This window comes from Dipteris shenzhenensis, chromosome 3 (assembly GCF_047967505.1).
Source record: "Dipteris shenzhenensis isolate YYH24624 ecotype China chromosome 3, Dip_SZ_1.0, whole genome shotgun sequence".
NCBI lineage: Eukaryota > Viridiplantae > Streptophyta > Polypodiopsida > Gleicheniales > Dipteridaceae > Dipteris > Dipteris shenzhenensis.
Genome location: NC_141598.1, coordinates 3,798,779 through 3,916,870, shown reverse-complemented (window position 1 = coordinate 3,916,870; position 118,092 = coordinate 3,798,779). Strand labels below are relative to the sequence as shown.

Sequence of the window (118,092 nt, the reverse complement as noted above, 5' to 3'; positions counted from 1 at the left end):
GAAGCCCAACAAATACATGAATAAGGCGACGTTCGCAAGACTATATGAATAAACTTGTCAATATCTTTCGATCTTGCATCCAACTTGGCTTTCCTTACTCCCTCACATAGAAAACATGCATCAAAAAAGATGAAAATGTAAGAATTCATATTGAAAACAATCAATTTTGAATGGATGAGCAATTGAAAATATTTATATAATAATATATAATATCTAATTATTATAACCACACATAGTGTGAGCGGAGAGACAGCGCGCTTCCTTCCCCAAAGAGATATAATCCAAGGGAATGGGCCCTTCCGTAGGTGTCGAGAATATGAACACTGAGAATATAAGCGCCAAGAATATGAACACAGAGAATTGCACCAAGAATATAAGCACTTAGAATAAGTATCATGAATAAATAAGATATTGACATATGACCTGAATGTCAATAGTCGTAATCGTAGTCGAATGCTAATAGAATCAACATGACTCTTTTGTTGATGATAGTAGATGGTGATTACAAGCTGCATCTAGCGTGTTATCCAAGTACTGGTCCTCGATTTCTCCACACTAGCCATAAAATCACCCCCTTGGAAGATGATGAATAGAGTAAAAAGTAAAGGACTCTTAATCCTTAAATAACAAACGCCTCCCAATAAAGCACAAAATCCACATTAGATCTTTATGACCATCAATTTATACAACTATGACAGGTGGCTCAAGGAGGGTTGTTTACAGTAACAAATGTTGAGAGAACACCTCACTTACATGAGATTGAGAAGGCAACAAAGCATGTAGGTCTCTTAGCAAAATCAACACAACAATCTCTGAAGTGAGCCAAAAAGCTGGTGAAACTCCTCTTAATCAATCGGCTACCACCTCTATGCACAAGCTACTGCCACAAAGGCCAAAGACACAACCTGAATGTCTATGATCTCTCGAAACTCTTGTAGATCAAATCATTGAAGCAAGCAAATATGTCCTTGAACTCAAATCAGCCTTCTAGTGTGCTGATGAGTTCTTTGAAGCGTGCCCAAGGCCTGCAAATCTCAATAGGCGGCTCCCCTAAACTGACCAACAACTTTCCAGAAGTGAGCAACTGATAGCGCACAAAAACAAACCCCAGGAGCAAGCAAACTGCCATGAATTTTTAGGGTACTCTCTGCACGCTCTCTTCTGCCACAAACCTTGGATGCAATTGTTTTTTTTTGGGCCTGTTTCTCCCCTATTCCAAATGAGATCATCAGCTGAGAATTGTGACTACGAATTTTTCTATTTCCTCCATCATTAAAGGGAATTCCGACTTCATATTTTCTGGAGGGCACCTTGGAATCATTCCCAAAGATGCATTCTTTCCCATTAAAGGCACTGAACCAAAAGATCAACTGGTTATTACTAGATGAGCCACATCCTAATGCTGAATTGCTAATGGAGCTATTGTTTAGAAGCCATGACCTCAATTTGGACACAGATTTAGCCTCTAGTGTTGATATAATGACTATGATCCCTCTACTGAGAATTTCACCATATCCTGTAAAGATGCTCATTTGAAATGAGCTAACTTAAGGCAGGGAAATCCTTGCTTACCTTGGGCAGCCTCATACGTTTCATGTTGTGCACCTCTGAGGTTGACCTTTCAATTGCAATGAGGATGATATATGAGTTATTTGCAGGCCTTGATATTGTGGATGTGCTGCTTGTCTACAAGCAGAGGTGCTTTTCTAGTGATGCCAATGTAGTGTTTGGTGCACGGATGCAAGTAGATTTTGCTCTCCAATGCAACCACAAGAACATTGGATGCCGTTGCGTCGAAGTTTTCCACGGAAGTTTAAGTTAGCTCCAATCAAATGAGCACATAACATCAATGGTGCCTCTAACGTGCTGAGGAAGATGCATTGCGTGGTTGATATTTATCTCTCTTTTGGGACACTATTTTTCAAGGAAATATAGCCCAAAGTGAGTAACCAATACATGTTACTTGCTAGAATTGTTGCTATATCAAAGTGACCTAAGCGACCTTGAGCACAACCTATTTACCAAAAACATTATAGAGCAATTACATTGTGAGATAATCAAGATAAGCCACAAATCCTACTTGGCAAACAAGGGTTCTCCTATGAAGCATGCAATGGAAGTTGAAAAAGTAGAAACAACAAAATCAATGAATGATCCAAGTTTAAAATCACTTTTGAAATCCACAAAGCTACCAATCATAAAGCAACACGTAATAATAACCACACAAGAAGACTTTAGTTTATTGAACGTGCTAAAAAATAATCCAAGAAAAGTATGAGATGTTTCCGAGGGGAACAAAAGGATAGGGATTCTAAAATCCATGATTAAGTGAGGTACCCTCCTACCCTATAGATGTACTTTGGTCAACACATGGCAATGGTAATGCCATGTCAAACTTAGTGCAAGTTAGGGTAGGAAGGTCAATGTGATGAATAAAAATTTTTGTTGTTAAATAAACTTGGGCTTAAACAAACATGGTTACGATGATCAACATGGAGGACGGTCATGTGATTGTGACCATGGCTAGCTTTTGGCAAGCATGTAGCTCACAATGTCATGTGGCTAGGAGGGTGGGGGAATAATCCTAATTGTTGGAATAAATTGGAACCTGAGTGGTCATATTGGTGCAAGGGGGAGTGGACAATAATCCTATTGCCCACTCATGCTAATTGGTGTTCCATTTAAGGTCACTCCTCCCTTTCCTTTGTAAATAGAGCCCATGCTAAACACCTTGAATGTGTGCACCTAATGTTATGAGGTAGTGGTCCACTTCTCTGCCATGCACCATCCCCAAACCTACACACTCTATCCCTATTCATTGTGCACGCTACTCTACATCCCTCTCTACTCTCTCCCCCATTTGCAAGTAGCTCCAACCACTACATCGTGCACCCCAACTCTACTCGTGCACGTTTTAGTTCCCCCAATCATGTATGTGTAGTCCCAGGCATACACCATCATACGAGAGAGAGAGAGAGAGAGAGAGATGATCGGTTGAAATTTTCAATACCAAACATTACAGAGAGTTTAGGCCATGAGGTCAAATTATTTAGTCTATAACTTTATAAAGGAATGCTCTGAATGTTAAGAAAACATGACAATTCTATACAAGATTAAAGATAGTTAAGAATACTAGAGAACACTATAAAATAATGTCATTTGTATAGAATGTATCAAATGTTGCAGTGAGTTTTGGACATGTGGTCAAATTTTTATGCTAAAACTTTAAACTATAGCTAAGCACACAAGAAAAAATGAATACGTCATTTCTTGTATAGAAAGTATTAATCTTCAAACACCTTTATCCCTCACTTGCATAATAAGCTCATCAAATGTGTCCTCCACTTCCCTATAGTCTATCGTGCCAAATTTGGATTTTGAGGAGGATCATCAAGAATTTCATGTGCCATCCAACAAAGACTTGTGACACTCCTCTGATCTCTTTCATTGCATACAACTGCAATAGTTTTTAAATTATTTGCCACTGCAACAACTGAAACTTTAGCATTAGCAAATATGTCAAACAAAACTTCATGCTCCTCTCTGTATGCCTCTACTATATCGATGATCACATGTATTTTCTTCTTTATTAAAATCCTTGCAACCCTTGATTCCTCATCCTAACAAGTCATCATCCTCAAATTCCTCATAATAAAAAATATTTGGCTTCTTGGGGTGGTTCACATAACCCTCAAGGGCACTGAAACTCTTATCCTTGCTAACAAGTGTCAATGCAACATATGAATCATGTGCACTGCTAGCAAAAGTGTCAGAGCTTGGTATAGACTTCCTCTCAACATAGTGTACTTTCAAGAGACATCCTCAAGAGCATCTATCAATGCCACCATTTTCGGAGCGAAATCTTCCGAGCGAAGGAAAAAAAAAGCTTCCAACTATGCATAAATATGGCAAAAATCGATCAGAAGAAAACATAGTTTCACTTAGAAATATGCAAAGTATTATAGCAATTCCTATTTTATACAAAAATCTTTAGGTGAATCTGTAGGAATGGTGAGAGCATAATGGGATGGCTTTTGAAGAAACCCACATGTAGAGTAGACTTCTCTATGAAAATTCCCTTATGATCCTTCTTACAACTTTTACTTAATAGGGGGTGACATTGAAAACCCTCTCTCAACCTATCTTCATGAAAGAGTTTCTTCAAAGAAAACTCATTGAAGCAAGCCATCCAGGTAGTTTCGCCAGCGAAACCCCTTTGAAGCAAGTCTCCCAAGGTAGTTTCGCTGGCGAAACTACCTTGGACAGCACTTTTAAAAGTGACATAACTTTCATATCCAATGTCCAAATATAGTCATTCAACCACTCAAATTGATCGAAACACCCCATTTGAGCACATCTACGAAGTTATATTTTGGAAAATCTTTCATATATAGGATTAAATATTACATGTATTTTATGAGAGTGATATATAAGCCTAAGTTAATACTTATTTATAGTAATTTAAACTTCTTTAGAAACATGTCCATAAATATGCTATAAAAACACTAAAAAGATATTGCCATATGATATAAATGTGTTAATAAGTAATTATATATGCATAGTATTATTACATTGAGAGTGATTATGAGGAATGTTTCTTAAAGGAATCAACACTTTTTTAAGGTAATAACAGGGGTACAAAGGGATGTCTCTAAATAAGAAAATTATGTTGCGTAAAAATGAATGAGTGACTAGTCTGTATATTTTTATGATAAAGGGATCTAGTTCTAGTGAAAATAAAAGTGTAAAAACCATGTTTCCTAAAGAAAAACATTTTTAAAAATCTCTTGAAAAACACGCTCGGATAAACCTGCTCATAGGTTTTTGCTCGTAAAATTGACGCATCCACCATTTTCCTGTCAAGCACATGAATTGCTTTGGATCACTTGTCATCTCAAGTAGTGACTTCAACACCGTCTTAAACTTTTAGGATTCCATGTCATCCCATCCACACCATGTGCTGCATGGGTTCTTTATACACATTGTGATTCAAGTCAAATTATTCCAATTTTACCCCAACCACATGCACTTGCCATTTCAAGTCCAAGAAATCATCCCAAGGGTTGTTCTTTCTACCAACTACAAATTTCACAATATCCCTATCACCACCAGGCAACGCACCTGTATCACCGCGGGAGAGCTTCTTCCACACCTACTCACTACAAATGCATACAAACTTTGAATAAACCTTGTTGTCAATGTTGTAATCCTTTACCAATTCATTCCAAAACTTTAATGTAGCTCCAGTCTGTGGTATCATGCTATTAAAGAGGACAACAAGCTCATCTTGAAGCACTTGGTCTTGTTTCATCAACCTAGCCTTTGTTTCCATGTCAAGCTTATCTCGTTGTCCTACTTGTTTCTTAGAAGTAAGATAGTTGCTTGTCTGATCTCATCTTGCAATGATTTTATCTCATCTTCTACAAGGCCCATTAGACAATGAAATATGAATGGTGATGCTTCTCTCCCCTTCTTTTCTTACTTGTTTTCTTATGATGGGAGCTCAAGTCTAGCATACCTTCTCATAATACCAACCCAGCCATCAAATATGTCCTTCGGGATAACCATCATGTGGCTATCTCTTTGTGCAAATTTCTCTCCCACATATTGCACAAATCTATGCAAAATAAAAACTTAGTGTTAAGACAAGCAATATACAAGAAGATTTGACCTTGATGAGAAACAAGTAGCTCACTACTTTTTACAGTTTGAATTGCTAAGGAAATTGTTTTGGGACACACAACACATTCCACCCCATCTTCTTCATAGAGTACTCATCCTTATTAGTAATACGTGTGAAATCAAAGACCGATGGATTAAGTTTGTATATTATTCTCTTCCCTTTCATCTTCACCACATTACAAGCTACTACTCCTTTTCCTGCAATTTTGTTAGAGACATCATCCATGATGCCAGCTTGCTCAAAGGTCATTCCAAGATCCTTGAGTACAAACAAGTTAACAGTTGGTGTCATATTCCCACAATTGTCATGGACATCCAAATACCATTCATAGACACTATCACCACTAACACCATCAACCACATGGCTATCCCTCTTTGATGAAAATTTGGGTGCCGTGGATATAACCCTTTGAGATACATGCAACTTTACATTAGCAAGTGATACTAGAAATGAAAGGTACGTGACTCTCTCTCTCTGTCTCAGAAAACTTTTGATGGAAACATGCAAGCATAGAGTTTTGGCCTTGTGGCCAAACTATTCATGGCACAACACAAGCATATAATTTTTGGCCATAAGATTGTGGAAAAGTTTTGACCTTGTGGCCAAAACTTCTTATGGGAAAATGTAAGTGTGGATTTTTTATCTTGTGGCCAAAACTTTTGGTGGCAGTATACAAGCATAGAACATTGGAAAACTTTTGGTGGTCAAAAGGACGTGGAAGAGTTTTGGCCTTCTGGGCAAAACTTCTTATGGAAACTTGCAAGCATAGAGTTTTGGCCTTGTGGTTGCCAAAACTTTTGATGTAAACAATCATAGATTTTTTGCCATAATTATGTGGAAAAGTTTTAGCCTTAAGGCCAAAACTTCTTAAGGAAACATGTAAGCACATAATTTTGGTCTTATAGCCAAAACTTTTGAGGGCAAAATACAAGAATAGAATGTATGGCCATAAGGTATGGAAAAGTTTTGGCCAAACATACATGCACATAGTTTTGGCCTTATGGCCAAAACTTCTGAAGGAACCATGTAAGCAGAGAGTTTTGGCCCTATGGCAAAGTAACATAGAGTTTTTGCCATAAGGTTGTGAAGGAGATTTGGCCTTGTGGCCAAAAATTTTGTGACAAGATAAAACATTTAATCTTTGGCCATAAGGTTGTGGAAAAGTTTCAAAACTTCTTATGGAAAAGTTTTGGCCTTGTGTCCAAAACTTCATATGGTAAAATGAAAGCATAGAGTTTTGGCCTTGTGGCCAAAAATTTTGGTGGCAAGATACAAGCCTAGACATAAGTTTGATGCAAGTATACAAGCACACAATTTTGACCAAGGATACACATATGTTGCGAAAGAGTTTTGGCCATGTGGCCAAAACTTTTGATGTAAACAATCATACATTTTTGGCCAAAAGGATGTGGAACAGTTTTAGCCTCAAGGTCAAAACTCCTTAGGGAAACATGCAGGCATAAAGTTTTGGTCATAAGGTCGTTTTGGCCTCTTATGTAACTATGCAAGCATAGAGTTTTGGCCTTGTGGCCAAAACTTTTGGTGGCAATATACAAGCCTAGACATAAGGTTGAGGCCAAAACTCTTGATGCAAACATACAAGCACACAGTTTTGGCCTTGTGGCCAAAACTTTTGAAGGAAGCATGCAACCATAGAGTTTAGGCCCTGTGGCGCAGAGTAGCATATAGTTTTTACCATAAGGTTATGAAAGACATTTGGCCTTGTGGCCAAAAAAATTGGTGGCAAGATACAAACATAGAATATTTGGCCATAAGGTTGTGAAAAGTTTTGGCCTTATGGCTAGAACTTCTTATGGAAGATATCGGGTTGTGAGGAACATACAAGCATAGATTTTTTGGCCTTGTGGTCAAAACTTCAGAGAGAGAGAGAGAGAGAGAGAGCAGGGAAGGGTAGGAGAGAGGGAGGGAGAGAGAGAGACATAGAGAACTCTATGCATGTACCTTGCCATCAAAAGTTTTGGCCACAAGGTCAAAACTCTATGCTTTCATGTTTGCATCGAGAATTTTGGCCACAAGGCCAAAACTTTTCCACAACCTTTTGGCTAAAAACCCTATGCTTGTATCTTGCCATCAAAAGTTTTGGCCATAAGGCCAAAACTGTATGCTTGCATGTTTACATCAAGAGTTTTGGGCACAAGGTCAAAGCTTTTCCACAACCTTTTGGCCAAAAACTCATGGTCATATGGTCAAAAAGCTCTGGCCATAAGGTCAAATCTTTTTTGACAACAGGGAAAGAGGACTTGTTAGTTTAGGTGGGAATTTTAAAATTAAAACATCGACTCTCTTGAAATTTAAATTTCAAATCGACTAAGAAGTGGGAATTTTAGTTTGACTTTCAAATGCAAACTTCAATTTGAATTTGAATTTCAACTTGGATTTCATATTGTGAGTAGAGAGAGAGAAAGAGAGAGAGAGAGAGAGAGAGAGAGAGAGAGAGGGAGGGAGGGAGGGAGGGAGGGAGGGAGGGAGGGAGGGAGAGAGAGAGAGAGAGAGAGAGAGAGAGAGAGAGAGAGAGAGAGATAAATAGAGAGAGAGAGAGAGAGATTGAACAAGAGAAAGGGAGGGGGGACGGGGGGAGAGAGAGAGAGATTAAACAAGAGAGAGGAAGGAGGGAGGGGGGGAAGGGGGTGGAGAGAGAGAGAGATGAACAAGAGAGAGGGAGGGAGAGAGAGAGGGAGGGGGAGAGAGAGAGAGAGAGAGAGAGGTTGAGTTGTTGCAGGTCTAATGGGGGATGTGGTTTGATTTTGAGTGAAGGGGGTTGGAGAGAGAGAGAGTAAGTGAGAGAAACGAGAGACCTGTAACTAGATTGCAAGGTTGTGATGAAAGTTGTAGGGCTTTTGCAAGTGTCCTTTCAAAAGTGCATCCCCCATATGGATTGATTTTGTGGCACTGACAGCAGCAGACATGCATAGGCAGACGTACCATCAAGATTGGCTAGAGACATGATCAGTGGGCTTTCGAGGCTATCGTCTAGGATGGATAATGAAGATGGATAATTAGTGGATGGTGATAGATCCCTCCAAGACATCTAGAAGAACTACGTATCGATGAAGGCATTGCTGACTGGAGAAAATGAAAGGGCATCGGTAGAATTGGATTGATGAGCATGGGTGGGCGAGTTGCACAGATTCGCAAAGAGAAGAATTCACTAAGGGTAGAACTGGATTGATGATTCAAAGGGGAGGATTCGCAGAGGTTGGAACTACACGGACGATTCACAGAGGAGAGGAGCATGGATGAGGCTAGCAGAGGGGAAGAGATAGGGCAAATTGTGATAGATAGGGTTTTTAAAATCAAAATTCTAACCTTTTCTTTTTTTATAAAGCTAACCTTTGCATTGTGAATTACTTTTTGCGCATGTTCCTTGTATAAAGCTAACCTTTTTTGTATGTAAAGGCAGCCTTTAGCTATTATTTTTTGCCCTTGTAAATTTTATTGTGTCTCTTTCTTGATTTCTTTTAACTAAAAAAATTATATTGTATTATAAGGCAGGTATACTTATATTTATTCACATATAAGTTCTTATATATTCTTCTTTTTAATTAAATAAGTTCTTGTATATTATATTCTCATCTATAGTCTTTATTTTATTATATTCTTATATTCTTCCTCTTTATTATATATATTCTTAAATATTATATTCTCATATTCGTTTCTTTATTTATATAAGTTCTTATATTTATATTCTCACATAAGCAGTCTAAGTATCTCATTATTCTTATATTTTATCTCATTATTTCCATAAGTATTCTTTTTATTTGTTTATTTAATATACATTTATAAGTTGATATACATTTTATTTTAAAATATATAGCTAAATAAATACACACACACACACATAGATAAATGTATAATCAAAGAGGACATATAAATATAGATATTTAGTTATTTAGATATAAAATGGAGTAAATATAAAAAACACATATACATATACATAAACACACACATGCACACACGCACACACCCACACACATATATATAAACAAATTTAGTTTGATATAAAATAGAGTATATATTCAGATTTAAAATATAATATTACTTACACACACACACATTAAAATGTATAATCAAAGAGAAAATATAAACATAAATATTTAGTTATTTACTATAAATTGGTAGACATATCAAGCATAGGTATATAATAGAATATGTATATTAATATAAAAAATAAATGCATATAAGAGCATATAACAAAAAGATTTGGCCGCGAGGTGAAAGCGTTTCCATAACTTTTTAATGAGGCAGCACCTAAAAAATTTCCTCATTCTCCATAGAGACTTGGGTCATTAGATTTGCCACAAAACATTTGCAAATCATGTTGAGAACTTTGCTATAGGATAAGATTTGGCCACAAGGCAAAAACTTGGTGAGGCTTTCCAAAGCATCCTTGGTGGATGACCTTATGAACCAAATGTGTAAAAGTTTAGACCTTGTTACCAAAACTTTCACGGAAAAAAAGCTCATGAAGAGTATCTCACAAGCAAAAATTTTAACCATGACAATTTTGCCACAAGGTCAAATGTTTTCCTCATCTTGTTCATAAGATTTGGCCATAAGGTCAAAACTTTCCCACATACACTCACACACACACATGTATATATACATATGTAGATAGTTGAAAAGATTTGGCCGCAAGGTCAAAACTTTTCCATAGCTTATTTATGAGGCAACGCTTAAAAAATTTCCTCATTCTCCATAGATACTTAGCTCATTACATTTGGCCACAAGGTCAAAACATTTCCAAATCTTGTTGAGAACACCATTCTAGAATAAGATTTGGCCCTTTGTGAGGCTTTGCAAACCATCCTTGGGGAATGGCATCTCGATGTGTGATAGTTTAGACCTTATGGCCAAAACTTTCAAGGAAAATAAGCTCATGGAGAGTATCTTGCCAGCTTTTCCTCATCTTGTTCATAAGATTTGGCCATAAGGACAAAACTTTCCCACATACAGTCACACACACATATATATACATCCATAGACACTTGAAAAGATTTGGCTGCAAGTTCATAACTTTTCCATAACTTGTTTATGAGGTAGCACTTGAAAAATTTCCTCATTCTCCATGGAATTTGGCTTACTAGATTTTGCCACAAGGTCAAAACATTTCCAAATATTTTTTAAGAACACCACTCTAGAATAAGATTTGGCCACAAGGCAAAAACTTTGTGAGGCTTTCCAAACCGTCCTTGGGGGATGACATCTTAAACTAGATGTGTAAAAGTTTAGACCTTGTGGCTAAAACTTTCAAGGGAAACAAGCTCATGAAAAGTATCTCACAAGCAAAACTTTTGACCATGATGACTTTGCCACAAGGTCAAAGATTTTCCTCATGTTATTCATCAGATTTGGCCATAACATCAGAAATTTTTCACATACACTCACACGCACATATATATACATATGTAGACACTTGAAAAGATTTGGCCGCAAGGTCATAACTTTTCCATAGCTTGTTTATAAGGCAACACTTAAAAAAAAATCATCATTTTCCATAGAGATTTGGCTCATTAGATTTTGCCACAAGGTCAAAACGTTTCCAAATCTTGTTGAGAACACCACTCTAGAATAAGATTTGGCTACCTTGTGGGCAAAACTTTCAAGGGAAACAAACTCAATGAAGGCTATCTCTCATAAGGTCAAAACTTTTCTAAGCTTTGTGAGTGTGTATATACCACACACACACACACACACACACATAGAGAGAGAGAGAGAGAGAGAGAGAGAGAGAGAGAGTACCATGTGGTAGAGTTTGTTATTTCAAAATTAATTTACTAACTATGAGCTCTCATTTTATCTTTTAGGAGTCATGAGTGAAGAAATCTAGTGCAAAGATATGGTCAACTTGATGGTTAACCATGAAGTTGTGGCTAAGGGGAAGGTACATGCAATAACTCCATTTGACACATGCCATGGGAAACTTCTCGGTGTTGGGTGCCTATCGGTGTCAGTAGAGAAATCTCTTAATAGTAGTGCACTTTTGCCATTCCCAACTGATGATGCATGCAAAGTTTGTGATGTTGGTGGTAGTTTTGTCAAGTGGACTAGTAAAAATGTAATGAAGGTGGTACAAAACCATGACAGAACACAACACAATGCTTTAGGCCTTGAAATTGGTAGAACTGACCTATGCAATGGTGGTGAGACACTAATTCAATGTGAGGAAATGCTTGAAGATTATGATTGCATTAGTGTGCATGATCATTGGAGAGAAAGGAGAGTGGTCCTATGGTTAGAGGGAAAAACATAGTACCTTGGAACAGGGGTCATCCTTTTGGCTTACCCATATGAGGCTATTGATTTTGAACTAGGAGGAGACCTTGATGCAGGTGTAGTGGTTGATAGGACATTTAATGCCAATGCATTGTCAACTCTGAGTGTTGATCTAAACATTAATTTGGGGAGGTGGCCTATCAGGAGACTCTCATTTGAAGATGGAAGACCATTTCTAGAGGGCAAACACTCGGGTGATAACATGTATAAACTAGATAGAGTTGATGGAATAGAGGGTTCTAGCAAGGATTTCATCCCAAGCAAGAATTAAATCTACATTAAAAAGAGAATGTATTGAATGGTCAATCGGAATGCCAAAGTTGTCACTCAAAAGGCTTCTACATTGAGGTTATGTATGGACAATATTTTACAAGTGGCTACAACTGAATGCTATGTTAAAAAATGTTGCCAACTCACTAGTTGGGAAGCAATAAAAGATATTTGCAACTACTTTTGGAGCTTGAACTTGGAAGCATGCATTAACTATGTGTATGACATTTTTGACTCACCAAATCATGTTGATAGTGTGGGTACACAAAGATATAATTTTGTAGTAATGGGAAGGATGTGTGTGCAATGGCATGGCATAAGATATATGGCATCCCAAAGACCCCATTTTATAGGTACAGAGGGTAGTATGAGCGGGGTATGCATAGAGCCATCCATGGAAGCAAAGGAGTTTTAAGGAAAGCTTGGGATCATGCTCAGATAGGAAGAGCAATTATGAGAGACTTTGTGGAGAAGAATGCAAGCAAAATGCCACACGAAAGCTAAAAAAGATAAGATGGGTCAAGAAATACACAATTAGTAATTCCAGACATGGGTTAATAGGAGCTTGGATTAACTGGGGTATAAGGACATGTCTATGTCCACATTCAATCGAATATGGACCACAGAGTTCAAGCATGTAAGTCTTTCAAAGATGAGTGAGTTGTCCAAGTACAATAGTTGTTCGAGGATCAAAGAATAGCTGGGGGCAACAAAATGTATGAAGAATGTGATAAACTCTTGAGGCAACATCGATGTCACATGCTACGACAACAAAGCTGTAGAAACCTCTATTATGCATTGCGCTTAGCATCACAATTAAATCCATAAAAAGCCTTGTGTATCATACATGACAAGATGGATCAACAAAAGACAACAATACCAAGATTGAGGGTCCAATCGAAAGAGATGGACAAATGCCCTCAATTGTTAGTTTCACTAATAGGAGGTATTACACATGGGCATGGGGAAGGGCAATATGGTCACTTTGCTTTGGGATTATGGCCTCATGACCCAAACTTCACTATTGCATCATTGTCCATGCATTTATGAAACTTAGAGAGGTCAGAGAGACATGAGAAGGGTGATCTAACAAAGGATGGTATGCTGAGATCAAGCAATGCACTTCCACGTCCACTAAATTCATGAAAGGCACTAGATCATCCCTAAGCTAATATCAACCAAAACATGTGTGTGGATAAGATGGTAAATGGAGTTCAAACAATTGCCTAAAAACTTACAACTCCAACTTGATAATTGTGGATCAGAGAATAAAAATTGCTACTTGTTTGCATTTTATTGCTCTTGGTGGCACGAGGGACCTTCAAGATGATACAAGTGGGATTTTTTATGGTGGGTCATACACATGAGGACATGGATACTATGTTTAGTAAATTCTATGAGGAGCTCAAGACAAGCATGGCTTTCACTTTCCCACACCTGATGCATCATTTTCAAATGTGTCAATCTTCAAAGCCCACACCATTCCTAATAACCCTTGTCCCTGATTTCAAGAGTTACATCGATGGCTTCTTGTGTGATGGGTAGGATGCATTGGTGTGATATTCAAATCCACTACAATTTAGGTTTTGTATGAAAGGAAACATGCCAAACATGCAGTACAAGATGGATCCAAAGTCGATTGAATGGCTATCGAGAGAAGGTGGCACTGAATTGTGGAAGAGGGACAATTATGGGGAGCCCATGGTTCCAACAGGGTCCCCAATGCTAGTACCCATGTTTGAAGACATAAAGGATCATCAAGAGGTGGTAGGAGGCATCAAAGGATACCTAAGGTACTGTGAAAAATGGTCAACATCCCAAGGTCCAGATGTTGAGTTCACGTGATCCATAGCACCTATGATTGAGTATTGGAAAAATAAGGGGGTGCTCTACAAACTCCAAATATGTAGGAAGAGGAAGTGTTTAAAGACTTTTGGCCAAGGACACATGGTGAAGGAACATATGTTGCAATGGATGACAAGGATGACTTTGAAGAGTTGGAATAACTCGATGACCACTATTATGGGCCTTCACAAAAAAGGCCCAAAGATGCATTTAAGCCAATGGTGGATGTCACCAATGGTGATTTTGTGCTTATTTAGCCACTAGACTCGATCTACCCAATATGGCTTGGAGTTGCAAAAAGTGACATAGATGTGAATAGGACATCCGAGAATTACAAAAAGATACTTGTGCAATATTGGGCACCATGCATTCAATGAAATGCTATAGACGAAGAAGTGTATTTAGGGTGTTTTTCTAATTCCTTTTCCTTCTATCTCACAAACACTCCCTAAATTTATTAGATTTATCCTAATGTTTTTTTAAAGTTTCTTTCTTAAAGTTCTCAATTTCTCTCTCTCTCTCTCTCCCTCCCCCCCGACATCTTTAACCAACTTTCTCCTATTTCTTCTCTATATTTTCGTCTTTCTTCCCCATAATTTTCCCTAATTTCACTTGATTTCCCCCTAAATATTTATTAATTTTTTAAAACTAAATTTTAAAATCCTTTTTCCTTCATTTCAAATTTTGTTTAGGCCCCTTTTTTTACACATTTAAAGTCTAGATCGAGCTCTTAAAGTCTATGATTAAGCCACTATTTTATTGCGACCTTGATAACAAGGGAGGGGGGTTTATGACACCTGTCTTCCCAATTAAAGTTAAGCTAGCTCTTATGATGTTTTCTTGGTTGATGATGGCATGTATGCAGACTTTCCTCTTCAATAAAAGAGATGCTTATCAATACTTCACCAAGCTCCAACTTTTTTTGCAAAAACAGTATTGTCATTTTCTAATCAAAGCTCTTATATACTCTTTATGCATTTCTGTAGGTGCTTTACCTACATACTATAACTCTTGCTTAATTCTATAATCCTTTACCCTCACTCTTTTGTCTTTTAAGTATGCAAAAGGGGTTTTTGTCTTGTCTTCCACGACCATGTCCTTTCCCCTACAACTATGGACAGGGGTTGCACATAGTACACTTAAGTCAAAAAGGTCTTTTTTGGCTTCTTGACTCCTTTCTCTAACTTGTGTCCTGTTTTCCTTTTAGAATTTCTCATGGGATGTTGCGCTCCAATCAGAATCTCTTAACAACCTTCTTTCGACCCCTTCTCCATCATCCCAAGCATCTTTGGATGGTTGCACTTATTACATTTAAGTCATCATGGCATTGCCTTTTGACTCGCTTCATTGCTTGTTGATAAATTTTCTCCTTCTTTTGGTTTTTTCTTCTTTATAAGAAGTCTTCCACCCCAAACAATTCCCATATTAGTGCACTCCATCCCTGTTATGGCTATCATATAAACTCTTTTTCCCCATGGTTACTGGCAAAACTAACAACTCCCATTGCTCTAAAATCGCATGTTTTACTCAAGCACTTCTCTTACTCTTGTTCCACTACTTATTTGACACTTCCAAAACATTGCTAGTCCTTTTCGAGTAGACAGTAGGTCATCACACTAGGTGATGGCCTACTGTCTCATCAAGTGTGTTGTATCCTACTTGGGCAAATGTGGGTACACATGCACACACACACACACACACACACACACACACACTTACTATTCTCCTTTTTGTTTTGCATACACTGATTTTCTTAAATTTTGTAATTCCTTTTCCTTCTATCTCACAAAGACTCCCTAATTTTTCTAGATTGATCCTTTTTTTTTAAATTTCATTCTTAAGGCTTTAAATTTCTCTCTCTCTCTCTCCCTCTCTCCCCCTGGCATCTTGAACCAAATTTCTCCCATTTCTTTCCTATTTTTTCATCTTCCTTCCCCATAATTTTCTTGAATTTCACTTGATTTCCCCCTAATTATTTTTATTAATTTTTTAAAACTAACTTTTTAAGTCATTTTTCCTTTATTTCAAATTCTATCTAGGTCCCTTTTTTTACACCTTTAAATTCTAGATCAAGTTGTTTAAGTCTGTGTTTAAGCTACTATTTTATTGTGATCGTGATAACAATGGAGGCGTGTTTATGACACCCATTTTTCCGATTAAAGTTTAGCTTGTTCTTACCATGTTATCTTGTTGGATGGTGGCATGTATGTAGACTGTCCTCTTCAATAAAAGAGATGCTTATCAGGGCTTCACTAAGCTCCAATTTGTTTTGGAAAAATGATTTTTGCAAAAACATTATTGTCATTTCTTATCAAAGCTCTTATATACTTTTTATGCAATTTAGTAGATGCTTTACCTACATACTCAAACTCTTCCTTAATTCTATAATGTTCCCTTTCTACCTTTACCCTAACGCTTTTGCCTTTTCACTATGCAAAAGGGGTTGTTGTCTTGTCTCCACACACATGTCCTTTCCCTTGCAACTCTAGGTAGTTGCACATATTACACTTAAGTCATTAAGGCCTTTTTTGGCTTCTTTACTCCTTTCTCTAACTTGGGTCTTGTTTTCCTTTCATGGGATATTTCGCTCTGATCAGAAGCTCTCAACAACAACCCTCTTTCGACTCCTTCTCCATCATCCCAAACATCTTTAGATGGTTGTACTTATTACATTTAAGTCATCATGGCATTGCCTTTTGACTCAATTCATTGCTCTTTGAGCAATTTTCTCTTTCTTTTGGTTTTTTCTTCTTTCTAAGAAGTCTTCCACCCATAACAAATCCCAGATTAGTGCACTCCATCCTTGTTATGGCTATCATATAGTCTCTTTTTCCCCCATGTACCTTTTATGCAATTTAGTAGGTGCTTTACCTACATACTCAAATTCTTCCTTAATTCTATAGTGTTCCCTTTTTATCCTTTACCTTGACTCTTTTGTCGTTTCACTATGCAAATGGGGTTGTTGTCTTGTCTTCCACACACATCCTTTCCCCTGCAACTCTGGATGGTTACACATAGTACACTTAAGTCATTAAGGACTTTTTTGGCTTCTTGATTCCTTTCTCTAACTTGTCTCATGTTTGATGTAATCAGAAGCTCTCAAAAACTCTCTTTCGACTCCTTCTCCATGATCCCAAACATCTTTGGATGGTTGTACTTATTATATTTAAGTCATCATGGCAGTACCTTTTGACTCACTTCATTGCTCTCTGAGTAATTTTCTCTTTCTTTTGGTTTTTTCTTCTTTCTAAGAAGTTGAAGCACCCCAAACAATTTCCAGATTAGCGCACTCCATCCTTGTTGTTATGGCTATAATATAAACTGCTTTTCCCACTGGTTGCTTACAAAACCAACAGATCCCATTTCTCCAAAATCGCATGTCTTACTCAAGCACTTCTCTTAGTCTTTTTCCACTAATTATTTGACACTTCTAAAACATTACTAGTCCTTTTCGGGTAGATAGTAGGTCATCACACTAGGTGATGACCTACTGTCTTACCTAGGGCAAAGGTGGGTACACACACACACACACACACACACACAGAGTTACTATTCTCCTTTTTCTTTTGCATCCACATATTTTCTTAATTTTTCCTTTTTCTATTTTATCTAATTCCTTTTCCTTCTATCCCACAAGCACTCCCTAAATTTTCCAGATTTATCCTAATGTTTTTTTCTAGTTTCTTTCTTAGAGCTCTAAATCTCTCTCTCTCTCTCTCTCTCTCTCGCATCTTTAACCAATTTTCTCCTATTTCTTCCCTATTTTCTTCTCTTCCTTTCCCATACTTTTCCCTAATTTCACTTGATTTTCCCCTAATCACTTTTCTTATTTTTTAAAACTAACTTTTAAAATCCTTTGTCCTTTTTTCAAATTCTATCTAGGCCCCTTTTTTTACACCTCTAAAGTCTACATCGAGCTATTTAATTCTGTATTTAAGCCACTATTTTATTGTGACCCTAATATTTTTGTGTTTAATTTTGTGTTAAAGCCACTATTTTATTGTTTAATTATGTCTTTAAGCCACTATTTTATTGTGACCTTGATAATAGGGGAGGGGTGTTTATGACACGTGTCTCCCCAATTAAAGTTAAGCTGGTTCTTACCATGTTTTCTTGTTGGATGATGGCATGTATGTAGACTCTCCTCTTCAATAAAAGAGATGCTTATCAGGACTTCACCAAGCTCCTTTTTTTTTTGCGAAAACATTTTTGTCATTTCTTATCAAAGCTCTTATATACTTTTTATGTAATTTCATAGGTGCTTTACCTACATACTCAAACTCTTCCTTAATTCTATTAACCTTTACCCTGACTCTTTTATCTTTTCACTATGCAAAAGGGGTTGTTGTCTTGTCTTCCACACACATATCCTTTCCCCTACAACGCTGGACCATTGCACATAGTACACTTAAGTCATTAAGGTCTTTTTTGGCTTCTTGACTCCTTTCTCTAACTTGTGTCTTATTTTCCTTTCAAAATTTCTCATGGGATGTTTCGCTCCAATCAGAAGCTCTTAACAACCCTCTTCCAAGTCCTTCTCCATCATCCCAAGCATCTTTAGATGGTCATACTTTTTACGTTTAAGTCATTGTGGTGTTGCCTTTTGACTCACTTCATTGCTCGCTGAGAAATTTTCTCTTTCTTTTGGTTTTTTCTTCTTTCTAAGAAGTCTTCCACCCCAAACAATTCCCATATTAGTGCACTCCATCCTTGTTATGGCTATCCTATAAACTCTTTTTCCCCTTGGTCACTTGCAAAACTAATAGCTCCCATTGGTCCAAAATCGCATGTCGTACTCAAGCATTTCTCCTACTCTTTTGCCGCTGCTTATTCGACACTTCTAAAACATTACTAGTCCTTTGTGGGTAGATAGTAGGTCATCACAATAGGTGATAACATACTGTCTCACCTAATGTGTTATATCGTACTGTGGCAACAAAGGTGGTTACACACACACACACACTTGCTATTCTCCTTTTTGCTTTTGCATCCATTTATGTTCTTACTTTTTCCTCTTCCTATTTTTCTCATTCCTTTTGCTTCTATGTCACAAACACTCCCTAATTTTTATAGATTCATACTAATTTTTGTTTTAAATTTCTTTCTAAGCTCTAAATCTCTCTCTCTCTCTCTCTCTCTCTCTCCATCTTTAACCAATTTTCTCTGATTTCTTCCCTATTTTTTCTTCTTCCTTCCCCATAATTTTTCCTAATTTCACTTGATTTCCACCTAACTATTTTTATTAATATTTTAAACCTAACTTTTTAAATCCATTTTCCTTTTTTTAAAATTCTATCTAGGCCCCTTTTTTACACCTTTAAAGTCTACATCGAGTCGTTTAAGTGTGTGTTTAAGCCACTATTTTATTGTGACATTGATAACAAGGGAGGGGTGTTTATGACACTTGTCTTCCCAATTAAAATTAAGCTGGTTCTTACCATGTTTTCTTGTTGGATGGTGGCAAGTTTGCAGACTCTCCTCTTTAATAAAAGAGATGCTTATTAGAAATTCACTAAGCTCAATTTTTTTTTACAAAAATGATTTTTGCAAAAACATTATTGTCATTTCTTATCAAAGCTCTTATATACTTTTTATGCAATTTTGTAGGTGCTTTACCTACATACTCAAACTCTTCCTTAATTCTATAATGTTCTCTTTCTATCCTTTACCCTGATTCTTTTGTCTTTTCATAATGCAAAAGGGGTTGTTGTCTTGTCTTGCACACACACACACACACAATTACTATCCTCTTTTTTCCTCTTGAACATAATTATTACTTTTCTTTCCTTTATATTCCCTTGAAAACCCTTTTATAGTGCTTTTCCCTCTTTCTTCCTCTCCCTAGATTTTCTATCACTCTCTCTCTACTCTTTTCTCCCCTCTCGTTCTTCTAAACTTCCCTAAAACCTCTCAGTTTACCCCACTCTACCACCTAATTATTTCTTAAAATTTTTCTAATTCTCTCCTAATTCTTTGTATTTTTTCCCCATTCTCCCCTGTCTTTTCTTACCCTAGTAACCTATGTTTTACGAACCCTCACAATTCTATTTGGCTATTTAACTAAATACTTCCCCCCTTCTATCTATCTTTATACTACTACCTAGTCACATTCTGTCTTACCACTACCTATCATGCTCCTCTCACACTGTTCTCCCCATCCACACACCTGCACCCTTCTACCCTATTGTCTTATCACACCTTTACATCCGTCTCACTAACTATGTGCTCTATCGCCCCTTGTCTTAATACTTCCATAACTCCATTACCCTCCTTAAACTTCATGGCCCCCCCTTTTTTTCTTCCATGTCTTTCTCTCCTCCCCCCACTCCTTTTAGTTACACCCTCCTACACTGGTCCATCTTTTCACCACTATAATCCTTAATTTCACTCTTGTTCACCCATACTACCTCATGCCCTTAGGTGTATATTAAGCTCGATAATTTGTGGTGGCTAAGTGTGTATTTTTATTGTGACACCGATAACAAGGGAGGCGTGTTTATGACACTTGTCTTCCCAACTAAAGTTTAAGCTAGTTCTCACCGTCTTTCTTGTTGGATGGTGGTAGGTAGGCAGACTCCCCTCTTCAATAAAAGTGATGTTTGCCAAGACTTATCCAAGCTCAACTTCTATTCAGTTTTCACAAAGTCATTTCTGCAAAATGGCCCATTGCTGGTTTCCTTTATAAATAGGGATTCACTAACTTGTACAAACTTTTTTGTAAATGCAATTAGTCCTATTCCATTGTCTAGGTTCGAACGTTCTTTTGCCTTTTCACTATGAAAAGGCGTGTTGTCAAGTATTGCACACACACACACACACTCCTATCCCTTTACATAGGGACCCTTTCCCTTGGAAAACATGATATGGGGGGAGTAGAAGATATTTACCCTTGGATGAAAGAAGAACAATTTATGCACTTTAGAGGACTATATTATAAGGGAAAGGTAGGCATGGCAATACTAGTAGAGTGGAAGACCTAATGGTATATATGGAAAATTAGGAATCGTCGCCCATATCTACTTTTGCACCTTAGAGAGAAGAAACTAAGATATGGAACTTTGGGGTTTTAAGTGACACATACCTCGAGAAAGATGATGATCTTCTCATCGAGAGGGATGGGGAGCCCCCTAGCCCCATGGATTACTTAATTATAAACTATCTTACATGTATTAATAAATACTGATGGAAAAGGCCTTAAGTAATTCTAGTCTTCATACAACTAGGCCAGCATTTTAACGAAATAATTTGTATGGGATTTTTTAGTGATGTGTTATGATTAAGCACCAAAGTAGTAGGGGAGATGGACCACCCATGCTATTTAACCCCCTTGCTTGTGAATCTCTACTTGGCATCATGATGGAGGTATACACATAAAAAGGGAGAAAGGGGGATGAAAATTCTACTTGGATATTTTAATATAATAACATTAGAGGAAACTTAGTACAAATCAAGGGAGATAGGGACACCCTCCCATTTATATGATAGGTCTTACATTAACATGACTATATCATTACATGATCTTGACTTGATGGGAACCCATGGCAAGGGTATGAGCGGATTACCTTCAATACAAAGAATTTTTAGGAATTTATGTATGTATTACGAACGAGCTGGATGGTGTGTTAACTAGGAGACTAGTTAAAGATACAATGTGTCAAGACCTTTGGAGACATTTTATATGAGTGATCCAATGGAATAAAAAAGGAGGGTGGAATCGCAAAATCAACTGCATAGTTACCACAAGTTGAAAAAAGAATGAGCTAAGTCAAAATCATCGATGGCTCTTTCCATCCTACGTCTACTACAACAAGTGCACCCGCCTCAGATGACCAACCGACAACCTAACATCATCAATCAAGAAACAACCTACTAGAAGTGCCGCCAACCTCGTAAGCTCGCTGCTCCAGTGACCATAGCTCCAAGTGCCTCATTAATTTTTTAAAACTAACTTTTTAAATCCTTTTTCCTTTTTTTCAAATTCTAGGCCCCTTTTTTTACAACTTTAAAGTCTACATCGAGTTGTTTAAGTCAATGTTTAAGCCACTATTTTATGGTGACCCTGATAACAAGGGAGGGGTGTTTATGACACCTATCTTCCAAATTAAAGTTAAGCTGGTTCTTACGATGTTTTCTTGTTGGATGATAGTAGGTATGTAGACTCTCCTCTTCAATAAAAGAGATACTTATCAGGACTTCACCAAGCTCCATTTTTTTTTACAAATAATGTTTTTTGCAAAAACATTATTGTCATTTCTTATCAAAGCTCTTATATACATTTTATGCAATTTCGTAGGTGCTTTACCTACATAGTCAAACTCTTCCTTAGATTCTATAGTGTTCTCTTTCTATCCTTTACCTTGACTCTTGTCTTTTCACTATGCAAAAGCGGTTGTTGTCTTGTCTTCCCCCCCCCCCCCCCCACACACACACACTCCTATCCCTTTACATAGGGACCCTTTATCTTGGAAGATGTGATATGGGGGGAGTAGAAGATATTTCCCCTTGGATGAAAGAAAACAATTTATGCACTTTAGAGGTCTATATATAATAAGGGAAAGGTAGGCATGGAAATACTAGTAGAGGGGAAGACCCAATGGTATATATGGAAAATGTAAGTATTGCCCATATCTACTATTGCACCTTTCTACTATTGCACCTTAGAGCGAAGAAACTAAGACATGGAACTTTGGGGTTTTAAGTGACACATACCTCCAAGAAGCTGATGATTTTCTCATCGAGAGAGATGGGGAGCCCCCTAGCCCCATGAATTAGTTAGTTACAAACTACTTACATGTCTTAACAAATAATAATAGAAAAGGCATTAAGTAATTCTAGTCTTGGTACAACTAGGCCATCATTTTAATGAAATAATTTGTATAGGATTTTTTAGTGATGTGTGGGAGATGGACACCCATGCTATTTAACCCCCTTCCTTATGAATCTCTACTTGGGATCATGATGGAGGTATACACATAAAAAGGGAGAAAAGGGAATGAAAATTCTACTTGGATATTTTAATATAATAACATTAGAGGAAACTTAGTGCAAATAAAGGGAGATACGGACACCCTTCCCTTTATATGACAAGTCTTACATTAACATGACTATATTATTGCATGGTCTTGACTTGATGGGAACCCATGGTAAGGGTACGAGTGGATTATCTTCAATACAAATAATTTTTAGGAATTTACATATGTATTACAAACGAGCTAGATGGTGTGTTAACTACTAGGACACTGGTTAAAGATACAATGTGTCAAGACCTTTGGAGACACTTTATATGAGTAATCCAATGGAATAAGAAAGGAGGGTGGAATAGCAAAATCAACTGCATAGTTACCACAAGTTGAATAAAGAATGAGCCAAGTCAAAATTGGGACACATTAGGATGATATGTGACATATCACTATCCCTAATCCCAACCCACAGAGTAATGGGATTATGAAGCCACTATGGAGCGACTCCATGAGTCCAACATTTTACATAGAGTTAAAAATACGACTGCCATATTGTGGTAAAAGGAATGTCTTTGAGTGGGTCTTCGCGTTGGGGACATGAACAAGAAACCGAATGAAGAGATGAACCAAAAATTGACCATGCACAAAGATAGCATATTGAATGATATGGTGCAATGGTGCAAAGATGATGGAAAAGACGAATCACCATAATTAAGACAATAAAAAAGTTTTCACCCCTTAAAATTGATTTGGCACGGAGTACATTTGTCTCAAAGGGTGAAAATTACACAGTCATTTCTAAAGGGGAAAGTATCCAAAGTAGTCGATTGTTGCATCTACCTTACTTAGAACCTGATAGTGCCTTGAACCACAAGCTAAGGTGATGTTGGATGGTGGAGACAAAATGGGAACTCCCATGCAATATGCAAAGAGAGCACTTCAAGACAGATATTAAAAGAGCTCGAGTGTTGCGATAACTTTGCACACACCTAATACTAGAGTAACCGAGTGCCTAACTCGCTGATTTGCTTACTACTTATGAATCCATGGACATTGCACACGTGCTCGTTCTATTAGTGCGAGGTCTTGTATTAGTTAGACCTCATTTCTTGAATGCATGAAGTGCAAGTGGCATATTGAGCACCAATATACTACTGTGACATAGCCACAAAAATGGCACTCGACCCATCCTCAAGCCTTGTTTTCAACTAAAACATGTACTAAGAGGGGACATCTCCTCTATTGATACATGTCTAAGGGTGGCAAACCTATGTTTTTGAGTCATACTCAAGCTTGTGTTTTTGAGTGATACTTGACCCACTATAACATATGAAACATGAGAGATGAAAGGCCATACCCTGTAAGGCCTTTGTTCACTCTTTTTTATCGTTATTTGATCTCATGTAACTCTAAGCTTCACCTGGCTCAAAGTTTGAATAACAACCAGGACAATGGTTATTTACTTGATCAAACATTTTAGTCATGGAGGTTGTTGGTACTAGATGCAAGAGTAGCCCCGTGACCTCTTTGCATACTCATGGTATTATGATGGTCGCTTCACTTCGACCACCATCTGGCATGAGTTTAGATGTGGGACACCAATGTTATATAAAAATTTGGGACTTGAGTTGTGGATCTTGCCACCTTTCAGTAGGCTGATATCCTTCAAGAACTTGCAACTCCACCTGCACATGTATTGTTTATGCTCACTGAGCTTTGACCACTAGCATTTTGTTCCATCAAGGCCCTACAAAGTAGATAGATGTGCATGCTTTGATAAAATGGATGAAAGGCCATACCCTACTCTTTTTTATTATTATTTGATCTCACGTAACTTTAAGCTTCACCTAGCTCAAAGTTTGAATATAACAACTAGGACAATGGTTATTTCCTTGATTGGAAATTTTCATCATGGAGGTTGTTGGGACTAGATGCAAGAGTAACCTGCCATGACCTCTTTGCATGCTCACTATTTTAGGTTGGTTGCCTCACTACAACCACCATCTAGTAGGAGATATGGTAGTAGTTCTTGGTGTGGGATCCCAATCGTATACAAACATTTGGGAATTGAGTTGTGGATCTTGCCACCTTTCGGTCGGCTGATATCCTTCAAGAAATTGCAACTCCACATGCACGTGCATTGTTTATGCTCATTGAGCTTTGACCAGTAGCATTTTGTTCCATTAAGGCCCTATAGAGTAGATCGATATGCATGCTTTGATAAAATGGGATGGTGGATGCACCCCACTTTGTACTATGGAAATTTTGACTAGTTTTTGCCGCCATCGTGATATAGAGAATGGCATTGTAAGGTTATGCAAATAAGTCTTGGTGGTTTACATGCTCACCCAATGTTACCAAAAGCAAGTGACCTCTTACTTTAAGATTCTCTTGTTTTGGTTGGAACGCTTTGTTATCTCGGGTTTGCAAGAAAAAGGAATGTAATATGCCCCCAATCCGTCATAGTCTCATGAGGGTTACATTAACAGCACACAATCGATGTGTTCTACAAAAAAATGTCATTGGTATGTCTAGGAGCTCTAAAAATATCAAAGACCCACACTCCTGTCCATAAGATCTATAACTTCTCTATCAAAGGTACCATGTACACAGCCTCATACTCGGACATCAATTGCATTGCCCCTAAAAATAGAATCCATCATGTCCACGATACCCTCGTTATCATCTAGCACATCCGGGAGACTATACTCCTTCTCAAAGTGTAAAGGTATATGCACACCACCCTCCTCATCCTGTCTCAAGGTTTCGTGTAAATATAAGATCTTGTCTCAAGATTTCTTGTCGTGTACGCATGCAATATTTGTTGAGAGTTGTGGTGCCATGAGCACTTGTAGAGCAAAGGTATGAGCAAAGGGTAAGCTGCCACATGGCATGGAGGAGATATCCCACATGTGAGCAAGCAAATGGATGTAAGTACCCTCACCTATAAAAGGGAGGTTCATTTGAAGGAATATCAATCAAGCACTTTGCACTATCTCAAGATTCTCTTTATGAGTCCAAGCTAATCTATCTTGGAACCTAATTGACTTGAGATACATGTCATGAGCACTCTCTTCATCATGTTTCCACATAGGTTCCATCCACCTTAGAGTGCTCCATAGATCCTGAGGCACACATGTTTTGTCATGGTATCAGAGCATAGGTTTAGCTCTCCTAGTTTAGCTCATTAGTAGTTCACTAGGGTTGCTCCCATTCCTAGATTAGTTTTAGGTTAATTTAAATACGAAAAGAGCCAAGACTCCTAGAAGCCCCTCACGACTCTCCATCAACAACTCAAAGCGCACAAAACAGTGGCTCCTACATCCCAGCATAGCAAGAACAGCTTGCATACGGGACAACTCTCCATCAACTAAGCGATCGGCTCCCAAACGGGCTGCTACAACTCTGAACTCTACTGAGCTTAAGGCTCCCACCACCGCCGTCGTCTAACTCCAGCGGCTGTTGAAGGCCTTCTCCTGCAAAAGGCGCACCTGCATCTCCGTAGTCTCAACCAGACTCCCGACGGCCCTTCGGCCTGTACAAGGAAGGAGCCCATGGCCTATAGCAAAGGAGGTGTGGAGAATGAAGAGATAGTATGTCTTCTGAAGAAGAAGTTGACCCAAAGCAGCGCACATGCCTGTAGACCAATTATGGACTGAGAGAATTCACAGAGAATGCATGAGGCTGTGGGAAAGGAGAAGTTGTCTCAGGCTGCGCTCCGACAAACAGGAAACAAAGGTTGCAGGTGACTACATCTACGTCGCTCCAGCGAAACAGTGCTCGTGCTATGCTCTGCCAATGTCTCAAAGCCTCACCGAGTGCACCAACGAGTCTACAACTCCGAAGATGCTTGCAATTGCCTCGTGTAGCAGGGATGATCTCCACCGCGCCGCCGCTTCAACGCCATCACGGAGTGTTTTCTACAAAGTTCCCCTAAGGTTCACCACATTTTGACACGTGGCAGATAAGTTTTGACCTGGGTTAGCTCCAAGCAACCATGGGTTAATTGGTTTGGTCAGTGCTCTAGTCTATGCCACGTGGCAGATAAGCTTTGGTGTGGTTAAATTAAACCATGGTTAAGGAACATGGTTAGGGGTAGGATTAGTTAAGTGCCACCTAAGCACAGAGCCCCTTGTTAAGCACAGTATGGAATTCAACATGTGAATCCCTGTGCCACATCATCAAAGGCCCTCTTCTTCATAGAATCTTTGACAAGCCATAACTTGCAATCCAGGAAGAATTTGGACACGCTCCAAAAAGGAAAAGTGATCATCTTTCCGAGCTCTACGCGCCTGTCAGATCAGAATCATTGTATGCAATTAGACACTGCCAATATTGAAAAAATTCAATTGGTAAGACCTTTGCAACCATTGGAAAAAGCAAAGCATGAATGCAAACATCGATGTAAAAAGCAAGCCGAAAGCACAAGTGCATGAGATGACCATAGCACGAAGCATGGCATCCACACACAAAGCATCAAGGCACATGGAAGAACAAAGCATCATGCATGAAGCTACACCAAACAAAGAAGCAAACGAGTCATCATCAAGCCATGAGCCAAAAGGTGACATCAATTGAAAAGCAAAAACCTTGCCAACCTTGCCTATGTTTTGTAATCAAGCCTGACCACCTGAGAGTAGCTATGAAAGCACCCAGGGGAGGTATTGACATGTAGAAGCCACACTTGACCACCTTAAGTAGCATGCATGCACTAAGGGGAGGTGATGGAATGTAACTCACATCTGACCACCTTGCAGTAGCCAATGGATCATGGCACCAAGGGGAGGTGTTGAGAGTTGTGGTGCCATGAGCACTTGTAGAGCAAAGGTATGAGCAAAGGGTAAGCTGCCACATGGCATGGAGGAGATATCCCACATGTGAGCAAGCAAATGGATGTAAGTACCCTCACCTATAAAAGGGAGGTTCATTTGAAGGAATATATTTGCACTATCTCAAGATTCTCTTTATGAGTCCAAGCTAATCTATCTTGGAACCTAATTGACTTGAGATACATGTCATGAGCACTCTCTTCATCATGTTTCCACATAGGTTCCATCCACCTTAGAGTGCTCCATAGATCCTGAGGCACACATGTTTTGTCAATATTAATCACAAAAAAACAGGGCTTGCTATGGCCTTGTTTAGCCCCACTAATGTTTTTTTAAAGCTTCTGTTAATCGTCGCTATATAGCGACGTTTACCAGTGTCACTATATAGTGACATTTACCAGTGTCGCTATATAGCGATGCTTATTAGTGTCGCTTTATAGCGATGCTTATATAGCGACCGTTCTTTTTTTACGCTTATTGCGACATAAATACCTACCTTTGTGCCCGTCAAAAAAAACTTTTTAGTGTAAAAAAGGTCGGTATTTCCATCAAAAAAGGGCCTTGCCTTGTAGTGTATGAAAGAACAATAAGGGGCAAAAGGTAAGTACATATATATATATATATATATATATATATATATATATATATATATAGATAAAGCAATAATCTAAAAACCTATAGGAAATTTAAAAACCAAAGTAAAGCCAAAAACTACAACAACTAACAAGCTACAGCAACAATACAAAGCAAATGAATGCATCGGGAGCTAAGCTGCAAAGTGTAGTATTCTAAAAAATCTCAACAAAACTACAAAATAAACACACATAATGCTGAGAGGGGTATACAACGAAACTCAAGTGATAAGGGTAAATAAAGAAATCCCACAAGCACCATCACTCGAGATCATCATGCCTGAGTGCAAACAGCCAACCGCCAAGGAACATGAAGCCAATCCACAGGCTCGCGATGGGACCTAAGGGTTATGAAACACAGTGGAAGGTGCTAACAAAAAGCAGCTTCATACGTACACGCTGCCAAAGAGAGCATGCAGAGGCGAAGGAGATGAAGTAGGTGAGAACCGATGCACAATACGATAGAACAACTATACAAATGCAAGTGCGAGTCCGAGCCAAACGACTCAAAAGGCAACCATAGTAGGAGTAAGTAATAAGTGGAATAAACTATTAAAATGATTCCATTATGATTAGTTCTTACCCGCGTGTTAATGAACCAAGGACTAGAGTAATGCATGAGAGCCAAAGCTTCAAAACGAGCATAGGGACAGTTGCAGTGGAACAACTACCCAACAATATCGAGGTGATTCGAATGTTCACAAACATATGCTAGTCTAAAGGGAGAGACCTTAGTGTTAGAGGTGGCCATGCCAACAGATTCTTCGAGAGGAAAGGCTTGTGAAAAGACGATGCAATTATTTCAGTGTGTAAAGGAAGCAAAAGCTGGAGTGATGAGAGATACACATTGTAGCCTTGAGAGCAACTTTGGAGAAGTACAAGAAACTAGACGAGATGGCCACTTAAGAGCACAGAAGTGGTAAGAAGGACATGCTATGAGATCAGTCTTCACACAATGCCACCACTAGTTTCGTACTTCTGCACCTAAGTTCTACGAAAAACCAGAGAAGACACCAAAATGCCATAACCAAGTTCAAGCTACCCCAGATCAAGCACTACCAGGGTAGCCATGAAAGGTGCACGTAGCACGATGGTAAGGAAGAAAAGCAAGTATAAGAAAGCTTTACGACTGTTGGGCATAGACTACTAAATACTACGAAGCATCTTAGGAGATGAGCACGCTGCAGTTTAACCAATGTAGAAGGAGGTAAGAAGGCTTTATGACACACAAATAAGCAAAGTAAGCAAATTTTGGTGACGTGATAACAATGCAGAATGAGATATTAACCTGAGCAATTGTGGATGCCATAGTAACTTGTTTTGTCCGTCAAGAGTGAAGAGAGTCTCGATACTATAGCTAAATGTTCAAGTGATCAATTAAATAGAGCAAAGGGAACAAAGTCGTTACAAAGCCGTAGATCATAAAATGACGAGAGGCAGTAATGTATGGAGGGCGGTTTTAGTTTATTTAGTATAGTTATACTCTGTTGTAAATTTTTAAGGGTTTTAGGAATAGTGACAGCTAGGTTCGATGGGATTAAAAAACCTATGTAGTGAAAGGTTAGGATTAGATACAATTCCTAATTTATCATTACCGTGCTTATATAGATCGAGGATATATATACATATTACGAAAAAGTACTAGAGAATGGGGCGTGGATTTAAAATACTTTCTATTTTTAAATTTTATCATTAGCTAGGTGTAAAGACAAGGGGATCTAGTTAGCTAGGGGGATGGTTAGGTAGGAGAGTTAGTTAAAAAAGGGAAACTAGAAATTGTAGAGAAAATAATATGGATCAGTTTAGGTAAAAGAGGGTAAGAGTGAGCTTTGGGGAAATAAAATTAACTCTAAACAAATAACATTTAAAGCTTAAAACCTCAAAATAAGGGAAACTGGAGGGATTAAGCACTTAAAAGACATTAAATGTTTAAAGGCCTAGATGAAGCTACGTAACCAATTATAAACTTGACAAATGAACTTACATGAAGTTATATCATAATAGTAATTAAAATAAATGTACCTGTAGGTCCTATTAGTAACGATTGTCAATTATTTTAATTTAAACAATTATAAACTTATGCCTAGAGAGGACCAACAAATAGTGGCTTAAAGGGCATCAATATAAATGTTGCATGTATATCAAAGGGAAAATTAGTTAGGAAAGAATCCAATATAAAGCTTAAAGAGGGAATCAAACCAAGAATGGTCAATAATTATTATTAGCACGATCCAAGATAATTAATTACCCCACTAAAGGGAAAGGACAAGTTAATCATTATAATACACATGAAAAGCAAGGGGGTAAGCATCATTAGATTAGAAGATCCTGGCTCAAGGTAATAGAAAGAGCCGTGTAAAACAGTAAGCCTTAAAAATGCTTTTGAAGAAGCTACAAGAACTGAATAATATTCTGAACACACCCAAAATTTGCGAATCAATGCACATACTAGCCATCAAATGTCATTCTTCCATCAAAGAGAAAGTTCCCAGAAAAAACCACGATATGAGGATCCATGAACTTGATAGCTATCAGATGTCAATCTTCCATGAAAGAGATAGTTCCTTGCAATTATAACCATAAAATGTTGATAAAATTACTTCTAAAAAGTTTTGTGAGTACTCTGTGTGTGCATAAGTTTAACCATGCTAGTGTGTGTGAGTATGTTTATGTGAGAAAAAATATATACTTGTGCATGTGTGTGTGTGTGTGTGTGTGTGTGTGTGCGCGTGTGCGTGCGTGTGTGTGTAGACTCAACAAGACCCCCTTTGATAGTGAAATGAAAACAATGTAGCTCAAAAGAGAGAGAAATTGTCATTAATGATGAAAATATTGAATGCTAATGTTTTGAGAGGTGGGCATTTTTTTAAAAATTGTAGAATGCACAATTGTTTAAAAAGTTACACTTTGATAAGTCGTAGCAAGCGTCACTTTTATTGAGGAGGGGAGTCTGCATACCTGCCACCATCCAATAAGAAAAATGATCACAACCATATTTTAACTTACTTGGGAAGACAGGTGTCATAGACACCCCTCCCTTGTTATCAGGATCACAATAAAAAATAGTTGCTCATGCTAAAGACTTATAAAGCAAATTTTTGATATTGTGCTTTTGAGCATAGTAAATAGTTGGGGTGAAAATAGTAGATAAATGATTATGTAGGTAGAAAAGATTAATGTATGTAGGTGTCAGAGGTGGAGAAGGGGAGAAAATAGGGTAACTTATGCAAAATTTTGAAAAGAACTTGTGAAAAAAATTGGAAGGAAATTAATGTGAAGGATTATGCAACGAAAATTTAAAGTGGGGGGGAATTTTTATAGGGAGAGAATAATGAAAAGAAAGGACTTAGAGTGTAAATGTAAGGGGAGAGAGGAATTTAGAGGAGAAAAAAGAAGAAGAAGTAATAGATTAAGTTTTAAGCGTTTATAAGGAGAAGGAGGGGGTTATAAAGAAAGTACAAATTGACAGGAGAATAAGATAAAAGATAAAGAAGGGGAAGGGGGGAAGTTAGATTAAATAGGTTACAGAGTAATAGGTTTAAAAAACCGTAGATTTTGAGCAATTAATCAAAAATAAAAAGGAAGGGGAGTTTCAATAAACATAATGAAAGAAAAGGAAGGGGATTTTGGGGGGGGGGGGGGAGGTGTGATTTTCAATGAACATAATGCAAGAAGGACTGGAAGTACATGAACCTGAGAGTCCATTTTGAGGAGTTTGAGAGAGTGGTGGCTGTGGAAGCGAACAAGCCATGAAGAGCTTGGCATAGCAGTCGAGACGGGGAGGTAAAGTGAGCGTGCGAGAGCATCAGCCCCAATGGGTAGCTATCAACAGGTTTGAAAAGGGCACCGAAGACGGAGACTGTAGTTCCTAGCAATACGTATGGGAGTTCGGAGCACGAAGGGGAGTCTGGAGGCAGCCACTTGATTTATAGCAATGATGACTATGGGGGACGATGACCAGTGTGGTAGATGGCGGTGGGCAGCAAAGGCTCGGAGCAGAGGAGGGATAAAGGCAGCACAATGACAAAATCAGGCAAAGGGGGGCATGGAGTAAAAGAGGTTAGGGAGGGCACATTTAAATAGGGAGTAATTGGTAGTCGGTAGGAGAGGGACGGTTCGAGCAGCAGGGAGATGAGTCTTGACTTCAAACCCATGCTAAGAACTTGAAGAAGGTGGATTTGTTGGAAGGAGGAGGTTAAGCTACATTTGAGGGAGATGATGTGAAGAGAGTAGATGGTAAGGGGGTCATCCTCATTATTGAGAGGTCTCGAGGGGTCAAGGAAATTAGTGATGAGAGGATTATTGATGAGGAGGATGTCATCCACATACCTAAAGGTAAGGAGAAAGAAAGAGAGAAAGTGGGAAAGGCCAAGACATGCTAACTTCTTTATGAACTTGAATTTGAAACAAGTGAGATACAGGTGGCACCAAAGAGGTGAACAAGAGAAGCCCATGGGGATGCCTTTAGATTGGGTCTAGTAAAGAGAGCCCGCCTAGACAACACAACAATCAAGAAGAAGGTGGTTGTAGCTTAGAAAAGGATCAAAGCTAAAAAGACTTTTTACATTAATCCTTTTTGTGAGGTGGAAACTACCAAATTTGAGATAGAAGCCTTTGTAGCCTACATTAGAGGCAAGTTTGCAAAAGAAGGTGAGGGATTCCATAAGGCTAAAGGGGCCAAAGTGTGGAATAGCTTCATAGCAGTTTGCTATGTCAGCAGAATATAATGAGTGAATCTCAAGGGGTAAATTAACGAGGAACCATAAGTTAGAATCAATGCCCCAAAGCATGTTTATGGATACATTGAGAAAGTTTTTATAAGTGGAATGTCATTTTTTTCCCTGTAGGGAGATGACATTTTTTAGCACTTTGAGCCCAGAGGCTAAGAGATTAGTAAGTGAGGAGAAGATGTAGTTATGGGCATTGGTAAGCCATCGAAAGCTATGTTTGTGTGCCTTAGAGGTACACATGAGATAGGGTAAAGAGTTGAAAGTAAAAGGAAGATTGAGGGAATCAAGGGTAGTAGCAAGGGATGAAAGAGTAGCAAAAGGGGGGTTGGATGAGGGTAGGAATTTAGGGGAGTTTAATCTTTCAAGGGTCAAGGAATGTACTAAAAATTTGCAAAGAATGATGGGGGTTTGGGAGGCCTTATCTAGACCAGTGATGAAAACATGGCCAAGAACCCAGTTTTCTTCATTGAGAAGAGTTTTATCTTCAAGAGGAGACTTTTGGAGTTTAAGGAGGGGAAAGAAGGCACGGAAATCTTTCCAAAAAAGAAGGGAGAGGCTTTTTAAAAGGGGAGTAGGGTCCAAGTTTAGGGAGAAACAAACATCATGGAAGGTTTGAATGAGTGCTTGAAGAGTGAGATGTGGATCTAAGGGTGTGATAGGAATGTGATTAAGGCCATATCGAATGTGGGAGTGGAGAAAGGGATGATGAAAGAAGCTAGGGTCTAGGGGATTTCCCCAAGGCTCTGGGATCTTTTGTAAACCCCATGTTCAGTGTAGAGGTACAAATATGAAGTTTGTTGTCAGGATTTGAGAAAGGGTTTAAACCTTTTGAGGGAAGTGCAAAGACAAGACGAGGTGAAATTTTCTGCTAGGAAAGTAAGTTTAGCCTTGTAGAGAAGGGATCAAAGGGGAGGCATATATTTCCAACTAAAAGCAAAAGTGTCAAAGGTTTTAACAGTGTTTGAAAGGGAATTAAAATGTAAAAGTAGAGTATTTCTATAAAGGGACTTGGGAGGGATTTTAGTTGGAATTCTTTTAGTGTATAGAAATGAAAATATTTCAAATTCTTTTGAATAGGAGACAACTGTAAATGCAGTAAACCATTGTTGAGAAGAGTAATAGTGTGTACCCGAGGTGAACCAGAAGGGGCAATCTGCAAAAATCAAAGAGTCAAAGTAGATCAGTGCTTATCCCAATCGATGGACTAGTGTAGATCATCATCATCAAGAGCTTTAACTTTGGGAACTGAAGCAGTGGAGGAGGTTGGCAAGGAGTTTTTAACGAGGGAGGCTTGTGACAGATTAATCTCAGGAACAAGAGGGGATGTCTTCTAAAGTTTGGGTATATACTTGGGAGGGGAACTGTGTTTCCGTTTGAGTGAGAGGTTGGTTTTTGAAGATGAGGGAAGGGAAAGAATGTTGAGAGCAATGGAAGGTCCGAGAAGGTTTTGGAAGGAGGAGGGGTAAGGGAAAAAAGAAAGGTAAAAATGTAAAGTGGCTATAAGGGGAAAATGAATAGGAAGTGTATGTGTGTGTGTGTGTGTGTGCATATATATAGTATTTGTGTTGAGTCACTCCATAGGCTACTACCATTAGTCTCTATCCTATTACTACTACTCAACCACATAACTGGCTAACTAGGTTAGTGACCATCTAGATTTCCATCCTACCTTTCTAGTATTGTGCCGAGAGCTTGAATAATCTATTCTTGTTTTTCAATGGCTTGGTTGGTGTCAATGGAAAAAAAATGGAGCTAAAGAGCATGGGACTATGTGCTTGCCATCCATTGTTGATTGTTCTTCTATGGTCCTCTATCACTTATCCTACTCTATGGCTAAGATTCCTTGAATGGGGAATCCATAAAAGCTCCTTCCCAAAGGGTTTTCAGTTTCCATCATCCATATGGAACACCTACCACACCATCGGAGATTTTTGCAACTTTCACCCTTGTATCATAGCATAGCCATTGTTATTACTATAATCACACATGATCAAGGCCCTCATTATATCCTCTCCCATTAAAATCCTTTGAAAAATTCTCCTTTGGTTGTCAAGACCTCCACACATTTAAGAAAATCCAAAGATAATATGTAAAGGGACCCTTAAATGGATGCTGTCACACAAGGTTGTGATCAATAGGGATGACAACATTCAAGGTTTTGATAGTGAGAGAGAGAGAGAGAGAGAGAGAGAGAGAGAGAGAGGACTACACACGATATAGTTACCTATACACTATGTTGTATTGAACATAAACATGAATATATAAATGTGAACCTCTTAAGGTTAGTGTTAGGGCTTACCCCTAATGCCCTAGAGGTATGGTGCAATTTACACAATCCTTAACACCCCCTCCTAAATTGCACTGGGTAAGTAGAGGGTGCATGTATAAGATATTTTTGGATTTCTTTTGGTGCATATGATAGCATCCAAAACTAAAAAGAATTAGAGTAGTATGTGTGTGTGTGAGCACAGTTACTATGTAGCAAAAGCATGTACAATGAGTACAACTTACGAGATCCCGCACAAAACATGTATTTCCCCCTCTTAAGTTGTGGGTCAGCCTTCGCCTTTGGGAATAAAACCCAGAAGATAGGAGTGATGAACATGTCAAGGATGTGAACATGTCATATGTCATCGTGGACTGTGTAGCTGCTCTATATAGAAGAGGCATTTGGATATGAGGCTTATCGATGTAGCTATGGAGAAAGAATTCGGTAGGTTGTGACATACAAGGGTGTCACCAACCCAAAAGAACTGACAGCAATGTGTGAGGTATGCTGCAGTAGAGCTATGATCTCTGTCGAATGATGCAGGGTCGAAGAAGACCGCATAGTCGATGTGGACACACTGATCCAAGGGCTGAAAGTCTGGGGCTGAAGGTGCAGGTATGATACACTGCTCTGCTAATAGAGAGGCCCGTGAAACTAACAAGGTATAGAAACCTGTCCAACCTATATGCTCAACTATCATGAGATGAAGGTCGTCTGATGTGTGCATGACTAAACATTTGCCAGCATGGGATGTAGCATCTATCATAGGCTCCTTAAGAAGGAGCTGATAGTAAGAAGGCCTAGAAGCTTGGAAATCGTTGAAAAAGCATATGATGTCCTTGAGGCATATGAGGTACTAAATGCAAATGTTAGGAGTGATCTAAAGTCCTATATCCAACCACTAATCTACATCAAGTATGGTATGTATTCTACAGCCATAAGTGCATGCCAAAACACTGAGGTTCCCGAGGTTGCATTATGGCTAAACTTGACAATGTCCACTGCACTGATGCATGAATATCCTCATGTTGAGGAATGATCTGTTGATCAAAAGAGATGGTGATTACTCAATCCGTGCAATGTGGCATGACTGAGCCGATGCTGGAATGTCTTGAAGATTGATGTGCTGATTTGCACTACTCATGGAAACTGTGTCCATGGTATGCTCCGTGTCAAAGGTGAAAGCATCAGTGATGGATGCTGGAATGGAATCACCTGAAGACCTGCATGTAGTGTGGCATATATCTCTATATGTGGTTGGAGATGTGAGTGCCTCATTTTTAGGACTTATCTGCTAAATAACTGCATGATCACTAGTGAACTCTTGCTGTGTATCTACATCTACAGTGACAATAGACGGAGTCAAATCCATGCATGAATGTGGTGGTTGTACATCATAAGAATCAAACAGTGCTAATCCTCCTCACATGTTGCACCATTAGTCCCTTCCTCATTCTCTTCTTGGGGTTTTGGGATCTGCAATGATGGAACTGCTTTAGGTTTGATAGCATCAGGTGGGATATCATAGGTCCACTTTGGAAATTTCTCCTCAAATCCCACATCTCCTAATGTTTCTAGTATTTTATGATTGGCATAGATGTACACTAGCTTCTCAGCCCAATCCTCTCTAGAAGTCTATTTCGTAAAGTACTATGAATGTACTTATAATGACTCCAATTTCTTTCTAAGCCCAAGTTTGAGCATGTATGAGAAAGAACCCTCATTGCAATCGGGCGTAGAAGCTCACACGTGCCACCATTCATCATCCACCATTTCCAAGCAAATGTAGTTTTTACCAATGCTTGAACATCGCTCAGATGTAAACAACCCCTCCTTGCATCGATACTTGGATAACACATTACAACACTTTGCAAACTCATGGTTTTGGGGATAATCCTGTCGGACGACCTTATGAAAGTCATGCATAGCAATTGGGATCTCTTCATGCTTCACATTCTACCACTCGGGGTTAGTAGCAAATCTCTGCTTCTAATATCTTGAGCCTAAAAGATTGTATGATGAATCTGAAAGGATGAGGATAACCAAAATCCTCTGTAGAAAAGATCCAATCATACTTGCAAAATCATGATCTAGAGAGAGAATGACTAAATATAGAGAGAGAATGACTAAATGTAGGGAGAGAAAGAGAGACTAAAAGCCTACACTTTTTGAGGTCCCCCACTTTGCGTAGAGACCCAAAAGGTCCTCGGCTTTGTGTAGAGACTCAAAGGTCCCCCCACTTTGTGTAGAGACCCAAAAGGCCCCCCCCAAAAGTGAAGGGACTCTTGTCCAAAAAGTCTCCTACAAAAGAGGTCCCACCACAGAGGTACCTACCGATTGTGTAGAGACTAACATGTATAGATATCTCTCAATAGAATGAAGCTCCCACTCTTTGGGGTTCAATGTTCAAGGTCACTATTGAATTCATGTGATTGATCTCCATTTTGTCCATGCTCTCTTACACTATCGTGTTCTAGATGCCCTTACCCTTGCACTCCCTACCCTTGTACTCCCCCCTCCTCCTTCTCCTTCCTCCCTCCTCCTCCCTCCTCCTCCCTCCTCCTCCTCCTCCCTCCTCCCTCCCTCCTCCTCCTCCCTTGTTCCTCCTCCTCAACCCTTACCCCTCAAATCTGTGAAGGAGACTAGCTCTCCACTCCTTAACCCTAGGCTCCTCCTAAACCCTGTAGCCCTTTATGAACCCTAGATACCTCTCTCAACCCTATCCCCTTTTCAAACCCTGAAATCCCCTTCTAAACCCTTAAATTCATTTGGAGGTGAGAGCCTCCATCAATCGTTGTGATCATCATTTCTTTCTCACCCACGTGCGCATGAGATCTGCTTTCCATGCTTTAGCCTACACCTCTCATCAGAATATGACCCAAGGACCTATGCTACACTGGTGAACACCTATGCTACAACGAGCAATGACACGATTGTAGGTGACCAATACCCTCAGAACCTGCACTTGGGAGAAACAAAGACAACATTTTGGTGCCATTGCCAAGGAGGTTAGCACCTAGCGAAAGTGGAGCACGTGTTACACGTGTGAAAAAGAACCCCCTTTGAAAAAACAGTGAAAACACATCCTTCAATGCAAAGGAGTGAAAAAATGCTTCCAAGTGATGCAAAAGGATACTGTTGCCTACATAATCAGATTAATACACAACACCCAAAATTAACCCTTAATCCCCCCACATCCTATAAAAGCAACACCAACCCCCCCTCACTTCTTTCCCCACACTTTTCCAAGTCACTTCCTTCTCCAAATTCTGTTAAGCCTCCATATTTTTCGTCTGCCGCTATTTTCTGTCCTCCAAATCCCATCCACCCCACCACCAACACTACTTTTTCCGTCAACCCTCCCCCTCCAACACTTTTTCCATCACCCCCCTCCATCTCCATTTCCACCTCCCATCATCTTCCTCCCCAGCACCACCTCCATTTTTTCGTCCATCCCCCATTTCCTGCACTCAAGGTAATCATCCTTTCCCCCTTCAACTCTAGTCTACCATCTCTCTACCTCTCTCTACACCCCCATCTCCTTACACTCCATTTCCCCTTTCCTACCTCTCCCCACCCCCCACTGCTCCACCACCACTTTTTCAGCCAACCCCCCCCTCCACCACCACTTTTTCTGCCAGCCCCCCTCCACCACCATCTCCACCTCCCATCATCTTCCTCCCCACCAACTCCACTTTTTCCATCCATCCCCCATCTCCCCCACTCAAGGTTATCATCCTTTCCCCCTCCACCTTCACTCAACTATCTCTCTACCTCTCTCTACACCCCATCTCCTTACACTCCATATCCCCCCCCCACCCCCCTTTCCCCCCCTCGCCTCCACCTCCACCTCCACTACCCACACCCTCACCCCCCCTCCACAACCACCTCCACCTCCCACCCCCCAACCCCACCGCCCTGCCCGTCCACCACCACCACCCACCCACCCCCTTCACCCCCACCTCCACCTCTTCCCCCCTGCCCTCCACCTCCATCTCCCCCCCCCCCCTTTCACCCCCACCTCCACTCAACCCCCCCTCCCTCCACCACCATCTCCACCCCCGCCTCCACCCCCCCTCCCTCCACCACCATCTCCACCCATCCTCGAGCATCGTGCATAAAGAGAGAGTGAAGAGAGGGGAAGGTAGAGAGAGGAGAGAGAATATATATATAGAGAGAGAAGGAGAGTCAGAGGAGAGAGAGAGAAGAGAGAGACTAACTAGCCCGTAGGTTAGTCAAGCTAACCGTAGGACATTAGGTTAGGGTAGGCACACACACACACAAAAAAAAAAAAAAGAGGGAAGAACAAACTCATAATTAGTTAGGAACAGTAGTTTAGGTTAGGTTATCCAGTTCTCCCTCTTACACACACACCCCCCTCCAAAAACAAAACCCCCCCCAAAAAAAATATGTCTTTCCTAAACGTGCACATTTTTTCCCCTTCTTTGGGGGCCCGTATCTTGGTCATTTGAAGGCCAAATTGTACCCGGTCTGAACACTAATTTCATGCATGCAAAGAGTATATCAAACAAAAATTTCAAGTCTTTTTACTATCGTTTTGAGTCTCGATAGTTGCCATTACGTGGGCACTGATATTGACCCGTCAATTGCATATTTTTTACCATTTTTGGGCTACGAAGTTCGAAATCAATTGCAGATTTCAAAGTCAAAAGCACTCACTTGAAAGATACAATTAAACATTGTGTATGCACCTCAGATTTGGACAAATACTAGCACCTGCATACTTTTGTGAGCTTTCTTCTGCCCTCAACGCTCTCCAAGAATTCAACCTCTCATCATCAACAAGCAGCATGGAGAACCTAAGGGTTGAAGAAGAAATCAATAATGAGGATGTGCATCCCACATATAACTTTGGTCAATGATGCAACCACAACAACAACAATAATGGCAGAGACACTTTGGCAAATTGGAAATGCCAAAGTACACTGGACGAGGGGATCCTGTTAGATTCCTTCAACTCTTCAACGACGCAGCATGTTGTGTTGGGGGGCAATCAACAAATAAAACCAAAGCTGCGCTTGGATTCTAATGGCCCTAACTGATGAGGCTTTAGAATGGTATCTCAACCTTCTCGTAGAAGAAAGAGCCACATGGGCATTGATATCTGAGCGGCTCAAAAGAAGGGTCCAAACTGAAAGGTTGCAACATGACCCCACATTGCAACTAGGAAATATAGCAATGTGCAAGAAAGAAAAGATCAGAACATACTTAGGAAAAATGAAAAGATTAATAGAAAAGTGTGTTCCTCGTCCGGATGACAAGTACCTCATAGCATGGTTCTCAGCTCTGGACTAAAAAAATCCATTTTGCAAGGACATGAAAAAAGTTAGCAGAGCTATGCGCATTTCAGTGACGCTCATGAAGCTGCAATTGACATTGAGGACAGCATGACCGATTCTAACAGCGATAGTGATGACTACAAATCAAGTCATCGAGACAAGAAATCTTTGAAGAAGGGAAGCACTTCCAACAAGGATCGCACCATCGAGGACAGAGTGGAAGCCATGGCCCTAAGAGTAAAAGATGAAACGATGCGGGCCATCGAGCAAAAGTTGCACGTCTCTCAACCACCACAATACCCACAAAGAGAAAATGTTTAGTGCCCACACTGTATGGCCAACCATATAGCCAATGAATGCCCAATCCTAAGGAACAAACTAAACCCACTAGAAGTGGCTCAGCCCCCACAAATATGGTGTCCCATTTGCAATGTTGTAGGGCATGATGTAAATACCCGTTTCTCTAATATAAGGGTAGCACAACCCTGGTCCCAACAATACCAATAGCCGCCAATCCCTGTTTAAAGGCAACCAGCACTAGCACCTAATGCACAAGTGCCACGTCTCAAACCCCTCCCAGTGAGAACACAAGTGCCTCAACTATTGAGAAATCCCAATCCTCTGCAATATCCTCGAGCTCCCAATCTTGCTCCGGTAGTTCCGATGCAACAACTCCGACCTGAAGAGCTAGAACCTCTGAAATAGAATACCCTATGTACTACATGGATGGTGCCGAAGGAATCATTATGGTGTATGCTAATCAAGTAAGGCCCACCACATATTGAACACCCATCAAGTGTTTCGATTATGAAGAAAACCACCCCATAGCGGAATGTCCACAAAAGGGTAACCCCGCTACATTTCAACCTATGTGCAGGGAATGTGGAGTTGGGCATGCCTACATGGACTGTCCATTAAGAGCAAAGCCTCAACCAACCAAGGAAGTAAAACCTGATATACCTCTGGGGATGATAAGTGTGGAAAATCACAGTGTGGCAACACAAAGTGTGGTATCACATCCAGTCTTGATCGTAACAAGATAGTAGAAAGAAGCGGCACAACAAAAACTCCTTTCTTGCAAAAAGCAAAGAGACCTCTAGCAAAACAAGCCATGCCAATCCCACAACTCATGCCCAGCACATCTACAAAAAATGCCACCCAAGAAGCCAAGGAAGCATACCCCAACACTGAAACTGAGATGGCTCATTATCAACCCTTGAAGCAATGGATACAATAGGAGCAAGAGAAATTTGAGATAGACACGATGGCAGTAGCAAGGTCAGAGCACCATCATTACCCAGCATTGACATAGTGATTGATCACAACAACTTTCAAAGGGTAATGGAGCAACAAGCAAAACACCCCCAAGTGGATGGTACCGCACTAGCTAGTTTGACAAGTTGTCCCATCACGATGCCAATTGGAAACTTATTGAGAAATTGCCCTAAAATGTGGGAGAGTTTCAAGGGATGGATAGAATCTTCACAATACTTCCCCCCACTTGAAGAAGAGGAAAAGGTTATTTTAGAAAAATCCGATGCTAGGGATGACATAAAAAATGTAACCATCTTGCTGGAGATAAAGCCTTTGGCCACAATACCCTGCAGTAGTATGGACGGCGGAGCCAGAGTAAACATTTTAGCAAAAGATCTTTATGAAGAATGGGGCCCACCTCCGATGCAGAAGGCCACATTCAACATCCGCCTTGCTAACCACACTAAAATGAAGCCATTGTGTACCATTGACAATGTGTCAACAAAAATGGATTTGGGAAGCTTTGGTACTCCATGATTGGGGCACTAATAGAATCACAATCCAAAATAGAGAAACCACTGTCAAGATAAATTTGGGAACAGGGAAATCAAAACCACTATTCCTAGAAATGTTGAAGACACTTCCTCCACTACAGCCATCAGTCATGCATCCCCTATACCTACAAATGTAGTAAAACCCATAGAAGGGGATACACAAAGTGACATCAATAATTGGATATAAGCATTGGCTACAATAGATACAATACATCCAATGTTGCCAAATGTGGATGCCCAAATGATCCAACTATAAGCACCAATTTGGGATGATGAATCAGAAGAGGTGGAAATGTCAGTCTTCATGGCAAGCGTTAAGTGGGACAGTGACCCTGAAGAGGTCATAATAGAAGGTTACAGTGCAGACTTTGATTGGGATCGAGAAAAAGAAGATGATAATGCCACCTTGGAAGGCCAAGTATTCGACGATGACTTGGCAATCCTACAGGCACTCATGGCCATAGAATACCCTAAGATACCTGCTCTAGCACTAGCCAATAGCAATCGGTCCAGGAAAAAGAAGGAGGGTGTGCAACGCCAAAGGCCAAGATAGAGCACTTTAATGAATTTGAAAGAATACAGACCAAAGTGGTGGAATTGTATTTGACTAAGCCCACAAAAGCACCTAAGTCGCCAAATTTTGAGAACCGCTCCTTGGGAGTGAGACTCCTGTTGAAAATCCATCACTAGTTTCACAAAGCAAACAACTTCAAAAGTTCAAACCCAATGTTAGAATGAAGAGCGAAATGGGGAATACTAACAAAAAAGAAGAGGTACTTTGATTGTGCTAAGGTTTCATTTGCACCATTCACATTTTGCCTTCTTTTGAGTTTTATATTTTCACCTAGGACTTGGAATTTTTGTGGGTGTCTAGTGCTACCTAGAGCACATATTACATTTTGATCACCTATTTTCGAATTCTTTTCCATTGGGCCACCACAATCAACATATCTACAAACCATGATGGACAACTTTTGCTCCAACTTAGAATTCAAAGAACCAACAACTTACACCATCTATGGAGCAACCTTGACAACCCCAACAAACAAGCAAGTACCTCATTCGCATACTGGACAGACCATTCCATTGGGTACATTTGCACAAAATGCACACTAACACTAACACTTACAATGACATTCATAAGGGAAGTGGAGATCCCCACCTTGTTTGTAAAAGTGTAAGGCGGAGTGGTTAAAATTGTGATTGTCCAGCTTGTTCAGTTATGCCTCACGAGCCAGAACATTATTCTCCCTCTGTTGTGTGGCCTGTTTCCCGTGGAAATAGCTAACGCCACGATTTTTTTTTGATCATGGTCAGTTTTCAACATGGAAAATCGTGCAATCTTAAGTGCCGCTAATGAAGCCCCAGGGCGCAGTTCTAAACCCCTGCAGCTTCCCCGACTCGATCTTCATGGCGGTGGTATCGTGTTGACGTTAGAGATCTTACATTTCTAAACGTCTTTCACCAGGGCAAGGCTTAAAGCGATTTTCAGTTTTTACATCGAACCGAGAGTTAGGAAATAAGTGAAATATTACCAGCTAGATTTGATTACTTTTGACATTATCATGCTTCGTGACAGCAGTGACACAGTACAAGAATGAGTTGTTTAGAAGCGGAGACGAAGACTCAATCGAGACTCAGATTGAGTCTGAGTTGCCATTCAAAAACGTCAGTCTTACAAAGGTTATATTCAAATCCTTTAGAAAATGAATGTATGGGAGAAGCGTCTCCACGCTTCCATTGCTACCTGTGTAAATACACGAAAAAGGAAATATTTTCATAACGTGCATTGAACACGATTGAGTGTAGCATCTGGCAGAGATTCATAGGTTCGGTGAAAGGGGACAGTAGGTCCTTAAGCCAATGGTGGCGGATCCCATGCCCAAGGACATCAAGGATGCTTCACGAAAGATTACCATGACTGTAGATCCAGTGGAGCTCGAAGCATGCCCAAGCCCAAGCCCTTGCATTGATCATAGGGATGACGGAGGGCTCTGTTATTCCACATATTCAGACGCTTGATACGTTAGGTGAGGCGTGGGTGAATCTGAAGGATTTGTACGAGATGGACAACGCGTCCTATTTTTCCAGCACCACTTGTTCAACAGCGAACATGGAGGAAGGGGATTGAGTACATGACCATTTCACGAACGTGAAGGTGGTGAGAGATCAGTTGTCATCAGCTGGTCAGAAGGTGGACTGCATTGTTGGTACTTGGAATGCTTTCGAGGAGTTTAAAAGCTTCGTGAACTGCGGTGATAATAGGAGAGAGAACTAGGCCTTTGACATTTGAGGAATTGGGCCCTTGTTGATTGAGGAGGCTATAGAGAAGCTCCACGACAACAAAGTTGACAAGGTATTTTCGGCAAAGGACAAAGTCAATCTTGGCAAAGGGAAGGCTAAGAAGACTCCAAGGGTGACAACTTGATAGGTAGGGACAAGAAACATGGCTACTTCGCAAAGGATTGCCGGAAGAAGAAGGCCGATTAAAAGGAGGAGGAGTCAACTTCCATGCAGGAGACCAAATCTGTATCAGCCAACGTGACTACAGGAGCGCTTTACTTGATCATTGAGCATTGCTCAACTTTTACAGTGAGTGAAGGCAAGCAAGGCTGATATGTGGACAGCGGAGCTTCACGACACATTGCCAACAAGAACTCATGGTTCAAATCCATGGAGCTTGCACACCCAGACTCGACGGTGACGGTGGGGGACAGCAAGACATGCCCTATGGAGGGTATTGAAAGCATTGCATTCCTAACAAACTGAGGAGACGAAGAGGTAATTTTTGGTGTTCTTTATGTATTTGCTCTTTGTAAGAACTCGCTATTTGTAAGTTAGATGTCCATGAAGAGGATGACGGTAAAGTTTGATGATAAGGAGGTCATGGTACGATCCAAGGCAACTGGAGAGATCGTTGCTCAAGGAGTTGAAGAGAATGGGCTGTACCGGACCAATGCACTTTTGGTTCATGGTGAAAAAGGGGACTCTAAGTTGTGGCATGAGAGACTTGGTCGCATCAACTATAGGACATTGTCGAAGATGCAGAAGTTAAAGATGGTGGATGCGTTTCCACTGATTGTAGGCATGGATGAGGTTTGCAGGGCTTGCTTGGAGGGACATCAAGGACCAAAGCCCCGTAGAGTTGTGCACTCCGATTTATGCGGGCCCATTTCAACAAACTCATTCGTAGTCTCTCGCTACTATTTGACTTTTCATTGATGATTGCAGCCACATGATTTGGGTATACTGCTTGACTATCAAGGTAGAAAAGGAGTCAAGGAAGGTTTTGAAGACATTCTGCACTGACAAGGGGGGTGGAGTTCACTTCAGTAGCATTCTACGCTTTCTTTACGAAGCATGAAATCAAAAGACAACTAAATACAGCTCACACTTCTTAGTAAAATGGGGTTGTAGAGAGGAAGACTGTGTGAATGTAAATTTGGTTGACCTTGATGAGGGGGAAGCAACTCCCAAAGGCCTATTGGGGTGAAGCGATTATGCACATCCTGAACCGGCCGAAGACAAGGCAATTGAAGACAAAACTCCTTATGAAGTCTATTATGGTAAGAAACTATTATCAGACATTTAAATGTTTTTGGTTCTATGGACGCGGTGTTTCACCCTCCAGCTTGGCTCTCCGGATACTGCTCTAGCTCTCATGGAGAGAAGCCCTATTCTCCTGGGCCCTCATTTGGTGTCTCTTATCCCTTGGTATCATGGGTTCAAGGTGGAGGACATGGATTCGACTCACCATGTTCCCCGCTTTCCTGTGACGCTCCGCTTCTTGGGGCTTCCAAGGGAATATAGGTCTATCCATCCCTCCATCGGGCGGGCTTTTGGCACAATTTTAGAGTACCCTTCAGAGTCGGAGGCGACAGTGGTGACAAATGATGGGGTTCCTCGACTTAGGCTGGTGATTCTCTTGGAGACCTTGGAGGGAGGCACTTTTCACCAGCGTTTGGAGGTCTCTGGTTTACCAGGACAATGTTTGAGGTGCACACGGAAGGGGCATCTAGCTAGAGATTGTAAGAGAGGCCTAGAAGGGGTGCATCCCTCCTCACAGGAGACACAAGGACAACATAGTGACACGAGAAAAGGTGGGACTCCAAGGCCACCCACTGGCCTGCATCTAGTCCCTGATCTGTCTCCTCAAGAGAGTGAGGCCAACTATCGTGCCTACAACTGCCCTGTCTTGTAGAAGATTCAGGGCCTGCTATACCTGTTGCTTATCTGACGGTGAAAGAATAACTTTGACAGCTGTGGGGATCGAGCGTGCTGCCATAGAGCCCCTTTGGCCAGACCAAAGGTCGCCACCAAAAATCCGGATCACTAGGATAAGCAATAAACTGCACCACCCGCTAAAAGGCGGGAACTTGGAAGAGGAAGGCGAGAAAATGCATGCTATTTTAAAGAATGACACCTGGAACTTGGTAGATAGACCTCAAGCGGAAGGTGATTGGTACGAAGTGGGTGTAAAAGTTAAAGTTCAAATCTGATGGGAGCTTGGATAATTATAAAGTGGTATGTGTAGGCAGAGGGTCTCGACTTCAATGAGACTTTTGCTCCTACAGGAAATCTGAGGAGGTGGTATATGTTTCAAGTTCTCCGAAATAGGCTCCTAGAGCATGCTACCAAAGCATTGATGAGTTCTTCACCAAAATCGGGTTGAATCGAAGTCCATCGGATGCGAACCTGTATCTCCTCTCGGGGAGGAGAAGGTTGGTGGTAATCTTGTATGTAGATGGCTTGATACTTACACGTGATCATAAGAAGAGGATATTGCATGTCAAGAGACTTCTGATGAAGGAGTATGAGATGACATATGTGGGTCTTCTTCATTACTTCCTTAGGATAGAAGTCAAGCAGACAGAAGGGAACATCTTCATCTCTCAGGAGAAGTATTGCTGTGAGATACTGAAGTGGTTCCAGATGGAGAAGTGACTCCAATGAAGGTTGTCCTGATGCTGAGTGCTGAGGATACATCTCAGCTGATTGATGCTAGTAGTATTGGAGGTTGGTAGGCAGTTTGCTCTATTTGACCAACACCAAGCCAGACATTTCTTATTCCGTTGGTGTGCTTTGTCAGGTTTTCTTTGAAACCCAAGGACAATCACGGGAAGGTAGGATTATGGATGCTAAGGTACTTGAAGGGTACTAGCACATATGGTATCACATATAGCATGGGTATGGAGTTGGGTGGTTTGTGTGACTCAAATTGAGCCGCAGACTGGGACACTTGGCGTTCGACTACTGGTTATTGCTTCATCTTTCTTTAGGGGTCATTTCATGGCTAAGCAAATGATAGTCAACAGTCGTCCTTCCTTCTACAGAGGCGGAGTACAAAGCTGCTTGTATTGCAGCGAGATGTGGTGGCTGATGTGCATTCTTGAAGACATCGACGTGCTTTAGGAGGATGGAACGATGATCATGTGTGACAATCAGAGTTGCATTGCCATTGCCAAGAATCCTGTGTTCCATGCAAGTACGAAGCACGTCGAAGTTCACTACCCCACTTTATTCAGGAGCTCATCATTGACAAGCTTGTAGAGCTGATGTACTGTCCAACCACCGACAACATCTCGGATGTATTTACAAAGGCACTTCCAAGGGATCAACTGGAGCACCTCATTTGATGGATGGTGATTGGCCCACAGTTACATCATGGAGAGGGGGTGTTAGTAGTCACCAACCCACCTGTGAGCCCCCAAATCAGGAGGACAAGCTTCAGTAGACTGTAGGGGGTTGGGAGTATCTGAATCATAAGATTGCACCGCAATCTGCATCAGTACGGAGCACTGGCTGCAAGGATATTGGGCCTTGGATCTGCTGCGATGGATCAGGACAGGTCTGCCAGGCAGATGGCAGTACAAACAGCCTGGAACATGGGCTGCCAGGGCCTATTAGGCGCCTGTACCCACGACCTAACCTTGGGGTAAGCCAGGGTGTATGCAGTCGGTTGAGGAGCAGGTTTGGTTGGTGGCAGTCTGCAGGTCCAGTCGGTGTAGCAGCAGCCCAAGTCGGGTGGTAGGGGCTGGCTACCAGCCCATATAAACCTGAAACCCCCTTACACTTTCCACACATCATCAAATTCACAGAAGCCCTTCAGCAAGGCTGCGTGGACTTGGAGAGAGTTGTGGACTGTTCTACAGGAGAGATCTCAGCATTTTAATAATCTAGATTACTGTTTTGTGCCCAGCTCCTTGCTGGAAGTTGTGTGCTTTGTTCTGAGCTTTTGTTCCCACTTTCATGGACAAATAAAGTTTGAATTGTCTCCCTCTTATTCTCTCCTATCTGCTCTATCTCTTGTGAGGGTGTCTAGAGTGATTGGAAAGGGTTTTTTGGGATTATTCCACTACGTGAGGTTTGAGTGATTCATACCTTGTTTCTCTGACATTTTGCTCATATATTTGGAAAGGCAACAAACGTAACATGTGCATCTCACAAATATATATACATGGTTATACCGGATCCAAGGCATCTTGGACATTCTCCTGGTATAGGAGCATGTATTCATAGGTGTGGGTGCTTCCTTCCAAGACAAGGCTCAAATGTTTGATCCCTTACAATGGGGAAGAAGGGGGGGGGTTTGTGCATTTCAGTTAGCATAGCCTTGGCACTTGATGTTTTTCACTAGGGAGAGCTCTATGGGTGAGTGGAGGGGGAGGGCTATAAAATCATGTACCCGCGACACAAAGGATGGGGAACCTATCAAGTAGACTATAGTACTTGTCCCACCCCCATGTGGAAAATAAGCGAGTCCTCTGGATAACGGCCATTTCTGAAGGCTTTTATATTTTATTAGGTCGTGTGCAAATCCCATCTCCAGTAGTTGTTGTCCATACCCTGTCACATGTGGTGTATCCTCTGAGTGCCTCAATATCCCAAGCTCTATTGGGTCCATCTCTAGTCCTACGAGGGGGTCCGATCGAAAATCTAGACCCACCTGTTTGCTCCCCGTACAGGCATTGATGTCATGTAGGAGGAGGATCCCCCCTTGTCTAGAGAACTTTGTGATATCATCGTGTATCGTCTCATATGGGCTGTGGCCCTCTGTGGCAACCTCATGCGCAGAGCATGATGTATCCAGGGGGAAATAGCATATTGCAATGAAAATTGGTTGTGCGATTGTATCTCGAGACTCAACTCGTATCCACATGTGTCATGGATGTTCCTCCTTCCACATCACGGATATGAGCAGTCTCAAATGCGACTGCTAGCCCCTAGAGCCTTGTATCCCATGAGCCGACTCCCAGTGTATCCTGCCACTATGGGTAGCCCTCTCTTTGGACTCTCATGTGTCTCAAGGTAAGAGATAACAGCGCTCGATGTATTACTTGTATTGTCGGCTGGTCGGGAAGTCTTACATTGTATAACTCTTGGTTCAACATATTCTTAAATTGTCTTGGATTTGCAGTTGTTTGAACTTACTGTACAGGATGAAAAGGGTTTGCAATTGGAGCTCAAACATTTGCTCTCTCTGCAAAAGAAGAAGGACCGGAATTTACCTGGGAGTAAGAAGTAGCTCATTTGTTCATAATTTTCATATTTCAGTTTCTAAGAATTGCAATCTTTTATGTTTTAGTCTCATGCAATATAGTTACCAATAGCTAGTTCGGATGTTCCCAGTGCTGGTTGGGAGTAATGATTTCCTATCACCAAGGTCTGGTTGCTTGACACCCTTATCAAGTGCTCGTGCTCCCTCATTCAGTGGTCATGGAAGTTCTTTTCAATCTGCTTTGGAGCGGTAAGGTTGGCTTGTAAAAATGTTTCAGAAGCCCTTACACAATTTTCTTGAGCTACATCTGAAGAGTTGGAGATATAACTGCATGCCATAAGGATGCTGTTGCTTTTGAAACACTGAAATATGTACTGGCCATATAATTTTTAATTGTACCTTTTTCAGAAACTTCTGCATATATGCATGCGTATCAAGCATTGTTTGTACACAGATTCTCACTGGGGAACAATGGGATTCATTTACTAGAAATATTCTTGGTATATTTGTACAAAAAATAGCATATGGAATCATGTTTTGCAATGAAATTCTAGAAGCTCTCAGAGATAAGGATAACAATTTATCTGGTTTTCTAGTCAATGTTGATCTGTTATGAGAAGACTTGCTTTTGTATATTACAGAGCCCAAAGCTATACAGTTTCACAATTGGACATCCGATCAAGTATGGACAAGGATGTTGAAATATAATGTGAAGCAAAAACTTTTAAAATTTGAATGTACTCAAAAATTATTTTTTTTGGGAAGTGCATTTGCCCATTTTAGTGGATTCTACCCTTGCAAGATCCTTTCATCAGCAGCTGGCTTATTCTGCCTGTCCAGACATGCATCAGAGGGACCTGAGAGCTGCAGTTCTCCTGCTTGCTGGATATTTGCTTTGGTCCAGACCCCCTTCTGAAGGACATCAACATGAAGCAGGTGGCCTTGATTTCGCAAGGTTCCACCCACATCGTGAGGGAAGCAGGGCTGAAAGACGGGCAAAATTTGGACATACAGTTACAGTTCTCATATCCTGTCATTGCACAACGCATAAAATCCCACCATTGCACTCCAATCTCCCCCTGCTCTCCACGACAAACGCCCCCCTACTGCCCCCCTCCTTTGCTGTCTTCTCCGCTTTACCCCTTGTATGCCTCCACCACTCCCTCCTGTGAGCTGCATGCCCACTTTCCTTGCACTGACTGTTGTGTCCTCCTGCTTCTTTTGTATTCTTTTTTTCCTACCTCCGTCTTGACCTGGTTTTTGTGGCTTTGTCAACGTTTACTTCTCTCCTTGCCGGGTGACAGGCTACAGCCAACAGGAGGGCTGTTCTCTCTCCTCCACCCTTCGTTCTTATTTTCTTCTTTCGGATCCTGCCTTTTTCTCCCTGCTCCCTTGCATGTTCTTACACCGTACACCTAGCTTTTCATTGTGCCTTACCAGGCTCCCATTTGCTTCAGGGCATGTTGCATTTGCATGGCCTGCCTCACTGAGCTGAGGCCATGCTTCCCCTCCAATTTCCTTCTTCTTCTTGTTTGAGCTCCTGCCTTTCTTTTTTTGCTTTGTTTGCTGCCTCCTACTTTCTTTTCTTTGCTTCTCTTCTTTGTATTTCAGCTTTCCTCTGCATTACATATCCCCCTTTATTTTAAATAGGAGCGCCTAAGTGGGCTATCCTACCGAAGCTTTAAACTTGGTGGAGAAAATTAGCCATAAGTTAAATTCTTATTTTGATGCATGTAACTTCACTAAATGGTGCAAAATACATGATAAGTATCTAAATCATGTCTTGCCATTTAATTTGACATGCTACATGACTTGATTTGGATTCGTCGATCAAAAGATATAGGTTGTCAAAGTTTGGTTGTTTTTGGCGATCAACCTAGATTTTCAAAAAGAAATTGAATGCTATGGTTTCCCAGCTTTTTGTCCCAAACCCAAACGAGCACCTAATTTTCTAATATTCGCCTTTAAAAAACCACTGACATGGAGCAGATGGAATTTCTTGGTCTTTGTTGCTTTGACCCCAACTGGAAAATTCATACACCACCATTGCGTCCGCAGAAAGAAAGAAAGAAAGAAAGTTTATTAAAGTCTTTGGAAGATTGATAGGTCTATGAGACTGTGAAAATCCTGATACAACAAGCTGTGGTAGTGGAGCTACTAAACGAGCGTCCATACCAATGCAAAATGCAAAAATGCAGAATGGCAGTACTAAGTCCTAAGTACAACATAGTCATGTCGATGGTTGACTATATATCAGTCTCAGCATCGTCATCAATATCATCATCATCATCGGCAGCAGCAAGATATCAGGATGGATGAGGCAGTGGAGGCATGAAGTCGGCAATAGAGTGTTGTCGACCACTTAGAGGTGCGGTCCTGGCACGTCTCTTGGTTGTAGCTCTGCTTGTAATGTTTGCCAAATAAAAGACGCCCTGAAAATAACCTATACCCTAAAGTTAACATAAGGAGAAGTCAAGAGGTAAGACAGAGAGCATCCAATCTTGAGCCTGACTGCTTGAAGGGTGGGATCCATGAAGAGAAAAGGCCAACTTTTGTAGGTAGGGGTGATTGGACCATAGTTCCAAACATACATTTAAGGTATCAAACATTTGTAAGTATGATACGTTATAGAGTTCAAATAAAAATTTCAAATCTCCAAGTTTCCACTTTCAACTTTCAGTCATATCGGATGTACTCAGAGGTTCGACCTGAAGGATTCATCATTTAATGTTATACATTACAGTGTCTGAAAACTTTCAAGATTGACTGAAATTTGAAAGCATTAATCATTGATGGTTGAACAATGAACATTCATGTCACATGTCACTCTGAACCAAATCTCAATCCATGTGTCTTCATTCATACACATCAGCATCTAGATTCTACGTGAGAAATGCCAAAAAAAAAACAGCCAATTGGGGAGCCACTAAACATTAAAAACAGCAACCAATAAACGATGTGGTAATGTATGTTTGGAGAAAAGAAATGTCTTTATGTCCAAGACTCCAATGTTTGCCCTACCAAACATACGTGTATGTTTGGAATATCGATTTGTCGGATAAATAAGGTCAATGCCTCACCTGGTCAATATCGATTTGTCGGATAAATAAGGTCAATGCCTCACCTGGTAGCCCTGAGTGCAATGTTGCTTGACACCTTTTTGTGTAATGGTGCAAAGGGTGTAACATTGGCAGAGAACAGCCATGGGGCCAACCTGGTCACATAGGGCTGACTGTAAGCCCAGAACCAGGGCAGGCTGTGGGGCTGAAACAGGCCCAGCCAAAAGGCCATGGAATAGGCTGGAGCAGGGCTTGGACAAGGCAGGAATAGGTGCTTGTTTATAGGCTGCACTGGTCGACAATATGGCATGTACTAGTCGGCACTACAGCAGCAAGTGCAGGGGCAGGTACAGTCAGCAGATCAGGTCGGCTGATGGAGTACAGTGCACAGACTGGGTCAGCCCAGTCTGCAGGGTCTGGTAGCAGCAATAGCAATCTGATCGGTCAGATTGGGGGCTTTTTAGCCCTATAAAGGGCCCTTTGTTCCAGCCCTATACAAGGGCTCCCTTTGGGGGGCATTTAGTACCTAGGTCACTACTCTCCCTTGAGCAACTGACAAAAGTGTTGGAGATCACTTTTCCACATGTGAGCCCCCATATGAGGAGGACAAGGAGCCAATTGATGGAACAGTCCAAATTTTATACTTCTAAATGAAGCTGGATACTGAAAGTTAACTTGGACTAGGATCCACATGAAGGCCCGACCGGACTTAGTTTCAAAGGAGACCAGGGTTGGGTTCTGGATATTAACCGGATGAAATCTGGTAGAGAGAAGCTCTCCCTAATTGTCGAATTGATTTGTGGCATCAATCATGGATTGACGCTAGTGGCGTTTGAGTAATGGCGAGCAAAAGGGTGGCTCAACAATATGTATGTGTAGTTGGCAAGTCAAGGGAGTCGCGACATGCAAGATCTGCTTAGCATTTGCCTAGAGAGATGGACTTAGCAATGCAATGAAGTTGCAAGTTCAAGTTCCAACAGCCATAGCGCAAAAGCGGCGTGTAGAAGTGCATGAGCAAGAGGTCCAAGAGGCCCAGAGCTGGAGTGGTGTGCTACAAGCTGCACAATGATTGGCCATTGCTAAGACGAATTGGAGGTGAGCTTGAGTGAGCATACAGGATCTCACTGAAGCCCTCGAAGGAGATATGCAAGATCGACATCAACCCTCATTGTTGCAACCTAAGATCTAATGTACATTCATACCATATCGGAAAGGTGGAAACACCTTGGTAGCCGTGTGTAATTGAGAGATTGCACAAAATCAATCTAAAGAATAGAAGTGATGAATTCCTAGGTAGGTCTTGTTTCGCTCATCATTCGTACTTTACTCTTGGCAACTATTTTCAAACCAAAAGTATAGGCTAGCTTTGGATGCAATCCCTATAGCCACTACGTGTGATTTTACTTCCTTGTTTTATGCGAGCTTCAAGGGCATCATTCAGAACCGCAAAGGAAACACATAAGTGCACTTGTGGACCACACCTCAACTGCTTTCTACGCCTATGGCAAGTAGCCTCTCCGCCTATTGATGTAGGTCACATCTCATCTCCATGTTGATAGGGTTCCATCACCACCCTCTTTTCCATTCTACCATGGTTCCCTCCTCTTTGGGGTCACTCTTGTCTCTTATCTATCTTCTAGCATTTCCCAACCATATCCCTATTGGAAAAGTGAGTGATGAACTATGGCTTGGTTCATTGGCTCACCTTGGGGTGATTAGTGTTGAGAAGTATCAAAAAGTTCAAAAGAGTGGTAGTCAGACCACCGATGACAGTTTGTTGGTGCTACATTATTGTTGGAATATGAAGCCAAAGTGAGTCAAAAATGAGTGTACTAGGTGTCTAGGGGGTGTTTTATAGTCTAGTGAGTCCTAGACATGCCACGTGTCATATTGGGAGCTATCCCATATACACTATGGCTTTCTAGAGTCTAGTGTCACACTATATAGTGTTGTACTTGTCTTGAGTCTTTGGATATCAGACAACATCAAGCTATCTACATGTGAGTATTTTGGTTATCATTGCCTAGTACTAGTTCTTTCATTTTCCTTTCCATTTTGCTTTCCACATTTCCATTCCGTTCCTAGCTAGCTACTAGATCTCTTCATTTGGTATCAGAGCCATGTTCCTAGGCTTGCTCTCTCTTTCCCTTTCCCTTCCAAGAGGTTGAGGTGAGGGAGGCCAATGAAGCTACTCTAACTCCTCCTCCTTGGGAGGCTGCCCTCTTCTTTCCTTCCTTGAGCTCTCTTCTCCATGCCATGATCTGCCACCTCTCTTCTCCTTCCTTCAACTACATCTTTCTGTGACCTGCGGACGATGTGACGCTTCTATCCGGAGCTAGAAGCAGAATCACGGCTTTGTGTCTTCAGCAAAGTTGTAGAGGATCTTGAGTACTACAAATTTCGTTTTTACATCATTGCAATTTGAGTTTTTTTGTGAAAAGTTACAGCCCTTGCAAGAAGTGACAAAATTTGTTTCTGTGCGCGAATTTGTTCTGGAGCTCAATGATTTGACAGCCCAAGCATGATGCAATCAGCTCAACGTGGAGTTGTCCATCCTCTTCATCGTGGACCTCTGCTCCAGTGCGCCATTTGCTCCTTCTGCCGGACATTCTCTTGGAGCTGTTGTCCACGCTGCCTCTATCTTCTCTGCCCATCACTTGATGTGAGCTCTTGACATCACTTGATGTGAGCTCAACATTACATTGTGGTGACTCCTTCACGTGACTACTCCAAACTTTGGTGAGTTCTTCGATATTACTCCGACACACTCCACTACAATGATCTCTCTGATTAGTGTATTACACCGAGCTTGATGTAGACCACTCTACACCAACAAGTGACTTCTTCAACATTGCTTATTTGATCGGTGTCTGAGGTACTTCGCATTGATTGACTTTTCGATTGATCGTGGTACCTGAGGCTTCCACTTCGACATTGGTGACTCTCCTTCCTGCATTTTGAGAGTCCTCATGTAATTGCTCCATGTAGCTAGCTACCCATGGACTTCACTGACACATATTTTGGGGCATCCCTGCCTAGCGCTTCATTGACATCGTCATCGACTCGCAGGGATGTGCACACATTTCCTCCTAAAATGATATGTATTGAGTGTTTGGTTTTCATTGAGTCTAAAGGTCCTCTGCCTTGGATAGTCCTCACTTGCCTCTGAGATTGTGTGGGAACCATGTCTAGTTCTAGACCAACATGCACAGTTCTGATGACCTTCATTGTCGTGTTCTGTTCTTGGTTCCATTCCAGTAGTCTCTCACCTTGCCTTCATGGGGGGGTGTTGGAATATGAAGCCAAAGTGAGTAAAAAATGAGTGTACTAGGTGTCTAGGGAGTGTTTTATAGTCTAGTGAGTCCTAGACATGCCACGTGTCATATTGGGAGTTATCCCATATACACTATGGCTTGCTAGAGTCTAGTGTCACACTATATAGTGTTGAACTTGTCTTGAGTCTTTGGATATCAGTCAACATCAAGCTATCTACATGTGAGTATTTTGGTTATCATTGCCTAGCACTAGTTCTTTCATTTTCCTTTCCATTTTGCTTTCCATTATGCTTTCCACATTTCCATTCCGTTCCTAGCTAGCTTCTAGATCTCTTCAATTATTCTGTGTCAAACCTAGGTGACTTTGCCATGTGTCACATAGACATGCATTCACTACATCAATCACTCTAGTGGCGAGAATAGAGAGGCTACATGTTTGACTTACTGACATTGATGATCCACAGTAAAAATCAGTCTTACAGAAGATCCTCCTAGTAGATTTTGGAGCACTTCTCTTCAACTTGATGCAATTTTCATGTGCTCACATACTTTCATAGAGTTAGTAGAGACTTTGGCTCCATGATAGCCACCATGGTTGGTTTTGTCCTCGTCTTTAGCATTAATGGTAGAGCTTAGGCCTGTTCCTAACAACCAATACTTGGTCACACTGTCCCCATTAGCTGCCTTGAGTGCCCTCTTAGCCATTCACCTGCTCATGAGGTAAATGTAAAGCGTGGACACACAACTAGCATCCATTGACAATGCTTTACACTCTAATGGGCCTCAGTATCCCAAGGAATAACTCTGCTGGGCTCTGCTCTCACTCCAAGTGGCAATAGGCATCCAAAAATACCTACTCGGGACTTAGAAACTGTTACTAGCAACCCATGTGGGGTCACACTATTCCTTTGACCGTCTCAAATGCCCACTAAGCCACTGGCATGCCCAAGCAATGGGTGAAAGCATAATGATCAGCCTACAATTTCAAGGAAAACCTGCACTCGAATTGAAAGCATTCACGATGAACCACTCTACCGACTAGGTTGATCAACATAGCTCACAACCAAGAGTAATTTCCAACGAAGGAATTGGGCACCCTTGACCAGCCCAAGGGAAGAAAGATTGAGCCCGAACACGAGCCCAAGCACTGCCATTTGAACGCTGGCACACTAACAGTTGATCGTACAACCAATCCACCGGTGCACCCTGTGTGCACAGTTGTACAAAAACACTCCGTACTGTAGCTGTACGGGCAGCCATATGTAATCAATCTGTACCTCAGTTGTACGCCAACCATACATAGCCAATCAATGCTTTAGCCGTACGATGACTCATTCAACTGCACAAAGTTTCGTATGACATTCGTACTACTCCGGTTGGTCTCCCGTACACATTTTCCCCTTGCATCCGTACATAGGCCACATCAATGTATCGTATACCAGGCAAGAACCCTTCGTACGATGGCGTAGGCAATCTGTACGAGCTCTATATGCTAACCCGTGTGTGTGCTCTTCTGATTCCCGTATGTCTCCTACCAACCCGGCCCAGGTGCTTCCCATGTTTCAACCAGATTAGAACCTCTTGGAGTTGGCTAAATGCAAGTGCCACGTGGCAACTTACCACGTGGTAGACCCATGTCATGTTGAGGGTTTTGCCCCCCAAGGCCCTCTTTGGACCCCTCCTAGGGTCCATTAGCCCTTGACGTGCCCCAAGGCATAGTTAATGACTAGGAGCCCCCTTTTTCACACAAAACAACCTGGGGCCTTGCCCCTTATTTTTCATAGGGTCCTGCCCAGGCCCCACATGCAAGCCTGCATGCAAGCTCTAAAACTCACGTCCTCGTGACATCGCACCAAGTTATGTGAACCCATGGGAAGAAGGATAAATTTGCAATGTGGTATCACTATGGTGGTCCTCTATATGCTATATAAGGAACCGGTCCATTGGGCGACTGGGAATGGATAGAGGGTCTCGACAGATAGAGGCTCTTGTGGGGTCGGCTCCGCGAGGGGATAAAACTGTTGATGTTGACCAACTTGCATGGTCTGTTATGGTCTCCTTGTAGTAGCTCTCCATCGGACAAGTGCATGTGTCCCTAATCCAATAAACATGGAGGGAAGGTCCCCAAGCTTCATGTGTCGTCTCCTTGGGGATTGCTAGGCCATGCTATTGAGTGAAAAGGGTAAGTAATCACCTTCCGAGTGGACTTTGATTGTGACTCACGACCTCATCTTTGCATTGCGAGTAGCTAGTCTCTGTGTCGTATAGCCTCATGAAGGAAGATTGCTACTTGCCTTTGGTTCGGATGAACCAAGAGAGGGGTCCAAATCCATCTTTGAAAAGACAATGGTTGTGGCCTCGGATCTCATAGTACACAGGACACGCAATCCAAGACTCGCGAACCATTTGCATGTACAGGCATACCAACACCTCTGACCATCCTCAGCTGCTGCGAATGTCCTAAATGCCGATAACACGAGCCATGGTAATGTGTGTCGATTTGAGGTCATGGGACCAAAATCTAGGACTCGATGGAGGTATGTGAACACTGGAATACTGCGTCAAGCTGGAGTAGGGGGGGACGGAACTCAGCCAGATTGTTTGGTGTGGTACAAATGGCTTATGGCGGATCATCCGTGCCACTAATAGAAATAGAGCATGTCCACCCAAGCCCAATCGACCTCTAATAGATTAAGGCCACATGGGCTGCCATAGATACGGGTTGGGTGGACCAAAGAACCAAAGAGAAGAGACCTGGTGGCTGCCAATCGGGTACCAATATCGCTTCCATGGTATGTATGTTAGTGCATTGTAATTGGGCAGATTGTCAGTGCCACATAGGAGGGTTGAGGCCCTAGATTTTGTGTAAAGCCAAGAGGTGACTTCTCCTCACGCTCCTAACCTCTTCAGCTAGGATCCTTTTGTGCAATTGGGAGCTTCTTTCTTCAACTCCGTAGGCCAAACACAGAGAATGCTGTCTCACAGGCAGCAATTGTATATGCAATGATAGTAGAAGATGGACACTCCTTGCACTTAGATACATTCTCTCATGATTGTCTCATTTAATGACTTGGCTTGGTATACATTTTGGTACGTACATGATAATTAGGGATGACATGCCATTTATCAAAGTAGTGATGCATCTAATTTAGGGTCTTCATGCTTCAATAGTATAACAGCTGCAAGACCCTTACATTGGGTTATCATGTCATTTGCACTTTCTGCAATCAATCTTTTATTGAACTTTCTCTCTCTTATCAATTCATATATCGCGTGTGTTCTCTCTTATCCTTTAATGTGTTCTTGATTCCTAAACCCTATACTTCTTTGGGAAATGCTCCATCTACCCTCAGTGCGGTCAGTCAAGGGATGCCTTCCCGCACTTGTATGTAGCCTAGTTGGTGGTTGTCCAACTCTATCTGAAGCTGTTCAGCCATCAGGTCACACATGGCCCCCATCTGGTGTCCAAACTAGGACCTACTAGATAACTGAGCTACTCAAATGCCTTCTCCTCATATGGGGGGCTTATAAGTAGAGTTAGCTGGTTACCGCATAGTTACATGAGAGTGGAGCATTGATATCTAACAGGGTTAATCTAGGTGAGCTTAGGCCTAGGTTAATGTTTGTGTGCCATGTGGCAATACCATGAAGTAAAACACAAACTTGCTCAAGGAGAGCATTGGGTGGATGGTTGTGTCCTTGGGTTCAAAACACACCGGTGTGCAACTATATGAAACGACCTCAAACAAATTTTTATCATGTTTTTGTCTTTTGTTAAAATTTAATGCCTTGCAACACCGTACCAATGCATTTTGTCATGACCATAATGTTGTTCCTTTTCCGTGAGTTAAATTACATTGTTTATGTATAAATACTCTTGGCTGGTTAAGCTTCTCCAATTGGTCTGCAGTCTCGTTGTAGGTTTTTGATGTTGTACTATATCTTACAACCACAAGGTGATCGAATGGTCATCTTAAAGGCAGTTCTTGTCACCTATTGAACTTGTCCTTTCTATTCATGATCAGTTGGTTTATCTTGGCTCACTAGCCAGCTGCTTTCTTTAATCTGCTCTTTGTGTTCTATCTAAATGTGCTTTCTCCCCAAATTTTGATCCTAAATGATGTTGCTGTCCAAACAGTTTTTTCTCACTCTGCTTTTTGCACGTGTACTTTCACAATGTCCTTCAATGAGCATGACTGGAGTTGATGCAATGCAACGAAGGTCATTGGTTTGTGCTGCTCTTTTAAACCTGCTTTTGCTTTCTTGAGCATCTTGGTCCATTTCTAGACTTCAATGGTGCAAGGTATGCACATCCACATATCTGCATAGTTGTCAATTCATAGTTTTTAAAGGCGCTAGGTTTCCGAAGTCCATCTTTTGGTTTTATGTAACTCCAACACTAGGACTAATCAGTTCACATAATCTCCTACCAAACTTGAAGAAGCTTTTATATAAACAGTAGGTTACCTATTGTCATGAGGCCATCAAGAGATTCATGTATTGTCTTTGTTTGAATCTATTCCCTCGTTGAAAATGCCACTGAACTGTGTCATTGCCAATAATTTTAATCCATCATCTGTTCACCTCGTTTGAACCACTCATTTATACAAGATTTGTCTCTTTCAGTGACCTTGAGACATGTTTCAGTTACTAAGAGTGGTGAGAATCTTTAATGGTCGTTATAGTGATATAAATTTATATGTTGGGTCTTTAAAAATAGAAAAACCATGAACAAAAGTAGTATTGGTTTATTTTTATCAATCCTACAATAAATTGTCATACCTAACAAATTTTATCTTATCGAGCAGAGAAATTGGGTCGATGCCCAACTCAAGTAGAGAATTTGCAAAGAAAAAAGAAAAGCCCATCGAATCCCCTTTGCAAGACAGTTTACGAAGCCGATTTTGCAAGGTAGGCTCAATGTTTGTGGACATTGGCCTCTTTGTTAGAGTTTTATATTCAAATTTAGTGATGTTCTATAGATGCAGAAGGCACGTGTTGACCATTGGGTAGGTTTGGAAAACAGCAATCGTTGTTCAGATGAAGCTGCACAGTTTTGTTACTGATTTTTACTTCAACCATATGACTCATTTTCCTTTGGCAGCAAACAGCATTCGGAGAAAATACTTCTGACATGGCTGAGCCAGGGTGCAATGACCTTCAGTCTAAGGTAAATAAAATGGTTTGTTTGACTCTTCAAATTATTATTTAGAGGGATGGTCCTGAACAATTTGAGAAAGTTGCCTTTGGTGGTCGTCATTCATGAATGTATGCTGGATAATAAACATTTTCCTTGTGCACATCCCACTTCTTTCACAAGGTTATGTTTTTGAAACTGTTTTTCTTTGATTTGACTAGAAAGGACCACTTGAACAGAAACTATTGGAGCAAGGGATCACACCTGTCTACGAACCAAAGTGCTTCCAAGACAAGCCACATTGTAGCTTCAGGCCACTTGTCCCTGACATATCAGACTTGCGAGTTTTTCTTGTTTGCCCAGGTTCCAAGTTTGGGTGTCGAATCCAATGCCACATAAGAAGAGTGGTAGGCACTTACAAAATGTATCCAAGGTGATTGTTATGTTTCTCACAAGGTCAACCTTCCTTTGCATATCAGAACTAAAACAATTTATTTGCACTATGTGAATGCTTTTGGGATGAGACAAGTTCTTTCATGTATTTTATTGTAGTTATGGTTTACTCAATTTTCACACATTTTGATTCTTAAGCAGTCCTTTTCCACACATGCAAGCATCTGTATGTGTGCCCATGCATGGATATACAAGAATTTCAGGTGTGTGTACATAGGTACACTCAGGCATGTGTTCACACAAGCATGCATGCACACGCGCATATGCTTGTATACACTAAAAGTCAATTTAAATTAAATGCAATTACCTTGCACATGGTTCAAAATCCATGTGTGACTTCTTTTTAGTCTATTATTGAAATTTCTAGAGAAAATGCTCGTTATGGTACAAGGGGCCAATTCAATCAAGCAAGCGGGGTTTGCATGAAAGACATGTTTCTCCATGTATGTACAAGTATTTCAACTTGCATGTACATACGTGAGCTGATGAATGCGCTTACCTCTTCATGAAAACCCCGCTTGCTTGAATTGGCCCCTTGTACCGTAACAAACATTTTCTCTAAAAATTTGCATAATATACTAATTAGGAGTCACAAATGGATTTGTTTCTTGGACCATGTGCAGAGTTTACTGTATTTTATTTATGTTTTCAATTGTCTTTACCTTGACTTTTGGCATCTAGGTTTGAAGATTGCAGTGAAGCAAAATTATCTTCATATTGATTATATCTTTAAATTAGGAACTGCTAAGGTAGGGAATTAAGTCAAAAATCCCTAAGGAGTTTTTTGCAATGAGGATATTGATGTAGTATTTGGGAATAGCTGGAACACCACCACTTAACATGGTGGACGGCCACCTAAATTTCTTTTGAAGCATTGAGAACAGAGATAATTGAATTTGAGGTTCTTTTAGACATATGGGACCACCTTGAAGATGTGCCAATCAGTTCATCTGGAGATGTTATGTAGACCAATTATCATGTTTGGGCTGCTTACACTTTTTACAATGTTCCTTCATTTTCCCTTGTAGCCTTGCTAGCCCTCGGTCATTTTAACACTTATTTGTATGATGTAAAAACTAGAAAGAGCTAGCCTAGGCAATGGCAATGTAAGTACTTATTCTTTGGGAATTAAGATTTAGAAAACCCTTCTTTTTAAAACATACCCCATAATTTCCGAGGAGGAGATATGTTGAATCAGTCCAAAAAGAAGTTCCACAAAAAATGCTGCCTATGGATTAGGTATTCTTGTATGCTGACTCTTTTGTCATCAAAGATCAGCCGATGCGCTTTTCACCTCATTTCCAAGTTGACACGGGGTTGTACATTGATAGGTTCCAAGTCAAACCTAGACCTATCAAAGCGGAAAAGCTATCTCTAAGAATATCGTAGATAAAGATATAACAGCTTGACCGAAAGGCTTAGTTGGGATGAAAATTCATTGCTGATCCTATAGCAATAGTCTCCAATGTATCAAAGGTTGATAGAATCCAATTGTAAGTCAAGCTTTGGCAAGGAAGCAAGGAAAATTACGTTGAAATTGAAATAATAAGAATTAATCTATACCTGCCTCACAGTCAGCCCATCTCAGTTTCAAAGAAACGTGTGTTAGAATTAAAAGCCTCAATACCCCAAGTAAAAGGATCTCAACATATTACATTTCCTAAGTTGATCGTTTTAGTCTTTGTTGTGTTGTAGCTTGAAGTGGTCGCCCTTTCAAAGAGAGCATCCCTTATCAATGGCGTCTACTTCAGCACCATGGCCTCAGATCTCAACTTGAGTTGATTTACAACATCTGTACTAGAAGTGACCGTATATGGAATATTTTTATAGTACCTACATAAGCATTGGTAATCCATGTAACTACGTGTTAGGGTTGTCTTTCCACCCAGCCATGGTAGCTCTATGACAGAGGGCACTGCTAGAATCTCCGAGTGCACTAGTTGCCACCCTTACATATGCACTAGTCCACCAAGAACACAGTGTGTGTTTAGGACCTAGGACTAAGAACGCTTACGAAAAGCTTTGAACTGGGAAAAATCCCTCCGAAATAGTAGCAACAATCCCCCCAAAATCTTCACAAGTAGAGGTGGACTGTTTAGAAAAGGTTGTAGCAGGTCCAGAACAGAAAAAGTGCTTCCAAAACCAGTTGACCAGCTCCAAAAGACCTCAGAAAGAGGCAAACTGATCTGCAACTGAGGTGGCCTGCTGTAGAGTATCTCTAAGGGCTGCCCTGATGCTAAAGATGCAAGCGGCTGACAAAAACGGGCTAGGAATTGAGGTTATTCGTGGATGAAATCAAAGATTCTTGTGACAGAATTGTCTTGGATGCTTGGGCAAGCACAGGGAGGCACAGGGGAGTAAGGGAAACCTGCTCTACTACCAAATGTGAGAAGTGGAAATGGATGGAGAGCAAAAGCGTTGAGCAAGCTTGAACTGAAGTTGCAAGAGTGAAGTACTAAGGGGTTGTCAACATGACAAAATCCTAAAACCCTGGAAAAAGCTGAGAAGGATAAAGTTCCCCCAACCCTCCTAATTACTTAATATATTGGCCACTTACAATATTTCCAACAGTGGTCATACTTAAAACAAGTCTTTTCTCTATGAAAAAAGGGGATTGCCCATGTTGGAGAGGCGTGCTGAGCCTCACTCCTTGTGATGACATGTGTAATATTGAGGGACGTAGTCCCATGCAAACTGTATGCCTTGATGTACCTTGGATATAACGAATGAAGACCCTCTCTCTCCACATCCTTGTAGGTATCCTTTTGGAGGAGAGGAAGCTAGGTAGTTAGGCACCTCTTTGTCAGTGCCCGGCCTAGACAAGTGGCAGCTTTATGCTACTCCAACATGGTATCAGAGGCGGCAAAATTTTGGCAGATTGTCTGTGTGCACTCGCGCATGTGCGTTGCGCGAGTTAAAGTGTGGCAATGTTTGTTTAAGGTGGCCAAATTGGATTCCCTTTCTTGACTGGATTCTATTCCAAAGATGTGATTTTGGAGCCTGCTTACACCAAAGTGCGACTTGAAGGACATAAGACAATGTTATAGCCCTTTAGGCTAGCCGCTACCTTTACACATTCTCGTATTGGGAAGAGATTGGCTATGAGTAATATACATGCTGATGGTTCACGTGGTGTGATCTTGGCATTCATCTATCTGTGTTGGTGTGAAGGTGATTGGCATGCTTCACTCATGGAGGGTTTGGGGGGGGGTTGGAGAGGCGTGTTGAGCCTCACCCCTTGTGATGTAATGTGTAATCCTGTCATTTGAGGTTCAAAGCTTCAATTTTTGTTTGAGACTTGCTACAAATGTCTACATCCGAGTTTCGGCCCTCCAGTGATTGTCCTTGCACGTCAAACTCTCTTCAGATTCGGATCCTTTGTAATGCATTTGAACCTTTGTTGTGACCATCTCCAGTATTGCTGCTAGAAGACCGAATCTCATTCCTTGCATTCAGCTCACATGGCCTTTTGCCTCTCCCATAGCCTAGCTCTCAATCGATCCCTTGTAGCCTAGGGCCAAGCCTCCAACCCCACTTAATAAAATAGATTTGACCCAACCTAGCTCCTCTGCATGAATTGCCTGTTTGAATTATCGCCATAATTCATGGCAGTGACCAATGTGTAGTCAGTAAGTGAGTTAGGGGCACTTTTCCCTCATTAGAGGGCTTCCCCCCTAACCATAGTTAGGATCCCTAACTACAGTTAGTGGATAGTGACAAAACCTAAACCTCTTGTATGTTTTGCTCACACTCTTCTATTCACTACGTGTACGGTTTGCTCTCCATCTCTCCTTTTGCTTTCATTTGGTAGCAGAGCCTGCTCGCTTTCGTATCTGACGCCCGTCGCTCATCGTCAAGCCTGCCTCTGTCCCTAGACCTAGAGCCCATCGTCAAGCTCATTGTATAGCTGCTTCTTCCTGTCCGTATACCTGCCATACACCTGTTCTTACACCTTGCCGTACATTGCCAGCCAGCCGTACAGCATACAGCACCCGTACACTCACATTTGGTATAGCGCGTGTACACTCACTTGTGCAGGTAGTCCGTACTGCGTACGGATTTTCGTACTTGCAAGTAGCGTCTTACACTGTACTTGCACACGTGCTTCAACCGTACATTGTATGGTACATTTCGTACATTCTTGTACCTGCATCCTTTCGTTGACGTGCAGTGTCGTATAGGTTGACGTACCTGCACATTTGCTACAGGTGGTTGTTGCAGGTTTCGCAAGTGACCTTTGCAAGTGATAGGTGCAGATTGCATTTGGGGCAATTTTTTTTTTCAAACATTGCGATTAGTTGGTAGGATTTGCTCCAAAATTTGGGGCTTTTGGTTTTGCTTGCAATTTTGCAAAGAAATTTGGGGCTTTCAGCTAATTTACCCTCTTTTGGATGCAATTTTTCTGAAGAAATTAGGGCTTTTGGCATTCGGATGCAATTTCACACTGTACGAGGTGTTTGAACACTTTGCAGGAAATTTTGGACTCAGATTGAGTCACTTTGCAGGAAATTTTGGTCTCAGATTGAGTCACATTGCAGACTTTGCAGTGTTTTTTGGCAAGTTTTGGGCATCTGCAGGTTATTTGGGTACATTTTGAGCCTTTGATAGGCCGAGACAGCAAGCTGTTCTTTGGTTTTGGACACCTATTCTCTTCTATTTGGGGCTTTTTGATTTTTTGCAGGTGTTTCGCAGGCACATTTGGCAAAGATTCAATTGAGTTTATGCTTTTGGGCTGTTGCATTTTGAGCCATTGATTTTGTTTTTTGAGCAGTGGGCAGCTTGCATCAATATCCCGGAAGGGATTTGTGTTGTGCACCTTAATTCCTATTAAGGGAAGTTTTGTTGGGATTTGCTGCATTTTCTTTGGCAGTTATGGCCCAGAACAATCCCAATGAAGTGTTTGGAGTCCTCACACAGGAGGATAAGTTGGATGGTACCAACTACTCCCTATGGAGTGGGACTATGTCAATGGGGTTGAGCCACGGCCAGAGAACGTGGTTGCACCTGCCACTCCTCAACAAGGTGGAGGAAGGGTTAGAGGACAAGCTCAAGGTGCAGGACAAGTGCTAGGTGCAGTAACTGCTGCAGCGGTGGCTCCTACACAGGAACGGAAAAGGTGGGATTCGCGTGATGCACTAGCACTTTCAGCTATCTCCCTTTCTGTCAAAAGGTTTATCATTCCACACATTCGGTCATGCAAGACCTCAATGGCAGCTTGGGATATTTTGGAGAGAGTGTTTTCAGCCCACAATGATGCTAGGGTCTCTTTCCTGAAGAGAAAGTTGACTCATACTCATATGGATGAGGGTGACTCTATGTCTGAGCACCTCACTAAACTTTAGGTTTTGAGAGAGCAATTGTTGAATATTGACGAGATCATTCAAGATTCAGAGATGGTCACTACCACTCTGAATTCTCTTTTTGAGTCTTATCTTGACTTTCACACCTCATTGAATTTGTCATTGAGGGGGGGTGACAACCCTCTCACTTGTCATGAGTTGATAGGACTTTTGTTGCTGGAAGAACAAACCAAGAAGAACATGGCTTCACAAGCTGGTGAACATGCGATGCTTTCAAAATTCAAGCCCAAAGGGAAGGAGTAGCATAAGCAGCATGCAAATCAGCCTTCACATCATCATAAAGTTGATTCTGGACATGTTTTTGAGAAAAGATCAGACGATGCAATTGCAGTTTCTACTCCCACTACTCCTATGCAGAATGCGGAGTTATGGCATGCTAGATATGGGCATATGAGTTACGGCAGCTTTATGACCCTTCAAAAACATTCTATGGTTGATGCTTTGCCTCCTTTGGAGTCACCTCCTCCTCATGCCTGTGAAGGGTGCATACTTGGGAAGATGCACACGTTTTCCTTCAAGAAGGATGGTGCAGTACGAGCTGTTCGAAAATTACAGCTCATTCATAGTGATGTCTGTGGTCCCACGAGGACTCCTGCATTGGGTGGTTATCTCTATTATGTCACATTTATTGATGACTACTCAAACTACACTTGGGTTTATGGTTTAAAGAAAAAATCAGATGTGTTTAAGCATTTTCGATACTTTGTGGCAAAGGTTGAGAATGAAACAAGACTCAACGTGCAGACATTATGCACGGACAGAGGGAGGGAGTATATGTCTCATGAATTTGAGGCCTATTTGAGAGAAGGGCATCACACATCAGCTTACAGTGAGGCTTACCCCTCAGCAAAATGGCAAAGTTGAGCGGAAAAATCGAACTCTTATGGAGATGGATAGATGCATGCTTACAAGCAAAAAGTTCCCTCACCGGTTTTGGCTTGAAGGTGTCATGTGTGCCAACTATGTTTTGAATAGGGCTCCCACCTGGGCTTTGAGAACAAAGACTCCTTATGAAGTTTGGCATGGGATAAAGCCCTTAGTGGATCATTTTCTTGTCTTTGGATGTGTTGCATATGCCCATGTGCATGTTGAGTTTCGACATAAGCTGTCAGACAAGGCAATTAAATGCATATTTGTTGGGTATAGTGCAGAGAGTAGATTTTTGTTGGTTTTGTTGGTTATCGTCTCTACAATCCTGCTTCATGCAAGATTTTTGTCAGCAGAGATGTAATCTTTTCAGAAAATTCAGCACATACACAAGCTGAAGTTAATGTGCCCGCTTCTTCTACATCAGATGATGTTTTTGAGGGATTAATACCCGTTCGCTTCCGACATCCTTGCTGAAAATCAAATTTGCAGCAAGCTCCTCATGTTCCACATGCCTCGATTCAGCCACAGGTAGTGGAAGATGCTGTCGGGCAAGAGATTACAGAAATATAGGCCGCCAAATCAGTTCCCAATTGGTTGCTCCAAACTATCAAGGAGAGTAAGCTTGATACTCCTTTGCCTGGCAGAACTCGTAGTGCAATAAGGCACGAAAGGGGGGCTCTTTCTGTTGAATCAACTTATGCAAGTACTCTTTTTGATGAAGAAGATTCTGATAATTTTAAAGAAGCTAAGGACAATGTACATTGGATGAATGCCATGAAAGATGAGTTAAAGTCCATTGAGAAAAATTAGACCTGGAATCTTGTGGATTTGTCATTGGGCAAGAATGCCATAGGTACGAAATGGGTTTTTAAGCTAAAAAGAAATTCAGATGGGTCCATTGACAGGTACAAGGCACGGCTGGTTGCAAAAGGCTATGCTCAGAAGAAGGGCATCGATTATGAGGAGACATTTTCTCCTACTTCCAGGATGACCACTATTAGATTAGCTATTGCTATGGCTGCACATTTTGATCGGAATGTTCATCAGTTGGATATAAAAATAGCTTTTCTTAATGGAGACTTGTTAGAAGAGGTTTATGTCAAACAACCTCCTGGCTTTGAAGTTTCGGGTAATGCACATAAAGTTTGCAAGCTGCATCTCTGGAAAAAAAAAAGTTTGCAAGCTGCATCAAGCTTTGTATGGGCTGAAACAAGCCCCACGTGCATGGTACTCCAAGATTGATGCCTTTCTGACCAGCAAGGGGCTTCATAACAATCCAACTGAAAGTACCCTCTACACCAAGAAGGATGTGGGGGATATTTTGGTCATCATTCTTTATGTAGATGACATGCTGCTCATAGGGTCACATGAAGAAAAAATTGCAGATTTCAAAGCTGAATTGAAAGCTACATTTGACATGTCAGATTTGGGCATGTTATATTTTTATTTGGGGATCCAATTTTTACAAGAGAGACGTGGCATTATTATGTCTTAATCCAAGTATGTGCAAAAACTCTTGGATCGGTTCAATATGCAAGATTGCAAGCCTACAGCCACTCCCATGGAGCCAGGGCTGAAGCTTACTATGTATGATGTAGGTGAATCAGTAGATGCCACACTCTACAGCCAGGCTGTTGGATGCCTCATTTACTTGTGCAATACATGGCTTGATATTCAGTTTGCAGCATCTCAGGTGAGTAGGTATATGCACAGCCCAAAGACAACACATTGGCAAGCTGTAAAACGTATCTTTCGTTACTTGCAAGGCACAAAGTCTTATGGCTTGATGTTTCCCAGGGGGTGACTTGCAAATGCATGCTTACAGTGACTTAGATTGGGCTGGATATTATGACTCTAGGCAGTCCACAAGTGGTAGTTGTTTCTTTTTGGGACATGCTTGCATTTCTTAGCTCAGTAAGAAACAATATACTGTGGCTACTTCCTCATGTGAAGCTGAGTACAGGGCAGCTTTCACAGCAATAGTTGAGTGTGTATGGCTACGCCGCTTATTTGCTGATTTGGAGGGTCCTTCAATTCTCACTGATAGTCAGAGTGCTATAGCAGTTGCAAAGAATCCAGTGTTTCATGCTCACATGAACCACATTGAGGTTCATTATCACTATGTCAGAGAGAAGTTGCATGCAGGGGAGATCAGTATGATCTATGTCTCCACACATAACAATGTTGCAGATATCTTCACCAAAGCTCTTCCACGTGAGAAGTTTGAGACATTTCGCAATGCCCTAAACTTATCTTTGTTTTGTGATTGATCTTTTCCTTGTAGGGGGGTGTTGGAATTATTGCCATAATTCATGGAAGTGACCAATGTGTAGTCAATAAGTGAGTTAGGGGCACTTTTACCTCATTAGAGGTTCTCCCTAACCACAGCTAGGACCCTTAACTACGGTTAGTGGATAGGTTTAGGTTTTGACACTTGGACAAAACCTTCACCTCTCATCTGTTTTGCTCTATTCAGTACGTTTGTTTTTGCTCTCCATCAAGGAGGCTATTACATTGTCTATGCCAAACGAGTTGTTGCTTGGTGTAATTTGTCACGGGCAAGCCAAGATTTTGTCGTTTGACCATCTGGCTTGTTTGAGTTTTTCACTTGCCCAAATTATTTCGTGGAAATCTTGAAATTGCTGGGTTGGGTGATACTGACCTGGTTTGCTGCGGAACTCGCATTCTTCTTCCTAACAGTCTGTAATTTGGTTCTGAGGGCAATTTCCCCTCACTAGTGGTATCTCAAGAATTTCCCCAGCAACCCTTGATTGCGGATGATCTTTGTTCCTTTCGTTTTCTAACAAGTCACGCTACGCCTGTATTGAGGATGTCGTCTAGAGGTTTTGTAGTTGCAAGCCGCGATCTATGCATGGACTTTCATGGCTGGTGCAACTGAAGTCTTATGTTATTCACGATGACATAATTGTTGCTGGCCCGTGACCCGTTTAGTGCAACGATTGTCCCCTCTTTAATTTGTTGTGCCTCTCTTCTCTTAGCTTAGAAAAGAGGCTCTAATACCAGGTGTAATGAACCAGAATCTCTATTTATCCTTAAATTCCTAATTTTTGTCTGGTTTGTGTAGACACGAGAACTCTACTGCTGTTCAACAAGCCCTCCTACAGCATTGATGCTGAAGTGAGTGCCCTTGTGACTTCTACATTGGGTATTTCTCTCCCTATCTGACTCATTTACTGTAAGGCTGACTAACTATGTGCGTCTAGGTGCTTGCTTGGATGGGTACTGCTACGTCCCTATGGAAAGGGTGGAAGATGGGACATGACCACATGAGTGGTTACACCTCATTTCTCCCTAAGACGTAGGTTAATCCTTAGACCTTAGGTACTAGAGTTTCTATGGTTCCTTGACCCCTCTCCCTACACTTGACTATTCTAGCCCCTTTTTACCCCTAGGCAATGACCTACCACTTAACACAACCTTATCTCCCTCAATATGACTCTGATTTTAGAGCCGTTTGAACCAATGTTCTTCTCTTGATTAGCCCCATTGATTAGCATACTAATTTGGGCAATATTGGGTACTCATGCCCTTACATAATATTGAGAGACTTCGCCTGATATGCAAAAAATGTGCCTTGATGCTCCAACAGCTCATTCAGCTAGCATAGCCACAAGCATCTCGTATCCTCTTTGGGGTCTTTGCCACAAGATTACAAGGCCAGCCATCAAAAATTCCTTATTACTTCTTTGATGGGCTTGGATCCTTCCATGGGTTAGAAGATGGCATTATCATTAAGAAACTTAATCTTTCTAGGTCAATGGCATCCGCTACATTTTTATAGAAGCATATATGCTCGTTTTTCTCTTCATTGTATTCGTTGAATACATAGATATTACAGCTAATTTCAATGTAGCCTAATCATTAATGTCAAGTGTGCATGTGGTGTGAATTGAACACAACCTAATCAGCAATAATTTTTCTTGAAGTCCTACTCTCTTGTGTAGAAGTCTCCCTATTCATAATAAGTTTCGCTAACGAGGCTGGTGACTCAAGTGTCATTGGTTTTTCTAGTTTTTAATAGATGGTTCTTTTCTTGGGGGGGAGGGGGGATGAAGAGTGTCTTTGATGTCTGACTTCTTTTGTTTAAAAGATTATATTTCTTGACATTGTAGTTACAAACTATACCTTACAAAGGGTGATTTCTTCCTCCTTTCGGCACGTAAGCGGAAGAAAAGCAAGACCAGCAATTATATTATTTCTCTTGATGAGGAAGACATTTCAAATAAAACTGGAAACTATTTTGGAAATGTAAGTCCATGTGGGTGACTTTATCCCGTTGAAATCGTTACTCTGTGTGGTTTTGAATATCTTGCAATATTACATTTGAGCATTAAGTTCGTGTATAATTTGGTACATCGATAGAGCAATTATCTTCATTACAAATAACATAGCTAGATATGGGCAAGGCCACTTTACTGAGTTACAAAATTAATCTTCTGACTTCTATTCTCTTGATTGTTGTCTGAGTCATTTTTCTCACTATGATTTTGCATATTACATGTGAAGTCTAGTTTGTACAGGTATTTTACACTTTAGACAATGTTATTCAAGGGTCAGAGAAGCTTCAGGTCACGAGCACTCTTCAATGTCCATATTGAACAAGGAAAGCTCTTTAGCCTTAAAATCTCAATTTGATAAATAGGGATGATGTAACCTCATATGGGAGATAAAGGGACACCTTCATTGTTCTGACCTCTAGTAGCATTATGCACTCACCTTATTAGATCTAAGTATCATATGCAAGGCAATACAAGGATTGATGTGATGTCCATTTTCTTGGTCTTACAAGATCACTAAAAGGTCAAAGATATTTGCAAATTATGAGCATTTCTCTTTAGAATCTAAAAATCAAACTCGGTAGGGTTTTCCCTTTGCTTGAAAGAAAATGTGGTGCAGGCATGCCTTATGACACAACATATTGGTTTTAACTTGTAAGATTGCTATTGTAACTCACAACCCTGTCACGGATATAGTTTATAGCATCACTCAACAAGATCCAACACCACTTTCATTCGAGAGACAGCTTTTTATGTAGTGTGCCTATGAGTCAACCTCCAAGAACCAGGTCCTAATCAATGGCGCGTCAAAGATTGCGGAGCCCATGCTCTCATACAATCATATATTCGTTTATATTTAGCAAAATTCTCCAATCTCGATCTATGGTTGCCAACCCTAAGCGACCCCTTAACCATTGCCTCCTTAACCCAACCAAGGAAGGCCAATCATGGTTGTATGATACACCCTCCATTAGGAGCTTATGTTCAGAATAGGATTGCCCGATTTGACTAAAACTATGCTCTTCCTAGTAGAACACTTTAATGCACTATACATTCTCCATTAGGAGCTTATGTTCAGAACAGGATTGCCTGATTTGAGTAAACTATGCTCTTCCTAGTCGAACACTCAAATGCACTATTCTACTATGCTTGTTTCCAATCTTGTATTTCTTATTTGTGCCTGGAATGAATGTCAACTTCTTCGGCTTAATTAGCTTATCTGATGAGATGAAATTGTATTCTCTCTGGTTATTCTTCTCATAGAAGATGAATAAACTCTTTCATTGGGTTGGACATGTGGTAAATTTGTTTCGCTATGAAAACATCCACAATTATGCAGAGACAACAGTCTTGCTTCTTTTGGGCTTGTTCAATTTGGAGTCTCGGAATGACAAGGTCTCTTTGAAACTAGGTCAATCAATTGGTCCTATTGATGAGTAGGGGTAGCTCTTCGGCAAGTTATTAGTGAAGTAACATGCTTTGTCTTTTATGAGTAAGTCAAGCCTCGAGTGTTCTCCGGTAGGCCTTGTTCTACAAATCCTATCTCTTGACCTCTTTGTAAGTCTGAATATGATCTATTGTCAGAACCATATTCCTATGAACAATAGTTTGGATCACCGAGCACTTCTCTTGGTGCTAAAAGTGGATCTTATTGGAGGTAGTCAAGGACAACTAGCTTTTCCATCTCTTGAAGACTAGGGCCTATAGACTCAAAGAAGAACAATTGTCATGAAGGAAAAGACTCCTTGATGTTAAGACTCAACTACAAATGCCAGAACAAACCCCCCCCTTGAATACCATGCATGACCATCCTTGTCCACTTCTCCAAGCTTTCTTACATGTGGGATAATTGCTTCCATGCCACATGGCAATTCTCTCCAATAAAGCAAATAACATTGTATCCCTATACAGTTTCCCTTAGAATGCATTTTCACCAAACTTCCATAATTGAGATGTCCCAATCTCTCATGCCTATATAGTTATCAATAGTATGGTTATCATGCAGGTTGTCATACACAGTATAACGAAAACCATAAAAAATAACCCTGAAGCCATTTGTGGAGATGAGATGGAAAGCATATTTTTTTACATACCTGGAACATATAACACTCCACAAGAGTCACTGCATCCCCTGACACTAAAATGACCTGCACTTGGCCAACCGCTCTGACGGGATAAGATGCATTGTTTGCACAAGTGACAACACCCCTTTGGGTGCATCGTGCAAGGACTGAAATGGATTTCTGCAAGATGTAATGTGCGTAGAAGCACTGCAATATGACTGTAAATGTTCAAAAGCCCCACTTGCTTGAGGAAAATTGCACCAAAACGAGGGCAAATGGAAGAGAAGTCCCGCATGTGACTATACCAAGCAATGTCACTGCAAATCTGCATGCAGAATCGATTTGTCGAATGCAAATGGGAGCCCAAAATCAAATGCATTGACCAAAACTGCAAATATAACTAGAAATGACTGGTACGTGGAAACAGAGACAAAATGGAAACAAATGACAAAACCTGCAAGAAAAACTATTGTAGGCGCAATCAAATATATGGATCCTTACAGGTGTACGGATGGTGCCGCACAGCTGTACGGATAGACCTGTCTTGAGACAAAAAGGTTCAAGAATGTGCTGTAGCTATTTGAGCGTGCGTATGAATAGTCGTGTGCTCATTTTGCTTGCTAAAATGACCTAAAAAGCCTTCAAATGTGCTGTAAACCAGTTGCGACTACATGTAGACTCCAGCGAGCTGTAGCTGGAGAAAAACCTCACGAAGACCTCAGGAATGGTGACGTGACAACAGCCTTCTGCTGTCACGATTGGCGACGAAGCTCCATAGGGGACACCAAATCACATCGGCTAAAAAGCAGGTCAGGAGCTGAAAACATTGTCGCGGTACAGGTGCAGCAACAAATGGAGCTCCTACAGTTATGGGTAAGCGTGGAGCAGCATGGAATTGATGTCACGACTGGTAGTGAAACTCCAGGAGACTTGAACAATATGTTGCATGAGCTAAAAGCAGGTCACAAGCTGAAAACATTGTCACAGGACACAATAGTAGCGAATGGAGCTCCTACAAGTTACGGGTGAGTGCGAAGCAGCGTAGAACTAATACCGAACGAATGGTTGAACCATAGAACCACTGTTGGATGCGAGGAGCGGTGGAAGGAAGTTGGAATGCAAGGAGGAGACAACAAGCTGAAGGAACTGAAGTGTAATTGCAAATGGATAATGAGAAAGTACAAATGGTGGCCTAACTCAACTTAGGACTAAAATGTCTGGTGTGAATTAGGACTAGATGTCCCAATAGGACTAAGTGTCCTAAGTAATCCTGACCAGCTAAGAGGCAACAATGGAAGGTGAGGGGGTTGCTTTATACAATGGATGCAAGGAAGCTCCCCAAACTTTTGGAGCAAAGGGGCGTCCGCTATGTGTGTGTGCATGTGTGCTTCAGTAGGGGTGGTGGCACAAAAGAGGTCTAAACTCTTGGGAGCAGCCTATTGTTATGTTATGCTATACATAGAGAGGCATGTTCGCTCATTTTATTGTTTGAATTCACCATGACAATGAATGGTGTGTTGGTAAGGACATGGTGGTATATCTTCCACTACATGCACTTACTAAGCATGTTTGGGAGGGCTTCTTGTTGGGTAAGATGCATTGGTTTTCATTTCCAAAAGATGGGACTGTTGGTGCATCTAGGAAGTTGCATCTAGCCCATAGTGATATATGCGGGTCAATGTGGACAGCATCACTTAGGGGCTATTTATACTTTATCACCTTTGTGGATGACTTTAATAGACATACTTGGATTTATCCTTGAGAGTCCAAGTCCTATTTCAAGCACTTTCTTGCCATGGCTGAAAATAAGAGTGGAAACAAGCTCTTGAACCTTTGCACCGACAAGGGGATGAGTATATGTCCCGTGAATTTTCAGACTTTGTAGCAGCTCAGGGCATAATACATCAATGCACAGTAGCCACACACTCTGCAACTGAAAGAATAGGACATTGATGGAAATGGTCGCTTAAAGGTGACTCATTGCCCAACAAGTTTTTGTTTGATGCAATTTATGTGTGCCAACTATGTGCTCAACAGAGCACCCACACACGGGCAATGAAGACCATCACTCCTTATGAAGCATGGACAAGCCGGAAGCATGTGATTTCACACATGCGGGTGTTTGGGTCCTTGGCATATGCACATGTTCCCTCTCAACTGAGGCATAAGCTGGAAGATACGGTAGTCAAATGCATTTTCATTGTTCCAGGCTGGTTGAAGGCTCTGGAAATCAGGTTTGCCGGCTGAAAAAGGCCCTTTATGGATTGAAGCAGGCACCTTAGGGCCCAGGCATGGTATGCCAAAATACATTGACATTTGTTATGCCTTGGATTTCAGAACAGCCCCATAGAGGCCACTCTTTATGTTTGGAAGAGTGAATTAGATTTTTTGGTGGTGGGCAGGTTGCATTTCTACCTTGGCATCCATTTTGCTAGGGGGTATGAATAAAATTACTTAGTGAGGGGGGGGGGGGGTGCGGATTGGGTTCCAGCCTGTTGGTTCTAGGCCCTAATGTGTGTATGAGAGTGAAGGGAGAGAAGGATTTGCAATTGTAAAATAGTGGCATTGCACTCGACAAACAGATGGCATCAAAAATCTGTTTGGGCACTTGGTTTGCACCGGATTGCACACGCAGGTTTTTCACAATCCAAGTACATTGGATAGCTCTTAGAATGCTTCCAGTTTGAGGATTCTAAGCCGGTTTCTACACCATTGAAGCCAAGCTTCCATTTCTCCTTTGAGGATGGGAGTGACCCATTTGATGCTACCCTTTACAAGTAGGCTGTCGGCTGCCTTATGTTACACCAAGTTTGATCTGCAGTTTGCAGTGTCTCAGTTAAGCAGGTTTATGCACATGTCCAATGCACAGCATTGGCAAGCAGTGGAACGTGCCTTTTGATAGTTGAAGGCACACAGCATTTGGGACTGTTATATAATGATAAGTCTTCACTAGTCATGCATGCTTTCATGGGCAATGACTGGGCTAGTTTTATCAACACCCACGTGTCTCACAGTGGCAACTGCTTCATGCTTGTCTCTTCATGCATTTCTTGGTTCAGCAAGAAGTATCCTACCTTTGCTACTTCTATTTGTGAAGCTGGGTACTGGGCAGCCTTCATAAATATAGTAGAGTGTGTTTGTCTCAGCAAGTTACTTGCAAATCTTGATGTCATCCAGGCCACTTCTACCGTGGTCTACATTGACAGCCAGAATGCTTTGGCTGTTGTCTTTTTAATCACTGCTTTTAAATTCTGACTATGGCCTTTTTAGTGTTTTTGAGTGGGATGGGATTTCCATCTCATTGTCTGCTGTTGTATCCCCAATAGCCTTCATCATCAAGGTGATTCATGTGGCAGAAGGTCAACATGGATGTCTCGAGCTGCGTCTGATGTTCAGAGACAGTCTTCGAGAACCCTCCTCTTAGCCAACTTGGAAATTGGATGTTCTGCTGGAATTAGGGGGCCTTTCAGTGATTGTGCAAAAAGTTTACTCCTTGAGAGTCTCACTTTCCAGGAATTTCTGTTTATATTGAAGCCTCTTCTCTCAAATAGTCTTTACTAGGAAATTGGATGTTCTGCTGGAATTAGGGGGCCTTTCAGTGATTGTGCAAAAAGTTTACTCCTTGAGAGTCTCACTTTCCAGGAATTTCTGTTTATATTGAAGCCTCTTCTCTCAAATAGTCTTTACTAGATTTATATCCCGACGTCAAGAGTTCTTTTTTTTCAGGTTCGCTTATCTCAACATAGATTTATATCAGGGAACGGAAAAAGCAGGCAATGACAAGCCTTCTTCTACCCGGAATCCACAGAAGAAAGGTCACCCTGGCTGGAAAACCCTAGATCCTGCGGAGATAAGCTGATTCTGCTTTGGCACAGCCCCATAAGTAGCTTAGAATTGAACACCCATGCCTAGAAAGTTACCAAAATCAGCTGGCACAACCCGGAAGCCTCCAGAAATCAAATCGCAATCTCCCTGCACAGCCTGGATAGCCTAGAAACAAATCGCAATTTCTCTGGGACAGCCTGGAAACTCCTGAAAACAGACGCAATTTCTGTAGTAGCCTGGAAACACCTAGAAACAGAACCAGAATGAGGACCTGGAAACAGAATTGCAATTTGCAAAAAAAACCTTGGTAGAAATCACAATCTGCAATAGGCTCTAGATCTGGTGCGTTTTCCTCTGGCAGGCCCTGGATGCATTGGTACTGGCCCTGGCTGGTGACGATTTCCTCTGGCAGGCTTTGGAAGCTCCTGGTAAAATGCGATTTTGCTCTAGCAGCACCTTGCAAGCTCTGGCAGCTCACAACTGATGATCTGGCTCCTTTTGGAACCGATTTGTCAACTGAATTTAAAAGAAGGGCTCCCTCCCCCCTTTTAAAGCCCTATGCTCCAAAAAGCAGTGTTTTTTTTTAAATTGCACCACTCTTTTTGGCCCCTTTGTTGCACTTTTTGACAGTGGACACACATTCACTATTTCCAAGGGCCCACTTAGGAATTTTAATTCCCCAAGTCCCGCCCCATGGCCGGACCCTTGCGTCCCAGAGGCTCAAGGCAGTCACGCGCAAATTACGGGACTCACAAATCAATAGTCCCATAATTTCATGTCCTCGTGACAGACCCTCCTCTTGAAAGAAGGTAAACGTCCTCAATTGCCAAAAATTACCTGCAAAAGAAAACCAAGTGGAAACACTGAAACCGGCCTCTAATCACTCAGAGGGCAGTGGAACTAAACCTTTAATCACTTCAGCACTTATTTACAGCTCACAAAGCATATATCACAACCATTAACCATTGCATGATCACCATTTGGCATTTACCCATTTGTTCACAAACAAAACCACTGAAAAAGGGATGGAGGCTAGAATGCCCCTGCTCAACAGACATAGACAAGTGCACCCGATTGGCCCCAAACACCGTGGCGCCCCTTTCGGTATTTCTTTATATTTCACAGTGAAATGATTACAAGTTGCATCTGGGAGACCTTCCCTGCAACTGAGCACGCAGCCCCAATTCACTAGGCCTTCACAAGGCTTTCAAGCATATAACACCATCACATAAGTGCACTTAACCCGTAGGCTCAACCCAAAGGCATTCTCTTTTCTGAGTGCAATTCCATTGGCTGTCCAGATGCAATCACACTGCACCCCAGCTGCACTCTCTTTGAGTGGTTTCCAGATGGCATTCACAAAGCTTTTCAAAGCTCCAAAATAAAATCAGCAAAGTACCCAACCAAGGAATGACTCGTGTAGCACTGCCTGGGCACCTGTGAGCCAAGAAAGAGGCGGCACACGAGGCCAACCAATAGCTTATGGCAAAAAGAAATTGCAGTAGCAAAATCACAACTCACCAAGCCGTGAAAACTCGAACCAAGTCCTCAATCGCCAAGAGGACATAGTAGCCAATGCCCAATTGCATTCTCAACCAAAGAGGAGTGCAAAGGCATGAAGAAAGAGCATTTACAAGAGCCGACCAGCAAGAATTCCACTGAAAAATGCGAAAAGAAGCACTTCTATCGCGAAGAAGTGGGAGTTCTTGGGCTCAAAAGAAGCGTGCTTCAGAGAGGAATGCATTGAGAAGGTTTTGGAGAAGTTTCATCGCCGGAAAGTCCTCCAAAACTGAGAAAAACCAGTCAACCAGCGCGTCGAACCACTCGAAATTCAACAGAAAGCTGTAGCTTTGCAAGAGGAGAGGCCCAGGAGGCGGTAGAAGAAAAAAGGTCCAGAAAAAGCCACTTTTGCAAATTCGACCAGCAAAAGAAGTGCTCAGCTCTGCCCGTTCTACCAAACGCACGGAGGGAAAAGCATATCACTACGAAGGGGAGGCGGAGGGGAAGCCATCGGGCCAAACGGAAGTCGAGGAATCCAAACGGGTGAGGAGTTATGAAGAAAAACGGAATTCAGCTGAAGGAGGCTGAAAAACCAGTCCAAAATCTCAACAAAGGGAGAAGATGAGAGAGAAAACCACACATGTGAAGTTTAGAAGGCCCAGGAAGGTCCAGGAATGGCAAAGGAGCATGTAGAAGGCACTAGAGCCACCTGGAACTCTAGGGGGGCCACTGAAGGTACATGGCCCTCTAGGGGGCCCATTAAAAATGCCACATCATCATTTCCCAACAACCACTCTTTTTATTCCTTGGAATGCCTTTGGGCCTAGGGATTAATTACGCTTATGTGCTAGGCACCATGCCGCGTTTAATTACACATTATTAAGCCCACGCTTGGACTTTTAAAACCAAAGTTGTCACGGTCTTGTAGTACATTAAAGTACTTAGAATTTCACGCCCCCGTGACATACCCCTCTCTTGAAACAGCAAACCACAGTTTGCTGCCCCAAAACAGAGGAGCGAGCATGAAATATAGCATAAAAGAGTATACAAGAAAGCCGCAGCTATAGTATACAGAGACAGTGAAAATATGGCTAGGAGAGGCATGCATCTATATACTGCTCAAAATCTATGTGATCCTCGGCGATCAATAGTCAAGATGCGTCAATATCATGAAGTCTCACAGCAGAAATACTGTCAGCTCAGTATCTAGGATGAAACATACAGTGTCATCAAGTGACCTCATGAAATCACGGTGAGCCCGTCTGTACTGAGGGAGTGGAGGTGCTACCCCCCTCTCGAACATCAGGTAATGCTCCGGACGCTCGCTCTGTTGAACTACCTGTAGGAGCCTGGACCGCAGTCGGCTCTAATTGAAAAGCATCAAGGTAAAGCTGTAATATCCCAGGTGAATCTGCCAGTTCACCTTCCTCCATCCATTTCGCATCAAGTGATGGGTAGTTTTGAAAATTTACCAAGTAGCGACGGATAACTTTACCCTTGAGCTTTCTATCTCTGTGTGCCAGAATCTGCTCTGGGTCCAGAAGTTCATCCTGTTCTTCCACTTCAGGCTGCACCTCATCAGGTACATCCTCGGGAATATCTCCATGATATTGCTTTAATAAGCTCACATAAAAGGCATTATGTATCTTCCAATGTGGAGGCAACTTCAGCCTGTAAGCTACCTCGTTTATCTTTTCAGAATTCTAGAAAGGACCATAGTAACGCATGTTCAGCTTTGTGTACAACCTTTCCTTGCCTTTCTTATTTTTCAGCCTTGCCTTCTGAAAACGCAGCAAAACCCAATCACCTTCTGTGAATACCAATTCCCTGCGGTGCTTATCTGTTGCTCTTTTCTGCTTGTCCTGACTTCTTTGCAAGGCATATTTGATCTTCTTGTAAGCCTGTTCAAGGCTTTCCACAAAACGATTAGCTTCGAAGATTTTCTCTTTTGTATGCAAAATGGGAGGTATCTTCCTGGCACCTTCCACTATTTCAAAAGGTGCTTTACCTGTGGATGTGAGCACCATATTATTGTAAGCATATTCCAGCAAAGGCAAATAATGCTCCCATTTGCTTTTGTGGTCTGAGACATAGCATTTAAACATATCCAAGATGGTAGAGTTTTCCTGCTCCGATTGTCCATCAGACTGAGGATGAAAAGATGACGAAAAATTCAGCGTAGTGCCCATATTTTCAAACAGTCCTCTCCAAAAGAGGCTGGTCATCCTCGGATCTCTATCACTGATTATGGATTCAGGCTTCCCATGATACTTGAAGACATGCTGCAAAAACAATTTGGCCATTTGATCTGCTGTAATTTTCTTTCTTACTGGCACAAAGTGGGCTTGTTTGCTAAACCTGCAAATTATTGTCCACAATCCATCATGTCCAGTAGGAGTACGTGGAAGATCAAACACAAAATCCATAGCTATGCTTTGCCATGGTCTATCCGGAATTGGCAAAGGGTGTAACAACCCAGGTGCCTTCTGCCTGTCAAACTTTACTTTCTGACAAACCATGCATGTTCTCACATATTCTTCCACATCTTTCCTCAAAGATGGCCAATAAAAGTATTGCTCCACTGCTGTAATTGTTGCTGTAATTCCCCTATGTCCTGCATATGGAGGAGCATGACTTTCTATTATGACTTTCTGTCACATCTGATCAGTGACACAGAGTCGTCCATGCATCAAAATGAAACCCTCTTTCAACATATAGTGATCATGCCTTTGACCATCAGAAAGCTGTTCATAAATAGTTGAAAAATCAGCATCATTAACATACTGATCTTTCATCACATCTAACACATTGTTATAAGCAATGCTCACTGCTGAAACACTGGGTTTCTTGGAGACTGCTTCAGGCTGTGGTTTCTTGGAAAGTGCATCAGCCACGACATTTTTGTTACCCGGCACATGTACAATTTGAAAATGAAACATTGAGAGGAAGTTAGCCCATCTCATGTGCTTTTCAGATAATTTTCTCTGCGTGAGAAAATATCTAAGTGACTGATGATCAGTTTGCACATAAAAATCAGCTCCAAGAAGGTAATGTTTCCATGTGGTCAAAGCATGTATCACTGCTAATATTTCCTTCTCGTATGTCTGCAAGTACAATTCAGCATCTTTGAGAACTCTACTCTCATATGCAACCACTCTGCCATCCTGCATCAAAGTGCCTCCTATGCTGTTCCCACATGCATCACAAGCTACAGCGAAGGGTTTTGCAAGATCTGGCAAGATAATAACGGGTTCAGAACACAATTTTTGCTTCAGCTCTTCAAAAGCTGCATTTTCCTTTGGTCCCCACCGAAACGGTACAGCTTTCTTTTGTAAAGCATGCAAGGGAGAAGCAATTTCTGCAAAGTACTTTATAAACCTCCGATAGTATGAACACAACCCAAGAAAGCTTCTGACTTCATGCAGATTTTTCAAAATTGGCCAACTCCTTATGGCCTCAACTTTTGCAGGATCCATCTTGACTCCATCCTTTGACACTATATGACCGAGAAAATGAATCTCATGCATAAAGAGCTCACTTTTTTTGGTGTTTATTAATAGCTTGTGTCTTTTCAATTCTTGAAACACAATAGTGAGGTGTTTCCTGTGCTCCTGCTCATTTTTAGAGAACACAATGATGTCATCGAAGAAAGTGCCCACAAACTTTCTGTGTGCTCTAAAAATTCTGTCCATCATTCTATTGAAAGTGACAGGTGCATTAGTCAAACCAAAAGGCATCACAAGGAACTCATATAAGCCAAATGAAGTGCGGAAGGCAGTCTTGTAGACATCTTCAGGCCGTATCCTTATCTGATGGTATCCACTTTTAAGGTCAATACGATTGAACATTGAGGAACCTTCCAACCGATCCAATATATCATCAATGCGTGGAATTGGAAAACGGTTCTTAATTGTGACTTTATTCAAAGCCCTATAATCAATACACATTCTCCAACTGCCATCCTTCTTTTGCACAAGCAACATAGGGGAATAGTAAGGAGAATTACTTGGCTGTATTAATTCCTTTTCCAAGAGTTCCTTCACTTGTGACATTATCTCTTCCTGTTGTGCCTTACTGACACGATAGGGAGGTATATTAGGCGGTGAGCTTCCTGGAATTATATCAATTTGGCCTCTTGGGAGGTAATTCTTGAGGAAGTGCATCTGAGAAACAATCCTGAAAATCTGAAATAAAAGCAGCCCTTTCTCTATCTAAAGCAGAAAGAGTAGAGCCTTCCTGAACTGGTTGGCTGTCCTCTTTGACAAAAATCAAGTACGCTGGAATATGACGCTTTATTACATTGGAAATACAAGAAGCTGAAACTACAGGGATGGACTCCCCTTTCAACTTTACATCAAGTACATGATTTTTGCCTCTATGAGTTAAAGAAATCTTCTTGTTTCTCATCTGCACATCAGCCCCCACCCTGTACATCCAAGGCATCCCAAGCAAAGCATCACACTCTGGCAAAGGCATAATGTAGAAGTCCTCTGCATCCTGATATCCCTGGATATGCATCCTCAACTTGCCAATGATAGGAGTGACATGTGTGTTGAGTTCAGGGTTGGCCATATCACACATGCCGGATGGCCCCATTTCCTCAGGCTCAATGCCAAGCCTTCCTGCCATATCAGGAGTTATGACATTTGCCTTTGCCCCAGAATCAAAGAAAAACAAACAATTCTGATTTCTGATTTTTCCCCATGCTCTACACATCTCAGTCTTTTTCATTTCCTCTTCATCATGTGCATGTGGCAAACTCCCAATCACATCTGGAAGAAGTCCTGCAGAAGGTTTAGGCTTTTTGCCCTTCCGATCAGCCTGTTTATCACCATTCTTATCATCATCTGACCTGTCTCTTTTCTTGAATGGGCATTCATAAGAGCGGTGTCCCTCTCCTTTGCATATAAAACATTTGTTTTGCTCCATGAGTGACTTTTTCTCTTCATCAGATAACTTGGTACGGGGCTGTTTATTAGGCTGTCCACGCCTTTGACCAGCTTTGAATTGGGCTTTTCCTCCCTTTTGAAACGGTCATTTGCCATAATTTTTATTTTCAGATTTGATGTCCTTATCCTGGTGTTTGGCAGTCCGTTTGTTGTCTTCTTTCTTGCTGTCCATAAAGCCCAAATTCTTCTCCTGCATCCATGCATATGCTGTCCTTGCATTCTCAATTAATTGAGTCATAGAACCCACCTTGGTTTTGATGCAATAATCACGTAGCTCACTAGGCAATCCACAACAGTACCTCTCTATTTGCTCTTTCAAAGAAACATGCCTGTAAGAACTCAATGGCAGCAAAACATCCCAAAACCTCTGGGTGTAATCATCAAGATTCTTGCAAGGTTTGTATGACAAGTCATGCCAGTGTGAAAGTACTTCAACTTCAAAAGTTGGAGTAAGCCAAGTAGAAGAGAACACTTGCTTAAATTCCAGCCAAGTAGCAGGTGCATCTCCATGAAGCATAAGGTTGGTGTACCACTTAAGTGCATTGCCTTTCAAAAATGTGGCAACCTTCCTCATCTTGGATGCTTCTGTAAACAAACCCCCAAGAAATGCAGCATCAAACTGTTGAAGGAATGTGAGGGCTTTGTACCTGTCCTGTACTCCATTATATGTATCAAACTTGACATGAGAACCACCATCCTTAAATTCTTTATATACATTTGATATTGGCTGTCCCAAAGATGGCTGTATATTTGCAGCATTCCCTTCACTAGGGAGAGCCATGCTTGGCTGAACATTAGGCATGGGAGCATATATTGTGGCTTGCATGCCTGGTTGCATTCCCACATTGTCATACATGGCTTGTTTTCTATGCCCAATTGGCGGTGAAATCAACATAGCATCAAAGATAGAATCTGTACCAAAATATTCAGGTTGCTGCCTCAAATATGGCTGAGGTGGTTGAGCCACATTTATGGACTGCACATTATTATTTTGAGGAGTAGAAGTAACCAAACCAAGGCCTTGTGCTGGCTGCTCATACTGTTGCACTGGATGTACTTTTTGTACCTCTTTCTCAAGTGCTCTTTTGGGCGATTCCTCTCTCTTGGAAGTCACTTTCTGAGTCATTTTTGATGGCTGTCCCTCATGGGAAACTGATGCATGAGTGTGCGGTCCGCCATGAGAAGCTGATGCATGTGTGTACTCACTCTTTCCGTGCTTGTGCTTTCTTGATTTCTTCTTCTTCTTGGCATTTGTTTGCACAATCTGAGCCAGCTGAGTCAAAGCAGTCACTGCACTTGCAAGCTGTGCATTCAACATAGTAGCATCATCTGACTCACTGCTAGAACTAGTATCGCCGTTGAGCTCAGTTGTAGCTTCATGTGTGGCCTGCTCAAAAGGCATTTGTTGTGCTCCCTGCAGCTGTACACTAGCTGGATCATTAAGGCTTTCCTGCCTTCTCCTTTGAGGAGTTGTGGAGCTCTCTTGCTCATGGGTACTCACCATGTTTATGGTTGTAATATTCAGCTGTCAAAAAGTGCAGCAAAGATATCCTTCCACCAAACTACCGAGGCCCACCTCTTGAGAAAGAGTGTGTGGTATCCCGGCAATGGAACCAATGAAACCGGCCTCTAATCACTCAGAGGGCAGTGGAACTAAACCTTTAATCACTTCAGCACTTATTTACAGCTCACAAAGCATATATCACAACCATTAACCATTGCATGATCACCATTTGGCATTTACCTATTTGTTCACAAACAAAACCACTGAAAAAGGGATGGAGGCTAGAATGCCCCTGCTCAACAGACATAGACAAGTGCACCCGATTGGCCCCAAACACCGTGGCGCCCCTTTCGGTATTTCTTTATATTTCACAGTGAAATGATTACAAGTTGCATCTGGGAGACCTTCCCTGCAACTGAGCACGCAGCCCCAATTCACTAGGCCTTCACAAGGCTTTCAAGCATATAACACCATCACATAAGTGCACTTAACCCGTAGGCTCAACCCAAAGGCATTCTCTTTTCTGAGTGCAATTCCATTGGCTGTCCAGATGCAATCACACTGCACCCCAGCTGCACTCTCTTTGAGTGGTTTCCAGATGGCATTCACAAAGCTTTTCAAAGCTCCAAAATAAAATCAGCAAAGTACCCAACCAAGGAATGACTCGTGTAGCACTGCCTGGGCACCTGTGAGCCAAGAAAGAGGCGGCACACGAGGCCAACCAATAGCTTATGGCAAAAAGAAATTGCAGTAGCAAAATCACAACTCACCAAGCCGTGAAAACTCGAACCAAGTCCTCAATCGCCAAGAGGACATAGTAGCCAATGCCCAATTGCATTCTCAGCCAAAGAGGAGTGCAAAGGCATGAAGAAAGAGCATTTACAAGAGCCGACCAGCAAGAATTCCACTGAAAAATGCGAAAAGAAGCACTTCTGTCGTGAAGAAGTGGGAGTTCTTGGGCTCAAAAGAAGCGTGATTCAGAGAGGAATGCATTGAGAAGGTTTTGGAGAAGTTTCATCGCCGGAAAGTCCTCCAAAACTGAGAAAAACCAGTCAACCAGCGCGTCGAACCACTTGAAATTCAATAGAAAGCTGTAGCTTTGCAAGAGGAGAGGCCCAGGAGGCGGTAGAAGAAAAAAGGTCCAGAAAAAGCCACTTTTGCAAATTCGACCAGCAAAAGAAGTGCTCAGCTCTGCCCGTTCTACCAAACGCACGGAGGGAAAAGCATATCACTACGAAGGGGAGGCGGAGGGGAAGCCATCGGGCCAAACGGAAGTCGAGGAATCCAAACGGGTGAGGAGTTATGAAGAAAAACGGAATTCAGCTGAAGAAGGCTGAAAAACCAGTCCAAAATCTCAACAAAGGGAGAAGATGAGAGAGAAAACCACACATGTGAAGTTTAGAAGGCCCAGGAAGGTCCAGGAATGGCAAAGGAGCATGTAGAAGGCACTAGAGCCACCTGGAACTCTAGGGGGGCCACTGAAGGTACATGGCCCTCTAGGGGGCCCATTAAAAATGCCACATCATCATTTCCCAACAACCACTCTTTTTATTCCTTGGAATGCCTTTGGGCCTAGGGATTAATTACGCTTATGTGCTAGGCACCATGCCGCGTTTAATTACACCGTTTAATTACACATTATTAAGCCCACGCTTGGACTTTTAAAACCAAAGTTGTCACGGTCTTGTAGTACATTAAAGTACTTAGAATTTCACGCCTCTGTGACAAACACTACAATGTTTGTTAGGCAAAAGACAAGCAAACATTCCACACACATGCATTCACAAACAATATGCTCCCCACAATGTCCGATCCACCTCATGTATGGCCATCCCTAAGGACACAGTGCCAGTGGTACATCATGAGCATATGTAAACACTTAATGCATGCACATAGATACTCAGACTGTACTTCCCAGGGAGAGTTCATGCATGCTTTACCCACTTGTGGCCATCTCTTCAGACCCACACTAGTGGCACATCATGAACATCTGAAGTACCTGAGATATCAAATCCAAATTTGAGTGGACAGCCAACCATGCCGCCAATAGATCACCAACAATGCATATACGATTTGTAGAGCTGCAGATAACAAATATGTATAGCACTGCAAACCAAGCGACTAGTACACCCAATGTGACTAGTACACCACGTACATCGCGGCCAACGATGCACGAGATAGACCACTTTCAGGAATTGCGCATTCGGAATCAAGGTCTAGGGCATCCATTCTCTTTTTGTCGAAACCACATGACAAAAAAGAGCATTCCCATCTTGTCGAATCCTCATGACAAGAGTAACATGCATATTTTACCGAAACCTCATGGCAAAAATAGCATTCTTATTTTTGTCGAAACCTCATGACAAAAATAGCAATCTCATTTTGTCGAAACCTCATGACAAAAGAGTATCCAAAAGTAGCAGGGAAAACACCATCCTGCAAACCATATACATAATATAGAATCGGATGCCAAAAAGAGTGGTAGACTCTGCCATACAAAAGTCTTTTTATAAGTACTTGTGTACCGCGCTATACAAAACTAGACGTAAACAACCTGCTGTGGAATTAGGAACTCTTGCCCTTTGGAACATTCCGTGGCTCATCCGTGTCACTAGCCGGCTCCTTCCTCTTACGGTTGGGACAATCTCTAGACCGATGTCTCTCCTCTTTGCAAATAAAACATTTGCCAGCTTCATATAAAGCGCGTCGTTCCTTTGGAGACAAACGATTACATTCATCCTTTTGACGATTAGCTTTTCTATCAGACTTATCCCCTCGAGATCCATTCTTAGATTCCTGCTTCTGTCGACCTTTGAACCCAGAAGTCCTCCCCTGCATCAAAGCATATGCCATGCTAGCATTCTCGATAAGCTAAGCATAGTTACCGCGGAATGGCGTTCCGCCTTCCTGGAATGCCGAAACACTGGTCCGGAGCTGCAGGGGTGCCCAGAACGGGTGAAACGGGAGCGGAACATGTCTATCAAGCGGAACGTTTTGGAACGTGCCGGAACGTAGGGCGGAACGCCCGTTCTGGGCGTTCCGGCCTGTGTGCTCATGCGCGACGGCGGCGGCGGCTAGATAAGCTGCTGTGACTGTTTTTTGGCTCGTTTGCTGAGCCTGCTGCCTTCCTCCTTTGCTGTCCCTGCTGTCCCTGCTGCCTGAGTCCTCTTGGCTGCCCCCTTGGCTGCCCCTTTGGCTGCCCCACACTCTCCCTACCTTGGCTGCCCCTTGGCTGCCCCCTTCTCTTGCTTGGTTGGCACTTGACTCTCGAGCAGGTAAAATTCAAAATTTGAGGCAATGAACATTGGAATTTGGATATTCTAGTTTGCTGCGTTTTTTTCCACTTAGTGGACACTTTACTTATGTCTCATGCAAGGGCATTTTGATTGTTTTTTTAATTTTCAGCCATTTATCAATTTCAATGGCACCTCCTTGTGGCATAGATGCAGAAAACAGATCCCCTTGGTGGAATGAGGTGGATCTTGTGTCCAGATATGATAGTGCAAGAGGAGGAGGGTCACGCAAGTGGAAGTGCCACTTTTGTGGTTCCATTAAGAGTGGAGGCACGGATCGTGTGCGAGCCCATTTGTTGGGGGTTAGAGACAAAGGCATTTCTGTTTGCCCTATAGTGTCAGGAGCAGATATCATACGATTGCAGGCACTTGCAGATAGACTTGATGCAGCAGGGAGTCGGCCCTTTGTTCTTGATCCTCGAGGTACATCATCATCAGCTGCACCTACAGGCACGGCATCTTCAGCGAGTGCATCTACCCCATTATTTGGGGCTGCTCCACAGCCATCCGCGCATGGAACAAATGCTTCCCAGACCCAAGCTTCACGAGGTCCAGTGCAGGCTAGTCTTGTGGCACCATGGCACCCTGGGAGGAGGGCACAAGTAGATGCAGCAGTGGCACGGTTTTTTTATGCTGCAGATGTTCCTTTGGTAAAGGCCCGCAACCCATACTTTGTAGATATGGTGAAGGAGATTGCTTCTTTCGGACTTGGCTATGCTCCACCCTCATTCGAGGCATTGCACACTACACTTCTAGCCACAGAGAGGACGGCCATAGAGGATGCCTTGGGACCCATTCAGGATGTATGGTGTAGATGTGGCGTCACTATCATGGGTGATGGTTGGAGTGACAATAGGAGCCGCTCCATTCTTGCATACTCCAGAGGATGTAGCTTTTTTATTAAAGCTATTGACAATTCAGAGGCGGGCAAAACTACAGAGAGATTGGCAAATATTTGGAGTGAAGCCATTGATTATGTGGGTCCCAATAATGTCATCCAGTTTGTTTCTGATGGAGAGAACTCAAACAAGGCAGCAGGGAGGATTATTGAGGATAGGTACCCACATATTTGCTTCACTCCTTGCATGTCACATGGGCTCAACAATCTCCTCAAAGATATTGGTAAGATGCAGTGGGTGGAGCCTTTTATTGAAATGGGCAATCACATTGTTTCATTTATCTCTCGCCACCACTACATTTTGGATGTATTTCGACAGAGATCCTTTGGCGACAGAGATCCCCAAAGGATCTCTTAAAGTATTCAGAAACACGCTTTGCATATAATTTCATTATGCTAAAGCGTCTTTTTGAAGTGAAGAATCATTTGAGGCAACTTGTAGTTTGTGAGGAGTGGGATGCATGGCGAGAGCGCACCTCAGTGGCAGGTATTCGCCATAGTTCTTGATGACACTTTTTGGGACACTGTTGAGGCATTGTTGCAGGTTGTGCAGCCAATCATTCTTACGTTGAGGCTTCTTGATGGAGATGAGCCTTGCATTGGCAAGGTGTACGAGGAGATAGACAGGATGATTGAGAGAATCCTATCTCTAGAGTCTCTACAGACTTTGGATGGGGGTAGGAGACAGGAGCTATCTCGTCTTGCGACAGGCAGGTGGACAGAGTATCACTCTGCATTAGAGGCTGCTGCATTTGTGGTGGATCCAGAATTTCAAGGTAAAGGACAAGAGACAGATGCAGAGGTTGTGCAGGGTTGGGAGGATATCTTGAGGAGGCTTGTACCCAGTGGAGATGATAGGAGGAGGGTTCGTGAAGACCTTTCCTTCTATCGACAAAAGAGAGGCCTCTTCGGTTTGCAGGATGCACAAAATGATAGGTTCAAGATATCCAGTGCACGGTGGTGGGAGGATTATGGGGCAGATACACCATTGCTGCAAAGATTGGCCATTCGAGTGCTTAGCCACAGGGTGCTAGCTCCTCGCCCTGTGAGCGCTTATGGAGCAGTTTTGGGAACATGGCAAGCAAGAAGAGGAACAGGCTTGGTGTCCAGAAGGCAAATGACCTTGTATTTGTTAATGCGAACTTGCGTTTGCTTAACAAGTTTAGGGCTGAGTGTACTCCATTGATGTGGAGTAGCATGAGGATGAGCAGATTGAGGGACAGCTTGGACAGGAGGATGAGATCCCACTTGCTGATGACTAGTCTTTGACTCACCAGTTACCTTGGCCCTTGAGGCTAGTTTTGTACTTGTCATACTTGATACTTTTGTCATATGTACATTGTACTCAGCAGCCAGCTTTTTGTATTTTCAGCTATTATATATCCTCATGCAATGTACTTTCTTTTCAGTTTCAATTTGGAGTCTGGACTTTGGAGTCTTTAAATTTTTAATGTTTAAGACTTTAAAGTTTAATCTTGGATATTTTAAATGTTTTGTCATTTTATGTCATATGCTGACATGTCATATGATGTGGCGGTCCCCGATGTTCCCGATCCGCTCCCGTTCCCGTTCCCATTCACGTTCCCGGAACGTTTATTCCGCGGTAACTACTCTCAACTCCTTAGGCAGCCCGCAACAATATTTCTCAACCTGCTCAGCGAAAGGAACAAGCCGGTAGGAGCTAACGGGCAACAAAGCTACTCAAAACTTGCTGTTATACTCGAAATTGTGGCACTTAATGGAATTCAGCTCATGCCAAGCAGTCATGTTATCAACTTCAAAAGTCGTGGTAAGCCACGCGGCTGAAAACACCTGCTTGAAACCTACCCACGTGTTTGGTGCGGTGTTTTGCATAAGCATAGTGGTCCACCACTGAAGTGCGTTCCCCTTTAGGAAACTTGCAGCCTTGCGTACTTTGGATAACTTTGTGAAATTCCCTCCTGTGTAAGCTGCATCGAACTGTTGCAAAAAGCTCAAGACCTTAAGTTTGTCCTGCACCCCACTGAATGTCACAAATTTTACGGCTGCACCTGCCTCTTTCAAGTCCTTCAACTTCCCTTGAAGTGCCAAATTGTCATAAACAGGTGCCTGGGCAAACGGGACAGCAGCACTCACTCTATTATCCCCCACACTACCAGCATAAGGAAAAGCTGTACTATTCAGACCAGCACCCAAATTTTGCATATTTCCCAAAGCAAGGTTACCAGTTGCTGCATTAGGCATACCTGTTTGCATCCTTGGGGCTGGTCCAACATTTGCGTACATCATGTTCTGTCCCAAGGGCTGTAAACTAGGCTGAAACCCAACTGTTTGACTAGCAGGCATACCCAGAAATTGGGCTTGTGGGCTGACCATAGCTTGAAACACTGAACCACCACCAAAATAACCTAGCTGCACCAGGTTTGCCAAAACTCCTTGCTGTCCGGAAACCATGGACTGAAAATTATTACCTTGAGTCGGCCCGGAATCGTATTAGACTGCTGCTGACCATAGGGGATTTGGGAGAGCTGATCCTAAAAGCTGACATGTGGTCTCTTGTTAGCTTCAACGTCCCTATCCCCATCATCAGGCTTCCTTTTCTTCGGTTGCACAGTTCATCATCTTTTGGAAGCGAGGATCTTGTGTGAACTGCGTGGAAGCACTCATGAAACTCTGCATCTGTGCCTTGAATAGTTCCACATCCTCCTCATCCGTCCGATCATCTTGATGCTGTGCACCATGCCAGATCTCCTCTCTGCACCCTGGTCACCACCAAGAGAGAGACATCTGCTCTTCTTCTTTAGTAAGGCTCACAGATCTCTCCCTATGTGACATATTTACTGATTAGTATGCTGTGTTCTTCACCTAGTTTGCTGGACTTGCACCAAGCCAACCACAGGCTCCCCTCTCGAAGAAGTTACATGGATCCCGGCAATGGAACCATTGAAACCAGCCTCAACAACGTAAAGGGTGGTAGGATCCACTTAATTATAGTATACACAGTAAATTGACAAGTAAATATTCACCACACAACAAATCACAGGGGAGCTAGAGCGCTCCTACTTAGGAACAAGGACACTGATTGGCCCCAAACGTTGGCGCCTCTTGATGTATATATTTAACATTCATTTGAAGCCAAGCGGCGGTTGATTACAAAGGTGGGAAGCTGCACCACAGGCAAACCAACGCCCGCAGACTCCCCGTCCAACCCACCATGTAATTCCCTACTCAACTTCAACTGGTGAACGGCATCCAATCACTAGGCAATCTTATATCCTCAGCCAACCAAAACATGCAAGAGAGACCCCAATAGCAACCACTGTCTGAACCACTCCTGCAATCGCATAACCAAGTGCCCCAACCAAACACGGCTGAACAACTGCAAGACAAAGCCCTCAACAGCTGAACTCAGGTGCAATCAAACAACCAAACACTTCCCAGTGGCTTGCCTCAATCTATAGCCTCCCTGGCCATTGCCCAACAGCATAAATCAACCCTTCTTCGCGAGGAAAGAAACCCAAACGCAATAACTAGCCAGCAACCAATCAAGGAACAACAAAAGTAGGCAATGACAAGCCTTCTTCTACCCGGAATCCATAGAAGAAAGGTCACCTTGGCTGGAAAACCCTAGATCTTGCATAGATAAGCTGATTCTGCTCTAGCACAGCCCCAAAAGCAACTTAGAATCGAACACCCACGCGTGACAGTTACCAAAATCAGCTGGTATAGCTCGAAAGCCTCCAGAAATCAAATCGCAATCTCCCTGCACAGCCTGGACAGCCTAGAAACAAATCGCGATTTCCTTGGGACAGCCTGGAAACTCCTGAAAACATATCAGAATTCCTGTATCAGCCTGGAAACACCTGGAAACAGAAACAAAACAGGACGCAGTCACCTGGCACAACCCGGAGGACCTGGAAACAAAATCACAATTTGCAAAAGACACCCTGGCAGAAATTGCAATCTGCAACATGCTCTGGCTGGTGGGTTTTCCTCTGGTAGGCCCTGGATGCACTGGTACTGGCCTTGGCTGGTGACGATTTCCTCTGGCAGGCTCTGAAAGCTCCTGGTAAAATGTGATTTTTCTCTAGCAGCACCTGGCAGGCTCTGGCAGCTCACAACTGATGATCTAGCTCCTTTGGAACTGATTTGGACCATTGAATTTAAAAGAGGGGCTCCCTCCCTCTTTTAAAGCCCTATGCTCCAAAAAGCAGTGTTTTTTTGGTTGCACCACTCTTTTTGGCTAAAAGTAGTTTTTAAAATTGCACCACTCTTTTTGGCCCCTTTGTTGCTGTCAAACATTCTTTCCTATTCTCTACTTCGTATCACGGGAGTAGCACCATGTATCACCTCCCAGCCATATCTCGCTGAGGCTAACAAGCAGACAGAGATCTTCGTTCGAAATCCACGTTAATAATTTCCTTCTCTTCTCTCTCTACCCTCAGCAAGCCCCAATTCCCTAGATAGATCTAGATGCCACATGTCATCCATATAGGGCCTTCCTAATGCTATATTTCACCCCTCTATTGGGATGCATTAAATTCATTGCCCCTAGGCACAACCTTTGCATTAGGCCCTTGGCCTTAGATCTACCTAGTCTGGTGCTATCAGCCCTCACCTAGGACCTTGACATTGAATCCCTCCCGATCATTTATATGAAGCGCAAACACATATATTACAGAGATAGATCCTTTAAGGGAAATGTCGACTGATTCTTCCGAGGTCATGCTACCTCGGCTAGAGCGTAACAATCCTTCCCTCTTCAGACATCAGCGTCCTCGATGATAAAATCTGGGAACACTCTCCGCAACTGATATACGGATTTCCAGGTAGCTTCGGATAGAGGCTGACCATGCCATGCAACCAACACCGTGGGTATCTTCCGATTTCGTATTTGCATTGTTCCTCGGTCCAGGATTCTTGTTGGTTTGCGCCTTGCAATATCCTCTATCTCCTGAAACAAAACCACACCTTCGATTAGTGAGTCACCTGTATGTAAAAATTTCTTTAAGCGCGAAACATGAAAAACCGGGTGCACCTTACACCCCTGTGGCAATTCTAATTTATAGGCTACACTGCCTATTCTCTTTAGAATTAACCACGGCCCACAGTATCGAGGTGATAACTTAGCACACTCTCCTGAAGTCAACGACTTCGAGTGCGAAGGAACTCTGAGAAAAACTTAATACTCTTATAGACCGGTTTTCATCCGCATATACCTTGGCTCTATTCATAGCCTGGCAGATATTAGCTCTCGCAAGTGCTAGCATCTCCCACATCTGAACTACAAAGTTTGCGGCACTAGGCACTTTCTGAGGTACTCCAACTATAGTTGGATTAGCCAGTCTATAACCATAGTTCAGCTCAAACGGACTGAACCCTGTAGATGAATGTTTTCTATCATTGTAGGCAAACTCCAACAATGGCAACCACTTGTCCCACGTATGTTGCTTCAATGACACATATGCCCTCAGCATATCCTCTAAAATCTTGTTGACTCTCTCCGTCTGACCATCCGTCTCAGGATGATCCCCACTACTCATCCCCAACTAAGTCCTTAGTGTCTCAAATACCGCTGTCCAAAAATGACCGGTAAATCTGACATCTCTGTCTGACACTATGGATCTAGGCAATCCATGCAGACGAAATATATGTCTAATGAACAAATCTGCCACTTGCGGGGCACTAACAGAGTCCCTAGTTGGAATGAAGTGAGCCATCTTGGTTAGACGATCAACCACCACAAGGATAGAATCATACCCTCCTTGTGTCGTAGGCAACCCTACAATAAAGTCCATGGAAATGCTCTCCCACTTACTTAGTGGTATTTCCAAGGGCTGTAAAAGTCCGGGTGGCTTTACCCGCTCGGCCTTACTTACCTGACACGAGAAACACCGTGTCACATATTCATAAATATGCTTTTTCATCTTTGGCCAAAAGAAATCTCGCTTCACGAGATCATATGTCTTCTCGACCCTTGGATGTCCCGCACACGGGCTATCATGGCATTGTCGAATGACTCTCTGCTCGAGATCATTCTGACTAGGTACTACAACCTTGCCATTTCTAACTAGCATACCATCCCTTATGGTATATCTTGCATAAGTTTGGCCTTTTCTGGATGCCAGGTCATCCTTTTCATTTTCCCCGGGTTTTAACACATGAGCTTTAGGCCATAAGCTCTGGACAAACTCGTCCACTTTTTGAGTTTCTCTTATCTCAATCATTAGAGCATTCTCTAATACCGTGAAACTCAGGTTGTGCATAATGCGAGACAACGCATCAGCAACCTTGTTATCTTTTCCTCTTCGGTACCGAATCGTTACATTAAACTCGTGCATGAGCTCTGCCCACCTAGCTTGGCGGCCCCTCAAGTCAGGCTGTTTACAAAAATGTTTCAGAGTATCATGATCAACATCCACATAAAACTGTGAACCATACAAGTAATGCCTCCATGTTTTCAAAGCATGGATAACAGCATACAACTCCAATTCATGAGTTGGTCAATTCCTTTGAGAGGGAGAAAGCTTCTTGCTTTCAAAGGCTACTGGCCTTCCCTCTTGAAGGAGAACTGCTTATCGCAATGCCACTTGCATCGGTTTCTAGGAACAACGGTTTCTGGGGATCAACTATTTTTAACACCGGTCCTGTGACCACAGCTTGTTTTATGGTGTTAAAACTTTCTTGTTGATTCTGTCCCCAAATAAAAGGTACTTTATCTAAGGTCAGGTCAGTCAATGGTGATACTATCCTGGAATATCCTTTGATATGCCTTCTATAAAACTGGACAAATCCCAAGAATGATCGCAATGCGGTCAGACTCTGAGGGATTGGCCAAGTTAGTATCGCAGCCACTTTCTTCGGATCCATTTCTACCCCCTGTGGAGTAATTATGAACCCTAAATATTCAAGTCTAACCATACACAGTATAGTTTTCTTTTTATTTACATAAAGACTGGCTTTCCTCAAAGTACTGAACACTACTCTTAAGTGTTCACGATGCTCAGTAATACTTTTACTGAATATCAGGATATCGTCAATAAAATGTACTACGAACTTTCCGATATACGGACGTAGTAAATCGTTCATAAGCATGACGAAGGTCGCTGGAGCATTAGTAAGTCCGAAGGGCATTACCAAAAACTCATAATGACCAAACGTGCTTCTGAAAGTGGTTTTATGCACATCCTCAGCTCTAATCCGGATTTGATGGTAGCCACACTTAAGATCAATCTTACTGAAGATCACGGCTCCATGTAATGCATCTAGCAAATCATCAATCCGAGCCATCGGATATCTGTGCTTAACAGTGATATTATTCAATGCTCTGTAATCTATACAGAGGCGAAACGTATCATCCTTTTTCTTCTTTAATATCACTGGCGAAGCAAAAGGTGAGAAACTTGGTTGAATCTGCCCCAACTTGAGGTATTCTTCCAATTGTCTACGCACCTCTGCTTCTTCAGTAAACTTCATTCTATAGGGAGGTCTATTTACAGGTTCTGCCCCCGGGATCAGTTCAATCTTATGCTGAACTTTCCGCTCTGGGGGTAACCCATAAGGTACTTCATCCCTAAAACAATCTGAGAACTCCTCTGTTATAAGATTAGCCAGCTTGGCCATCTCACCACTTTGCGTAACATCAGTGCTAGCCGAAGAATCATCAACCGGCTCTACCGATGCTGTGCAAAGGAATAAAAACTCTACTTGAGCTTTTCGGATTTCCATCACGGAAACCAATGGTCCCTGAGGTATATCTTTTTCACCTCGCAAGACATAAAGCACATCATTCATCTTGAATTGATATACGTGCTTTTTCCAATCAATGGCTGGATTCTTTCTAGAATGCCACGCCATACCGAGGGCTATATCTGCATGAGCAAGCTTGGTCATTTCAAAATCAAGCTTCTCAGCATAGTCCTGAATCCGAAGCTCCAACTGGGTAACCCTTTGGTCCCATACTTCAGTTGAACTTCCATCTGCCATCCTGACTGTATACGCATAGTCAGATGGACTTGTCTTTAATTTCAGCCTCTTCACGAGCTTGGAGTTAACTAACTCCGTATCATTAAAGGCTGTATACCCCGTTGCTGCAGGCTTAGGTAGGATGTTATCAGGTGCACTCGTCACTAGCTTAGCAACAGACACACATAACAAACAAGGTACTAATCTTTGAGAAGATCCCGCTAGTTGAATCTGCATCTCTTCCGCTCTGGGACTTCCCTCCATCTCCACGTCGCACTCTGAGATCACCATCTCAGCCATCCGACGATCTTTGTTACGTGGACAATCTTTCCACTGATGAGTTTGAAGGCAACCAAAGCATAAGCCTTCTCTCCTCGCTTTTTCTCTTTGTTCTGGGTTCAACGGAGACTTAGACCAAGCCCGGGCTGCCATTGGGGTTACTTTCCTCTTCACTCCAATGGTGGTACTTGGTTTAGGAGTTTCAGCCGGTCTCGCCTGCTTGGCTTGACCACTCGGTTGCGAACCACTCCCTCTACTAGCCCACTTCTTCTTAAACCCAAATTTCTTCGGATACCCATACTGGGTTTTGACCTGTGCAAACCCACTTGGCTTGCTGCCCTTGGCATCCTCATAGTTTAGGGCTATAGCTATTGCATCATCTAACGTGTTCGCGTACTTAGCCCGAACTTCTATTTTTATTCGATCATTCAATCCAAATATGAAATCTTTCATTTGGATTGATTGAGGCAGGGGTTCGTCAACCTTCATTACACTCTCTCGAAACTTATCAGTGTATTCTGCCACTGATAAATTTCTCTAACGAAGGTTTCTATATTGATCCCAAGCTCCGGATGCTTCGTCAGGAGGTAAGAAGTGTTTCCTGAACTCTCTTTTAAACCCCTCCCAGGTAGTGGATGCTATACCATCTTTTTGTTGTTTAATCCACCACCGATCCGCTGCCTCACTAAACATGTGGGTGGCCTCGCGGATCTTCTTGATGTCATTTCTGATTTCACAAATGGCGAACGCCTCGTCCCATTTGTGTAACCAGGTCTCAATGACATCGGAGCTACGGTCGTTCATCCGACCAGAATACTTTTCCGGTCTGTAATTGGCAATATTTGGCACTTTAGCCTTCCTAGGCTCGACCGTATGGACACTAGACTCCGGTTCCATTGGAGCCTTTCCCTTCTCCTCTCGAGAAGGTCTGGCAGACATACTATGTATCGCTCTCCTAAGTTCAGACTGCCCTGCATTGGCCTGTAATTGCTGCGCTAACAACTGTTGCAAGGCATCCTCCAGCAATGCAATCCTGCTAGACAAAGTGTGAGCTACTGGGCGCGATTCCTGTTGGGTCGGCCGGACTCCTGATTCACCAGGGTCCCTCCTGGAAGCTCCTTCATCTGCTTCCATTCCGTTCAATGGGTGTTTTGTTTTGTTTTGTTTTGTTTTGTTTTTTTTTTAAAATTTAAACACCACTAGAAAGTGTATTTACAGGTTGACACAATTCAGTGTACTAACAGTCTGGCACAATTCCCTATACTAGGGAATTCCTGCAATCCCACATTCACACTGATCCGGCATTTAATACAGGCATATATCTCAGATGGCGTTTTTCCCTATACTAGGGAAATTCCTGCAATCTGCCTTCGACTGAAGCACACAGGCATATGCACATGCATAATCTGTCCCTGCTACAACATTGAAGCTTCATGCATGCTGATCATTCACATTATCCTGTCTATGAAAATAGAGCATCACCCGACTAATCAAAGAAAAAAAAAACAACATGAAACTAATGGAGATCAAAGAAAGCTCCCTGGTCAAGTCCTGTGCTTCTGCGCCCAATCGGCGTCCCAGACTGTCGTTGGATCGTAGCCCCAGTCACTGGTTACGAGCAGGGTGCTCGGCACTGGAGAACTCAGAGCACACGTGTGCCAAGTCAGCAAACCACGGCTAGCCAGCCTGCTCTGCGCCACCCCTGCGTCCCAAGTCACAGCTTACATGCCAAATGATCTCCTTGCTCACGAATTACTGCTATCCGTTCCAGCACCGCTCCAGGCCTGTCGTCGATCACACGAAGGACCGAATTCCTTGCCTATCATGCGCTCCACGCTATCGTCCGCTACATCGTTGCAGTCGGCCCGTCGCGTGGGGTTTTTTTAACCAATAGTTAGGACTAGCTACACCGATGCCCCACTGCCCGTCGCAATCTGATACCAACTCAAAAGCCTCCGTCAACATAGACCGCTTCACTATTCGTCGATTGCCCCGCATGGGCTCTCCGTTAATCTGAGATCAATCACAGACGGTCAACGTCAAAAGGCTTGCCTAATTCCCGAGTTCCAGCTACGCCCCCCTTTCCGTTGTAGTTACGGGAGCGCCATCGATTAGGACATCGTCAGCAGCTCCATCGCAGTCAGCCCGTCGCCTCGCCACCTATAGTCCACTCTATACGTGAAGGCCTTCTTATCCCCTATCTAGCTTGCGTAGGCCACTGTTGGACGACTCGTCACCAACGCTCCACGCTTGACGAAACACACGAAGCCTTCTCCTTCCACTTCGTAGCCTCGGCTCTGATACCAATTGTCAAACATTCTTTCCTATCCTCTACTTCGTATCACGGGAGTAGCACCATGTATCACCTCCCAGCCATATCTCGCTGAGGCTAACAAGCAGACAGAGATCTTCGTTCGAAATCCACGTGAATAATTTTCTTCTCTTCTCTCTCTAGCCTCAGCAAGCCCCAATTCCCTAGATAGATCTAGATGCCACATGTCATCCATATAGGGCCTTCCTAATGCTATATTTCACCCCTCTCTTGGGATGCATCAAATTCATTGCCCCTAGGCACAACCTTTGCATTAGGCCCTTGGCCTTAGATCTACCTAGTCTGGTGCTATCAGCCCTCACCTAGGACCTTGACAGGGTGAACCTGAGAACCCTCCATAGCCTCAGTGCATCTGGCTCTCCCAATGTGCCATGCTGCAATGCTAGCTAAAACCTCCCATGGAGAGTCAACCGAGGAATGAGCAGCCCTGAAGAGAGTGGCCGGAACATACTCTAAAGAGCACGACTCCACAAGGTGTCGTTGGATGTGTAGAGCCCAAGATGAGTCATGTCTCTCGAAGAAAACCTGGGGCCCTGAAAGAGTGAGCCAAGCCACTGATCCCCAGGTCATATAGAAGGGGAGGCGAACAAAAGTGCTGAAAAGTCTTGCAATCCTCTTCCATATGATTCTCGCCTGTCTGCAATCCCAAAGGCAGTGTTGTATTGTCTTCGAAGCAGAAAGGCAACGAGGGCAAGTAGGGTCAGCCCCCTGATCCCACCATGAATAGAAAGCCAAAAGAAGAGAGTGATTTTTCTATTCCGGTGGGATTTCCAGAGCCTCTGTCAAAAAACTTTCTGCAAGTCTGCAGAAATTTGATAATTCTCCCAATGAGGAGCTCTGGTGGGCCTCCAACCCCTACAGCTGAGCTGGAATTTCCTGGCATTACTGACCGTGTAACGAAAGAAGGGATGCCCTTCTCTCGGTGCCCTTCATCTATCCACTCCCATTCCCCAGGGTCCCACTGCAAAAACTTAATTGGGACACCTCCATAGAGCCACAGCCTCCATGAGCCCAGGGCAATGAGTAGCGGGTCAGGATCCAAGTACCACTGTGAAAGAGAGCCATGCTCCATGAAGCCCACTATCCTGACTGGCTGAAACGATACCTCCAACAATATATCGTCCGTGGACTTGGACAGCCTACTCCCCGAAGAAACATCAAAGACTAGGGCATCCTTATGTGTGTTACGTAAAGCAATCACCTGCAAAGGAATGCCCGATCTGGAAAATGCCCCCATCCAGGTGGAACAAGTAATAGGCATGTCATCTATGTCCACCCAATCCAAGGGCAAGGCTGCATCAATCTGTTGAACTCTCCCTGCACTCCCTTTGAGATTATGAACCACCTGGGCCTGTCGGTCTACAGGAAGCCTCCTGAAGGGTTTCCATGCTCCCACAGTAGATGCAGGGCCCCTCCGGACAGCCCTAGATTTATTTTGCACGGCTGCAGGTGCACACATTAATTGGCATAAATCCAATGGTTTTTGGATTTGCGATGATGACACCCCAGATTGGGGTAATGATATTGGTTTCACTTGGGTACAGAGGGGTGTCTCCGTCAGATATTTGGGCTGCCAGGTTGGGGTGGGCATCTCTCCTTCACAACAGTTTGCTCCGGTGTTGGAGAGCATCAGAAGAAAGCTCCTTTTCAGGAGCTCAACCAAACTTGACTTGGCATCCAGAGTGGTGGTGGTTAACCAGGTCCTTCTAGCCATAGCATGGTTTGTATGCTCTTGTTGGTGCCACTCTAGGGATTGTATCACTCAACTCAAGAGGCCCGTACGAAACTTTTTATGAAGTGGTCTAGATGGCACCACCGATGTTACAGCCAGGGTGGCTTGGGAGACCTTGATTCTTCCTACAAGAGAAGGGGGTTTGAATATCATTGACCCGGATCTACAGTGCAGAGCCTTACTCTGCAAGGTCGTTGTGAGAGGACTTATGCCAGGGCAAGAGCCTTGGAAGGACTTTTTTATCAGCTGCATACAGTCTCGCACACCCACTTCAGGAGATGATTGGGATACACAGTACCAGATGGGTTTTCACCACAGCCCACCTCAGATCTCCTTCTTCCCCTCTTATGGTTGCTATCCTGAAAGCATGGGCCAACTTCAAGAGTACTCTTCGCAGGATTCCCCCATCCACCCGTAGAGAGATTGAAAGGCAGCCTATCATGTGGAACGACAGTATTTTGGATGAGCATGGTAGACCACTTGGAGCTTCTCTTTACATGTAGTGGCCCAGATGAGTGTCCTGGGGGAGGCATCCAAAAAAACAGCCGTGTCATCTGCCAACTCACCATCGAGGAGCTCTTCTTCCCGGCGGAGAGGAAGCCTCAGCCCATAAATATCAGCTTGAGATCTAAGGTAGATACTCATAGCTTCCGCCACAAACAGAAAAAGAAAAGGGGCAAGAGGACATCCTTGGCGGACTGATCTACCGATCTGAAATCTATCCCCTCTTACCCCCTCAATAAGCACCTGGCTATGGGCTGATCTGTAGAGAGAGGATACTCCTCTAATCCATGCATCTGAAAAACCAAAGCGAGATAGAGTACCCTCTAAAAAATCCGAGTCTACTCTGTCGTAAGCTTTCTCAAAGTCCAAGAGTAGGATGGCCAACCTCTGGCGGCTCTGCATGGCCCATTCTGAGGCCTCCCAAAATGAGAAAATATTATCGAAAATACTTCTGCCATGCACAAACCCTGTCTGTGTGTCATGAATCAAATCTGGAAGAAAAACCTGTAGCCGCATACTGATGGCTTTCGCCAGAATCTTGTAAAAAGTGCCCAATAGAGTGATGGGTCTCCATTGTGACACTAGATTCCTATTACCCCCCTTTGGGATGAGATGAATGAGACCATCTGTAAGTGAGTCAGGCATCTCACCAGAGTCTCACACACCCTGCAGGGCTGATGTAATGTGATCACCAATCTGCTCCCAAAAAGTAATAAAAAAAGAAGAGGTAAGTCCATCCGAACCTGGGCACTTGCCCTTGTGAAGGACAAGTAATGCAGTCTTCTGCATTGGTGAAAGGTGCATCAAGAGAAACATACATCTCATCCTTCACCAATACATGGATACACTGCCAAATAACCTCTCTGGCATCATCTATGGCCTATGTGCCCGGATCTGCAGTAAAAAGGGATGCAAAAAAATCTGAAGCTACACGCATGACGGCATCAGGATCTGACTGTAACACCTCATCTGAGTCAACAAGCTGCGAGACACTATCTCTACTATGTCTGGGCCCATGAGTAGAGAAAAAGTGTTTGTTGATCCTGCCACCCATCTGAATCCAAAAGGATTCCCGTGCATGAAAGGCATACTCTGCTCTCTGATCCAACAATATCTGTATATGAGCCCTTGCTGCAGCAAGGCGCTCCTGAATCCAAGCATCTTTGGGCCTCTTCTGCTCTTCTCTCTGAAGGGACGCTAACTGTTGATGTATATCAATCTCATGTCTCTTGGAATCAGTGCCTGTATGATAATAGTCACTTATTCCGGATAAGGCTGCAGCTAGCTGAGATGGGCAGACAACTCCACCCTATATGTGAGAAACCCAAATATGTAAAATATCCTCCGTGAGGCTCTCCTCTGTATAAAAAGCATCCGGAATTCTGACATAGGCAGAGCGTCCTCTCCGATGAGGCTCAAGAATCTGCAACACCACTGGAAAATGATCGAAGGTGGTAACCCCAGTGGAAATGCATACAGATCTGCCTCTGTCAAGTGCCCAATCGTCTACATAAAATCTGTCAATACGTGCATGGATGGGCATGTGTACTTTCTTGTTGGACCAAGAGTACAGGAGTGACTGTGGCGTAACATGAAAGACATCATCAAACCAAGTGTCCTTGCCACTGTACTGAAAGAGAAAGGCATCCCAAGCTGTCCTCTCTAAAGAATGAATTCCACCCTGTCTGCCTTCCTTTTTGTCTGATGGCAATTCAACCATGTTGAAATCGCCACCAATAATCCAAGAGTCTCTAATGGGGGCCCAAGATAGTAACTCCTTCCAAAAGGAGACTTGCTCCCCTCTGTTGTTGGGGGCATACAGATTGAGAAAACCAATCTTACGTCCTCCAATCAAAATAATGATCATTGAGCTCTAGAGGGGGAGATAATACCATGACCAGCAACCAAGGGTAGAATAGAAGGAGAGACTGAAATGCAAGTACCTCCCCTTGTGCCCATAGCAGGCGATCAGAAGGTATGTCCTGAAAGAAGTTTGCCAGACTTAGAGCAATCATTGGCATCCAACTTGTGTTCCTGGATAAAAAGGATATCAATAGCACCTCCAGTGACACCTAGTTGAAGCTGATTCCGGATCAGCTGCCTATGGCGACGGTGTGGAACTCCGCCTAGGCCTTGTATGTTCCAGCTGACTATCCTCATTGACAGGAGGACGCTGGGTGGAAAGGCTTACCCGACCTAGTAGAGGAGACTAGCTTTCCTTGGGCTGAAACACTCCTGCTGAGGGCAGAAAATTCAACAGGTGAAAGGATCCCCACACCTGTTGAGGGGGAGGCCATATTTTGATTCCTGAGATCTAACAAGCTCTTGAAATTGACATGACCATATCTCTTGTGCCATTCGCGGATAGTGGCATCTGTTGCGGTTGAGCTGACATGTCATGCAAATCTTATATTATAGCTAGCATTGTGTACAAGCGTCCTTCCTTGACTCCTTTTCCTACTAGCTGAAATCTTCTGGATTTGTCTCTGATAGTGCATTCATCTTCGTCGAAGATGACTCAATAGTTGTGTTCTGTCATTTGACCTACTGACAAAAGGTTCTTGCTGAGCTTCGGAACGTAGAGTACATCTTTCACCAATCCTTTCGTACTAGTGAAATTGTTCATAGGGATAATGCTTGTCCCTTGAATTGGATTCGGTACTCTGCCTCTGCCTTTACTTCTGTCTAAAGCTGTGAATGCTTGATCATTGACCTTTGCGTGCATGAATGGCTTGCGTCCTGAGTTCTTTACAAAGTAAGACTGGCTGAAGTTCTTCCAGTGTCGGAATTTGCCGTTGAATGGCAATACTTTGGACTAGGTTCTCGTATCCCTCTCCTAGTCCATTTAGGATGACTTGAATCATTTCTGTTGGATTCATTGTCTCTCCTGCTGATGCGAGTTGATTGTTTTAGTCTTTGATCCGGAGTACATAAGCATGACCGGTTTCACTGCTGCTACGGAAACTCTGGTTGATTTGGTTTCTCAGTGTGAGAATCCTGGAAGTGTTCTTGGACTCGTAGAGAGCTGCGAATATATCCCATGCTTCTTTTGATGTCTTGACGGTATTGAGCTGTCCTAAAATGACATCTTGCACATTCAGCTTGATCAGATGATATGCATACTTATCTTTCTTATCCCATTTTGCCTGTGCTTGGGCAATGGCAGGGTTTGCTACAGGTGCGAAAACTGCTGGTGTAGTTGGAGATCCCGCTGCTGGTGCTGTGATAACAGATGGAGTAGAGCTACTGCTGGATGGAGCGTCCAATGGTCTAGGTGTAGATCCATCGACATACTCCCATTTGTCATAAAGTACAAGAATGGTCTCCATTCGGTATTTCTATGTGTCGTAATTGGAGTTGTCTAGCTTAGCAGATGCCTCCAGATTGATGTTGCTAGTCGTAGACATGGTGCAAGAAATGTACTCAAGTGTCGTGAAAATCACTGTCTGAATCAATTGCAAAACACTGACTGTAGCAAGTGAAATTTAAACTGTCGGTGAAGGTAGAACTGCAATATATAATCCGATTTGAATTACAAGGCTTGTGGCAAATGATGCCGGAAATAGCCAAGAGGCTTTACAAGGCTGAAAAAAGTGCACAATGCCGTGAAATAGCGAAATAGGCTTTACAATGATGGCATGTGTGTGTGAAATCAAATCATGTGCTATCTGCCCACTGATCAATCAGCAATGCCTCTGAATACTCTGAAGTCTGCTCATTGAATTGATGAACGTCAGGTTTCATGTAATGTGATGATGTAGCTCAAAAGTGAGCGATACTTTGCACTGAAATGTACGCATGATGTAACGAACGCTGAGAGCACGAAAAATCAATCATTTCATCTTTTTGTAACACCCTCAAATTCCTCCTGGATCAAGAGATATGACTTGATCTAGCAAAAAAAGAGTGACATGGTGATGTGGCACTGTGAGTCACATGCAGAAAAAGAAGACTGTGTCTGTGGAGAGATAGTACCTAGGAAGCACTGTGTGATGATGTGTCAGTTGGGTGCACATGTAGTGACTGTGTGTGCCTGGCAGGAGGTCATTGTGCTTGATAGGGGGCAGTGCCATGTGGCAGTGCTGAGGTGGCAGTGATGACGTGGCTTGGTCAAAGATGATGTGGCTTGGTGACGTGGATGTTGACAGGTTAGGTGACGTGGCTAGGTGATGTGTTAGGGGTGACGTGGACTCGATGACGTGGTTGTCACTGTGGTAGATGACGTGGCAAGATACGAGTGATGATGTGGCAGTGTGGATAAGCCTACGTGGCAGATAGAATCAGATGCCACATGGCATCTTTGTGACCAAGTCTTCCTTGAGTGGGTAAGACCTTACATTAGGTTGGGTGGCTTTTGTGCCATGTGTGAGCTGTCAGAATCTTGGAGATTTCGACGGAATCTCGCAAAGATTCTGTTGACCCTTCTCTATCACCTTCTCTGTCGTCAGTGTGGAGGATGAGACACCCGCCGTTGTAGAAGCCGCGGGCGTTAAGTCAGGACTGAAGAGGTGTGCTAGAGCCCTTGTAGTCTGGAGGTGGTGCAGTTGGAAAGCTGTTGGCCGTGGAGGCGTCTGGAGGTCCACGGCTCTGTTGCAGAGAAGGTGCCGCTTTATTGGAGCTTCTATGAAGTTGACGGAGGAGAGAGTTGCTATCTTGGATGGAGATGGAGCCGCTGGAGGGCCGATTCGGTTGGTGCTACGGGTGAGCCAAAGCCATCCGTTGTTGGTGGTCAAGCCGTTCGTTTGGAGATGCAGGCTTCGTTGATGGAGAGCCATCCGTTGGTCGTCAAGCCTTGCGAGTCGGCTGTGTAGGTGTTGTTTAGAGACCGGAGGGCTTGGAGCCCTTAGGCTAGAGACTTATGACTGGAAGCGGCTGTTGATGGAGCGCCATATGTTGTAGAGGCCCGTTGTTGGATGCCGATGTGTTGCGGGCGTGCTAGCTCGTGGTGGCTGGACGTTGGGAAGCACTGTTCGCCCATGGAGGTTAGCCGGGTGCTGGAAGAGCAAGTCGCTAAAGAGTGCTGTTGTTGAGTTGCCCGTTGAAGGGTCGATGGGCTGCTTCTAGTCGGAGTTGGCGACTGCTCTACATCACGGTAGGAGTTGAGTTGCGTTGAAGGCATGTGCAATTGAGCTGCGTTGGAGGCGTCGGGGAGCCGCTTGGCTTCTTGGAATCCGCTGTGGGCGCTCGGCAAGGCTCTCTGTGAGCGTTGCAGGGGAGTAGGTGCTTTGGCTGTTCGAGGCTTTGGAGAGGCTAGCAGCTCGTGTTGTTGGGCAGCTGTAGTCCCATGGCTAGAGGTGGCTTATGCTCGTAGAAGGTGTCGCTGCAGAAGCGTCGTGTGCAGAAGGTTCGTCGAGCTGCAGCCTTGAAGATAGAGCCATCTGTAAAGGTTGCCTTGTTGAAGGTTGCATGCAGTCGTGGTAGAGCTTACTCGTTAGTCGACTGGTTGGAGAAGATGCAAGTACCTTTTGCTAAAGATGAGGCTTTGTCTATGCAAGGCTACCCTGAGTTGCAGAGTCCATATCTCTCTCTCAGATTAAAATAGATCCATATCTCTCTCTCAAAAGAGGATATGAGAGCAAAATATCTCTCTTAATGAAAAACAGAAATCTATAACAAAAGATCTGTCAAAGAACAATGAATCTCTCTCACACAAGGATCTCAAATAATGAACGGAATGAGTGAAATCTCTCTCTTTCAATAGATCTCTTACGAACTCTCGAAAGAAATGAACGGAAATCCTATGGACGGAAATTTCTCTCAAAGTGGACGAAAATTTTCTCTCATCAAGGGAATGAAAGAATGAAAGTACTCAATCTCTCAATCACTCTCTCACACTCTCACAAAGATGGATGGTGCCTCAACGGAAGGCTGAACCATGCTCTGATACCATACAAAATATGAAGAGGGGAGAGGAGAAGAGTGGAGATGAGGAGAGAGGGCACAGCTAGAGAGTACACTAGATTTAGTTAAAAATGTAGAATATATACAAACCCATTTAGGATTAGGGTTAGGGCATCTAACCCTTTCCTTTATAGCACTCTATTGGGTTAGTGCTATGCACATATGATCACATGATGTTGAGTGTGATCTCTCAACAGTTTGTTCTAGAGAAACCCAACTCACTGCCTAGGGGATCTCTGGTATTGGGGCTAACAGCCAAGTGGGGGGGATTATACAACCATCAAATCCCTCGTGGAGTGGAAGTGTAAAAAACTCCTGCAGGCCAAGCCTTGCAGAATTGATCACGCCTCGCGACAGTCGTCCTAGAGCCTGGGTGCCCATCCTCTCAGGTGGAGCAGAGGGTGTAGATGATATCCTGCCAGAGGGCGACCAAGGTAGCCAAGGGTGGAACCGGATGCTCACCCATCACTAGACTGCAGCAAGCAACCCAAATGTTCCACGCAGTAATACTGGCTTCTACCTCCCATACGTTGTCCTCCGGAGGAGGAGGAATGAGACTATCAAGGGGAACCGCCTCAAGTCTCCGCCACAAACAAGAAAAGAAAGGGAGCTGAAGTCAGAAGGCTAGACGCAGAGAGAGAGAGATAGAGTTCCTCGAGAGGCACCTGAGGAGGAGCAGCAGCAAGAGCCCATACGTGGAGACCCACCCACCCCAGTGGCAAGGCCCACTACTCAACCAAGTTATCCTCCTGAGATGTAGGCCCAGCGTCCACATTCACTTTTGTATCAACAGCCAGCCCTAGGAGCTCCTGATGCTGCGATGGCGGAAGCTGTGGACGTTAGCCTGTTGGCAACGGCTGAGGAGGAGCTAATTCAGAGCCCCAACGAGCTTGATCAGCAAGGGGGGCTGTGGTCACTTCTCTCCCCCCCCCAAATCCCTCTCCCCCCTTCCCTCCTGGGTTCCCCCCGCCTCCTCCCCCCCCCCCTCGCCCCTCCTGATATGGTCATCCTCACCACCCGTCCCCCTCCCTCCCTCCGCCTGCCTCCCTCCCCCCTTCCTCTCCGCCCCCCTCTCCACCTCCTTAGCAGGTTCTTCAGCTTCCCTCCCCTCCCCTACCTCAACACCCCTACTAGCGGGCAAGGGTAAGACAACGTCCCCTTCCGCTTTCTTATTGCAGCATCCCGTCCCCTCTTCCATTCGGGAGGGGAGCCAGAGGGAAGGGGTTCGTCCTCCCGATCAGCCGCTCCTAATTTCCAGCCTGGGCGTCCCTTACCGCGGGACTTCTAGAGATTGGGACCCTGGAATTATCTAGAGATTCTAGACTCTTACCCTCTACCCTTAGGGTAACACTTGTGATCTTGCAGCCCCGAAAAGGGGGTTCGATCAGCGTAGTGGGCTCCCAGACACACCCAGTTTGGAGATTCCAGTTCGCCTCCATAAAGTGGTCCCCAGTGGTGTTTGATGCTATGCTGGGGGATCAGATTTCACGCATGATGGACCAGTGGATGGGGCCACAGGGTCTGGACCTTTGGCACGCCCATGGTGATGAGGTGAACTCTCAGCTGTGCTTCACGCGAGAGAAGCCGATGTGTTGTTTGGCGGTAGGAGTTACAAGGTTGCCACTTGAGGCAAAGGTTGATCAAGCATACTATTGGCCGCTACAAAAGTGTGCGGAGTTGTTCAGAGTGGAAGCCTCCTTCATGATGAAGTGGGCACGGAAGATTGGCATTGAGACGGTGTCCATCCTAGTACGGCATCGTACAGACACGGACTACTCGCCCTCCAAACCCTCGGCAAAGTCACAAAAGGCAGTCTTTCTAGAACGGCACCCACTCACAGTAGAGCCTTGTTTTCTACATTCCCATCCTCATGAGTTAGACCTTAGTGAGTTGGAACGTGCATGGGTCCCATGACCGTGCTCATAGTCAACAGCAGTACCTGATCCTTCGGCAGGAGCTGCAGAGGGCAGTGGTAGGATGGGCAATGGACATTCTTTTGATTCAGGAGCATATGTTCTCAGAATCAAACATTAGGCGGCGACACCACCTCCTCTCGAGGAGAGGCCCGGAGTTGTGGTCCCCCGTAGTAGGATGGAGCGGAGGGATCTGCATCTCGGTCTAACAGATAGTCGCTCCAGAGGTTTATGATCAGGGCGAGCTTATCCCAAGACGGACAATTTGGATGGGAGATAGGATGGGAGAGTCCAAGATTGGGATCCTGAATGTGTATGCCCCAACATGTAGACAGCACCGTCCGGCCTTTTGGAGGAGGCTGACAGAGTGTCTTCCAAATGTAGACTCCTGGATTGTTGGAGGGGACTTCAACAACCTCGAGTTTGGGGAGAGCAGGGGATGACAAGCAGGGTGGTGCCTTCTTCTCTCAGATGCCAGCAACAAAGCGGAGCACCTGGGAGCAATTCATTTTCATGATCAGGGATAGTGTAGAGACCCATGGCGAAAGCCAGAGTTCAACAGGATACCTGGCAGCCTCCTCTTCTCTTTCAGACAAAGGAGACATGATGGCTTGCTTGAGAGGCTAGACCGCTTCTACGTTGGGGACTGGACACCACACAGAGGCAGCTCTATCGGGATTCTGGCAAGCACCACGATGTCAGACCACTCTCCAGCAGTATTCCACTTAGAGCAGCCCCGTCGAGGTCTTCCCCAAAAGGGGTCCACATTCCAGAGGACCTCCTGTCGGACGAGGAGATTCAACAAGTCATGGCAGAGATTTGGCAACAATCAAAGACAGCACCCTGCAAGGGCTCGACTTCGTGGGTGGCCGATGCAATCTAGATGAGCAATGAGGAGTTGCAAGCTCACGCCCTTAGGCAGAGGAGGGCTCTTTAGGAGCGCGAGCGGGCATTACAGGGAGACCTCGCCTCCATAGAGAGGCTCAGGGAGCAAGACCAAGGATCCCACTGGCTTAGTGGTAGGTTTGAGAGCGCGCACCTTTAGCTTCAAGACACTGAGATTTGGTGGGCCGAGTTCTCCTATCACTCCTCCCAGTCCCGGTGTGTACAACAGAGGGACAGGATGACGAAGCAGTTCTATCAGACCACTGGGCCCCGATCGGCAAGCACGCAGGTGCAGGGTCTTCGAGATCCGCAAGGCATCATGCACACTGATCCATAAGAGATTTTGGACCTATGACCATAGGTTTTTACAGCCAGCTCTTTCAAACAGAGAGGATGACTCCAGCTTGTTGTCTTGTGGCGCGTGACGTAGTTTGGGACCATGTTCCGAAAGTAGTCTCGCAAGATTTGAGCAGCAGTCTGGAGAAGCCTTTCACGGATTAGGAGCTTTGGGAAGCCCTCAGGGGTCTCCTGACCTAGAAGTATACTGGCAAGGATGGCTCTTTCAGAACTTCTAGAAGATCATCTCCACCCCTTTCCGCCTAGCTTGCCAGGACATCTTTGACATGGGATCCCTTCCTCAGTCCCTGAGCAGGGAGTGGAACTGTTTAATCCCGAAAGGGGGAGATAGATCACATCCGGCAGTGGAGACCGATCACTTTGCTTGATATTGCATACAAGATCCTCGCCAAGGTCTTGAGTTTGCAGTTACAACCCCATCTTATTGACATCATTCACGACACACAAACCGGGTTCGTTCAGAAGCATAGCATCCTGGACAACATCTTCACGTTCTGGGAGACAGTGGATTGGTCCAGGGAGAAGTCACAACCGTTGTCCCTAAGTCACATCCGTTGGCCGTCCTCTTGGATTTTGGGAAGGCTTATGACAGGGTGGAGTGGTCTTTCCTGGAGGATACTATGCGGAGATTGGGTTTCTTAGACAAATGGATCAAAGGAGTTTCTGCACTTTATGCGGGGAGCTCTAGTCAAATGCTAATCAGAAGACACACGGGCGAGGCCTTTCTCTCTCTTTTAACCTGGGTACAGTCCCCTTTTGAAGGGGTCACCTAGGGGGTCTGGGACTTTTGCTGCTCCTGTCTGGGGGGGTGCTCGGCTTTGGCCTACTGACTCTGCCTACTCTACGGGGGTTGGGGGGGAGGAGCTTGGCCTTAGCCGCGGGAGCAATCTCTGGCTAGGTGACCCATCTGTCTGCAACGAAGACATTGGCTTGGTAACCCATAAATCTCCACTCGCTTGCGAAGTGTACCCCCTTCAAGGGTCTCTAGGAGGATCAACTTTGGGAGGGAGTATGGGCTCTCAACCACTAGTCTGATCCCAGGGACCCCGTCATATGCTACCACTGATGCGGCTGAATCTGGCAGAGACTCCAGTATAGTGCTAAATGCTCGACCAATGGAGGGAGGATGGCTCGATATTCATTTAGGAGCCCTGGGAAGTGGAGCGTAACTGGAAAACGGGGAGCATGGTGTGTTGTGTCCATGTTCTCCACTAGCCATGGTACCAAGGGAAGAGGTACACTAGATGCGGGCCAAGGAGGATGGAGCTCTGCTCCATGAGTGTCGAGGAAGTATCGGGGGAGCTCAACTGGTTGAGGAATACTCCTTTTCCATAGATGGTGACCTCCTAAATGTGGTCACCCTCTAGTGCCAAGCTGGCCTGGATCCACTCTCGCACCTGTCTCCTTATGGGAGTGAGGCCCACGATTCTGCCCACGATCGCCTTGTCTTGGAGGGACTGAATTGCTTGTTGTACCTATTGCTTGTTGGCTAGGGAAAGAAGGAGCTTAACGGCTGTGGGATTCGAGGGTGCTGCCATAGAGCCCCTCTGGCCAGACCAAGGGTCACCACCAAGATTTTCTTTCACCGAACAAGCACAAATGCTCCTGCTGCAGGGAGGAAGAAGATAAAAGAGAGGGGGATGAGGCGGAGAGATGTCAAAGGAGGAGGCGGAGACGAGCCGAGGGGGGGAGCGGAAGTGAAGAAGATAAAAGAGGGGGGGGTGAGGCGGAGAGATGTCAGAGGAGGAGGCGGAGACGAGCCGAGGAGGGGAGCGGAAGTGGGCAGGCTGAGGGAGGGAGGGAAGAAGGCAGGGAAGGAGGCAGGGAAGTGGAGGAGGGGCGGCGGGGGATGGCAGGGAAGAGGAGGCGAAGAAACAGGGGGAGAGGTGTGGAGAGGGCAGGGGGGAAGCAAGGAAGGCGAGGGGGCGGCGGGCAGGGATGACGGGAGGCGGAGGAGGAGATGGCGGCAGGAGGACGAAAAGAAGGTGGGGGAGGTGGAAGAAATGTTGGGGGGGGGGGGGCCGGAAGAGCAGGCGGGGGGGAGGAGGCGGGGGGGGGGAGGTGGAAGAGCCGGCGGAGAGGAGGTGGTAGGAGGGGCAGGAGATGGTGAGAGGGGGGCAGAGATGGCGAAGGGGGTGGAAGAGATGGCAGGGGGGAGGTGGAGGAGGCGGGGGGGAGGCAGAGGAGGCTGCGGGAGGAAGGAGTTGGCGGGGCAGCGGGTAGCAGCTCCAGGAGCTCAAGGCATATGCAAATGCATTGATACACCCTTCAGTCCCTGCTTGCTACTAGCCTCTCTATTAGAAAGAAAGGCGGGAGCTACGGAATACGTCCCTTGACATCTTTAATCAGGCCCTTATCTTTTTGCTCTGTGGCTAACATATGGAGTTGTCCTATTGCTATTGGAAATGAAATCAAACTGAAATCAGTTCAACATGGTTCTGTCTATTAAGAATGAGATTTCACAGTCCAATGGCTATGGTTCTAGCACCTGAAGAATGAGATGTCAAAGTTGCAATGGATTGCTGTAAATATATTTGTCTGAGTATACAAGGGCTAAATGTGTTTTCTTCTCGAATTGATTTGATGTTAGTGTCTTACAAAGATATTGTCTGCTTCATTTATTGCATTTGATTAAGCAGGTTCGATCGAACTTTCAAGGCACCAAATTTTGGTTTTATGACAAGGGAGACCCCCCAAGAATTAGTAGACGAAAATTCTGGTAATGATTGGTTGATTCTTATAAATGCTTGGGCAAATGAGTCGATCAAAGTGAATGGGGCTGCTTGAACTTACTGCTCACTAATGAAATGCTGATAAACTTTTGTTAGCCTAGCTCTGCAACATGAGTTGAGAGATAAATAACGGAAATTGTGGAGAGTTCTTATACATGGACAAATTCTTGTATAAAGCAGCTACAACAGACCAACTGATAGGATGGAGCTTGGTGCTGTACTGTATGAGACAAACATACTTGGTACAAAAGGTCCTCGGAAAATTACAGCAGTTATACCATCAATCGATGCTGATGACAGGCCATACGTGATCAATCCACATTCAGGAAATTCACCAAGCATTCTTCACAGCTATAAGAATGGTTTTGATCATGATAAAATGATTATTATGAAGAATAAGCTGCCTCAATGGAATCAAGAGGTTATCTCCTTTATTTCCTCATATTATCTATGGATATTTTTTGTTGGACAGTTCATTATCAGAATGATACATGGATGGACTTATGTCCAGGTTTCTTTTTTCTCTTATATGGCTTTTAGGCTGCTACAGGGAATAGTGGATAGCTCATTTTGTAGTTTAGTAACCAATTTGTGTCTTGCATGCACAGTGTGTACTGATCTAGAGATCCCTTATGTCCAGGCCTGACAAAAATTTAGAGCACTTCATTTTGTTGATTTGATAAAAATGCATCTTTGATTGTAAATTGTTTTTCCCCCAAAAAAGATAAGTATGTATGTCTACAGTAGTGCATACCTGAAACTCATCTCTTATAATATTGGCTTGTAGGCTGCTATAGGGAATATTGGATAGATAATTTTGTAGCTTAGTAACAAATTTGAGTCTTGCATGCACAGTGTGCACTGATCTAGAGATCCCTTGTGCCCAGGACTGACAAAAATTTAGAGAGTTTCTTTTTGTCGATTTGATTAAAATGCATCTTTTAATATGTAAATGCTTTCCCCCGAAAAAGAAAAGGATGTATTCTTACAATAGAAATAGCGCATAACTGCTTTCTAAGACTCGATGGGTTGTTTCTTTGCGGCTGACTGTGTAAGGTTCTAACTTTCCACTGACTGTGTAAGGTTCTAACTTTCGCCCCAGGTATACCAACTACAGTTCTAGGGCCAACTCATCTCTCGTTTGTCTTTTTATACAACATTTTTGTGGGAGTTTTGATAGACCTAATTTTGTGGACCCTACTGCATGTCTATTTGAGCATTGCCGGTTCGGTACCCAATGACTCGATACCAGGCTAGAAGTATCATTGTCACCACTGTGTCATCGGGGACTTATGCAAAGTTCACCACCTCCATTTTCAACTTGATTCTAATCTGTACCAGTAATCTCTCCTCTCATGAATGGGGCATGGTGCTTTATCTGCTGGTTACCACTGTCATTGAGAAAACAAATGGGATGTATTGGGTCTCTTCGTGTGGATTTATCTTCTCAATAGTCAAGAATAAAAATTCAGAAGCGATATTCCTGGCATCTTTTTGAAGAAATACTCTGAACTTTTATTCTTCCTTATATTGCAGTTGAAATCATATTGCTTAAATTTCAATGGTCGTGCAACACATGCTTCAGTAAAGAATTTTCAGGTTTGTCCGGCAATGATTTTGAGACAATGCTTTGAATGCCTAGCCTATTTATACATTATGCAGATGCAGAGGCACTTGCACATATGTATGCATTGTTCTGAATTCACATGTTCCACATATTTCTGCCTGCATACACATGCACATTTTTGTAAATGCGCATTTAATAGGCATGTATATATATAATATTATCTATGCGATAAACAAAAAATGCACGTGTACTTGAGTGTGCACACAAACATGAATGCACATGTGTGTGCACATGATACACGTGTACCCAAATGGATCCACGCCTGTGTGAAGCATTCACTTGTCCATGTGTATTACATGCATGCCTACAAGCACATCATAGTACGCATGGGAGTGTCTGCACACATACGTGTACAAGCTTAGTGTATGCAAGTTTGCCTTGTATTCAGACGATAGAGGTTTCCTAATGTTATCAAGCACATCTGATTTTAATGTGGTTTTAATCTGTATAGCTTGTCACAGAATTTGATGAAGACCACATAATCCTACAGCTTGGGAAGGTCAATGCTTATACCTCCTTTAATGTATCAGGGTTTCTGTTTATCACAGGAAAACCAAGATGGGCCTGAGTTTCCAATTGTATCAAATCCCATCTAAACCAACATATAATAAAGATCGCTTTTATTTTTCTTTAACACAATTTGCATACTTGCTTGATTTACAGGTCGGGAAAAACAATTTCACTATGGACTATCAATATCCCATGTCAGCATTACAAGTGCTCTCTCTCTCTCTCTCTCTCTCTCTCTATGCACGCATGTGTTCGTCCAAGTTGAAAGCCAAATATTATGAAAAACATATCAATACAAGAGCTTCATTAGCTGTGGTATGGCAAGGCTGGCATGGTAGAGTGGATACAGGAGTGATATTGCTCGGTCCCATAGGCTGTAGGCGATTTAAAGTGGCACCTTTCCAATATAAACCTTTTGCATGCATTGAAATTTCTTTGTTTTATTACAGGCATTCTCAATATGTCTCTCGAGCTTGGATCGCAAGCTTGCATGTGAGTAGGTATATTTATGATTATACCAGTTGTGTATATGCATACTGGTTGTATCTCTGTAGCTGTCAGATTTTAAAAAATCAACACCAAAACATGAATTCTTCATAGTCTATCTCATCACATAAGGGCTAAAATAGTTAAGTCATGTTTGCCCCAGGAAGGAAAAGTAGAAGCAGCTACGCCATTTAAGTTCCAGTAAGTCACATTGATAGATATTTGATGCTCTCTCTCTCTCTCTCTCTCTCTCTCCCCCCCTCTCCCCCCCCCCCCCCTCCCCCCCTC

General features: G+C 42.9%; 1 protein-coding gene and 1 pseudogene across 8 annotated transcripts; both read left to right on the top strand.

The window, feature by feature from the left end:
• The first annotated feature begins 43,562 nt into the window (after nucleotides 1-43,562).
• Nucleotides 43,563-117,836, top strand: LOC147903244 (uncharacterized). 8 transcript variants are annotated; one of them, XM_087372664.1, is made up of 14 exons: nucleotides 43,894-44,036; nucleotides 44,200-44,303; nucleotides 50,038-50,134; nucleotides 50,250-50,367; nucleotides 61,261-61,363; nucleotides 61,557-61,622; nucleotides 61,811-62,022; nucleotides 72,406-72,541; nucleotides 115,089-115,168; nucleotides 115,362-115,602; nucleotides 116,718-116,780; nucleotides 117,260-117,307; nucleotides 117,472-117,525; nucleotides 117,768-117,836. In XM_087372664.1, the coding sequence occupies exons 1-14, from the start codon at nucleotides 43,946-43,948 to the stop codon at nucleotides 117,816-117,818; spliced, it is 1,464 nt and encodes a 487-aa protein (XP_087228790.1). In that variant the 5' UTR covers nucleotides 43,894-43,945; the 3' UTR covers nucleotides 117,819-117,836. The 8 variants fall into 8 exon arrangements, with proteins under 8 accessions (XP_087228787.1, XP_087228790.1, XP_087228786.1 ...); XM_087372660.1 differs by having other exon boundaries at nucleotides 43,894-44,039; XM_087372659.1 differs by lacking the exons at nucleotides 116,718-116,780; nucleotides 117,260-117,307; nucleotides 117,472-117,525; nucleotides 117,768-117,836 and having other exon boundaries at nucleotides 115,362-115,889.
• Nucleotides 90,535-91,950, top strand: LOC147903245 (uncharacterized; annotated as a pseudogene).
• Nucleotides 117,837-118,092: the final 256 nt, after the last annotated feature.

What these genes read in the sequence shown, in the direction of transcription:
- LOC147903244 (XM_087372656.1), top strand. Translation starts at nt 43,946, where the DNA reads ATGGAAAATCGTGCAATCTTAAGTGCCGCTAATGAAGCCCCAGGGCGC. An exon ending in AAAACGTCAGTCTTACAAAG is followed by an intron (nt 44,304 to 50,037) that starts GTTATATTCAAA and finishes TTGGATTTGCAG; the next exon opens with TTGTTTGAACTTACTGTACA. An exon ending in GGACCGGAATTTACCTGGGA is followed by an intron (nt 50,135 to 50,249) that starts GTAAGAAGTAGC and finishes GGATGTTCCCAG; the next exon opens with TGCTGGTTGGGAGTAATGAT.